Source organism: Botryllus schlosseri, chromosome 9 (genome assembly GCF_051294905.1).
Source record: "Botryllus schlosseri isolate E-star chromosome 9, Bs_hap1, whole genome shotgun sequence".
NCBI lineage: Eukaryota > Metazoa > Chordata > Ascidiacea > Stolidobranchia > Styelidae > Botryllus > Botryllus schlosseri.
Window position 1 is genome coordinate 25,554,887 of NC_137244.1, and position 144,179 is coordinate 25,699,065.

At 39.3% G+C, this 144,179-nt stretch overlaps 7 protein-coding genes and 1 pseudogene across 18 annotated transcripts in view; 2 read left to right on the top strand and 6 right to left on the bottom strand.

Annotated features, from left to right (window-relative positions):
* Positions 1–13,629, bottom strand: part of LOC145446343 (centrosomal protein of 120 kDa-like) — a 23,005-nt gene extending 9,376 nt beyond the window's left edge. Inside the window, exons 1-13 of the mRNA XM_080324608.1 lie at positions 13,482–13,629; positions 12,734–12,890; positions 9,679–9,793; positions 6,300–6,441; positions 6,097–6,233; positions 5,786–5,968; positions 4,875–5,099; positions 4,152–4,286; positions 3,101–3,245; positions 2,203–2,350; positions 1,238–1,387; positions 373–570; positions 199–304 (exon numbers count right to left, since the gene is read on the bottom strand). Of these exons, the coding sequence (XP_080180734.1) occupies positions 199–304; positions 373–570; positions 1,238–1,387; positions 2,203–2,350; positions 3,101–3,245; positions 4,152–4,286; positions 4,875–5,099; positions 5,786–5,968; positions 6,097–6,233; positions 6,300–6,441; positions 9,679–9,793; positions 12,734–12,890; positions 13,482–13,524 (1,884 nt within the window). The 5' untranslated portion in view covers positions 13,525–13,629. The remainder of the gene's footprint in view (positions 1–198; positions 305–372; positions 571–1,237; positions 1,388–2,202; positions 2,351–3,100; positions 3,246–4,151; positions 4,287–4,874; positions 5,100–5,785; positions 5,969–6,096; positions 6,234–6,299; positions 6,442–9,678; positions 9,794–12,733; positions 12,891–13,481) is intronic.
* Positions 13,630–15,631: 2,002 nt separating this feature from the next.
* Positions 15,632–39,499, bottom strand: LOC145446344 (uncharacterized). 3 transcript variants are annotated; one of them, XM_080324609.1, is made up of 20 exons: positions 39,361–39,499; positions 37,015–37,125; positions 35,350–35,412; positions 33,809–33,920; positions 33,644–33,750; positions 31,019–31,094; positions 27,986–28,111; positions 27,468–27,545; positions 26,422–26,559; positions 22,772–23,875; positions 21,700–21,731; positions 21,167–21,254; positions 19,839–19,958; positions 19,593–19,652; positions 18,987–19,181; positions 18,517–18,609; positions 18,354–18,461; positions 17,118–17,168; positions 16,980–17,055; positions 15,632–16,251 (listed from the first exon to the last, which is right to left on the bottom strand). In XM_080324609.1, exons 1-20 carry the CDS (start codon positions 39,450–39,452, stop codon positions 16,220–16,222), a joined length of 2,862 nt encoding a protein of 953 aa, XP_080180735.1. In that variant the 5' UTR covers positions 39,453–39,499; the 3' UTR covers positions 15,632–16,219. The 3 variants fall into 3 exon arrangements, with proteins under 3 accessions (XP_080180735.1, XP_080180737.1, XP_080180736.1); XM_080324611.1 differs by lacking the exon at positions 22,772–23,875; XM_080324610.1 differs by lacking the exon at positions 19,593–19,652.
* Positions 39,500–41,160: 1,661 nt separating this feature from the next.
* LOC145446350 (poly(U)-binding-splicing factor PUF60 pseudogene) lies at positions 41,161–44,761 on the bottom strand (annotated as a pseudogene). 4 transcript variants are annotated; one of them, XR_013917268.1, is made up of 3 exons: positions 44,519–44,761; positions 42,802–42,854; positions 41,161–42,620 (listed from the first exon to the last, which is right to left on the bottom strand). The product of XR_013917268.1 is annotated as a poly(U)-binding-splicing factor PUF60 pseudogene, transcript variant X3 (transcript). The 4 variants fall into 4 exon arrangements; XR_013917266.1 differs by having other exon boundaries at positions 41,161–42,736; XR_013917269.1 differs by lacking the exon at positions 42,802–42,854.
* Positions 44,762–44,914: 153 nt separating this feature from the next.
* LOC145446346 (potassium/sodium hyperpolarization-activated cyclic nucleotide-gated channel 2-like) lies at positions 44,915–50,690 on the top strand. 2 transcript variants are annotated; one of them, XM_080324613.1, is made up of 9 exons: positions 44,915–45,627; positions 46,204–46,386; positions 46,464–46,607; positions 47,800–47,961; positions 48,204–48,428; positions 48,931–49,080; positions 49,145–49,276; positions 49,334–49,604; positions 50,474–50,690. In XM_080324613.1, exons 1-9 carry the CDS (start codon positions 45,070–45,072, stop codon positions 50,587–50,589), a joined length of 1,941 nt encoding a protein of 646 aa, XP_080180739.1. In that variant the 5' UTR covers positions 44,915–45,069; the 3' UTR covers positions 50,590–50,690. The 2 variants fall into 2 exon arrangements, with proteins under 2 accessions (XP_080180739.1, XP_080180740.1); XM_080324614.1 differs by lacking the exon at positions 47,800–47,961.
* Positions 50,691–50,815: 125 nt separating this feature from the next.
* On the bottom strand, positions 50,816–92,995 carry LOC145446336 (RIMS-binding protein 2-like). 5 transcript variants are annotated; one of them, XM_080324599.1, is made up of 28 exons: positions 92,872–92,995; positions 90,943–91,128; positions 87,692–87,885; positions 86,654–86,769; positions 86,309–86,478; positions 84,996–85,118; positions 83,205–83,399; positions 81,966–82,055; positions 81,096–81,317; positions 80,116–80,196; positions 79,315–79,433; positions 79,171–79,258; positions 78,412–78,511; positions 67,282–67,356; positions 66,579–66,719; positions 65,842–65,947; positions 64,936–65,096; positions 63,643–63,773; positions 62,623–62,822; positions 62,024–62,179; positions 61,521–61,636; positions 60,053–60,922; positions 58,034–58,158; positions 56,079–56,222; positions 53,980–54,196; positions 52,430–52,605; positions 51,541–51,777; positions 50,816–51,031 (listed from the first exon to the last, which is right to left on the bottom strand). In XM_080324599.1, the coding sequence occupies exons 2-28, from the start codon at positions 91,069–91,071 to the stop codon at positions 50,945–50,947; spliced, it is 4,569 nt and encodes a 1,522-aa protein (XP_080180725.1). In that variant the 5' UTR covers positions 91,072–91,128; positions 92,872–92,995; the 3' UTR covers positions 50,816–50,944. The 5 variants fall into 5 exon arrangements, with proteins under 5 accessions (XP_080180725.1, XP_080180724.1, XP_080180728.1 ...); XM_080324598.1 differs by having other exon boundaries at positions 86,309–86,481; XM_080324602.1 differs by lacking the exon at positions 56,079–56,222 and having other exon boundaries at positions 86,309–86,481.
* LOC145446358 (uncharacterized) lies at positions 70,355–74,457 on the top strand. Its single transcript, XM_080324624.1, has 5 exons — positions 70,355–72,615; positions 72,736–72,939; positions 73,001–73,136; positions 73,870–74,056; positions 74,128–74,457. Exons 1-5 carry the CDS (start codon positions 72,517–72,519, stop codon positions 74,306–74,308), a joined length of 807 nt encoding a protein of 268 aa, XP_080180750.1. The 5' UTR covers positions 70,355–72,516; the 3' UTR covers positions 74,309–74,457.
* Positions 92,996–96,605: 3,610 nt separating the features above from the next.
* LOC145446356 (adiponectin receptor protein 2-like) lies at positions 96,606–109,677 on the bottom strand. The gene is made up of 8 exons (XM_080324622.1): positions 109,474–109,677; positions 107,893–108,050; positions 102,073–102,259; positions 101,432–101,519; positions 101,272–101,371; positions 100,081–100,212; positions 98,731–98,792; positions 96,606–96,883 (listed from the first exon to the last, which is right to left on the bottom strand). The coding sequence occupies exons 1-8, from the start codon at positions 109,584–109,586 to the stop codon at positions 96,761–96,763; spliced, it is 963 nt and encodes a 320-aa protein (XP_080180748.1). The 5' UTR covers positions 109,587–109,677; the 3' UTR covers positions 96,606–96,760.
* Positions 109,678–113,960: 4,283 nt separating this feature from the next.
* LOC145446362 (neuron-specific calcium-binding protein hippocalcin-like) overlaps positions 113,961–144,179 on the bottom strand; it is a 32,532-nt gene continuing 2,313 nt past the window's right edge. Inside the window, exons 2-5 of the mRNA XM_080324629.1 lie at positions 124,125–124,248; positions 120,543–120,688; positions 120,035–120,134; positions 113,961–115,362 (exon numbers count right to left, since the gene is read on the bottom strand). Coding sequence (XP_080180755.1) covers positions 115,292–115,362; positions 120,035–120,134; positions 120,543–120,688; positions 124,125–124,248 — 441 coding nt within the window. The 3' untranslated portion in view covers positions 113,961–115,291. The remainder of the gene's footprint in view (positions 115,363–120,034; positions 120,135–120,542; positions 120,689–124,124; positions 124,249–144,179) is intronic.

The window sequence follows — 144,179 nt, forward strand, 5'->3', positions numbered from 1 at the left end:
TTCTTTCCAATTATGAACTTAATTCAATTTCCGAGTTTTTACGAATTCAGTAATTCTAATCTAATTTAAAAAAAATACTGTGTAGCTATAATTATAATTCTAATATAATTGTGAAAAGCTGAAAATATTCTGGTTGGCCGACTTTGCCACGAAGAACAATATTCAGCAAAGTCACACCATTACTATTCACAATTTTACCTCGGCACTTCTTTTTTGATTTTTCATGACAACAGTTCTCTCATGAACCGGACCCAAATTCTCCAGCACCATCGCCACGTTCACATCGGCCACTTTGGTCTCGGACCTGAGTATCAAAATACACTTACGATAAAAAAATGTAATAGAACACGCGATAAGCCAATATCGACCAACCCTTGCACGGAGACCAGAGGCAGCTTGAGATGAGTTGACAATCTCGAGCAAAGCTTTCCTTTCCCAGCTTGCAAGTCGTTTAAAGCGAACTGGGTCGGTTGTTCGCGTAAAATAGCTTGTAGCGGAATAGCGGCGTTGGCCACAAGCATATTGCCGCTATCTTTATCGGCGTGCCACAATTCCACTATGAGAGGGGCTCTGTGGAAAAAAATAGTGATTAATATTTGATGGAGGTACATAACTTCAATGTGGAATTGAATATTATAATCATATCAAAATAAACCCAGAGTATTTTCGAATTTCTTTGGGAATCTCTACTGGTTACCAGGGTTGTAACCAAGTCACAAGTCAATCTCACTTTTATAGTTTTGAGTCGAGTCAAGTCAAGTCAATTTCAATTCAGCACCGAGTCACGTTCGAGTCCAAGTCAGCTAGTAAAGGTTCGAGTCCGAGTCATAGTGTTTTGACTCAAGTTCAAGTCAATATGTTCACTGTTCCGTTTTTCCCACTTTTTTCAACTCTGCTCGAGTGATATAGAATGGCTCGCAATCATAATATTATCATTTTCCTCAGTCTCAACAGTTTCTGGCCCTATTATCCAAGTATCAGGACTGATAGATGAAATACCAATCATGTGATGACTTTACTATTCTTCGGAGTTACCATGAAATGTCTGTCTTGGCCGTCCTAGTCTCGAGTCATATGACTTGGTTCGAGTCATGCACAATGATTCTAGTACAAGTCGAGTCAATACAAAAATTGACTCGAGTCGAGTCATTTTACGCATTTGAAAAAATGACTCGAGTCAAGTCGAGTCACCAAAAAATTGTGACTCGAGTCGTTACGGCCCCGCTGCTTTGCTTACCTGCTAAAAGTGTTTTGAAGCACGGTCTCAGCGCACGCAAAGTCAAACGTACACAATGATTGGGGTAAAGTTGTTTCGATCCTTTTCGGCACTTCGACGGGTGGGTGAGTCAGAACGGGGGCGGCGCTTCCGAAAAACGGATAGGAATATCTGAAATATAAACCGGAATAAAAATACAATTGTAATTCTAATCTATAATGCAAAAGATAAAAAATTTCAAGTTGCCCAAAGCTTCTAATTAGGCCTATGTCAGTGGTTCTCAACCTTTTTATATGTAGGAGCGGCATTTCAAACTTCAGAGTACATATGGAGCCGCATGAAAACACTCGAGTAGGCTATATATAACAGAAATTCAAAGGTAGCTAGCCTACCTCTGGATCGCACCATCTAGCTAATTCAAAAGCATGCACATAGACTTCTATAGATTCTATATCGGTTATTTTAGCATTGATAGACGCAGATTGGCGAGTGCTATACATTGAAATAAACTTAAAATAGATATCAGTGCTACATCATACTATTATGTCGTTATGCCATAGTTCCTCATACATTCCAGCACCTAATGCAGATGTTTGCAGAGGATTATACGCTGAGTAATATTGGACTAAATTTACTCTTCACAGAGACGATATATAAAGGTCTATGACCAGCAGAACTCAAGATATATCATTGTCTGACGGTGTTCATCCATGCGTTCGACGCTAGTCTGCGAGAATTCTCTTTCCCAGTTTACAGAAGCGGCCTTGGACGGCTTTCGACATAACTAATATCTCTCATTCATATAAAGACATTGACTGTAACTGTTCACAGAAACGCACAATAATTGTAGTCTATTATATTTTTGTGGCATATTGGAGATCAATCAGAGGCGGAAGAAGGCTACCTTGGAGCCGCGGTTGGTAATCACTGGTCTATCTGGTTATACCGCACAAAAACAATGAAAAATCAGCGAATCTGCATCTTACTTCAAGTACGCGTTACAGACGAACGGAAGATCGACATTCATCAGACTTTGGAATTGAAGAGAGAACTTGAAATGGACGGATTGCGGCGGAATCACAGGATGCGTCGAAGTGGTCGTCGAAATCTCAGTAGCTTCCGTTGCTTGCGAAACTGCAGAAGTTTAGATCGATTAGCGTCAGGGTTGTAATGACTCGAGTCGTGACTTGACTCGAGTGGCGATGTTTTGGTGACACGACTTGACTCAAGTGATTTTTCAACTGCGTAAAATGACTCAACTAGCGTCAATTTTTACATTGACTCGACTTGTACTCGAGTCATGACTCGGATCAAGTCATATGACGCGAGACTTGGACGGCCAAGGCCGACATTTCCTTGTAATTTCGCAGAATAGTAAAGTTATCACACAATTGGTATTTCGTCTATAAGTACTGGTACTTGAAAATGCGACTAGAAACTGTTAAGTGAGGAAAATTAGTAAATTATGAAGTTGAAGCATTCGATATCACCAAAAAGAGTTTTAAAAAGATGGTTCAACAAGATTTTAACTCAAAACCAAACAACGAACGCAATGACTTAGACTCGGACTCGAGTCAAAACACGATGACTCGGACTCAGCCCCCTGCTCGCTGACTTTGGACTCGGACCAGACACTGTGGTGAATTGAAAATGACTCGAGTCAAAACTATAAAAGTGACATTGACTTGTGACTCAGAACCTTGTGACTTGGTTACAACCCTGTGTAGAACCATCATTATATTTTTCTACAAGATCCATACTCGTACGATGTCACAATAAGTGATACTTGAATACTTGACAAAAAGTCTAATACTTTATTTGCAATCGAATTGATCATGCCACACTTTTACAAGAACTATAGTTCAGACGAAAAAAACACTTTACCTGGATCAGGAGTTTTGCGCGAATCTGCGTTGTCCTCTGTCATTTTCCTCCCATCACGAAAACCCTGGTCATGAGCAGGCTTTCTGCGTGGCTTAGGCTGGGCTTCGTAGCTCAGATCTGGGCTTGATGTATGTCTCGGGTCGTCCTGAAAAAATTAATCGTACATTATCTCCATGCATAAATCCTAACAAGAGCCGGACCGATATCCGATTTTTGAGTCAATACTGATAAGACAGGCAAATTAGCACCTTCACTGATATCTATTCGGCCGATATTCAAAAGATACAACGTCTAGCTAAAGGGGCATTTCAAAAACTTCTCTGCATTCATGTGAACAGCTTTTATCAAAATACACCAGCCAAGACTGTGTCAACAAAAGTAGTTCGTGTGCCATCTAAAAAGAGTACATTGAACGCTTATTCAAAATTTCATGCTGTTGACGTCATATTTTGTGATACGATTGTTGATATACAATGTTCTGTTCAATTCTCTACTAGTTGCTGACGATTACCCCTGACGAGTGTCAGGCGAAAAAATATTCGGGTTCATTTCAATATGAATGTACTATTCAATGGTACATTGAAGTTCTGTACCTCCAAGAAGCTCTTCAAATATCACTTGACACAATTTCAATCAGTAGAAGCAAAGTTATTTGAGTTTTTCATTAACAATTCTGGGATTACCCGCCGTCCAGGCTATTTTTGCGAATCCAAAATTTTCAACTGCAATAACTTCGCTTGTACAAGTTGGAAGTAAGCAAAAATTGGTAAGCGTCGTTCTTTTAGACAGCTTGACAATTTCATTGGTTTGAAAGTAGAATTTAAAATTTTCCAATTTTTTTATAATAAATTCAAAATTTTCAGACTCCTGAGCGTTGCCATCGAGCTAAATTTGGCATGCAGCGTTTTTTAGGCAACCAAACAATTTAATCAGTGAATCCCCAGAATCCGGGAAAAAAAAAAAAATTTGAACAACCCTGCAGGCTACAGCGCAGTGATACTGACACGTTGAACAAATGAATGGTTGCTAGGAATCAATGTTAACGACTCACCGCAGGCTTGAAAGGAGATTCGTTTTGACGAGTCGTTGTTTTCTTGCCGACTGGATTCTCCTTTTCTGGCACTTCCTGCGGGGCGATCGATGGCGAACCCAAAAGTGGATTCTCAATTCCCTTGCCATCCGGACTCTGCAATATCACCAAAAGAACATGTCGAATCTATCAATACATGGTAGAGCGTTCCACCATAAATAAATACGCAGTCTGAATATCGATCGAATTAGTTGAGGAAAAGCAGTCACTCATGGCTTGTTTGAAAGATGACATCTCTGTCGCAGTGAATAGCATATTATATTCACACTAGGTATAAGCTGTGGACTCTATAAGGAAGTAACCAAAACATGTACAGTTTTACAACAAGGTTATCTCGTCTTCTTGATTATATACACGCTCCGTTGAGCTGCTCCCGTTTTGCTTCGTGGCGTAGTTGGTTAGGCGTTGAAATTCTGAATCCAACGATATATTACTTGTTTGTTTCGAATCCCATTGAAGTCGTGTTTTGCATTTTCAAAAAGTGAAGCAAATTCTTTCGGAAAAACCTGACTCGACTCGGTGATGAATTGAAAATGACTCAACGTGACTCACCATAAAAGTGAGATTGACTTGTGGCTTGGTTACAGCCCTGATATTGACTCGGTAATATTGGCGACTCAATGTAATCAGTCTGGCTCTAGTAGAGACACCATCAACATTAAAAGGGACAGCAACACAACAAACCATGGGAACCACATCTTCTCTTTTTAAGCATATCGAAACTCCGACTTTAGCGCTAGCACCAGCTTGGGTCGACCCAGTGGGTATAATGATGAACGCGTCTTCGATAACGGCCGGTTTCAGATTGAGGTCTTTTGAAGGTTCTTTGAACAAGGCGCTCAGCGGAATGTCGGCAGAACCGAACGAGTGGTCATCCGAACAGAGGTGGATTTGTAGGTTTCCACATGGCTGGAAAAGTGATTTAGGACTTCAAACACCTCTAAATGTCAGTAGGATTGTCCAAAAATTAATTTTTTCCCCAGATTCCGGGGATTACACTGTTAGGTTGCCTAGAAAAGCTACACACCAAATTTGGCTCGATTTCAATGGGCAGATGTGAATGCACAGGAGTTTGAAGATATAAATTTATTAAAGAAAATTGAATTTTTTTTTTCATTTCACTGTCAACCCCATGAAATTGGCGAGTGGTCTAAAAAAACGATGCAAAACAAATTTGACACAATTCCAACCCATAGAAGTGAAGTTATTTCAGTTTCCAGTCATAATTCTGGGATTATGTTGTCAAAAAACGATACAACAAATTTAGCTATTGTACTTCAATAACTTAGTTTCTACATGTGGAATTGAGCAAAATTTGTTATGCATGATGTTTTTTTTGAAACAACGGAACAATTTCATGGGGCAGCCAGCAAAATTTGAAAGAAAATTTATGTTATTTTTTTAAAATACTGACAGTGGACAAATCTACCTTTTGAAACTTATTGACTACTTTTCGGATTTTCAGAGTTTTGACATGTCCTTTAAATTTCTACTTGTACGGTACTTGTAGTTGACTACGAATTTACGACATTACTTCTATTTGGGTAGCAACGCTGACTACTTTGACGTGATCTACTTCACAATATCACACATACCTGTGAAAAGTAGGACCGCAGAGCCAAAGGCGAACTTCGCAATCGCACCGACGCCCTTTCCGGCAAAAAATCGGGATTTAGTAGATTTGAAAATGGGTCGTTTGCCACGTCGTTCCCCAAAAGTGTGTAGTAGAAGAAAAACTCTGTGTTGGCTTTCGCCAGCATTTTGTCGGACGAAATAAGCTGTTGAAACCAATAAAAATAAATCATCATTTCATATTAAACGATACTCTAATACTAAAAGCCTAATACTCAATTCAAAATTGAATCACTCAGACCTAATCACCAGCAGTACGCATACAAACTCTTACCTGTTCCAAATTAGCAGCAAACGCCACCGTAACTGACAATACAAACATATCTTTGCAATATTTCGGATCACCAATTTGAAAATATCCCTCGTCCTTTTCCAAAACTGGAATTATTTCCTTTTTAGGCGAGCCCGTCACTGGAAATAGATTAACACAGTTGAATACGTTAATGATTTCTCAATCTAACATTATGCAACAGTTACGTTTTTCAATCCTTGGCGGGGCTTCGCGAGCTTTGAACGCATTCTCTTGAGAAGGGTGATCGTCTTCCAGCGCCATTCCTATTTTAATAGCTGGCTTCATTCGTGAGTACTTACTGCTCAGTAAGTTATACCATTTGGCGCCCTGTAATATCAGTAGGCAAATGAGAGATGTTACATATAATATGATAAATGTATCCGTGAATATCAAGGTTAATGAAACGGGAGAGCTTTTTGTTGGTACAGAACTTCAGTACACAATTGAATAGTATATTCATTTCGAAATATACCTAAATATGAATGGGCGAATTTGATTAATGATACAGGAATAAATAACAAAACATAATTTTGGTATGGAATTATATCTGGGTAGGCTAACCAAGTAACAAAGTTCCGAGACACAAGTCAGTTTTGCTTATATAGATTTGACTCAAGTCAAGTTGAGTCATTTTCAATTCACCACCGAGTCAAGTCCGAGTTCAAGTCAGGGAGAAAAGGGTCGAGTCCGAGTCAGAGTGTTAAGGCTCGAGTTCAAGTCATACTGTTTACTGTTCAGTGTCGAGTTTAAGTCAGGTTCAACTAATTTATGTGAAACTCTTGGGTGATATCGAAGGCCTCGGATTCATAATATAGGCTTACTCATTTTTCTCACTCTAAACTAGGGTTAGTTCGGATATCAATAATTTTTACTATCCGGATATTTGAAATTTATCTAACCGGTTAACCGGATAACTACTGCTAAGTGAGACAATCGATTTCACGAGGTTTGCATGAAAAATATATTGTAAAATCATTACAGTTTTGTTGTGGATCTACGTACACGCGCAGTACGAGCAAATGCGAGAAAAAAAAACACGCAAATTTAATGTTCACTGCTTCTGCAACGCCCTCCTTATGAAGCACAATGCATCAATTGTGGAATCCTGAAGACGGGAACGGAGTTTTGTAACGAAGAGTCCACATGTACTGAATGCTCTTTCTGCTTCCACAGAAGTGGGCTGAATTGTAAGCAGCGCTTCGTAGAGAGTCTGAAGGTTGGCAGGTCGTTTCCCAGACGCTTCAAAGACTTCACATTCCTTCTGGACCATTTTTCTGTTTAGGTTTGATGGACTACTAGAAGGACGACTAGCTGATACTGGAATTGATACCGACATAATAGCTCGCTCTAATTCGTCCTTGAGAGATTCACGTGATGATCCTCTACATTCCGTGGTAGAAGCGAGAGATATCAACTGGCTGTGTTCTCTAGGACCAGGCTTTGCTACCTCAATCAACTTTTGCATTAAGGTTGCTGCAAGAGCATACATCTTGTTTCTGTTTCCGTATTCGCCAAATGTATCAAGCTTGCTCTCCATCAGAAAATTAGGATCATGCAAATATTCAATTAGATGAACCAGACATGCATCTCTTCTTTCCTTGATCCTTACCTCAAGATGAGACTTGAGAGATGTTGAGTATGCAGAATTAGAATCGGAAAGAGATTCAAGCACAAATTCGTGAATCCGCTCCGCGGTTAGAAGTGTAGCGTCCCTTCTGCAAAGTCCATCTACAGCATGTTTAATTGGTGCAAGCACATCAATCAGATCATAGAGAATCTTGATTTCCGCGTTCGTAATGGTAATAGAAGTTCCAATCTCAACAAGAGCCATTCTGATGCATTTTTCTGCTCTTACAAATGTTTTAATCATCTCTAAAAGACTGTTCCATCTGGTCTTTGAATCTAGAATTAAGTTCAGCTCTGTATTCAATTGTGCTTGGATATGCTTTTGCAGAATTTCGTTCTTGAGAGAACTTTTGCGAAACATTTTGACCACTGTTCTTACCTTGCTTATCACTTCCACAACAAACCACTGAAGTTCTACACCGGTTGTCTCAGTCTCTACTGGATCTATATCAACTTCATCAGCTTCTTCCATCTCCTCTTCTGAAAAAAATTCTGAATCAGATCCAGTATTACTACTTTCCCCTTCTTTCTCTAATCCTTCAATGAGATTTTTCCTTGCGTACAAGAAGTCAGTTACTGCTAAATGATAACCATGCGCAAAGCAGAGCTGGTGGACGCAACAAATCATTCTTCCAAAACTCTTCATCACACTGGCTCCATCTGTCGTAGCTGCAACAATGTCTTCCGTCTTGAGGCCAAACTCCTGCAATCTTTCTTCCACCAAATTCGCTACTCTTTCAGCTGGAAGAGAACCTTTGATTCTTACCATTCCTAAATTAACGGGGTCTGAATCATAGTGCAGGTTTAAGTTCATGTATCTTCTGCTTCTTGTGCTTGTATATTCATCAAGAGTGACAGAACAGAACTTTCCAGTCTCTTTTTTTATTTCAATTTTTTCCTTTGTATCTTTTTTCAGTGTTTGAAAAAATATCATGATAATACTTCTGACATTTTGCACCGTTTATGGTAGCTTGTACCCTCTTGCTAAAAATGCTCGTCTCAGCTGCTTACTAGTAGCTATAGTGTTGAAAGATATTCTGTCCACAGCTGCTAGCTCTGCAACAACCCTCTCCAGTGACTCTTCGGTAGGCTTAAAATAGCTTTTAATCTTGCTAGTACCTGCGGAATATTTGTTAGTGTTCTCCAAGGAAACTTGCTGTTTTGCTTTCTTTGTGTCAAGAACAATCTTATGTTTTAAACCAAGGTGGTTTCTCATTGCTCCTGTAGATCCACCTTTACAAGATATTGTGCTTTCGCAGGTTTCACATTTTGCCCTCTCACCATTTCTTGATCTTAGAAAGTAGCCCCAAACTGGATTATCACTTTTGAAACGTTTAAATTCCGTCTCTTGAATTCAGTCACTTCAAGCTAGCTTGTAGTCGAAGCCTTTCAACTGACACTTCACAGAATTTACCTTCTAATGAGAATGCAGTCTTGTATTAATAGAATCATCCATTATGCTTTTTTGTATTCAAAGAATCATCCATTATGCTTTTTGTATTAAAAGAATCATCCATCATGCTTTCTTGGTGACATGATAGTGACTTTCACTCATCCATTTTTAGGAGTTCCGGTACCGTAGTTAAAACACTTAAAAGTGTAAGGTAATAGAAGTGTGAACTAAGGTTTAATTGCGTTCAGCGGAAGTGCGCCTCTTACGTAACAAAGAATGTCCAAACTTATTAAAAAGTGTAAAACGCATTAGCAACGATAATCTTTTATCCGGTTAACCGGCGGAATAGTATCCGGATATCAGATAGAAAAAATACCTGCGGTTAACCGGTTAACGGTTATCCGGATAATCCAACCCTACTCTAAACATGTTTATTCGGGTTCCTTTCAATATGAATGTATCACACAATTCTATATTGAATTTCTGTACCATAAGAGTATCTTCAAAGTTTTAGGAAATTAATGGAAGGGGCTATCATTTCAAACCTGTGGTTTCTGTTGTGCCAGTCTAAGGTCCAACAGGACATATCCGATCTGTTCTCTAACTCCATTTGATATGTTTACAGCGTAGCACTGAAGTTTTATTGGTGTTCTTTGCATTCTGTAAAGCAATGTAAGGGTTTGTGTCAGTTGGAAATATTTTTCAACTTCCATGTCAGTTGATCCAGGCCATGCAACCCACCATCTCGGATTGTCATGTAAATTGGTACGCTTACAAAACAGGTTTTTCTAATTCCAGGAAACAAAACTTCATCAAAATCGGTCGACTAGAACCGACGATATGGCCATTCAAAAATTGCTATTTCTGTGGTACTTGCAATTGAAAATGACATTACGCGTGATCAGTGGCGGCTCGTGACAATATCGGGTGGTGGGGCAAGGGCTGCGAGCGACTTTTATCAACATGACGTCACAATGGCGTTTTCCAACGTAAAAAAGTAACTTTATGATGGTCACATGAATTTCCCGACAACAGTGATTTTAACGTAGGTGCCGCGAGAGGTTTGCCGGTGAGCCGTGACTTGAAGTGTGGTAACAAATGTTTTATTCATTTATTTTTAATCAAAGGATTATTTTACAAAATGTACGTGAACTAAGAATCGTCCCTATGCCACGAATCAAGTATGAGGTCATCCTTAGTAGCGTGCGTTTTGATTTCATGGTAGAGTTATAGATTACGCAAATCGATAGACCCTAAAATCCGACCGTCACCCCAAATTCGAAATCCGGATCCAGTCCGGCCAGGTAAAAAAACATTGAAATCCTGCTCCGGCTCCTGAACCGGACTGTGGCCATCTCTGGTTACGACCAGGTGATAATAGGCAACCAAAGCGGAGGCACCCGGCGTACGATTGGATCAATAGACTGGACAACTTCTAGACCTCTCATTTTCGCTCTAAAGGCAACTGCGTAAACTACGTACGGAATAAAGATTCAATACGATTCATGTTCGCACTTGACTTGACCTGACTAATTCCAATGACTAGAACTCGAGAGATTGCGTAAGCCTAACTGGAAAGGTCAACGAGTTCGGACACATAGGCAATTGTTATCTCATAGATTGGGCATGTCATATTGAATCCAGAACATCAATTTGAATGGTCTTTGAAGAACTAAGGACAGCAGCCTCGGAACTTCGGTCTCGGAACAACATTGGACATTTTGGCCTTGAAACTGGAGACTGTGACACAACACATACGGTTTACTGTCTATAAGTCTGCTGCGAAATCGCCGTTGGAAAATATATTAATATATAAATACATGAATAAAAGCCGTAACTTAGTATACTGTTACAAGAAATCATCGAGAAGTAGCATACGCAATCTCACAACCCATTCCTGTATGGTACACTGTCAAAATCAATGCAAACAGACGAACACCGAACTTTGAGTAAAATAGATCGAGGAATAGGCTGATCGAATGATCAGCTGTTAGCCGACATCGAAAATGAAATAGCTATCGCAATTGACAGGGGATTGTAAGCAAATGGTTTGAAGGCCACAATTTCACAGTGAAATGGACATTGGCGAACATAAAATTATGTGAATATTTGAATGTAAACCGAGAATCTTGGTTAGCTGTTTCATGCGATCATCATGGAAATATCATCACCGATCTCGTTATGGAACGCAGACTATAGATTAGCACAGACCGACACCGGCTTTTGCGTGAGATCCGCAATGACGTAGGTAGGCTAAGTATCAGATCAGCGCGCATCTCTACCATACTCGACCTCGAAAACGAAATAACTGCCTCAATCATTGAGTGTCAACTTTAAGACTTGGCACCGCGTTCGATACTAAAATCAAGACATACCGTGTGAAAGCTCATGACAGATCTAGGTATGGAACATCGTTAAAATCAATAGAGACCAATAACGGCTTTTGCGTAAATTTGTTGGCGATAAATGAAGAGTCAGCTCTTACTCGACTTTGGAAACGAAATTACCACCCACATAGTTCAGTGACAAACTTAAAACTTGTTACAGCGGTCGATACTAACACTTACCGTGCCAAATGTCATGACCGATCTCGGTATAGAACATCGTCAAAATCAATGGAGACCAATACCGGCTTTTGAGTAAAATCTGTTTGCTGTACCATGTACATGATAGATCAGCACACACTGAACTTCGGAAACGGAATTACTACCATTATCTTTAAGTAGCAAGCCTGAAACTTGGAGCAGTGTTAAATACTACCTTCACGACATATCATACCAAGTTTCAAGAATTATCATGGTGCAAAACACCGTCAAAATCGACCTATACCAGCAAAGGTCGACTCAACGCATATTACGGTAACCGAGTTCAGATATAGATACGATTGTTACATCACACCTTAAGGGCGAGTAGGCATATTTGCCCCGGTTGCTCGGCCATTTTACGAATAGGAGAGAGTAAATCACCGTTTCTTTATTGTGCGCGGCTTTGAGAGAATAGATAGTGAAAGCTTGTTATGAGCGCTACCGGGGCAAGTCCCGGCTAGGCATTCACAAAGCGAAAACACAGAAGAGAATTCGATTTTCGCAGAGACTTCGCTATGTATGGGCGTTTGCAAGCGAAAGCACAAGAAGAACGCGGGTTTCGCTGTGATCTCGGTATATATTGATTGCTGTGCGTCTATAAATGGTTAAATTGTTATTGAACAGAATTTTAGGTGGGGCAATGCCCCAGTTGCCCTATAGGACGAGCCGCCACTGCGCGTGATTGATTTTTAAAGTTACAAACAAAATCATGGGGTCAAAAGGTCTAACTTTGCAAACTCGGGAGTCAAACAAGGGGAAAAAGTATTAAGTAGGATGTAAATGACCAAGTGTGAAAGTGTCATCCTGAACAATCTCAATTTGACCAATCATTGTGTATTGCGTGTATAAATTTTTGACATTTTTTCGTTCAAGTTAACCTATTTTGATCAAATATTTTTCTTAAAATCAAGAAAAAAGGTGTTGTAAGCATATCGATTTTAATGAAAATCAGAGACATTGAGTTACATTTTGCCGTTTTTCTGGATGACTTGGCGTGACAAGATTATAAGCATACCTGTGCTGATGCAACGCTTTTTTATCGAGCTCCCACGCTAGCTCTGTGGTGAAATTGGGAGAGCTGGTGTGCTCGACGGGGTCGGTACAAAGTAATTCTCCATCAAATCTGCATTCTGAAACTATTTGAAACTTGCTCCTGTTTGGAAAGTTCCGACCTGCAAGAAGACGAGGATGTGTGGTCAAAATCAGCATCAAAATCTAAAATATTACGATACAGTCATTATGGTCACAATTTCTGGTGATATCCAAAATAGAACAATACAGTCCTTAATATGGCTACAAATTTGGTGATACGATTGTTGATAAATAATATTCTTTCCAATTCTCTACTGGTTGCTAACAATTACCCCTGACGAGTGTCAGCCGAAAATATTCGGGTTCATTTCGATATGTCCTAGAGTCCTACTATTCAATTGTTGCACTTTTGTATGTCATTAAGGTTTACAACGACATCGAATTTGAATTAGACCCGTGGTCTAAGTAACAATTCGCACATGAAATGTTTGATTACTTTTTTGGTCCGACAGATGACAAGTATAGATAAAATTACCATCTTGTTGGATTTCACTTGTTAATGTTATAATTAAATAAAATTTAAAAATTTATTAGTCAATATCAATGAACACGTCTGTATCGTTTTTCTTTTCAGGCAACCTAACAGTTTCATGGGGTAGCCAGAAAAATTTGAAAAATTCTTATATTTATTTCAAAACAAAAAGTCTCAATACCGTAGCGCATATATTTACCCTCAAGAATTGACACGACCACAAGGTAGAGATCCTTCTGCATATTGTGTGAGTCTGCTGAGCGTCAAACAAACTTAAATAACCTCGGGTAAAATAGCATACTGAACGAAAAAACACAATCGGTTAACTGTTAGAATGATCACCATGTATACCAAGAGGTCTTATCAACATAATTTCCATACAAATTGTAATTCCATAGTTATCGTCGACTTTTCACGGTGACCGATCTACACTCTACCTGAAGTTTTAATTACTGGTACCTATACACTGTACAGACAGTACAGTACCATCCATAGCATAGCTGATATAGGCCCCCAGCCATACTCTACACATTATTGACTTGACATTACAGCTTCACTCAATCCGGCTGTTGTTGATTAGATGATTGTCATATGACCTAGCTACAACCTGGTCCTAAAAATCTACCTATTCAATTATTTATTGCTTCTATTTCGCAATAAATTCAGACCAAACAATAGACTTGACTCTCAGCTCGTACAACACCAAAGCCCCTTTAACTGTTATAAGAAGTAAACAAACTTTCGAAATCGCGCCGGTTACGGAGTACCGTACCGGTTTATTCGACACGTATCACAGTGAGCGGAAGTATCTCTACCAGGGGCAGCAGAAATGAAAAAAATATTTCACTTGATGCATATGTTTCGCATGAAAAGCAGAATATATCGCTTGAATCATATTGGATATATTTCAGGAATTTCATATTATTTGGCTACAAACAGAGTCATCCTGACGGTCAAGCGCTCAGGCGGTCAATATTCGTTCCATTTTCAAAATTTATAATTTGCAAAACACCTGTACAGTGTACAGTGTCAATTAGTTTTTATTAATATTTTCATCATTTCAAAACATCACAAGACTGCGATACAATGAAAAGATAGGAAGGTGTCGAAACAACTCGGAGTAGCCTTCAAGATCAGACACCCACCTTAGCCTAGGCGAAGTAAAGAAGAGGCATGTACACTGAATGTGTGTACATGAATATATCTTTCGCCAGACTTTATAACACCTGTAATTATTAGCGATTCAAGCCAATCTCCAGCTGGTTCAACGTTGATTTGCAAGACAGCACTCGCTATCTTCATTTACAATGTACAGGAATATGTATCCCTTCCTTTTGTGAAATTAAGGCTTGGACAGCCTCCCATGCATTTCCAAATCACCATATTTGGTCTTGATCGAGTTTTAAACTACTAAATATATTTGTACACCAAGGTGGAAATCGATTTATTGACTTCACAAGTCTTCACGACTCCTTCCTTTCTTCACACTGTATTGCAATTCTTGCAGTATCTTGCATCACAAAAACCATAATAAAAATGATGAATTTGCATCCAAAATTTACTGTTTGACTTTGAAGTAGAGTACACAGCTATTTGAGCAGCATGAGCTTGAGCGCTCGAGAGGTTGAGGTATCAGTTAATGACGGAGCAATGAGCAATTGAGCATGCGACACTTGAGCACGTGGGTAAAATTTTAGGTTAGGTTTAGATATATACTACCGTATACAATAGGGTTACCATATCTTGGGAATCTCAAGACAATTTTTCAAAATTTTCAGACTTGCAATACTGGAGTCAAATACTGACAAATTGGTAAGTTTTTCCCAATTTTTCTGGCTCAAGTCCCGAAAACCCCCATTGGAATGACGTATGGTAAGGTAACCGTGCTATACATTCAAGTGTCAGCCGAAAATGTTCGGGTACATTTCAATATACTATTCAATTGTACATAGTTTCGTAACTGCAAGAAGCCCTTCATATTTCTAAGCGTTGATTTCGGGGATAAGGGCAAGTTTTGGGGTTTTGAAACCAGATGCGAAATTGACGCATGCCGATGTGCCGTTTTTCGTTGTGTAACATGCTCATATCTCGGGTATCCTTTTAAACGAGAAATAAAGATAAGTCAAGCTCAATAAGTAATAATAGTTAGGGGGCCACTGCTACATTGGTTGCTAGCATATGCATAATTGCTGCAGATTTCCCAGTTACTCAGATCAGCTGCTGCGCCATAGGCCTTGCGAAGACTGGCCTCATCACCAAATGAACTTTTTCTATACTTGTCTAGATCTCAGACCTATACCCTTGCTTTAACCGTTTGTATTTCACGTCGCTTTCACGCTGGCCAGACCATAAGGCTTGAAATCATAATTTAATACAACATTTACAATCAATTTTTAATAATCTGGTAAGATGTTCGGAAATACAGCTTGATTAATGGAAGCAACACTAGCCGGTACAGAAATGCGAGCGGATGCAAAAATATGTTAGTTCAATACACGGTTAGAGAAATGATGGAATGAATAATACCATATAGAAAAAGGAGTGACTATAAGTGTTTTTGATCAAAATTATGAAATCAGTAATTTGGAACAGCTACAGAATGGCAAGGTCACTTGATTGGTCCAGGACGTAAGACATTCGATCACGCATATCTCCCTGTCACATATATATACAGTATACACACAAACACAATATTCACCAACCGGGACATAAAAGTTCGCAAGTTTGCCCAGTAAGAAATGTGCGATTGAATATTGAATGATCAAGTAGAAAAGGCAATATAAAACTACACGAGTATATAGCGTGGTATAGAATTTCTGCAGCCGTTTGGTAACAGGGAATGTACCAATCGTAAGTTGGTCTTCATTTCATCTTTCAATCATGCCACACGGGTGACGTTTTCATAATACTTGGGACTCGTACATTGAGTATTCGTGTTCACGCCTCGTCGGAATCAAGATCTGATTCTCCTGTAAAATAGGATTTCAAAAACTGATAAAGCTCTTGGCGAAATTCAACCCGTGCATCAGATTTAAAATCTTTTGACAAGAACAGGGCGAAGTACTTAGCGCTGGTGCTCAATTAGAAGTAGAAGTAATGTCATAAATTTAAACAAGTACATTTAGTTACAAGTAGATGTCGTAATTTTGTAGACACACCGATACTCATGCAAGTTAAAGTGAAAAATGAAGGTTTGAAAACAACTGAAGTACAGTTGGTGGAGGGGTCGCATACTCAAGCCCAAACCGAAGTACTCTAAAACCGTAAACGTTCGAGCAAGCAGTCCAAGTTGGCCAATTTTACTCGAGTACCCCAAAAAAGGAGGATTCACTAATCCAATTGTTAGGTTGCCTAAAAAAACGCTGCACACCAAATTTGGCTCAATTCCAAATTTCAGAAGTCGACGCCATGCCAATGAAAATTTTTGAATGTATATACAAAATTATTTTTTCAAATTTTACCATACACCCCATGTAATTGTCATTTTTTGTCTCGAGTAATTTTTCAACAACCTTAGTGATCACCTCTGCTTTCGACACAATCAAGTACTAATCTCACGGCAGAGCCAATGTTGGCTGTGACACGAGAGCAACTAACCCAGAGACTTGAAACACTTTAATCCGAGAAGCACTGAGCTAGTAATTTTGTTTAATATCAAAATCATGGTAGACCTAAGAAGAAAACGGCAAAATCATACTTTGATTTGTGTCGGACGTGCTGCTGACGCTTTTCCGTGCCGTTTCACGGCTCGCGGCGCCTGAACTTGGCTCGGTCTGACAAAAATTATCGGTGAAATTAGTTTGAAACAAAATACTAGCAAATCGGGCTAAAATACCTTGGACTCGTACAGGTTTTTTCTCGCGGATACGACGTCGGAAGTTAAATGCTAAAAACAAAAAATTAATCAAGAGATGATCGTAAAACATCAGTTACTACCATAGCGGGTGAAATTAGGTCTCGCATAAAAAATATTTGAAAAATTACATTGCCGCTCTATGTTTTGTGCTTCAATTTTAGTGACCTTTTTTTTTGTAAGAAGTCATGTTTCATAGAAGTGCGTAGTGTAAACTTGGTTTGTCTGCACCTTCTCTATGTCATACATGCCCATAGACACGTAGCATACTACAGTAAAAATGTATTTTTTGCATTGTATATAACAGGGTTGCAATGACTCAAGTCACGATTTTCTGATGACTCGACTTGACTCGAGTCATTTTCTCAAAATACGGAAATGACTCGACTCAACTCGAGTCGATCTGTGTATTAACTAGACTTGGACTTGAGTCATTGCGCATGACTCGAACCAAGTCATATGACTCGAGACTCGGACGGCCAAGACCGACATTTCATTGTAATTTCAAAGAATAGTAAAGTAACCACACTATTGGGATTTCGTCTATTGGTACTGGTACTTGAAAATGCAACCAGAAACTACTAAAAGTGAGGAAAATTAGAATATTATAAATGCGAACCATTCGCTAGCACGAAACGTAGTTATAAAAAGTGGGTTTAACAAGACTTTAACTGGAAACTGGGCAGTCAAATCAATGACTTGGACTCGGACTTGACTTGGACTCGAGTCAAAACGATATAAGTGAGATTGACTTGTGACTCGAAGCCTTGTGACTTGGTTACAACCCTGTTGTATAATTATAATAAATAAATGTGTAAAATAATAAACTTATATTAGGGCCGCGGTTGAGTTATCAACGAATTCTATAAGCGCTCTCTTAGCCCTGATTATTCGAAATTTCATGCTGGAGAAAACATTTTGTGACTTGATTGTTGATACACAGTGTTCTTTCCGATTCTCTACTAGTTGCTGACGATTACCCCTGACCAGTGTCAGCCGATAATTTTCGGGTTCATTTCAATATCAATGTATTATTCAATTCTCTAAACTCTATGGCAAAACGTCATTGAAACGCTAGGTATACAAAAATTAGTATTTCTGCTCAAAAAACTGGTCAAAAAAGTTTGGGAACCGTTGTTCTAGCGTACGGAAACCAAGTCCATCTTAAAACTTTACAACCAAATTTCGACCCACTACCGCAAAGACAACAAAACCCACATTGCTTTCGGGTCTGGTTTTTCGCACGGATCGAGACGACTTTTCCTGGGCTTTCGTCTCCCATTTCGATCGTCTGTCGCTAACGTCGGTCGCCACGACGCCCGTTTCCTGCGTAAAATTTCGGTTTTTATACTCCAAATCGAATCGTAAGACAGAATCCCACCTTGTATTTGGGCTTGCTGTCGGCCGTCTTCAATTCGCCCTTTTCCCACTTGTTTAGCCGTGAAGAAACGCCAACGGCTATCACCGGCTTGTCCTAAAGAATTTAATTACGAGAATTACAAAATTTTGGTCGTTTTAGCGGACGTTTTCAAAAGCGCAGGATGCATATTCGCGACTAATGCAAACGACCAGCGGCACTGGAAATAAGTAGAACCTTTGAAAGCATATTCAGATACCTTGAAACAAGAGCTATTTTACACGGTTCCCACGACAGCTCAACTTATTAACGGTGATGCTAAATATCCCAAACTGCTTTGTACTTTTCGAAACGAAAATGGTGAGAAGTATTTTAGCCGAAAAACTGTTTGCAGAAGTAGAGGCGGTAGAAAATTATAGAAACTCGAGCAAGTATTTGAGTACTCTGTAAATATAGAAGTACTTCGGTATTGAACACAACAAAACACGACTCACTTCCGGTTTGGAAGCTTTATCGGTCGGTTCGGAAGTGGCTTTCAGCCACAAATTCTTGCGGCTGGCCAAATCGGCGCCCCGGGGAGGTCCGCCGGCCCGCGCGGGCTTCTTCTCGGCGGAACCCGTCACTGCCCCGGTCTCCCACATGTTTTTGCGGCTCGACACGCCCTTGCTCTGTTTGACCACCGCCGTGTCCTAAACGGTTGAAAATATTGTATTATACAACTAGAAAATTTTCAACTTTTCCAAAATTACTGAATTCGCAAAAAAATGGACATTTAATTACATTCCGAATTACAATGAAATACAACAAATATCAGGTTCAGTTCATATAAAATCAAGAGTTGATTATCATAAGCACGAAAATGGCAAATATGGAAAATACCACTTTTGAACAAAATTCAGCCGCGACCGTATCATGACTTGAATTCAGACGCGGCACGATGTTAATTCAGGATTTGAATCTCAAAATCCAGAACTGGATTTAAAATATCAAATTCGTTCATCCGTGTTCTCTGGTGAGAAGATGAAGGAAAGACTGTCAAGAAATTGTTACTTTAAAAAAATATATTAGTAAAAATAACTCTGTATTTTTGCAAAACTCACACTCATGTCAGACACGATTGAATCATGGGGTGGAATGATCCCTTCGCTATCCAAGGGTAGCTACGAATAGAGGAAGTTAACAAACGCATTGAAGGTGATATGCAGTAAAGGAGAATTTCCAAGACATCTAAAAACTACTTCAAGCGGACGCGGAAAGTAAAATTCTGAGAAGTACCAAAGTAGCTTAAAAAATATGTTTTTTCTGTATTTACAAGCTTGAATTCACCCGATCGAGCTATCACGTACCACATTTTTCTTTGCACTTTTCCCTCCTGCCGTGGCCACCTTTCCGGTTTCCCACATGTTCAACCTGCTCACCAAGTCGCCCGACGCGGGCTTTGCGGCTACAGATTTTTTGCCAGATTCCTAAAAATATAGAACAAAAATTCGGTCAGCGTAAGTACATAAGTTTTACAATTGAATATGGTCGATCGAAGGATAGCATCACTACAAGAAGCATATGTTGGACAGACTTTCATAAACTACCAATTCAGTTAGTAGTTCTAGCTCTAGTTGCACATTTTGAAAAAACATTTAGCAGGGTTGTTACGACTCAAGCCATTTTATCAAATGCGTAAAATGACTCGACTCGAGTCAAGTTTTGTATCCACTCAAGTCATTGTGCACGACTCGAACCAAGTCATTTGACTCGAGACTAGTAATAATCGTAATACAAGTTTCCTCACGATTGGTATTTCGTCTATCGGTCCTGATACTTGAAAAATCGGGCCGAAAACTATTAAGAATGAGAAAAATAATTTATTTTGAATGCGAGCCATTCTATATTACTCGGGCAGAGTTGAAAAAAGTGGACATAACGACTTGGACTCGAGTCAAAACACTACGACTCGGACTCAACCGTCTACTAGCCGACTTGGACTCGGATTTGACTCGTTGGTGAATTGAAAATGACTCGACTTGACTCGAGTCAAAACAATAAATGTGAGATTGACGTGTGACTCGGAACATTGTGACTTGGTTACAACCATGACATTTAGTTTCCGAACAACTATAAAAACATGTGTCACCATTTCAAGTGAATCATGATATATGTGTCTGCTGTGTGATGTTCTTGTATATATTTCTAGCTCAGAGTCAGGCTACTAACAGTGGCGTAGCCAGGGAGTGGGATTGGGGGGTCAAAATCCCGTCCCTTTGAAATGCCAAAAAGCTTACGATAAAATATAAATTATTGAGTTGCTTCGGAATTGGCTCTAGTCAGTTAGTTACCGTAGTTAGTTGCTGATCCTCAAAATTCTAGAAAAGTAGTTCTAGTTTTAGTTGCGCATTTTAAAAATCCAGCAGCTTGTACAGGGATGTATGTAGTTCACTAATGCCTTTCGAAGAGATTCTTGGAGGAAAGGAACTTCAATATACAATTGGATAATAATACCGCGATATTGAAATAAACCCGAATATTTTGGGTAGACACTACGTCTCGTAGAGATATCAACAGCCTTCGTAACGTGAAATGATAAGCCAAGTAGCGTCTGTCTTAGAGAAGAATCACCGGATGCTTGTTAGCTACGAAGAGGTCAGACGTTGTTACCAAGAAAGATCCAGTGTCATCTTACCTTACGGCTGGCTCGTGATTGGTAATTCTTCAAACGATCATCGATGCTGCTAACCGGAGGAGGCTTTTCAGTACGATTGGATTTCGGCCTGGAAGGAAGTGCCACAAACGAAATGTTATATGGCGTGTGAGGCTATTGCAACGTCAGTATTTCATAACATTTCTCAAAATGCAAACATATTATTGATCTCCAGTAGAGCCCAGCCGATTTTGATTTTTGTGCCGGATGGATAACGCCGGTGTATTAGGCCGGTGATAAGAAGATATGGCATATAGCCTAAGGCACATTTTTTTCACCTGAAGCTATAACAAGTATATCAATATTCCTAGTTTGGCAGATACTGATATTTCTTTCAGAGCGAGATATTGACTCAATATTATCGACAAATCGAGAGTCGGTCGGGTCCTAGTCAATACTTATTCTTAGTAGTAACATTTATGAATTTTACTCAAGAGTATGACAAACACCTAGTACAGCGGTATATACTTATACATTCTAGCACCTTTGTAACATAATATCTTAAATAGACTCACGTTTCAGAGAGCTTTTCATTTAAATCTTTGACCTGAAAAAGGAAATATAAATATAGCGATATCACTTTTTATTATAACGACCCTATTTCCATTATCAAATTACATAAGTTTCGGGAGATACCATCAAAGTCATAGCAACACACGATACTCAAACCAACACAAATGTGACAAGAAAACCTGACTGTAACCAATACTGACTAGTTACTAGAGCGGTTCAAAAATAAGTTCCTTTACCGGATTCCGAGGATAAACTGACGAAATTATTAGGTTGGTTAAAAAAAACTCTGTACACCAAATTTGATTAGAATTACAGTCGCAAAGTTTTTTTTTTCAAATTAGAGTCGAATTATAATTATAGCTAAAAAGTTATTTTCAAACTCGATCAAAAGTAGAATTAAAGCTATACGTTTTTTTCATTCTTATAGCAAATGTCTCTGTGGCAAGCTTAGCTCGTTTCGCACTACACAGCTCTCCTGTAACCTTTACAGGAAAACCAGAAATTAGGTAAGAATTAAAATGAGAGCCTAGAAACATTTCACAAATTAGTCTAATCAGACGGCTAGAATTATCTAGTTGCCCAAGTCTGCCTCGTAAAGAATGGTGCGTTTCCTAGTATTTCAAGACACAAACTGACAAAATGTGAATACAGCATATGCATATAGTTTGTGTGCATAGAACAAAAGCCCACTAACATCTGCACATTCTAAATTTGAAGTGACGGTATCACAATGATGATAGTACAACTAAAAATCCCGAATATTATACAAATATTTTCATCTTGCTTGTCAAAAACACCTTCAGAGTTTGTTAATTGATGCATATGGTGAGACCCACAGAGAATAGGCCTAGTAAGCGAACAAGGAAAGAAAGAGTCAAGTACAGTCACCACGCCATGCAATCAATAGAAGAATCACCAGAGAACATCCTCAAAGTAACCAAAACGCACAAGACAACAGACCTAAAAACCTGCACGTCAAAATAAGTTAGCCGTTATCACCTGATCCTGCATCTTAACGACATAACATATACGATCGCATAGTATATTCTACATAACACATGTGCACAAACAAACCGTCGTATTTCGTGATTTCTCATTTCTTCTGGCACGCGTACGTACGCCCGGTTCTTTAGCTGTGCCGGTTTTTGCCAGCAAAGACTCCGCTGATGGCTTTGAGGGCAAATCCGGCTTGCCAGATCTGGGTTTAGGTTTTTCGAGACTGTTCACTATCGTTTCACTTGGTTTTTCATTACTCGACGAATTCACAACAGGAGTATCGACCACAGCATTTGGCTGTCTCCCAACCTCCTTATCAATCGATAATTCATTTCCAAGGACAGATACAGCAGTTGACTGGCCAGTTGATTGTTTATCGCTTGCATCTGAGACTTTAACATCATCTTGTACTGCATCCAAGCCTGGCTTTTGATATCTCGACGAATATCTGGAGGATCGTTTATTGCTTGTAGTAGAGACTTTAATATCATCTTTTATTGCATCCACATCTGGCTTTGCAGATTCTGATGGCTGGCTGGAGGATTTTTTATCGCACGCATCTGACACTTTGATCTCATCTTGTATGGCATCCAAGTCTGGCTTTTGAGATCTCGATGAATATTTGGAGGATTGTTTGCTTCTGGTGGAGACATTACTATCATCTTTTATTGCATCCACATCAGGCTTTGCAGATTTTGATGGCTGGATGGAGGATTGATCTGACACTTTAACCTCGTCTTGTATAGAATCCAAGTCTGGCTTCGGAGATTTAGATAAATACTTTGATCTCGCGTTTTCCAATCGTTTCATGCTATCTTTTCGGACGGGAGGCGTTGGAGAGTTCGACCCTGATCGTGGCAGTAAAGCGTCAGAGCTTCCGTGTGACACTCTACTTTTGGGGACATCCAAATCTGCCTTTTTAGACGGCGAAAATCCGATTTTATTCCTCGAAATCGCACTTTTCGGCGACCTTTTCGGACTGTCGTCTGTGTTATCAAGAAATTCCTTTAATTTACGGGGGCCGGCCGACTTATGCTCTTCCAAATCGGACAAAAAACTGTACAAATCGCTAGCTTGCTCTTCCATGGCCCGCAATGATCTTCTAGATCGTTTTGATTCGCGAGACGACTTTTCAGCGGAAAGCGTAGATGCTGCATCGCCTTTTTGGGCTTTATCCGGGCTCTGGAAATATGTTTCATTGCCTCAGTATTGCGTTGTTTCCAAGAAACAAAAAGCTTCTGCCGTCAGGCCGTTGCGTGATGCCAAAATGTCAGAGAGTTACGTCCGATGGTTACTTAGCGATGATGTTAATATTTTGTCAAATAGGCCAAGCCCAAAGAAACCGCACAAAACATCGTCTACAAATTCAGAAGGAACACAAAACTTTTGCAGAGGCAGCGTCACTGATGTCACAATGGCGGACCTATCCAGTGAATATTTGAATAATATATTCATGTTGACAAAAACCCGAAAATTTCCGGCTGACACTCATCAGGGGTAATCATCACTAACTAGTAGAGAATTGGATATGCAATTGAATGGTAAGCGCTCTCTATTTGAAATTTCATGCTGGTGACGTCGTATTTTGTGATACGATTGTTGATATACAATGTTCTTTCCAATTCTTTACTAGTTGCTGACCCACGGGTTCATTTAATATGAATATACTATTCAATAACAGAGAATTGGAAAGTAAATTGTACATTAGCAGTAGTTTCACCAAACATGACGTCACCGGCATCAAAATTGCAATAATCGAGTATCGAGGTGAACAGATGGCTTAATATGACATATTCAAGAGGAGCATGTGCCTTCGGACCAGAGATCAAACTGACCAGAAATTTTTACACTGACACACCTAAAAAATTCTGCCAAGACTCAGTCACTTGCTCGCCATCGATGCGGCCTCAAAATTAACCCAAACAGAAGAGAACGAAACAGACCTTCAGTCAAGAATAGAAATACTTCAAACCTTGACTCAGATTCCAACTGTAGGCTTGAAATATTTTCAAACAAAGTCACTAGTATTATCCTCCGATATTTCGCAGATGAGACAAAGAGAAGACGCATTAGCAGTTAGTCACAGTGCAGGCATGATATGACGCATGATTCATGAAAACATATCACAAGAAACCACGTAAGTAGTCAGTTAATGTCTGCCGCAAATTCGCAGCCAGGTTTCCTCATTATGCATTTCACGATGTACTATGATGTAATACACACACACATACCCCACATAAACTCCACATCACCGAATGGCATGAATATTCCATGATACCAGAACTGTTGGAAGTTATCCTAATATTACTGGTTATGCTACCAGACATATGTCCTTTATACGATATATTAGCAAGATGTGTAAATACCAAGCTTACAATTTGTAGACAATTTTCAGACCTTACCAAAATTATATGCGATTCCTAAATTAGTGCGGTACAAGATTGAATAGTATCGTAAAATTTACAGAAATTATTAAAGCAGATCGCAGCACGCTAATAAAGTTATGAATTCGCTTATCTGGATAGATATTAATGTAATCCACGTATAGAGATTATGAAACATTGGATTTCAAAATTCATACAAAACAAAACAGAAACCAATGTCTCAAAGACCAGAAGAGTAATTGAAGAGCTTCTTGGAGCTGCAGAACTTCAGTGTACAAGTGATAATGTATTCATATTGAAATAAACTAACAGTTGCTGACGATTACCCCTGACGAGTGTCAGCCGAAAATATTCGGGTTCATTTCAATATGAATATGCTATCCAATTGTATATAGAAGAGTGATCGCGCAGTAGAAAATGAACGCCCGAGATCAATAAGGCAAATCAAGGTGTCAAGCCAAAGTCGAACTGAATCTGATTGATATCGTCTGACTGTACTGACGTAAGTGAATACTTTGACGCAAGTGCATTCTCTAACTAAAGCTGCCTGGTACAAACTCTAATTTAGCACGAGATCGCATTTCCTTCGCAAGAATCCCAGCATCGTTAAATGACTCAAGTTCAAGACACAACCAAATGAAAGTGATGATTCCAACAATCGAATGGACAAACAGAAATCATGCATACATTTCCACGGCCATCCCAGTAAACATTGGCCGCACTGAATCACACATGAGCTCCATCAACGCAAAGTTTACAAGCTAGTTTCAAAGCGTATCGGTAAAATAACATGCTTTTTAAGCAAAACAACGTCACAAATCTGACAAATGAATCACAGATGATTTAAACGTTTCCCCGTGCAACGATAATATCAACAGGAATCTTGCAATATGCTGGAAATGAGCAGTCTAAACTAGAGCCCAGCCGATTATAATTGCCGATAATATCGATTCAAAATGACGCCTTGAATGAAATATTGGTATCAGCCGTTGGAGGCTTAAAAAATATTGGCAATTTTCGTCACAGTATGGTAGCAGGCAGTCATAGAGCTATAATCTGCGATTGCCAGGCTGGGGAGATTGATACATTTCTTATCGCTTACATGTGTCCAGATGCACCCTTTCTAGTACAAATGGCTGCAAAGCTGTTCAAATTAATGATCTGAAGTTTTGGCAATGATTCTTAAGGTAGATGCCATATCTTTTGACAACGGCTGATTACATCTGGGGTTATCAGTGAAGGCGCTGGTATCGACTCAAAAATCCAATATCGGTCAGGTCCTAGTCTAAACTAGCCCATATTACCATAGTTCGAATGGTTAAAAAAGCCGTGCATTTCGCCTACCTTCATCAGTATCGGAGCAGCGGTGTGGCCTTTCGGCGCCAATTCGGTTTTCTCTGTTTCCTTCTTCAGCTCCTTCTTCTTGGCCTCGTTTTCGGCCATTCTCCTGGCTCTTTCTTGCCTCTCGGCTTCTAATTTTGCCTGCGAAACAAGCCGGTCACATCATCACACAAACAGGCGCGTTACAAGACTGGTAGTCACTCTGCGTGCTGCTAATAAAAATTTGTTTTCGATAACATGTAGGCGGGATCCGGAATCTTACACTAAACACAATCCACGTCAGGAGTCATAGTGTGCAAATTAGATCAAAACAAGCTGGTTATCTTTTGCACATAATACAGTAAACGATTGAATAATCGAGCAATATACTAATGTTGAACCCAAGTATTTTCGGCAGAGCTAATCGTCACATCAGCAACTAGTTGAAAAAAAAACCATTGTAACACGATTTTATTCTACCGTATATTGAGGCATATCAAAGAGTTTCTTCACATTACCGTACAGAATTGAGTTTGATAATACAGAGTCAGATACATAATTAGTGAAGTGTGTCTCCTGCGGGGTTGTAAGAAGTCCCAAGGTTCCGAGTCACAACTCAATTTTACTTTTTACAGTTTTGACTCGAGTCAAGTCCGGGTCATAGGGCTCGAGTCCGAGTCAAAGTGTTTTCTGTTCAATATTGAGTTCAAGTCAATTTCAACTAACTTCTGTAAAACTAATGAGTCATAATATCGAAGGCCTCAGATTCAAAATATAGGGCAACTCAGTTTTCTCACTCTAAACATGTTTATTCAAACAGATAAAATACAGTTTCTGGGCCTATTTTTAAATTATCAGTCCTGATATAGGAGAATTGAATAAGTCAAATCCCTTGGTCGAGTCACGTGCAATGACTCGAGTATAAGTCGAGTCAATACACAAAATGACTCGAGTCGAGTCATTTTCCAATTTCAAGAAAACCACTCCATTTACTACAAACTCGGACATGTCCATAAATAAACGAATATTAAAATACTTTTAACGGCAGAAAACAGACGCGATCATCATACCTCGTATTCTTCTTTTCTCTTCCTTTCCGCCTCTTTCTCCTGCTCCTCCAGCTCGAGCCGTTTCCTCTCCCTTTCTCTCTGAAATAAAGATAAAAAATGTTCAAATCTACCTGCTCACGTTAGTATTTCGTGCCTAGAAGTTGAATATACTGAATATCTATGTATTTGCGATCCGATACCAATACATAAAATAATGTAATGATGAAATTTGAACTCTCACATAACTTCATTATACATTTTTTACACAATATTGCATTAAACTGCAAGGCAATTCAACAGAGAACAGGATATTTTGTGACAGGTGACTGTGACAATATCGTGCATTTTACAATATCAGTTGCCAACCAGGGGGGGGGGCATTTGACCAGAAGTTAGTAACTCATCATGTTGCAGAAGTTTTGAACAAATGCAATGAAGCCATCCCCATCTTAAAATGACTCAAAATGGATGGTATGTATATAGAAATTCAGAAGTTCAGAAAAGGTTACTACATCATAACCACTCCTTCATTCCTTTACCTTTCTTTCAGAAATTATATCCGATGACGATTTCACCGGCTCGGGCTCAGGTTCAGGCTCAGGTTCATGCTCAGGTTCAGGTTCAGAATCTTCGACTGGTTCCTCTTCGTGGTAGTCTTGTTGGTCCTACAAAATAAGCGTGAATATGACTACCGGGGAACCAGGGCAGAACAACAAATGTCACAGCATTGGCACAAGGTTCAGTTAAATAAGTATGGTAGAAAATATACCTAATCATACTTGATGTGATGGAGAACTTGCTATATCTTCTTTGTGGTAGCATAAAAGGTACATATTCAACTTTCCATATCTTTGATACTATTGCTGAGCCAGAATGCGACCAATTCAGACAATTGTTTGTTGATAGGCCTATGCGATGTTCTTTTCAATTCTCTCCTAGTTGCTGATGATTACTCCTTACGAGTGTCAGCCGAAAATATCCTGGTTTATTTCAATATGCATATAATGTATATTAGGGCTCTTCAAAAATGACTTTTTTTCTCAAATCGTACTGGCTATTTGATAAAATCGGAGCCCTAATGTATATCTGACGTCAAGATAACATGATCACAAGTCACTTAAGTGACATCACCGACAATGCAAATCGTGCGGTATATGATTTTTAAAAGAAGAACCGCAGACTGTACGTTCGCGTAGTAGCGCAAAATTATCAATCCTGGCGTTCGAGACTTCCACATAGATCACATGACACACTACACAACATGCGTTCATAATTCATGATAAATTTGACATTTTCAGGAAACGCTACAACTGGTCGGATGGCTACATTACTTCTCGTGATCAACAAGTCACAGGCCACAGCCCCGATGAGTCATCGATATATCACATCGTTCACTCGCAATACATAATTTAATAAATGGTGTCTACAACTTCAAATTATCGTAATACAACAGAAATCTAGAGGAATATCCATATGAAGAGCACATTTAACAGTCATTTGACCTCCGCTTCCTAGTATACAGTAGGGTTGTTCAAATATAACATTTTTCTCAGATTGCCGTGGCTATCAGCTAAAAGTGTTAGGATGGGTAAAAAAACGTTGCACACCATATTTGACTCAATTCCGACTGGTAGAAGTGAAGCTATCAGAGCTGGAAAAATTCGAATTTTCCATAAAAAATAGAAAATAAATTTCCGAATTTCACTTGTCTAACCCATGGAATTGTCAAGCGGTCTAGTAAAACGATACACAGCAAATTTGGATCAATTCCTACCGGTAGAAGACAAGTTATTGGAGCTGAAAATTGTAGATTCGTAAAAATAGTATTAACTTGGGTAATCCAAGAAATATTAACAAAAAACTAGAATAACTACACTTCCACGCGCTGGGATAGAGTCAAATTTGTTTTGCACAGTCTTTGTAGACAACTGAACAATTTTATGGGTTAGTCGGTAAAATTTGAAAACTAAAAATTTTATTTTAATAAATTCCAAATTTTCAAACTATAACAGCTCCACTTCTACTAGAATGACCCAAATTTGGTATGCAACGTATTTTTAACCAAACCGACGCAAAAAATCTCAATAAGTTACTTTTGTACAGCCTTACCATACAATGTAAGTTATGTCAACACTTATAAAATAAATTCTCCGCAACACATACTGTAATCATGTCACACACCCTTGAATAAATGCGATAAACCCATCATGTCTTATAGTTCTTGGACGTTTGCAAGTTTTACGATGATAAATGTATGCTTTGAAACAGGTAAAGTACCTTTCTGGGGACCAATTATATATCACATTATTATGCGGCAATTAGATTATTGGGTCTTTTTTCCGACCATACCTATTTCATGGGACTTTGTGACAATGCTGTGGGGATTGATCGAGACTTCGCAGATATGTCATTTCCTCAAACATGTGTAGCTTTGTAGTACACGTTTAGTATGCTGCTATACAACCAATCGGGGTTTACAGACTTTCAAGGCGGAAAACAGTATCGAAACTATATTTTTCGTTCATAAATCAAATCTTAGTGGCAAGGAGTGTATTATTTCAGTACTCGAAAAAATTCATCACTCACTACTCGAATCGTTAGAATTAATATTCGATTCAGATTCGAGTACCAGATTCATTGTGCCCAGCCCTAATCAACAATAGTAGACAATGAAAACCAAATCACCGTACACAATCAGTAAGGACGCACTTGCACAATATGCCAACAATCTCAGCAATGCGACACGCAATCAACTAACCAACAGTATCCTGCGCACGAAAAGAGCTCACTCCCAGAATTCTAAAACTTGGGCGCAGTGTATTTCCACCACCACAGTTTTAGCGTCGATAAAAGTTCTCCTCGATATTGATTCGGAACACTGCCGATGTTAATGTATTTGCGCAGCAGTTCGCCGTGAAGTTTGACTAGCAAATATTTACTTAGATGCTAACAGGCTTCCAACGACCGACTCCCCAATATAAATCAATTCCTGCATCCCGCAAGATTTGTAAAACAAGACACAAGGCTAAATCTTGTTGATTCAACAACGATAGCCTTAGTAACCCTGTTGATTGCTTATCAGTTCATATATTCAGTCATTACAGGCATTTATAACCAGACTTTTACAAATTTAGTGAGTTGTCAGTCAACCAACTACTGTTTTTTAGTAGTTCTAGTTCTAATCGCACATCAATAAAAATAATCACCAGCCGAACATCTAGAAAACAAGTGCCGTTTGGCGTGAATCATGACACCGGTGTTCTGTTGTGTGATGTTCCTGACGCCATTGCTAGCTCAGAGCCATCACTACTACCAGTGGAGTAGCCTTGGGATGGATTTTGGGGATTGAAACCCTGATTCCGATGTAAGAAAAATGATTCAGTTGCTTTGGAAATTGAATCTACAGTAGTTAGTTGTGTTTTAGTTAGCTATTACATATTATTAAAGGCTGTTAGCTGTATTTCTAGTGACAAGTTTCGAAAAGCACCATTGCATAACAGTGGGTCAGTGGCAATCACAAGTTAAATCGGTTACTAAAAGATGACTTCAAATCAAACTCATAATATTATAACCTCTGCTATTTCATCCTCCTGCTCGACTTCCTCCTCTTCTTGCTGTTCTGGCGTGTGCGAAACTTCAACAACTTCACTGGAAATGAAAATATATCATTAGCTGGTTACACTAGGGCTGCCAAATTAGTCACTGCCGTTAATAGAAGCACGCAAGCTAATCAAGTACATACGCGAAGGTGTTTTCAAGCGCCGCAAATGGATGCTGCATCGCATTTCACCGGCTTACAAGTATGCATACTTGTGCATTAGGGTTGTTCAAAACTAACTTTTTTATGATTCCGGAGATTCACTGATTGCATTGTTGGGTTGCCTAAAAAACGTTGGACACCAAATTCGGCTCGATTCCAACAAGTAGAGGCCGCCGCAAAGTCAATTCAAATTTTTGGATTTAAATTCAAATTGTTTTTTCTTCAGATTTCACTGTCAACCCCATGAAATTGTTGAGTGGTCTACAAAAACGATGCAAAGCAAATTTGACACGATTCCAACCCGTAGAAGCGAAGTTATTTGAGTTTTCATTCATAATTCTGGGATCACTCGCCAGCAATGCTATTTTTGCAGATTCAAAACCTGCAACTGCAATAACTCCACTTCTACTGGTTGGAAGTAGGCAAAAACTGTTATGCATCGTTCTTTTAGGAGACTTAATAATTTCATGGGGTTGACAGTAAAATTCGAAGAAAAAAAATTAATTTATTATTAATAAATTCAAAATTTTCAAACTACTGTGCTTTCGGCAACCTAATTTGATCAGTGAATCCCCGGAACTCGGAAAAAAAGTTAGTTTTGAACAACCCTAATGCAGAGCCACAATATTCTATGGCAGGGGTGTCAAAGTCAAATTGCGTCGCGGGCCGGATTCAAATGACTGAAATTCCATATACCCTTGTTTTTTGCTTGAATACTCAATTATCAAGCCTACACAATAATATATTGCATTGTCACGGATCATAGGGTTCTACTCTAGCAACACCTTTATTAGCGAACAATGAAATCACCAAAATTAAGTATATGGCTGGTTACAAACCGTAATATAAACTGCGAAAAGAGTAGCTTTAAGGACGATATACCTCATCTGTAGGCGTTATGAGAAATACGAGGGATATATTGATGCTGGTTCATTATTATTATATCGCGATTCTGGTTTCTCCGTATGCAGAGGTACTGTTAAGTCATAAGCGAAATTGGGAGTGCGTCCACAGATATTTGACTTATATTTTTGTGTAACAATTATATTCTCCATGTAACCTGCAAATGCCGGTTTCCCAATATGGCGGTTTCACTGCTGTGAATAACTACTTTTGGGTCCATTTTCCGTAAAACTCGGAATGGAGAATGCATTTTTTTGCCCTCTCGGAATTGGAATGACTGCTTTTCCTTGCTGATGGTGACTAGAGTGAAACCACAACACCACTGTCGGATGCTCATAATGCGACCTATGAACAATTGAACATATACTCGACATTTGCTATCTCGAAGGATAATGTGATGATGATATTTTGTACAAAAAATCTCGACATATGTACGAAATGTGCCGGATAATACCGCCATTTTTCAAAATAGCTTCGCGAGCCGGATGAAATGGTCTGACGGGCCGTATGTTTGACGCCCCTGTTCTATAGTGTTTATTATAGTAAGAACGATGTTACTGCAGTCAGTTCCATGAGCTCGCAAACACTTACAGGCAGAGTTCAACAACTAGCCATTTTTCCACTTTTTCAACTTAAATTCAAATCAAATTATAGCTACTCAGTTTTATCCAAATTACTAATTGGAAATTGAATAGAATTTAGAATGAGCAAGAACTACAACAAAATCAAGTTTGACTTGAATATCAGATCACAGTTCGCTCCAACAAGCAAGATCATGGCAATCGCCAAGCTTGGCTTGTTTCGCAACACACAGTTCTCGTGCAGCATTTTCATGGAAACCATAAACCAGTAAATTAGATTAAACTAGTGGTTCTCAACCTTTTTAACCTTGCGCACCGGTAAAACTTCTAAAAAAATGTTGCGATCCGGTGAGCCTTCAAAAATCAAAATTAATCCAAAATTCAATTACAATACGACTCAATGTAATATTGGAAACTTCATTCTGCGCTGTCTTTTTAATATAAGATATTTGTATGTGGTTAAATTGAGGTTTCCGCAAGTCCTGTTAGACACCACAAAGTCGATTATGATAATTCGGTATCGTTTGAAAGAAATACGACTTTGCTGTTTTCTATAACCTCTATTATACTGCCAAGCGACGGTTGATCTCACTGGCAGAACGTTCGATTAAAAGTCTCCATAGCTTTCACATGAAACTAGTCCGAAACGAGTTGCTACTCTTAAATAGTTTTGTAGAAAACGTGCCATTATGACATTAAGCCGAAAATACACAATACAGGCTTACTCTCTCTATCACACTAAGCAGAAAAATAAATTTCTAACTTGAAAATAAATTTAAAACTTGATGTTTTACGATTAGATTACTGCAACTTTGAAGGCATGTCACAAAATGCATCAACGGGAGAGGATTATCCGAATCCGCGAGGTCGCGTTTGCGGCTGTGATCAAACTATTAACCAAATTATGTTGCACCACGCACACTTCAAATTTGTTTTTCTTAAGTGGAGCTTACTCTTCGTCAATGTCGCTGCTCTCAGGTTCCTCGTCTTGTCGTTGTTGTGGCTCTTCTACTTCTTCTGGTTCCGGTTCCATTTCTGCCTCCACTTCCGGCTCCTCTTCCTGCACCAGGACGCAAAAATCAGCATCTCTCATTTTCGTAAATTTTGCTATGTCTCACCTGAGCCGGTTCTTCCTCAGGTTCGTCAGCTTGAGAACTCTCAGATTTCTCTTCCACTACCTCCTCGTCTGGAGGTTTTGTCTCCTCTTCTTCGTCCTCTTCCCTTTGACGCCTGAAAGATGTATATCACAGACTCTTGGAGGTACAGAACTTCTACATACAATTGAATAATATATTTATATTGAAAACCGGACATTTCAGGCTGACACTCATCATGAGTAATCGTCAATAACTAGTAGAAAATTCAAAAAGAATTTTGATTATCACACGAATCCATGAGGTCATATTCTGCAGCTCCCAACCTGGTTTTAGACTTCGGAAGAACGCCAATTGAAGCATATTGAAATGCTGAAATTGATTCAAGTTTCAAATTATTGTTGCTGTTTCAAAATAAGCTACTTTCCTGTACCCAACAACACTATTCCTCGCTAGCTGAAATGGCTACAGCGTTCCATCAAGGGAGAATAAGCTGATATGAATTGCCCAGACACTCCCAAGACCGAGACGCCTAGAAAACGGCTTAGATCCACAAGATCACGCTTTACGACGAGATAGTCTTTCAGCTAGTAACATGTCTCGTTAGCCCCAATATCAATTTCTTAGTCACCGAAAATAGTTGTCAGGTATCGTGCGCTGCTCATAGTTCAAATAAAATGAAATTGATGACCATAATATTTTTAAATGTAGTTGTATTTCTTTAATAAAATATTTCTTCTTTTGTGGTAACTATGCCCGTTGCCTATGTTAGAGAACACGACATTGCACTCAGATGCGACCCACGGCCTCTATGAAATTTGAAAAGTGTCCCGCGACCCGTTCTATGAAATTTGAAAAGTGTCCCGCGACCCGTTTTAAGTTTGTGACCCCTGATATAAAGAAATGCACGGCCATTGGGAAGTATTACTGACCACTACATTCACAAACCTAAACTGCTTCTCAATTAGTCCGATGGCCAAGCTATTGGTGTTAAGTAAATACAAGAAAGACAATCACACCAAAGTACCAAACACAATCAATAATGTGCAACTTAGACTTGAGAATTGTCCGCTGTATGCAGACTTGACAACTAGAAGAGTTTCAGCCTTTCCAAATCAGATTCAAAATTAGAATTACAAAATTAGAATTACAACTACAAAGTTTTTTTTTCAAATTGGAGCAGAATTACAATCACAGCTATACAGTTATTTCCAAATTATATGAAAAGCAAAATTATAGCTACACAATTTTTGAAAATTAGATTAAAATTAGAATTACTGAATTCGCGAAAACTTGGATACTTAATCAAGATTTGTAAATATCAAATCATAGCTCATAAGCACAAGAATATCAAATGCCTGTACAGCAAGCTTGGCTCGTTTCGCACTAGGCTATGCAGCTCTTCTGTGGCATTTACGGGAAAATCAGAAATTGGATTATAATAAAAATTAGAGCATAGAAACATTTTACAAATTAGATTATCAGCATTTCACTCCAACTAATTTTCCAAGTATGGTTGTATGAAAAACAGGTAAATACAATAGGAAATAAAATACAAATCAAACCTTCTCTCTTCTCGTAATCGTTCTCTCTCAGCTCTAGCCTCCTCTTCCTCTTTCAGTTGATTTCTAAAAGAAAACTCTTAGTTAGCAAAAATTCGTCCACAAGAGATAGTGCTCCCACGAAGATTCATTCATGACGATTCATTTGTAACAAGCGAAACAATTGAGTTGGACATACACAATGTAACGCGTAACTCACAAAAGGCTTTATGCGTCAGCACAACAATCGAGCACCGATGATTTCAATTATTCAAATAGAATAAAAATAAAATAGGTATTTAATCTTCTACTGCACCAAAGAATATCTTAGCGATATCTTTTTAATCGTAATTCATATTAAGCAGAAGATAAGAAAATTGATTACTTCCACGTAAATTCCGGTTTATTTCAATATGAATATAATATAATATATAAAGTAAGATAATTATTACTTTGCAAGTAGACGTTAAATAAGGTGTGAAAGAAACCAAGATCTTATTAATATGAATATCGTAATTCAACTGTAACTCCAAGAAACTCTTTAGCTACATAAATTCTTAATAGAAAGCATGTAGCCTACTGAACAGTTCATCCAGTGGATTAACTTGGATCATTCTTAATAGAATTTCAGTCAAAGACATTAAAACAATTACATTTGCACAAAAAAACGGAGTTAAGTAAGCAGAAAATCCCGTAATCAGATTTAATTCTATAACAGACCATGTTCCCTACTGATACTTCACATGGGTCAAAGAAATAACACCCATATCTTTTAGGAAGCGATTCAAACCAGATTAATTGGTTTCAGATTATTCACATCATTGGTACTGTGATGTATTTAAGTAATCTCTCAATCAATATTCAATATCGAGGTCATGCAATGGATAGGACACTGGGCAAATTATAGTAAATATAACAGACTTAACTACCAATTTAGGTAGTTGACGGTCAACTAACTATTGTTTTTCGAGTAGTTATAGATCTAGCTGCGGATTTTGAAAAGTATGTAGTTCTAGTTGCAGAGCCAAGAAAATATTTGTTGCATAACAACTGGAAAACATGTGCCATTGTGTAGTGTAAATCGTGATATCGATGATCGGTTGTGTGATGTTCTTGCAGCCATTGCTAGGTCAGAGTCATCGCTATTAACAGAGGCGTAGGCAGGGGGTGGGTCTCGAATCAAAATCCCTCCCATTTCAGACTTGTACTGATGCTCATATGGAAAACCGATCTGATTCCGATGCAATAAAAATTTACGAGTTGCTTAGTGATTGAATCAAGTTAGTTGTGTTTTATTTGGTTAAAGTAGTTTGTTAAGTAATTTGACGCAATTCCAGTACGTAGAAGCGAAGTTATTTGTGTTTTTAAATAATAATTCTGGGATTACTCACCGTCCAGGCTACTTTTGCAAATCCAAAATTTTTGACAGCGATAACTTAACTTTTAGACAACTTGACAATTTCATGGGGGTTGACATTGAAATTTGATTTTTTTTTTAGATTTTTATAATAAATTCAAAATTTCCGAACTCCTGTGCATTCACATCACATCTATCAGTTGGCATCGAGCCCAATTTGGCTTGCACTCGTTGTTTTTAGGCAACACAACAGTTATTTTTGAACGACCCTATAATGTACATCGTACAGGTCTGAAATAGCCAGTATACATTCACGATGGCAAGTAACTTACTCCAACTCTTCTCTCTCTTTTCTTCTTCTCTCCTCTCGTTCTTTCCTCCGACGTGCCCTTTCTTGTTCAAAAGAATCGTCGTTTTGTGCCGTATCGGAGCCCTTCGTAACCCTACACGAAAAATGTAATATTTGCATCAAAAAAATTTAATAATGGGCCCACGAATTGAAAGAACGAGATATCTAGTTTTCAGTAGGGCTGGGCAAAATCGTAGACCAGATTGATTCAAATCTGAATAAAGTAAAAGACTTGTAGTTAAGTATTATAGCATCACCCATCACAACGTTACAACAATATGAAGTCGAAATTTCAAAGTTGTACCTTTTATGCGACCACAAAGAATATAATACCGGTTCTACATTGAAAATTATTTGGTATTTTTTCGACCACACCTATTTCATCGCACTTTGTGACAATGTGCGTCCGTCGATCATTACTTTACAGCTATGTCATTTCCACTAAAGTGCGTCTGTACTACATGTTTCGTATGCTGCAATACCACAAATCGAGGTTTACAGCCTTGCATTGAAAATAGTCTAGAAACTATAGTTCTCGTAGGTAAATGAACTCTCAGTGACAAGGAGTGTATCATTTCAGTGCTTGAAAAACATCATCTCGATTCAGATTTGAGTACTCGATTCATTGTGCTCAGCCCCAATATTCAGTAGACTTTAGATGACAACAAAACAGCCAAGCTGCTTAAAATCGAATATCGGCTTAGCAAGACACGTACAATCATACATGCACCTTTTTAAAGATAAACAATAACATGCTCCATTCAAGAGCTGTGTCCAGTGCCGTAGTTGAAAAGGATATAAATTAGTCATATGTTTTACAAGTTTTTGTTATAATTTCTAAAATAGACACACTGTGCAGCATGATATCTGCAGCTTACTTGCTATTTAATAAGCAATGGAGCGGAAGTGATAACGCTTATCAGAAACGGATTGAGAATCCTTCGATGCACAATCTTGATATCTTATCAAAGTCATCAACATAGCCTACATGACAATGTAATTTATAGTTTGAAGCAATGCCGTACAGCATACATTCAAAACTAGTAATTACCTCTGCGACATTCCTATACCGAAGCTCAGATGGCCTCAGGCGGGCCGAGTCTCATCTACAAACGCAGGTCGAATCGCAAAATCCCGTATAAGGAGCAAAAAAATACATTGGCCAAGGCAGATAATTTGCAATTCCTTCACAGAAATTATATTAAAAGCATCTGTCTCATTTCTAGTGCTATTCTTTTACAGCAGTAGGAAATCTCAACCCCGTAATTACTGTGAAACACTTGTCTAGTAGCTTGTGTCGTGAAGAAAAGTGGCAGAAACAGCTACGCCTCAGTACAGGTGTTAATTATTGAGGCGGTGCGACATGCCCGAGTTCAGTTTCACATAACTCTTCACAATATCATACCTTTCAAGGGTATGGGTATTTTGTGAAGTATTCTTAGATATGATTCTTTCTCGAATTTACAGAAATCAATATGGTACATCAAATATTTACAAAAACAAAGTATGTATTCATGAGCAGGACACAAGTCATGCAAGAAGAATTTATTGTAAACACTAATCCCATCTTGGGCAGAAATACCACCAGTAGGCTATATATCGTCACTGTGGAATCAAAGTCTATTTTGATAAATTAACTTGATGTAAGATGTAACGTTTTCATTTACTTTCGGCCTTCGTTACCTTTGAAACAATGTGATAAACATAAACATGGTTAAGAAATCACTGAAAAAATAATTTTACAGAAGTTTGAAACATGGAACTCAAAATTTGATAATAGACATAAGCTACTTTTATTCTACCGTGACGAAATACAGATGAAACAGTATTTATACTATGAATTCTGATGATAAAAATCACAAATTATCCCACGTAAAGAGGTGGGCTATAGCTACTTGATGTAGCCCCGACTGGAATTTTGGTACGTTTTTCCTAATATAACAGGTGAGCAGCGATGATTCTCCAAGTTAAAGAGTTAAAGTAAGTAAGGAGCTCGCAGGGAATAATGTGAATATAGGACACGGATTCCATACAGGGATGTAGCTAATGCAATATTCTCTGGTAATTAGCATATTTGGTTGATTTCTTGATTAAAGGTTAATCCATACTCCCGGATTGGGATCGCGGTGCGTTTAGCGTAATATATTTGGTGTGCCGAGACGGTTCTCAGCGTCACACCTGTGTGTACTGGTATAGTCAATAGAATCTTTGGTGTGCATGAAACAGCGATTCCATATTGGCCATACTCCGAACAAAAATGAGCAGAATAGTTCGAGAGAACTACCGGGAAGTAAAAGACTACACAGAATACTAACAAAATTTCACATACCGATCAGCCTCTGCAAGTAATTCTTGACGTTTTTTGCGCCGTAATTCACGTCTCTGCTCCCATGATAAGGTATCGTCAATAACATCAGTCATTTTACTATACCTATGTTAGACTTGCCTAATGAAGCACTGTAAACGGCTAAATAAAGAATACCATCATCTTGTTATGTTCTTTGTTAAGAAATGATACATCGTTTTTGATCACCAATATGCATCAGAAATTCAAGGTGTAAAGTCTCAATTACCAGGAAGTGTGCGTCACTGACGTTAGCTGCGATTTGTATAAAGTACGACGTTGTAGCATATTTCTATGCACCGCAAGTTCGAAATCCCAAGTGCGACCACATATACTCCAACTCGTAACAGCCTGCCAACTAGGGCCTATATTCAACAATATCAATGAGTTCAATCTGCACTCATATTCAACGCTGGCTGCAAAGAAACATTCACTGATTAACACGCTGCAGTAGTCTGACTACTGTACTAATCGTCTAATATCCTTTGGTTTTCAATGCTTTTCAATGATATGATACATCTCCGGAAGTAGGCCTATACCTATGATTATCCGATTGAGACATGCGTCTGCTGCTGCTTGCTCGATTTAAATGGATCGTGCCATAATCCATAACTTATTGCAAATATTTGCAAGCCCTATCAAAACACACCAATGTTTGGACCAACGCTAAACAACGTTGCGAACGCGCGACGCCCACTCGCCGGTCGCGTAGCAGGGAAGGAATGTGTTCCATTTTAGGCATCGCAGACGAAGGAGAAAAAAGCAGCTGAAATCAATGGTGCATAGACTTATCGGTTTAAAAATACGCGACAACACGGATTTACCTCGAAACACGTACCGACGTTGACGGCACCACGACTTGCTTTGCTATTCGGGTTATCTCGCTTGTCATAAATAAAAGTAGATGCAAAGCCATCGTTCACCAAGGTAGTGTGGTGTCGAGAGGCTCGCGGAATGAATGATAACGGCACTTGACGCTATTACGGACGTAGTTATGCGAAGCATACTTCATTACGGTTGTATTATGTACTCGACTGATGCTTCTATGTTTCATGACGGCCTACCATTCATTTAGTGAACCCATCGATTACTTTCAAACCTACCCAATCATACAACGGCTAAACTACTGTCGCGATGAGACACAATAGGCAGTAGGCACATGCTTGGTCCTCGTATGATTACGTCATATCACTGGTCTGAATGATGAGATGCTATGCGAATTCTGCGTCGTCTAATATCTTTACTGCTTATTCGCCATTTGGAGATAGGTCCGAATCATCACCAATTCAGTTGAATTTGAATCAGGCCGTTCAAATTTCGAAATCAGCATCATTCTTGTCATAACCTTTCTTCAATCAAGAAATTAGATTCGAATAATCACATAACAGTTACTTTGCATCTATGATTACAACTGTATTTTATCATCCATTGAAGACTCACAATCTGCTGATCCCAAGTCAAAATCTTGCCAGGAGGTTACGATTGTCATTCCAAGAAATACAGACATATGACATAACGCACGAGGTTTTACTCTAAACCAGAGGTTCCGAACTTTCATTTTCAACTTTTCATGCTGGAATGAGTCAAGTGTTGAGTCACTTTTTTATCAACGAATTTGACTGAACGTTACAAAATTTTCGCCCCACACTTGACCAATTCTATATTTTCGCCCCTCCTCAAAATCTTCTCCGCGGGGGCGATATTGCCTGTTGTAGAAATATGTATATAATAGTATATGCTGGTTAGCTCCCATCACATTGCAGTTAAGACACAACACAAAAATAGTGGTTCACAAATGCTGTAATCTTTATTACTCCTCATAGAAAGTTGTCATAGGCTCATAACAGTCATGCTGACTAGAACATTGCAAGGTGTGCAAGTGTGCTCAAATAATAGCATCATTGACTGACACAAGCGAAATTCATGCGGAAATCTCACAACTCAGGAATCTAGAATATTCAAGAGTGCCTAACGCAAGCAAAGCCAATATTCGGCGTACAACTGAGTTCGGGGAAAGAATCACCAGTTTTATCGCAGCATTCAATTACTGTAGTTCCCATGCAAAAAGTTTGACTCCGGGTAGACTTCCGCTTGTATCTGCCTACCGCCGAACCATCGATTATTCAAATTATTGATAGCATTTTGAGCCGCAGGGGGTCCGCTAAATTTCACGAATATTTTGACGATACACGGGTCGATATCTTGCTCCCCCTGCTTTTCTTTGTAGATTACTACTTTTTCCACGGAACCATATTTGCTACATTCTTCTGTCACGTCTCTTTCAAGATCTTCATCAATTTCGTCCGCGTTGACCATATTTCCCAACTTTACGACCGATGATTTTGGTGCTACCGATGGTGGCTTAGCAGAGGCTATTGCTCCGGCGTTAATATTCGGAAAAGTAGTCGTAGTCGGTTTTACAACAGGTACAGGCTCTAATTTAGGAGTGCTTGGAACACCGATTAAATTACTGGCCAGATTATTGCCTTGTAAGGTCGGCGGTAAAGGACCGATGCCACGACCGACTCGTAAATTTTGACCGCCCAAATCAAATAAATTCATGGAAGAAATCGCGTCTTTTGCAGACTGCAATGTTTTGTACTCGATTGAACCGTATCCTTTATGCTTTCCGGATGTAGGATCAGGTGCTAGTACACACGAGACTATATCTCCAAATGCGGAAAATACAGATTTCACATCGTCAGTCGCCAAATCTTCATGCACAGACGACACGTATATTCGTTTGGACGAATTCGATTCTTCAAGTATTTTGTCGATGATGGGGTGACTTTGCGGCATGTTCGAAGGCCTCCCAACTTTGATAGGTCTTCCAGCCATTAATATCCCGGTCATTTGCTCCATAGCCATTTGTGCGGCGTCTGGGGTTTCATATTCAATAAACGCAAATCCTTTATGCTTTCCGGTTATAGGATCGAAAGACATGTTTATCGATCTAATAGTTCCAAATTGAGCAAAGGCAGTTCTGACAATTTCTTCTTTCAAGTCGTAGTATATGGAACCAACATAAACCCTGCACATTAACACTAGAGCTTGTTGCCTTTGTAACTGCATGGCTTGATTTTGATTTTCAATGCTGGTCACAGCTCCGGGTAATAAACCAGCTTGCATCTGCTGTTTTCTTAAGACGTGCTTCACATTTTCTTGCATAGCATACTGTTTTGCTTTATGCAAACATGTCAACTGTTCAGTTGACAGCTGTGGTAACGGTGCTTTGGTGACGGGATCTGAAGGAAATGGTCCAGGTCGTATTGTGGCCGTCATTTTGACAGAGATATGATTATGTCTATATGTTCGTACAACTGTGGGTTGACTAAACAGATCTGTAAGATATAGTGTCTCACTGACATAATTGAAAGTATAAATTTATAATGGTAACAATAGCTTCAAGCTACATGAGTAGTATACCTTGTGCAAAGCTCCAATCATAAAGTTGATCAGCATGGCGGGAGCCTTATCTTCTAAACAAAAACAAATATATTTTGTGCACCACCAGAACCAGATAGGGTACGGTGAAATCTAAATATCAATTTCTCAGACCATCTACAACAGTAACACACTCACAATTTCAAATGTCCGGTTTTTCGGACAAAGCGAATTACTTCACATATGGTTATAAGGACCTGACATGTACAAAGGGTTGCCAGTGAACCCGTCCCTCGGTGAACCCGTCCCTCGGTGAACCCGGCCCTCGATGAACTCGGCCATCGGTGAATTCCGCCCTCGGGAAATTTTGAAAATAAGTGTATTAACAAGTATTAATATGAATTATTAAACTAATACTGTTATTATCAACTGATTTGTCGATCTTGTAAGGAGGTCAGGGCATGCGTAGATCACGCAGTCACGGAGTGATCAGATCACGTGATCACGATTGCGTGGTCGGCTCATTGTTGAATTGACTTGGCGAGGGGCGAACGTGCGACGTTCGACATCCTCGTATCTGTTCATGACATCGCATTGGGTCTTATCGCATTGTAGATTGTGTGTGACTTGTTCAGATGAAAAATATATCCCAAGGATTGTTATTGCTCACATATCAACCACGCGTGGTCTGCTCGTTATTGCAACTGTAGGTTGAGGTGGGGTGTTAGGTTGGGTAGGCCGTAGGGTAGGGGGGGAGACATTAGGGTTCGGGGAGTGGGACATTGGGTTCGGGCAGGATACTAGGGTTGGGGGAGGGGGGATATTAGGGTTGGTGGAGGTGGGATATTAGGGTTGCCGGAGGTGGGATATTAGGGTTGACGGTGGGGGACATTAGGGTTGGGGTAGGATATTAGGGTTGCCGGAGGTGGGATATTAGGGTTAGGGTTGCCGGAGGTGGGATATTAGGGTTGGGGGAGGGGGGATATTAAGGTTGGGGTAGGATATTAGGGTTGCCGGAGGTGGGATATTAGGGTTAGGGTAAGGATATTAGGGTTGCCGGAGGTGGGATATTAGGGTTGACGGTGGGGGACATTAGGGTTGGGGTAGGGTATTAGGGTTGCCGGAGGTGGGATATTAGGGTTAGGGTTAGGATATTAGGGTTGCCGGAGGTGGGATATTAGGGTAATCGTACAAAGATCTTTTATCCTTTTAGGACCAAAAATCTGGGAGAAGATACCAACCAGATCGAAAAACATGTCGTTTAATGACCTCAGCTCAGATATCAATAACAAAAACACAGATTAGGAGAAGATAACTGAAATTTTGTTACCTCATATTAGGGGTGGGAAAATGTGTTTTCCGGCGAGCCAAATGTTAAACAGAAAATACGTTGCCGGACCAAGACAAAAGTTTAGATTACCGTATATTCCACGGCATGGAGTTTTATTTATATATCGAAAGCTGTTACATTGTTAAAACATGCTGCTAAGTGCATGTATTGATATTTATAATTATGTATATTACATAACTACAGATTTACAGTGTCTATTCTTCATGACATTAATGGGTACAGGTGACCTACCGGTATTCAGTCCCTGTCCCAGAAACCGACATATTATGAAGAAGGCAGCACAGAAAAGTTGATTAATTCATAATCTAATCAAAAGCAATAGATAACTCTGCTAATTGAAAGCGGTGGACCGTCCCGTTTTCCTTAGTGGGACGATTTCAAGCTGTAATGTTAATAACTTGATAATACCTGGTGGGAATGGCAGCCATATATTTTGCCGTCAGAAACAATAAGGCATCACTGCATTGCAAACGAATGAAACACTGCGCTGTCTGTCTGTACCGCTACCGTGAATGGTATCATAGGGTACACTCACGAATAGCTTCGCCACATTTATTAGCTCAGCTCCGGTGCATCTTTATCTAATTTATGAGCGAAAATAATAAGTTTACATCAACTCGCCGTAAAACGTGAAAAATCTCGGCGGGTCGGCGCCATTTCGGGGAAGAAAAAGACTTGGCGATATGTGGTGTCTCTAGCGCCGGTAGTGGCGATAGCGAATGAATTATTCGACCAAAACGTCGCAAAATCTTACTTGTGACGAAATAAATATCAATAATTAACAGAAAACTTTATTCTGTCGGCTGAAAGTTGGTAGAAGACGCAATGGGCTAGCTGGCGTTGAATTCGTGTGAGGTGGACCGGTTTAATCGGCCGATGCCTTTTCATTTCCGTTTTACGTCTCACTAGTCGAATCCCATCTTCTATCTGCTGTTGTGAAACATCTTCTCCGAAAATCAATGGCTAGCACTTCCATAAAAGTTCATCCGACCAAAGAAGAAGTGACGCACCTTTCGGTCAATAATGAGCAGCAAGGCACGGAAACGCCTAAGCGTTTGCGAGAAGATGTGCCTACAACTCTCCTCGCAATGAACCTCGATCCCGCCATCGTACGCAAATCCAGCCACCATGTGAGCAGGCTAACCACAAGCGAATATTCAAACTTTCTGCAAGATGAAGATTCCGACGGGAATCGGACTAGCTGGGTGACTGAAAACGATCCTATCTCTAACGCAGAACTTCCGGAGACCGAAAAAATAAAACTTCGGCGCCGTTTAGACGGTTCGATGTCAATCCCGATGAACAAGATGTCTATTAAATTGTACGGGAGTGTGAAAGCCGTTTTGCGGGAACAGGAGAGGCTGAAAGAGGCTGGGACGTGGATTGTACATCCGTACAGTAACTTCAGATTTATTTGGGACTGCATGTCACTTGTGTTACTCCTCGCTAATATTCTGCTAATACCCTTTGCGATCGCGTTTTGGACGGATGACCAACCCGGCTGGATTCCGTTTAAGGTTGGAAAATTACTCAAATAAGTTATTGGAAGCTTTGGGGGCCAATCTCCGGTGACAGCTTTCAAAATTAGATGCTATTCTGTTTCTCTTATGTAGAGGCACCACTTCAATCGGTTATTGATAATTATCCCATCTATCCATATTAGGCCATTTAGGGTTACCATATTTTGACATCCGAAAAAGAGAACACTTTTTGCAAGTCACAAAAGATATAGGCTATACGGTATGTAATAGCGGTTCATTTAATAAAAAATACGGGAAATATTATTGGGTTGACTAAAGAGAAGGTCACTATTCAAACTCGTCTTCGAAAAACGAGCCCCACATAAAACCGGTTGGCGTTGACCTTTTGAACAATATCGAGTAGAAGTAGTAGCCTAATTACCATAATCACTTGAGCAAGTGGAGCAAGTAAGTAAACAAGAACTACTTAAGTACAGCGATAAAGTATAGGAGTAGCCCTAAATAATTCGCTAATATAATTTTCCTATCCAACATAGAAAGATTCATAATTGTAAAACTTTCCTTTGTCTGGGTTACACGAATAGCTTATTCGTTACAGTTGACCTTTTACAGATCTTTTCGGACACTTGGTTCTTTTTCGATATCATTATCAACTTTCGAACGGGAATCGTGATCGACGGCCCTGACAGCGAAGTGATCTTGGACCCGAAACAGATCAGAGTGATTTACTTGAAAACCTGGTTCGCCATTGACCTGATATCCACATTTCCGTTTGACCTCATCTTCTTACTGGTGGTAAATCAAATGATTATTTTGAATATTTTCATAACCTCTATTTCTAAGAATAAAAATTGTTAATGATATTTGACTAGCAAGCAGCGAGCAACACAGAATCCAGCGGAGTCGTTCAACCTGGAGTAAACCCGTTCGGCTTACTACGTCTGGCCCGAATTATCGGACTCTTACGTCTACTCCGACTGTCCAAGTTTATTCGTTATTTCAAGCAATGGGAAGAGGTAGCAATTTGATTTTAACAGTGCAAGTTCTCATAGTTTAGAGAGCCTGTGAACACCTATTATATATTTGGATACGCTAGGTATCCTTGCGTTACGCACTGAACCAGCACCAGCACTACATGGTTCCCCGAGTGAGGAGGTGTGTATAATGCAATGCATCATTTGTGTGACATTCACATTCATTCATTCATGTGTCGCTATCCGTGTGTTTCATATGCCTATCGATCTGTCGTATGCGAAATATCTGTGAAATATTGTTTACGCAAATAATCTAATACGTGGTGCAAAAGACCTAATCGGTCATACGCGCCACTATTCAAATATTAATAATTATATAATAATATGCCTATCGATGGTGGGCCTGTGTTTATATGTCCTCTGTATGGGGGATTTGTCTTCTTGTCTCGAGAAAAAGTGAATGGCCGTCGTTTTCTTACACTTCCATCAAGACGTTGTATTTATTTCCAAATAAATACTGTAGACACGAAATATGCTGAATTGCCCTACCTATCAACCCTGCCTTCTTGAACATTATTGCGCAAATAATTCGACTTTCTATGTTAAATCGATAACAGACCCAATGCATTGAGTCGGTTTCGAGGATCTCGGCTGTATAATTTAAATGATATATCGTCAGAACAATTTGACGAACTCGTTAAACGTGATCCTCCCTTATCGGTGGAAGTTGAGGAAATCTCAAAGTATATAGGATCTGAATCTCGAAAACAAATTTGATTTGTTGCTTTTGAATATGTTTTTTTTTGTGATTTTTGCCTGCAGGTGCAAAGGGAATGCAAAACATCATCAAACTTGACAATTCTTCTTTCGCGTTAGTGTCCAGCAAAAGATGTCCTCTTTTTTGGTGCTGAAATATTATAGCCTAATTATATGTTACGATAGATACCTATGCGGTATGCGCATACCGCACCAGCACGCTTCCTACATGGTGCCCCGAGTTCTTGTGCATCATCAACACATCCATTCACGCGTCTATTCATGCGTTTCGTTTACTTATGGTAATAGTAAATTTTCACATGATATCATTGTTCTTGGATAGATCGCTGTAGAGATCCCCTGGCGTCCTATTATATGTTACGCTTAGAACACACTACACAGTGTATCAGCTCGCTACGTACAATAGTCACGTTTGAAATACCATGTATTGTATATATTCCACTGTGTTTCATGATAGATCTTCAACTTTCAATACGAAGTAGCCCTTGCGTTCGCTAGGATCATAAATCTGATCATGCTGATGCTGTTCCTGTGCCATCTGAACGGATGCTTGCAATACATGGTGCCCACTTTCTTGCAATACCCCGAAGACTCATGGGTAGCTTTATATGGATTGCAGGTTAGTTCGCGTAGAGTTTGGACATCTATCTCTTATGCTACATTGATCGTGCTTGCTTCTCGGTCAAACTCCCAATAGATCTGTTGTAACTTGCAAGGCCATAAAACTGATACTAAAAATATTTCCTTGGACAAGAATTAAAATTAGATTACCGGCATTTCGCTCAAATTTGACAACTAGAATTACCTGGCTTTTCCAGTCCAAATCTAACTAGTTGGCCTACTACGTAGCTGTTGTTGCAGAGTCCGAATGTATCAGTCTGGGAAAGGTACTCGTGGTCCGTTTTCAAATCCACCAGCCACATGTTATGTATCGGATACGGAAGAAAGCCGCCGTCTGGTCTGGCCGATCTGTGGGTTACGCTGTTCAGTATGATTTCAGGAGCCATTACGTTTGCGTTGTTTATCGGCAATGCGACCTCCCTTATACAGTCTATGGATGCATCGAAAAGAGCTTACAAAGAAAAGGTAACGTGCGTCGTCTCCTGAGCGAGTGATTAGCGAGGCACTAAGCTCTAAATGTGATGCGGTCTGAAATTAAAAATAAAAGTCGACAGAAATACTGATGTTTAATTTGAGACCTCATCAAACTTGGAGCGCAAATATGCCCCTATAATCGTGATTTTCGGTCTAAAATAATCTCAAAAAATGATATAACCTATATAGAACTATCGAACTTCGTTATATTAATTTACATTGCTGATTCAGTTCAGTTTATTAGTAATTCCGTCAGTTTAAGACATAACGAGATTGCGGTAAGATGCAACGATGGAAACGACAGGCCATAGGCTACTTAACGATAGGCTATTGATCCGTTGTCAGCCACGAGGCATCGCTACTACAGTTGTCACACGGGGCAGTATAGAGCACGTTTGCTGCATTATTTTCATGACGGTCAGGCGATATCTCATCAAAATAAGCCGCCCAACGTGAATCAAACCTGATTAAAGAGCCGATTCTGTCTAAACAGTACATGCAAGTTCGCGAGTACATGCAGTTCCGAAAACTACCGACTAAACTGAGGCGACGGATCACCGACTATTACGAGAACAGGTTCCAAGGAAAAATGTTCGACGAGGAGAGAATCTTGTCGGAACTCAATCACAACCTTCGCGATGAGGTTGGAAGACCTGTGTATAATCTATCTTCTCGCGATACAACTCAACAAATTCGTTTGTCTACAGATTATCACTTTCAGCTGCAAAGATCTAGTAGGCCAGGTGCCGTTTTTCCGCGACGCCGACCCTGCTTTCTTAGAGACAGTCTTGAGCAAGCTGGTGTTTGAGGTCTTCTTAGTTGACGATGTCATACTGAAGGTTAGTGCGTGTCAAGTTCTATCAATATATGAGGTGTTAACTGAGGGCTTGTATTAGGAAGGTGCGCTGGGCACAAAAATGTATTTCATCAGCCGAGGCACGGTTGTCGTGCGTTCGAACCATCACAATATGGTGCAGAGGCTATCCGACGGAAGCTATTTCGGAGAGATCGCGCTTTTGCAGCAGAACAACCGGCGGGTGGCTAGCGTGGTGGCGGAAACCTACTGCTATCTGTACTCCTTGTCGGCGGAACACTTTAACATGGTGCTGGACGAGTTTCCGAGGCAGAGACTCACGATACAGCATGTCGCCGCAACCAGATTGGCATGTGAGGTTATATATAGTACGGATAGCCTACGTTGCAGTTCGATTTTTTGCGTAACCTCCCACCGAATATATTCGCAATTTAGGCTAACGTCACTGTGCAGTAGCCTAACTACATCATGTCATGTAGCCTACCATTCGTTGGAGCAGTTCTTCTCAATTCGAGTTTCCTAAGCTAGTCTCGTCAGGACTTCAGTGGAGGCCAGGACACACACTCGACTAGTACTGAATTGCAGATAATTTTCATTACAGTCCTTTTGCTTTGTGTGAAATCATGTTTTAGTGGTTTTGTTCTTTTAACACTGTCGCTGATTCAGTTCATTTTGCGCGCCGGTGTTCTATAGAAATGTATTAGATGTATAATGGGATAGTTTTTGTGTGGGATTTGTCAAAGGCTTGAAGATTAGCGTAAGGGTTCGGCAGGTTAAGAGCCACTGATCTGGACCTGAAAACAAACCCGTCCCGTCGAGTTCTATCGCTACTTTCAGAATCACCTTGGCCCCCAGATCGCGTTTTAGCGGAAGAAGATAGCAATCTATATCCAATAGTTTCCTCGGGGGAAAGGCAATTCACTGGCATCGAATCCCAGCAATCTCGGGACTTGCGTCCTTCGTAGGCATCGACGATCATTGCACGTCTTGATCAGTCATGTAGTGATATCGTTTGGAGAGGACTAAATAAATGAATACAATATATCCCTCCATTCGATCAATCATCTTGCTACCTAGCTTCTCACCAGCAGAAGGTGAAATGTAATCGACAATCGGATTTCGCTGCACAATCCATCGTATTTTGATTGCGATTCTTTTTCAAGAAAGCTGTCTCTCTGTCCTTCACGATTATGGCAACCGCAATTTGTTCTTTCGATTTCAGCAAACAGCGGAGAGGTACGAAACTCGCTTACCACCAGTGTCCGAGACCGGAGTTATCAGTCTCCGAATCTGGAAGACATCGCCGAGGAATCACCAACGTTTACAATCGGAGAGTGACGCTCTCGCAAAACCAGGATCGTCGAAGTTGATTTTCAAAATTATTTTGTTGGGTTATTATCCGATGAACGTTTCTCTGTTTACTAAATTTTATTCACCAGGCCGTTAGAATACTCTGACTGATACTCCATTTCCATACTCCCATGCAAAACTTTTCCCTGATATACTCATTACACATACTGGCCTTCCGCACACAGAATTAACCTCAAAGGGATAATCAACACTATCAACTAGGCGCTGACAATAAATTTGAAGGAATCAGTTGAAATTTTCACATAAAATATCGGTGCAACATATATTCTAATGCCTTTGATAAAATAAGAAAAGATATTCGACGAGAGCTGATTGCGCCCAATCATCTTCGTTTCCCGTCTTGTGATCCCCCTAATTTCCTGAAGAGCTTTTTCCCTTTTGATATTAGCCCGCCTTTCTTTTTGGAATTCTATATAGAGAAAATGTTGGTTAGCGTTTGAACCGTAAGCACCATACTTGTATCCTGCACCATAAAATGTTGCCCACGAATAAATACGTTTCTTTACATCGAGTTATCCGAAGAACTTCAATATACACTCGAATAATATATTCATATTGAAATGAACCCGGATATCTTCGGCTGACACTCGTCAGGGGCAATTAATTGACTGCAACTAGTAGAGAATTGGAAAGAACATTGTATATCAACAATGGTATCATAGAATATGTCCTCACCAGCATGAGATTGCCATTTGTTGCTGAAGAAGCGAAGTTATATAGGTACAGAATTATGAATTTGAAAGAATAGTATTTAGGGTGGCAAATTCTTTAATGAGCCGAAATTGGTGTGCAGCATTTTTAAGGCAAACTAACAATTTTATCAAGTAGCCGGTGAAATTTGAAAAATTATTTTTGAACAGCCCTAATGAATATATTTAGGAAAAAATACAGACCCAATGCCACCAAGAGCATACTCACCGCACTGTCAATGCCCGACGATTGGCTGCCCCATTCAAATTCGTCCTGGTCAACGTGTTTCGATGTCCTTGGCGTCACGGAGCTGTTACTAGAGTCGTTACTAATTCTGTTAGCTTGTCGAGGCTTCGTAAATTCGGACAACTTATCGTGAGGATTGGAACGCAACGAATCTTTTCGTCTTGTAAGCTCTTTTAAAAAGTTTGAGGGGACGAGACCGACCTTGCCGTCAAGTTTACCCTAAAAAGTGGAAATTTTTAAGAGTTAATCAGCGTTTTTTTGGTGCGAGTCATTTTTTCACATGCGTAAAATGACTTGTCTCGAGTCAATTTTGTATCGACTCGACTAGTAATAGAGCCACTGTGCGTGACTCGAACCAAGTCATATGACTCGAGACTAGGACGGCCAAGACATACATTCCATTGTAACTTCGAAGACTAGTAAAGTCACCGCGTGACTGGCAAGCAGTCTCGCTTCAAGTTTGGATATCGCGGTACGTTGACCAATGACCGTAATACCATGTCAACGTATTTGCTTCAATTGACCGTTTATGATTCACAATGGGCCGTCAACAACGGTAGGCCTATACAGTAGGCCACAAGCTGTAAAATGTCAAATGATAAGTTCACCGACAGTGCAGAATCTACGATACAAACGAAATACGGAGGTCAAAAATTTTTTTGACTTTGTAAACAATTTTTTGACCTTGACAATTTTTTGACCTAACGCTACAATCTTGACAAAATTCTGACTTATATCGAAACTATAATTCTCGTTGATAAATTAACTTCTAGTAGCAAGGAGCGTGTAACCTCAGTGCTCAAAAGAATAATTTCCTGCTACTAGACTCAAATCATTAGAATCAATGCTCTATCAAGATTCAAGCATTGACCTGATAAAAGCCATCAGAGTCTATGCTCCCGTAAACCGTTATGATATCGCCACGCTTGAAGCTCAATTCTTTGTCCGCGTCTGGGTTCGGGGAACATTCGGAAGCGTTGTAATCGTACTGGGCTTCGAACCTTCTCTTCCTGGGCGAATTACCAACACGGTTCGCCGTTTCTTCGTCTGAACAGCGAAAAGGATTTCAGAGGCCAAGCTTAAAGAGGCACTGCACTCTAAAAACGATGTGGTCCCAAATTGAAGGGCAGAACGAAAGAAAAATTTTGGCCGCAGCTGTTTTCTTCAGAACGCCACCGTAATGGAGCTGCAATTTATTGAAATTTCCAGAGTTGCAGCACGCTCCAGCAGTCACGCAGAGATCGAACTTAATATAGTAGTCAGCCGATGTTATGAAGGAAATATGTTGTACACGCCAAGGTGGTTTAGTTACCGCGTCTAACGGAAGATGCCCAGTCAGTCGATTTATGTCAAAATCGAGCCTAGTGTATTCTATATGCTAGTGTATTCTGGTATGTTAAAATTTTAGTGTCTACTTGACAAAATTGTTGGGTTGCCTAAAACAACGGCGCACGCCAATTTTGACTAAATTCATACTTATACAAGCATTGGTATACAAGAACAAAGATTTGGATTCATTTTTATAAATACATGTGTTATTGACTAGATTGTCTGAAAAAAACGATGCATAACTAATTCGACCCAATTCCGACCCATGGAAGCAAAATTATTGATGCTCGAAATTTAGGATTTCAAAACATAGTATTTACGGTGGGCGGGTCTAAAATAAATAAAGAAAGAATTTCACACTCCAACAACTTGGCTTCTACACTGGTTGGAATTGAGTCAAATTTGTTGCACATCGTTTTTCAGACAACCTAACAATTTCAACGGGGAAGCCAGTAAAATTTAAAGATACCGGTTAAAATAGGGTTACCGTATTTTGAGATTCTGAAATGATGACGCTTTGTACAAGTCACAAAATCCATATATCGGACGAGAGAACGGGTAATTTGAAAATCTTTACAGGAAATTCGGTTGACTAAAAAAAGGCATTTTTTCGACTCATCCCCGAAAAACCGATGACCAGATTCAAGATTTCGGTTTATTTACGGCGTTTTCAAGTTGTGGAAGTATAATCACTTGGCTGCGAAAGCCATAAAAGAGGACATGTAAGCGAGGTTGTAATACCTCGACCCGAGTCACAATTTTTTGGTGACTCGACTTGACTCGAGTCATATTTTCAAATGCGTAAAATGACTCGACTCGAGTCAATTTTTGCGTTGACTCGACTTGTACTCGAGTCAAAACAGTCAAAGTGAGATTGACCCGCGTCTCGGAACCTTGCGCTTAGGTGTCCTCGCGGGACATTTTCGATTTCCTGAAAAACGAGGACAAATCCTCCGAAAGTAGAACGTCTTGTAACCCTAGATAAAAGAATACGACTTGCTCGAGCTTAAACCCAAAGTGACGAGTCACTCCCCATGTTTATAAAAAATCACGACTCGAGTCGTTAAAACAATGGTTTTATGAGATATTCACCGTTTTCGATAGTCTTGGAAGCCGTTTTTGATTCCGCGCTACTCTGTTCTTCGATATCTGGCGACGCAGACGGCAGATTTTTCCTTTTATACAACGCGTTTACATCCGTGACGCCGGAGACGTCGACTTCCTTAATCAAGTTACAAGGGGCGTATCCGCGAACACCGTCGTTGGTTTCGCCGAAGAAAAATCCGTCGTCATCTTTATCTCCGAATACCTGTAAAGAATAACGGTAACTAGCACAGCCGTACTAAACCTTTCCTAACCTGGCGAATGGGGAGGGACACAATGATTTTTTTTTGCCAGTGTGAGGTACCGTAATTTTCCAAGTATAGTACGCCCCCTAGCATAATACGCACCCTTGAAATGGCATGTAAATTCTAGGAAAAAGCCTGTACCCATGTATAGTAGGCACCCTGCATTCACAGTACATGAATAGCCGTGTTTTAGTTCGCGATGTTGTTCTGTTTTGCGATGTCACTGTCGAACAATCATGACATAACCATCGCTAATCATTATGCAATTAACGGCATTGTCTCTAAACGATAGTACAGAGCAGCCAAAGCCTGCGAGGCTGGCGACGCGATAGTTCGGGCCAGCGACACGACGTCTTGCGCACGAGGCCTATTACAGACGCGATTGCTAATCATTATACAAGTAACGGTATTGCCTCTTTACGATAGTAGATAGCTACAGCCAAAGCCTGCGAGGCCGGCGACGCGACATCTTGCGCACGAGGCTAGATGCGATTGCTCAGGCCAACGATAATGTCGTGCGCACCACACCTGTTGGAGGTGCGACTGATTACGCAAGCGATTATATTTTGCGAGGATTGCCGCGCGGGCGCGTTCAGCAATCAATGAATGACCTAATTTCGCTCGCGTGCAAACGGCAAACCAACTCGGCAGGACATTGCTGTGCTGTGCAGACAACTCTCGTTAATTGGCAACACGCTTTTTGCTAATTGGTAGCGCGTTACGAATTACTGGGCACGATGACTGAAAGTGATGCGCGATTGGAAAAAAACATGAAGAAAGGTGTGATTTCAAGTTTTTTATCGAGGGAGATTTTTTTCAAGCGTGTTGTTCCCATGTATAATACGCACCCCCGATTTTAGGGCTAAAAATCGTGAAAATTTTGCGGATTATACATGGAAAATTAGGGTAATTTATTGACACTATTTATAGTTTCCAATTTTCCTCAAATTTTCGTCCACCAACACAAATAAAAACTACATCACTGCACATCTAATACATTACTACACAGTGCAGGTGCCAAAATGAGCTGCACATCAACAACAGTATTAAAAGCCGTTGAAGCATGATTTTCACACAAAACAAAATGATGATCATGAATATTCACTGCAAATCAGTACGGCTTATGATGTATGCAGTCAAGTTTGAGATGTCACCTCCGACAAACCCCTGGGCTTCGTGTGTATCCCGGTTAGAGAATGCTGCATGCATTACTACGCAGCGACAGTTGATGAGAACTACCAAACTACATGAACCGATTGATTTCGCGAATGCTACACTAAAAAATAACATGTTTTTTCAAATTCTACTGGCTACTTGCTAAAATTGTTAGGTCGCCTAAAAATAACACGCTGCACACCAATTACGGCCTAATTCCAACCTATAGAAGCATTGCTACAGAAAAAAAGTTATGGTTTATGTAATAAAAATGTTTTTTTTCAAATTTCACTGGCTACCCCATGAAATTGTTAGGTTGTCTCAAAAAACAATGCGCAACGAATTTGGTTCAAATCTGACTGGCTGAAGAAGTTATTGGAGTACAAAATTTTGGATTTGAAAAAAATAGTTTCATGTGGCAAATAAGATATGCCCAGCGGCCGTAATTACAGGGATTTGAAATCCTAAATTTTGAACATCAATAACTTTGCTTATACCGAGGCAGCCAAATTTGTTGTTCATTGTTTTTTCAGTCAACCTAAAAGTTTCATGGGGTAGGCGGTGAAATTTGAAAAAATTGAATAGTTATTTTTAATGAATGTTCAAATTGTTAGGTTGGCTACAAAACATCAAAATGATGCACACCCAACACAAATGATGATGAGCTCATTCATTCGCGCGCAGTACCTTGATAACTTGGCCTTGCGCGAAGCTCAGCTCTTCCTGATAGGATTCGGCATTGGGGGAACTAACTTTAGGATCATACGGATAGATGGCGACGAACAACCTCACTTTACCGCGGTTGACGTGGCCTGGGTGGGTGGGCTCCACCTGAAGCGCAACAAGAGCAACACGGCTCAGAGTTGGAGCACTAGAACATTTTCGAATTTACCAAATTGGATCAGAATCAGAATTACAGCTACACAGTTTTTCCCAATTATATTAGAATTACTGAACACATGGAAATTTGGAAATTGAATTACGCAATAGAAAGGAACTATAACAAGAATCAAGCTCAGTTGATATGAAATGTAGGCTGTGTACTAGGGCTGTCAAAAAAAAAACCTTTTTCCCCGAATCTCGCTGGCTAGGTGAATAAATCGTTGGGCTGCCTTAAAAAACGACGCACACCAAATTCGAATTCATTCCAGCCGGTAATCGCGGATTTCTTACAGATTGAGAATTTTCAATTTAGTAAAAAAATCCGAAAATTTTTGTTTTCCAAATTTTCTGTCAACCCCGTGAAATTGTTGCGATGTCTTCAAAAACGACGCAAAACAAATTTGACTCAATTCCAACCCGTAGAAGCGGAGTTATTTGAGTTTTTCGTTGATCATTCTTGAATTATTTACCGATCAAGGATGATCCCGGAATTATCAAAGAAAAACTCGAATAACTCCGCTTCTACGAGTTGGAATTGAGTCAAATTTGTTTTGCATCGTTTTTGAAGACAGCGCAACAATTTCATGGGGTCGGCAGAAAAATTGAAAAAAATTTTTTTTGCATTTTTTAGCGAATTCAAAATTTTCAAACTGTAAGAAATCCGGGATTACCAGTTGGAATGAATTCAAATTTGGTGCGTGTCGTTTTTTAAGGCAACCCCACGATTTAATCACCCATCCAGCAAAATTCAGGAAAAAAGTTGCCCTACTGTGTACACTAGGGTTGTTCAAAAATAACTTCTTCTTCCGTATTCGCTGATTAAATTGTTAGGTTGCCTAAAAAACGCTGCACACCAAATTTGGCTCAATTCCAACCTGAAATTTTATTGTCAACCATGTGAAATTATGAAGTTGCGTAAAAGAACGATGCAAAACTGTTTTTTCTCACTTCCAAACCGTGGAAGCGAAGTGATTCCATTTGAAAGTTTTGGATTCGAATAAATACCATCGACGGTGGTCAATCCAGAAATTATTATTAAAAAACCCTAATAATTTCGCTTCTACGGGCGGGAATTGCGTCAAATTTGTTTGGCATCGTTTTTGCAGATAACTCAACAACTTCATGCAGTTGACAGTAAAATTTGAATTTTTTTTCATCATAAATCCAAATATTTCAATACGCTCTGCGTCGACATCTACTGGTTGGAATTGAGTCAAATTTGGTGTGCAGCGTTTTTTTTAGCAACCTAACAATTTAATCACTGAATCCCCGGAATCCGGTAAAAAAAGTTATTTTGAACAATCCTAAATACTCAAAAACTTTTAAATTGAATTGAATTCCGAAATAGTCAGAAACAACACAAAAATATAGATCAGGTCCGTTCATATATGTCAGTACAGTCAGTTTGCCACTGCATGCTTCTCTTTTAGTGTTTTCATGAAAATCAGAAATTAGAGGAGACATACATTTCATAAATTAGATCACAATTAGAATTGGAACTGGAAATATGCTTTAGTATGCCTTGTTGTCCAAGTCTGATTATTATTAATCTATGAGGGCGATTTCACGAAATTCTCCAACATTCGAAGAAGTACAGATCTTCGATATACAATTGAATATACTGATACCGAAATAAACCCGAATATTGTTCGACTGACACCCGTCAGGAGCAATCGTCAGCAACTAGTAGAGAATTGAGAATACGTAACACAACTGCACACCCCACAGCCACGTTCCTATAATCGAAATATAAGCTGTACCTCAGAAGGCATTTCGCTCCCGCTTTGGCTGCTCAGTGTTGACTGCCGTAGGAATCTGCCGGGTTCCTTTGACTTTGGTTTGACGAAACGTCCTCGGTGAGAAGAGGAGTGTGATTTATGCGATCCTTGGGAGAAAAAAAAGAATCGATTTAAAAGCTTCATGCGTAGTAGGGTTTAAAAAAAAAATTCGGATTCCGGGGATTCGCTGATTCAATTGATAGGCTGCCTAAAAAATACGCTGCACGCCAAATTTGGCGCCATTCCAACCGGTAGATGTGGACATCCTGGGTTTGGAAATTTTGAATTTATTATAAAAAAAATTGAAAAAAAAAATTCCAATTTTACTGTCGGCCCCTTTGATATTGTTAGGTTGTCTAAATAAAAACAATGCTTAACAATTTTGCTCACTTCCAACCAGTAGAAGCAAAATGATTGCAGTTGAAAATTTCGGATTCGCAAAATTAGCCAATACGGTGGGTAATCCCTGATGAATGAAAAATTCAAAACACTTTGCTTTTACGGGTTGGAATTGCGTCAGATTTGTTTTGCATCGTTTCTTTAGACAACTCAACATTTTCATGGGGTTGACGATAAAATTTGAAAAAAATCTCTCTTTTTTTAAATAAATCCAGGATTTTCAAACTTTTTTTAGGCAATCTAATAATGTAATCAGCGAATCCTCGGAATCCGGAAAAAAATTCATTTTCGAACAACCCTAAATTGCGTAGTAACCGTTTTCATACACTGTTGTTGCATTGATTGACCGATATATTAAGGGCGATCGGTTGTTTGGCTTTGCGCGTCGCATCACGACATAACGAGTGCTGTAAACTATTCGATTTTGCATGCATTTTGTGTAGCAACCGACCTTGTGGAAGATTGCGGGCCTCCTTGCACTGTCGGACAACTAGAAAATATCCATCTTTCCTAAATCATATTAGAATTAGAATGATAGCTGCACAGTTTTTGCCAAACTAGATAGAATTAACATTCGCGAAAACTTGGAAATCGTATCAAGCTCAGTTCACATCAAATCGGAGCCCGTTCTGAAACTAGAACTAAAACTACTGAATTTTCAAAATACCCCACTAGAACTAGAACTTGTCACTTTTCAAAATAAGCAACTAGAACCAGAACTACTCACTTCAAAAGTTACAACTGGAAGTAGAACTACTCACTTTTCAAAAGTTGCAATTAGAACTAGAACTACTCACTTAAAAATTCGCAACTAGAAGTAGATCTACTCACTTTTCAAAATCTGCAACTAGAACTACTGAATTTTCAAAATACGCAACTAGAACTGGAACTGGAACGAGAACTAGGCTACTCACTCTTCAAAAGTTTCAACTAGAACTACTGAATTTTCATAACACGCAACTAGAACTACTCACTTCAAAAGTTGCAACTATAACTGGAACTACCCACTTTTTAAATGTTGAAACTAGAACTACTCACTTTTCAAAATCCGCAACTAGAACTAGAACTATAGAATTTCAAAAATAGAACTGGAAATAGAACTACTCACTACAAAAGTTGCAACTATAACTGGAACTACCCACTTTTTAAATGTTGAAACTAGAACTACTCACTTTTCAAAATCCGCAACTAGAACTAGAACTATAGAATTTCAAAAATAGAACTGGAAATAGAACTACTCACTTCAAAAGTTGCAACTAGAAGTAGAACTACTTAATTTTCAAAATACGCAACTAGAAGTAGAACTACTCACTTCAAAAGTTGCAACTACAGGTAGAACTACTCAATTTTCAAAAGTTGCAACTAGAACTGGAACTAAAACTACTCCCTTCAAAAGTTGCAACTAGAAGTAGAACTACTTAATTTTCAAAATACGTAACTAGAACTAGAACTACTCACTTCAAAAGTTGCAACTAGAGGTAGAACTACTAAATTTTCAAAAGTTGCAGCTATAACTATAACTACTCGAAAACTGGTAGTTAGCTGACCGTCAACAAATTATGCGTAGCCCTACTAATGCGGTGAAAATATTCAATCACTCACCCACAGATTGCTCATCGCTAGCGACAGACAATGGTCGTTTCGTAAATCCACGCGTATCATCATGATACTTATGATGCCGATGATACTCAGCAGTACGCTTCCCGACTTCCGCAACTCTCCGATCATTCTTCGCGTTTGCAAACACGTTATTATCATCACCGCCAGAAAAATCGCTGAACACACCAGACACATTCTTAGACACATTCCTATCTTCCGTCCTGTCGAGTAAATCATCCAGTTTTTGATAGTTAGTTTCAAACGAGCTCGTGAAATTCCCATCCAAATCGTCCGAGTTAGTCCCGACACGGTTTTTCTCAACGTCGTGAACATTTTCGTCTTCATCAGAGCCTTGCGTAATTTCTATCGAGGGCACCACGCGAGATTGCTTAAAAGCGTCTGATTTGTGTCTTGTTGACTTTTTCGGAGTGTCAAAATTAGCGTGAAACGCAGGCATTGAGGTATCGCTAGATGCAGACAAGTCCGTGCTCTCTAAGCTAGTGCCTGGAGGTCTAGATTTGATAGTAGGCGACATATTTTGATTGTAACTTCCATCGTTTTGACATAGTTTGAGAAGGTTCTGATAGATTCTCTGCGGTAACACGCACGGTTCAGATAAATCCGATTCTTGCCCGTTAACTGCGTGGCTTTTGATGCACACAGGCATCGTTAAATGCGCGTAATCAGACGTTAGCGTTTCTGATGGTTCGTCTGTAAATTTCAAAGACTTTGACCGGCTTTGTTGCTTGATAGCGTCCGCCAGACACTGGGCCCTGATAGTGCATTGGTCTAACGTCGGAGAATGCACTTCGTGTATTTTAACGCCGGCTATGTGTATTGAGTAACCGCTGACGACAACACCGTTTGAAGTTCCTACAAATGAATCGTCGTGAATTAGCAGCAGACATTGAAAAATCATAATGATAATTTTTTTTATAATAAATTCAATATTTTCAAAGTCCTATACGTTCACATCAAATTTGCTGTGCAGCGTTTTTTCAGGCAACCTGACAATTTAATCGGTGAATCCCGTGTGTGGCATTGTACTATATGTTCCGTATGTTGCGATACCACCAATACAAGTTTACAGCCTTTTATAGTGGAAAATAGTATCGTAACTAAAATTCTCATTGAAAAATTAACTCTTTAAGGAGCATATAATTTCAGTACCCGATGTAAATCATTATAATTAATAATAGGTTCAGTTAATGTACTCCAATCATTGAGCCCAGCCCTAATATTAACATAAAAATTTATAGAGTTCTGAATTTAGCAATATGCCATACCAACACTAGGGCCATACAATGTAAAAATATCTATAAAGGATGGAGTGGATAGTTGTATAGCTAGAATGGACACTGTACCTACCGTAGTTGAAATGCACTTGTAAATAAAAAGGCTTTGATTGTTTGCTTGATATCATCTAGTGATGATAATATTAAGATAATAAAATTATGAAATGGGTGCTCACCCAAAGTATTTAGAGTCACGGGAAGCCACGTGACTAGTATGTAGCTTTTGTTCGAGCATTCCTCGATCTGTACCCCGATAGGCGGCTCGGGCGGGCCTGCTTCTGGAGTGATGAAACTAAAGAAAAACACGGCATAGTTTGCAAACATGCGTTAAAATTGTGTCTCTCGCGTGTATCATTGGAAATTGTTGACCAAGCCAACCCCACATGTCCATATATCAAACTGAATATTACATTCATATTGAAATGAACCCGAATATTTTCGGCTGAGACTCGTCAGGGGTAATCGCCAGCAACTAGTAGAGAATTGGAAAGAACATTGTAAGTCAACAAATTATCCGTTAAATGTTTGCCAACGGCGGGATTCATGCCCGTTCCCTGTTTCGTTGACATACAAAGTTTTGAATCCTCAACCAGTTGCTGACGATTACTCCTGACGAGTGTCAGCCTTATGGAAAATCAACCAAATCGAGGACAAGTGAAATCAAAAATCCACGTATTACCTTGTGAAGCAAGTAGAGCTGTCTTCCCCATATCCTTCAAGCGAGACAGACACAGTGTATTTATAATTAGGTCTCAGTTTATCGATAGTAAGGCGGTACGCTGGTGACGGAACAGGATGTGTTGTGGTGATGGTGTCTTGAACGGGAAATATGGAACTGAAAAAGGGGAATAGTCTCGTTTTGAATAATCAAGCTCATGTCGTTCGGTCCGCGATCGAAATTTGGTGAAAAAAATATACCCTTTTCTTTATAAATGCGTAGTGCATCCTATTGGCATTTGGAAGTAACGGAATTTCAGTAGTTGATTTCAGAATATTTCAACACGGTAAATAAAACACTGACAAGTCCCAGATTGACACAGGAATTGCTCCATCTAAAACAGTGGTTTTTAACCGGGGGGACGGCGGACCCTTAGGGTTTCGCGAAACCTCCAAGTTTGCAAAATGGTTGATAACCTTTTTATTTAAAGAAATCACAAACCCTCGTTGAACGTGACCCGACTAGAATATCTCATAAACCAGTTCCTCGAGCCAAACTCTATTTTCAGAGTTGCACTGCTAAAAATCATATATATAAAGTATACACAAAACCCCACCTACCTTCCTTCTTCCATAACAGTGACGATATGCCCACGTTGACTCGTAGAAGGTTTCCAAGCCACCCTGGCGCTAGTACTTCCCACCATCTCCATTGCCACGCCAGTAGGAGCCTGGCTTGAGCCCTCGCCGTGGGATATAACGCACAGATTTCCGTCTGATATTCCTAAGCTCGTGACGGCACACACTTCCAGTCTTGTGGTCTAGACGCATAATGATAGATCAAAGAGATGCACGCAAGCAGACTCAGATAATTTTAGTTGACTAGACAAATTAATTAAAGCAAAACACCGGTAATCTAATCGGATTTCTAGTTTCCCTGAAAATGTTACGGACAACTGCGTAGCGCGAAACTGGCCAAGATTGCTGTACAGTAGGGCTGTTCTAAAAAACTTTTTTTTCCTGAATCTTGCTGGCTACGCGATTAAATAGTTGGGTTGTCATAAAAAACGACGCACACCAAATTCGAATTCATTCCAACCGGTAATCGCGGATTTCTTACAGTTCGAAAATTTTGAATTCGCTAAAAAATGCAAAAAATTTTTGTGTTCAAAATTTTCCGTCAATCCCATGAAATTGTTGCGCTGTCTTCGAAAACGATGCAAAACAAGTTAGACTCAATTCCGATCCGTAGAAGCAGAGTTATTTGAGTTTTTCTTTGAAAATTCTGGGATTATCCTTGACCGGTAAATAATTCAAGAATTATCATTTTTAGCGAATTCAAAATTTTCAAACTGTAAGAAATCCGCGATTACCGGTTGGAGTGAATTCAAATTTGGTGTGCGTCGCTTTTGAAGACAACCCAACTATTTAATCACCCGGCCAGCAAGATTCAGGAAAAAAAGTTTTTTTTTTAAACAGCCCTACTGTACAGACATTTGCCGCATATCCTCAAATATACATCATAGAATTCCCAAACATTGAAGTTGACCACACAATTTGAGGCCATATGTTCAATATGCTGTATGATTTTGGTATGCGGTACTTAGAATTGCGGACATGAGTCGTGAGAATTTCATTTACCTTGGCGTGGTCGATGTCTTCCACAACCGCATTGGACTTTTTGCCGTCGACAGACATCCTGAATTTTCCATTCACAAAAATCTGATATTCGAAAACGCTCTTGTCTTCATTCATAACAGGCCTCGACCAACCTAAAAGCAACGAGTTAAAAAGGTAAGAATTTAAAAGAGCTCAAAAACAAAAACAGTTTCAAGTGGGAAAACAACAGAAGGTTTAAAATGGTGGCTGCTAAATGCATAAATGAAACTGACCATTGGTTTGTTCAAAAATAACTTCACTTATTCACTGATTAAATTGTTGGTTTGCCTAACAAACGCGGCACACCAAATTTGACTCCACGCCAACTGGCAGATGCGAACGCACAGGAGTTTGGAAATTTTCAAGTTATTTTAATTTTTTTTTTAATTTCAAATTTTACTGTTAACCTCATGAAATTGTCGAGTTGACTGAAATAAGTCTCTAGTTCAAATAATCTCTGTGAAACTCTTGGGTGATATCGAAGGCCCCGGATTCAAAATACACTCATTTTACTCACTCTTAACATGTTCATTTGAAAGAGATAAAATCGGGTTTATGCGCCTATTCTTCAACTTCAATTATCAGTCCTGGTACGCGAGATTTGATCAAGTCATATAGAATGTCTCGAGTCCTATGACTTAGTCGAGTCATGCGCAACGACTCGAGTACAGGTCGAGTAACGAGCCGACTCAAGTGGAGGCATGACTCGAGTCATTACAACCCTACACTAGGGCTGTTCAAAAAAACCTTTTCCTTCAGATTTCACTGGCTACCTGATAAAATTGTTAGGTTGGTTAAAAAAAAACGCTGCACACCAAATTTGGCTCGATTACAACCACTAGAAACGGAGTTATTGCAGTAGAAAAATTTCTAATTCCATGATTTTATAATAATAATCGAAGAGCTAGTCACCGTAAACACTATTTTATTCAAATCCAAATTTTTCTACTGCAATAACTTCGCTTCTAGCGGTTGGAATTGAGCCAAATTTGGTGCGCATCATCTGTATTAACAGCCTAACAATTTTATAGGGTCGGCAGAAAAATTTTGAAATTTTATTTTTTTGTTTTTTAATGATGAATTCAAAACTTTCTACTGCACGAATCTCACTTCTACTAGTTGGAATGGAGCCAAAGTTGGTGTGCAGCGTTTTTTTAACCAACCTAACAGTTTTATCAAGTAGCCAGTGAAATCTGAAGGGAAAGTTTTTTTTTTGAACAGCCCAGCATTTACTACACTTGGAGTCAACAATGCAAACATAATATCGACACCAACCTATAATCAGACTATGTGAGAGTTTCTTTGTAATTTGTAAATCTTGGGGGTATGGCGCGACGCCGCGTAGCAAAGCGGAATGAGACATGCTAACTCCTTCGCGATCGGAAAACCTTTCGTCTGAGCCGTTTAGTAATGTCTCTCCGTGAAGCGCGTTGCTCCTGCAAGGCGAAAAACACAGCCGAGATTCGCTATAATCATAAAAGGCTAATTCCATTATAACTTAGCGAGGGCTGTAATGCATGCCCGCAGAAATGTCCAATATTTACAAATGTTGTTCTTTTTTTTAATCTTGGGTACATTAAAAAAAATTAAATTCAAAAATTTCCGGCGGATCAAAAGATATCACGATTCAAAATTTTCTTGTCACTAGGTGGCGCTGCATGCAAAAATCTTCAAAGTCCCTATTTTTTGCTTTAATGATGGCAGAGAATCAATTAAAATGTCTAATTATCCAATTCTGGGGCCAAGGAACTGAAAAAAATCAACTTTTTCGCTCTAACTCAAAGGAAAAAAAGTAGCGGATGAAAAAAAAATTGTTGCAAAATGTATTGATAAAAAATCGGAATTACCAATTAATCTCCATTCCACAACGAAATAACAAAACATTTTTGTCTTTGAATTGTGTAATTGGTCATTAATAGTAGTTACGGTGGGCAGCAGCGCCCCAATTTTTTTTCATCCGTAACATTTTTTCCTTCGAGTTTAGAGTGAAAAAGTTGATTTTTTTGCTGCACCTAGAATTCAAAAAAGAATAACATTTGCATATGTTGGACAATTTTGGGGGTATGCATTACAAATATCAAAAAATTTGCTAAATTATAATGGAATGACTCATAATAAGGCGGTTGTCTACTCAAATGTGTCAGTGGACAGAAAATAATTCAAAATCGAGGCTTGCCATACCTTTTCGTATCACCCAAAATATCAAGATCAGCATCGCGTGAATCATCGACGGCGGCCACCAGAAAATTGGAAGGAACCAGACCACGTTCTCCGTTTTCCAATTCTCCTGAATTCACAAAGTAAACTGCTTCAAGTTCCGAGCTAACAAGGTAACTTTCCACAAAATGGTGCTAAGATTGTCGATATATGATGCAGGGTTGTAATGACTCGAGTCACGATTTTCTGATGACTCGACTCGACTTGGACTCGAGTCATCGCTCACGACTCAAACCAAGTCATATGACTCGAGACTCAGACGGCCGAGACCGACATTTCATTGTAATTTCGAAGCACAGTGAAGTCACCACCCTATTGGGATTTCTTCTATTGGTACTGGTACTTGAAAATGCGACCAGAAACTGTTAAAAGTGGGGGAAATTAGTATATTATAAATGCGAGCCATTCGATATCACCAAGCAGAGTTATAAAAGTGGGTTTAACAAGACTTTAACAGGAAACTGAGCAGTCAACACAATGACTTGGACTCGGACTCTAGTCATAATACCATGACTCGGACTCAAACCTCTGCTCGATGACTTGGACTCGGACTTGACTCGGTGGTGAATTGAAAATGACTCGACTTGACTCGAGTCAAAACTCGGAGCTTTGTGATTTGGTTACAACCCTGTTGACTAGTGTCAGTGATGGGTTTATATCAATATACAGATATTATTCCACCGCAAAAACACAGTAGCTACCTTCATAGAAGCCATCCTCATCCATGGAACCGTAAACATACACATAATCGCCGGCATAGAACTTCAATTCCACTTCCGGAAACTCGTTAGGACCGTCGAACGGATCGTATGTGTACTTGGCGATGAATAGCTTGACTTTTTCTAAGGTTGCAAACAATATTTTCAAATCGTGGGCATATTTCAGTGATACTCGGCCATTTTTAGCATAGGTCCAGTAAAATTGCTTACGACCGTTATGACTCTCATCAACTATATTACAGACATACAAATGTAATACTACATAGTTATATACAAAATCCGGTAAAACTGTATTGGCACACCGCACAAGCATATATTTGTGATTCCGTTAGTCACAGATAATAGGGAGAACGCGCATTTTTTTAATTTTTTTTGCTAGTTCTATAAATCTTGGTTTGAAACTGCAGACTTGGACAGCTAGAAAATGTTCAGCTTTGGCAAATTAGATCATAATTGAAATTATAAAAATACAGATTAGAATTACTGAATAGGCGATTGGAAATTTATTGAAGTTCACATCATATCAGAGTTTATCCACATAAACGTGAGAATGGGAAATGTCTGCACAGCAAGCTTGGTTCGTTTCGCACCATACAGTAGCAGCCCAGCCTTAGATACACTGTGCGATTGCATGTATTTTGAATTGTATCTTTTATCAACTAGCGACAGCTTGAAAACTTCAAACCTGTAGATTCGTCCATATCGGGTTTTATGATTTCTTCAGAAACTTCTTCAGCCTCCGAACTTTCATTCTTGACATCTGGAAGTTGACGAGAAAGGGTTACTAGAATATTTTGCACCAGATATATATAATTGATATGCAGCGTATTGGATCTAGCCTGAAGCCAGACTTACAAGGCTCTTTGCTTGTAAGAGTTAATTCATCAAAAAAAATTATAATTTCGATACTAATTTCCACTGTGAAAGCCTTGCAACATCGATTGGTCATATCCCCTTGACGAAGTAGGCTTAATCTATTTAAAGTAAAAGTAGCTTGTTACTGACCGCCTCTGTTGGGTTCAAAGGGGCTTTCCAATTTTTTTAAAGTCATAATAAAATGATGACTTTCGTTTTAAGGATTGATCATGAGGCCTGTTCGAAAAAATATTTTGATCAAGTTTTACTTGCTACTTGATAAAATTGTTAGGTCGTCTAAGAAACTGCTGCACGCCAAATTTGTCTCAATTCCAGCCTATAGAAGCATTGCTATAAAAAAAAAGTTTTGGATTTATTTATTAAAATTTTTTTTATCAAAATGTTACTGACTACTTCATGAACTTTTTAGTTTGACTGAAAAAACGTTGCACAACATATTTGGCTCAATTCCAACACGAAGAAGCGAAGTTATTGATGTTTAAAATATAGGATTTCAAATCGTAGTATTTACGTTGGGTAGATCTATAATAAATAAGTAAAGAATTTGCCACCTTAAATATGATATTTTTCAAATTCAAAATTTTGAACAAAATAACTTTTCATCTACTGGTTGGAATTGAGCCAAATTTGTTTTGCATTGTTTTTCCGACAACCTAACATTTCATGGGGTAGCAAGTAATACTTTTTGAAAAACTATATTTACTTTTTTTATATATAGCAATGCTTTTATAGGCTGGAATTGAGCCAAAACTGGCGTGAAGCAGTTCTAGGCGACCTAGCAAATTTATCAAGTAGCCAGTGAAATTTGAGAAAAAAAGTTTCTTTTTTAACAGCCCTATTGATCATGCCCCTGAAACTATATTATACCTAGGCAACACACCTCACATACAAATCATGGACTCAAACTGACCGATGTAAACCCAGAAAGATAATTGCTGGTGATTACAGACAAGTCAATTTGTGGGCATGAATCTTTTATACATGGTATTGAACGTTGATGGTAATTGCTGAGATCTTGTATCAGATCGCTGGCAGTAATTGATTCCAACTGATTAACTAACTGTCACTTCGTTAGCACAAATTAAAGAAATCACCCATCATTAAACCATTTAATTAAAAAACACCCAATACCGACTTGACAAATTGAAGTTGTTGGAAAACCCCAGGAATCCTAATAAATTATACATACCATCCAAGGTAAATGAACTGAATAGGCTTTAACACAATTGAAATCCAATATCAACTGCCTGCGTACAGTAGATTTTGACACACAGAAAGAGTGATTAAAAATAATCTTTTATTAACCTCACTTTCGCGCGAAGGCCCGCCATGCGTCAATCCAACTCTAGAACGGACGAACACTACACCAATTAAAATTCACCAGCCAATCACGATCGGTAAGCCTGGGTAGACACGATCCCGATTATTACGAAGCCCAATCCTCAATAGTTGCACTGTGTGGTATTAGTTGAATTTCATTACAGACAAATTCAAGTCCTTACTAAATCTCCCAATCCTCATAAAGGTAGTCGGAATCTGCGGTATCAGTTAAACTAACGGCCAAGGCTCGAAAGCTATCACACGCTTCGTCGATACAGTCCCACAATCATCATCAATAACGCTTTATTTCACGCTGATTTCCCGCGGAATTACGAATATAAGCCTGCGCGCTTTTTCTCAAGGTCGTTTTTCAAATAATACACAGCTTCATCATGGATTGTCTATAAAGAAAAGCCCGCAAAACCAACAAAGCTACATTACGGCATCAGGCTGTGCTTACGAAGGCCCTGCGTCAAATTCGCCAAAACCATTCTCTAGCCACCAAAAGTGTACGTTCTTCCAGTATAGTCCTTCAAGTTATACATAGCCTCATAAGGAATTGGCTATAAAGAAATCCCGCTAAACCAACACACAACAGCGTTTCCCGCTAAGCCAGATTACGGTATCAGGCTGTGCTTACGGAGCAGTCAATGAAAATCGTTTCGCTGACCTCCAAGAGTCTAAAACATAAATTCTAAGCCATGATGTAAGCTTAACCAACAAACAGCAGCGTATCTATCTAAGTCAGGGTGTGCTTATGAAGCCCTGCATCAAATTCTCCGCTAGCCCCAACAAAATCATGATATATACATTATACACGTTCTAAGCCTTGATATCCCGGTGTATCGACCGCGTTTTTCTCACATTTGCAAGAGCAAACATACCGACTGCTATCGCGGGCCAAGCGCACCCGCGCGGTGGGAGATGACTATGAAATATTGATGAAATACAACGGCTCGCTTTTAAGGCAACGGCTATCGATCGCCGCATCGGAAAGAGATTTTTAACGCACGCGACATCTACGACTGATTTCGGTATCGACGCGGAACAATCAACAGAAACACCGACTCGCGCGGGCCTAGCCTGCAGTTGGGAAACCAAGAAAATTTTCAGCCACATAAATTTAGATTACATTTAAAACTACTGAATCCGCCGCAAAAGCTCGGAGATTAAATTATATGACCGACATTTCACTGCCATGAGTTGAATTCGATTCTGGCCTAGGCCTATCAATCTATCTACGGAGCCAAATTATGTATCTAACAACTAACACGCTATTATTCACTGCGCAATGCGCATAGTTACGAGAGCTACAATATCTTTCAAGTAGCAACTGGCTGTCATTTATCTTTTGTTTACAGCCCTCGAACGCTATGGAACGGTCTCTCTTGACGAAAGCCGCAATGATCAGGCTTAAAACACTCCAACTCATTTTGTTACTAACCTTATTTCTGTTTTTTTTTCTTCTGGAAACGCTACAGAACTGTATAGCACGAAACGAGCCATGCTCGGCGTACAGACATTTGCCGTTCTCGTGCTCACGAGAACGGAATTTAATTGGGTGTCCGGACAATACCGAGAAAACCATTACCGAGAATGCCATTACCGAGAATGGACACCACCGAGAATGGACATTAGCGAGAATTGACACCACCGAGAATGGACATTACCGAGAATGGACACCACAGAGAATGGACGCTACCGAGAATTGACACCACAGAGAATGGACATTACCGAGAATTGACACCACAGAGAATGGACAGAACCGAGAATTGACACCACCGAGAATGGACATTACCGAGAATGGACACCACAGAGAATGGACGCTACCGAGAATTGACACCACAGAGAATGGACATTACCGAGAATGGACACCACAGAGAATGGACGCTACCGAGAATTGACACCACAGAGAATGGACATTACCGAGAATTGACACCACAGAGAATGGACATTACCGAGAATGGACACCACAGAGAATGGACATTACCGAGAATGGACACCACAGAGAATGGACATTACCGAGAATGGACACCACAGAGAATGGACGCTACCGAGAATTGACACCACAGAGAATGGACATTACCGAGAATATTGACAATACCGAGAATGGACATTACCGAGAATGGACATTACCGAGAATATTGACATTACAGAGAATGTACATTACCGAGAATGGACACCACAGAGAATGGTCATTACCGAGAATATGGACAATACCGGGAATGGACATTACAGAGAATGGACACCACCGAGAATGGCCATTACCGAGAATGTATATTTCCGAATATGAAGAATGTCGTGAAAGCTAAACCAGAAAATACCTAATATCACGACGTTGGGATCAATGTTATTTATAGTTGTTACGCGCTGTTGTCCAAGGGACCGCGCAGTGAGTTGGGGAGTGCGCGCAGCCTCGTGAAAAATTAGAGAGTGATGCACATACGATTTGTGTTTGTGCAATGTGCAATGTGCATATGCAAAACATGCGTGCATTATAGGCATTGTGCATATGAGACAGGACAGAAATGTGGTAATCTAACCCGTTTACTGTAAAATGTCTCGTACTACTTTCTGCCACCGATAAGGTGATAAGCGTCGCATTGTTTCCTTCTCAACAATTACCAATTAATAATAACAATATGCTGCTGGAAGGGGAAGGTGCAGAATAGCCTTATAAGGCTTTCCAAGTCGAGCAAAGTAAACATTATTGAGAGGACATTACTAGTAGCCTAAAGCCAACCGTTTGCTGAAAATGACTAAGCTGCATCAACCGAAAATGTAGGCCATGATCCGCCTAGACACTTGTTTATCCCCTTTTCGAGATTTGAAAGAATTGATGCCTTCTTGCTTCATACCAATCACAGCAGCTCGATGAGTTCCGCTAGTATTACAGATATCCGTTCCTTTGAAGAAAACTATTGTGTCATAGTTTGCCTTTTCGCTTTCAAGCAGATAAAACGAATTGAGATACGAATCACAGCAGGTTGATGGGTTATTAGAGGTATCCATGCCAGTGAAGCGATGGAATTCCTTATCGAACCATAGTTTCTTTAGTGGCTCTTAATCATATTATGCTCTTTTAAGATTAGAATCACAGCAGGTTGTTACAGATTTGTGCGCCAGTGAAGCGAAATTATTCAATGTTATGCCGTAGTTGCGGTATCATCACCACACTAATGTGGAGTGTTCGAGACAATCAGCTGTTTTAAAACCAACCGTATCGGTCAATCACATGCTTTACGACTAAAAGTCATGACAGGTGTTGGTCAGCTAAGGGAGGTGGACGACGAAACGGCAGAACAATCAGGACCTAATGTATTAGCAAAATACATTACTTCGACCCGAGGAAATAAGTTAATCGCTGTTGGCGAGTTCGTATTTAGGAGAATGAAAGTTTCGAATGGTACTTCGTACTGGATATGCACGCATTATGACAGAAAAAAATGTCGGTGTTCATTGAAAGTCCTTGAAGGATCAGAGCCACCAATCGTTCTGAAGCAATCTCAAGAACACAATCACAGTGCTACGTTTGCATAGTAGTAATGTACTGATATAGAAACAACCGTTAGCTAATCTATTGTATTGTCGCACTGCTGTTAATTTCATACTAAGCATTTTTAAAAGGGTTGTTTTTCTTCTGCCTTATTCTCGATTATTCACCAGATACACAGAATGGCACGCCGACGGCACATTTAAAACTGTGCCAAATCTCTTCCATCAGATGTACACCATCCATTTTACAAAAGATCATGAAACTGTCCCTGGAGTTTACGCTCTCTTGACCCATAAAGACGTATCCATGTACAAAAAGTTACTGCAGGTAAATCATAGACGTCGTTTCGATGGGTTTACAAACATGTGTAGAGCGCTACACCTGCATGAGCAGTGAGTCTGCATATTCGACTATGCGTAACTGATTAGCCTATTCCTATATCAACAGGTGCTAAAACAAAGAAGGCCAGACTTGAATCCGACAACACTTATGCACGACTTTGAATCCTCAGCGATTCGAGCATTCTCGGAAGTATTTCCGAACATTAAAATCACGGGCTGCCTATTTCATTTGAGCCAAAATGTGCAGAGAAAGGTCCAAGAATTAGGTTTGAAAACTGAGTATCAATCTAATTCCGGTTTCTCCGCTCAGGTAAGCGTTCATTTTATCTACGGCGTCAACGCTAAGTGTAAAACGGGATGATTACTTTCAGGTGAAGTGCTTGACGGCCCTTGCTTTTGTGCCCGAGTGCGACGTCAAACAGTGCTTCGAAATATTGACTTCTTCCAACTCAGGCTGGTCAAGTTTTGCCGAAGACTTGGCTAATTATTTCAGGGACACATATATAGGTAGGCTATATTAACAGATGCAATCTTTTTCACTGTTGCGGATTGGATTGGCCACATTGAAATTCTTGCTGATCTGGATTATTTTGTATTGCGTCATCCAGTTTGAATCAGTGTAAGATAGTATAGCATTTTTGGTGTGTTGAGATGTCTAAAACTATGGGGTAGAATCGAAGACTACTCCAACGATGTTCATATTGTTATTATTGTATCTTCACGACCTTGTTGTTCTATCTTAACCACCTAAATCTTTATAATCACCACCCGTCAGACTAGATTATGCCTGCGATGCATTTATATACCAACAACACTAATCGATTCCCATATTAAGTCATCAATAGCGGCGCCGAAATTTGTTTGCGATTCGCTTTCGCCGCTTTGTGACCAAGTCATTATTCACATATCAGCCTACTGAATTGAATAAAATAATCCATCTAACTCTATATTTTAATATATAACTTAACTGGCATATGTTTATGCGTGTAGAGACGTAAACGCGAACTGGCATTTGTACGTACATAGATTTAACCCGATTAATCTACTACAATTTAAAACATTGCCTAATTGCAAAAAAGCACACCTCTCCCCCTTTTGATTCACCTCTGAAGATTGATGAAACTTTTGCGAATTGTCCATGACTAACGTCTTTTCATTATCACATTATATCAAACATTGATAGTACCGATTTGCTTCGCGAATATATGAAGTATTTAACTCATTATTGTTTCTGCCTTAGGTATCACGAATGATCAACAAGGCAGTAATAGGCGGCCGCTGTTCCCACCCAGCATTTGGAATGTGCGACAACGTACCATCGATGGCATGCACCGAACCAACAATTCTGTTGAAGGATGGCATCACGGCTTCCGCGTTCTAGTTGGAGGATGTCACGTAACCATTTGGAAATTTTTAGAGTGTATAAAGTGAGTATAAACAATGGAAGATGTATATGTGTACTTGGTTTCAACTTGAATATACACATATATTTTTGAAGGATGGATGTCATGCAAAATCGAGTGCAGCTGTTACAAACTTCCACAGGCCAGGCAACGCCTAAAAGAAAGAAAAAATACGTCGACATTAGCGACAAATTGAAGCGGCTTTGTGATGAAGCGTGGTCAGCCGACATGACTACAGATTTTCTGCCTAGAGTGGCATACAATCTAAGTGAATAAATAGATAATAGCGATCACCACATATTTAGCATCCTTTCTGATGAAGAAACGCCAAGTCTGTGTTGGTGATCACCGCTGTACCTATTTATCCTCTGGATGTTTCATTTTAGCATGCCACAGACAAGTAATAAAATGCAAATAACCTGGAACATGATTGCTTATAATGTTGGAACTAGAGTTTCTGGGCTTACAGTAAATTCAGAACTTCTCAGTCTCTTATTTTTGCTAGCCGTAGAAGCTTTAAAACAGTAGGAAAGGAGTGACAAGGAAATATAGCGTGACTATCTGCAAGATAGCGTAATGGTTGGCTGTCAGTTGTCAGGTTGCTGAGTAAAACGGCAGCCTACTGATAAAATATTCTGCGATTGTAACAGGTAGAATTATCATCATCGCGAAATGAAATTCGGGTCCAATTAGTACGGTACAGCGACGCAACGTATCATTGAATATAGATATGATATATTGCATTACAAAGGTAAGTGCACAATTCGTTGATTGTCCGATTGTTGAGCGAAGCCATTACCTAGGAATCACAATCGTCACGGTATAATCGAATATATTTCTGCGTAGGAATATTACGCAGTGTACAGTTTGTCTAGGTTTGCTAACTGCTTTAGATGAAAAATGTACCTCGGTTAATTGTATACGCAGCGATCAACGAAGTTTCTTTATCTTGTGCTGTTCAATCCTGATGAACGCGATAATAGAATTTTTAATCAACCCAACTTTATTATCTACGCCCTACATTAAATTGTGTTTGCGCCCAGAATCACCACAAGACACGTTCTCTTACAATAATTCGCGAGCCAGATTTTCGTGACGGTCACTACTGATTAAACACGCACTTTTTCCGTAGTAATCATCTGCTACCAATATTAATTCTTGTCTACTTGATACACTCTATTCCCGAATTATCGCGTCAGCCTAAACATATGAATTATCGCGTCAGCCTAAACATATATGTTGACCAATCTATAGAATGACTAACCGTCTACTGAAAATGAGTATGCCCATGCCGCAAATGAAAAATGTAGCGACCATGATTTGCCAGCATATTTGTTACTCCCTTTGCGAGCTCTGTGAGAGTTGATGACTTCTCGATTTCAACCATATTATACTCTTTTGAGATATGCATGACAACTGGATGCTACAGATTTCCGTATCAGTGAAGCGGAGTAGGCTAATTCGTATGTCACGGTTGGTACACGAATCGGAAACGTTGTAGACAATCAGCTGATATTGTAAAACCGCTTTAAAACCAACCCCATTGATTGATGATCACATGCTTTAGGACTATAAGTTCACGTGTACAATTCATGCATGCACTCATGCAGGCATGTCATGCATATGTAGGTACAGATCGCGTGTATGTGCATCACGGCTATGCCACATTCGGTGTCAATTCGCAGGTATAATTTTCCCGACAACGTCCGTTTCAGTAAGATAGATTCTCGACATTGGCAATTCTCGGTAATGTCCATTCTCGGTAATGTCCATTCTCGGTATTGTCCATATTCTCGGTAATGACCATTCTCGGTGGTGTCCATTCTCGGTAATGTCCATTCTCGGTGGTGTCCATTCTCGGTAATGTCCATTCTCTGTTGTGTCAATTCTCGGTAATGTCCATTCTCTGTGGTGTCCATTCTCGGTAATGTCCATTCTCGGTGGTGTCAATTCTCGGTAATGTCCATTCTCGGTGGTGTCAATTCTCGGCTCTGTCCATTCTCTGTGGTGTCAATTCTCTGTAATGTCCATTCTCTGTGGTGTCAATTCTCGGTAATGTCCATTCTCTGTGGTGTCAATTCTCGGTTCTGTCCATTCTCTGTGGTGTCAATTCTCGGTAATGTCCATTCTCTGTGGTGTCAATTCTCGGTAATGTCCATTCTCTGTGGTGTCAATTCTCGGTAATGTTCATTCTCTGTGGTGTCCATTCTCTGTAATGTCCATTCTCGGTAATAGCGTTCTCGGTAATGTCCGTTCTCGGTAATGGTTTTCTCGGTATTGGTATAGAACCATTTAATTGTTTTTGCGAAATCTAAATCGGTCAAAGATTCCGTTGCAATCGTTTTAATTCGAATCCGATCTGGTGCGTCTGAATATCATCTAGTCGTGAAATAGACGACGTCGAATTCACAAATTGTGTTTAGTCAGATTACCGGAAACGCAGGCATAATGGAAGCGGACGATACGTCATAATCACGTTGTCTCGTATCAATCTTGACGATTGCGCAACGATTAGAAATCGGCTAGTCATCCGCTAGGCCTCGGCGCGTAAAACTAGGCCAAGCGCATAGTACATGGACAGTACAAACTACTCATGTGGTTAATTAACAGTCCACAAACTACCGTCTTGTTGCGTGGTTCTGGTTCTAGTAGTGGGCTTAAAAATATTTTAGTCGTCGAACGACAAAAAAATCCGTGTCGTCGCGTGGCGTGAATCGTGATACCGATGTTCTGTTGTGGTAAAATGGAAACTAATGAGTTGCTTCGGAACTGTATCTAGCTGGTCGCGTTTTAGTGAATTACTTGTGGATTTCTAAAGGTTGGTTGCTAGTACTAGCTGCTAGTTTCGAAAGGTGAATAGTTGTAATTCCAGCGCTAGATGCGAGTTTTGAAAAGTCGAGAATTAGATTACCGACATTTTTCTCTTAATAGGTCTAATTACACAGATCGAATTATCTAGCCTGAGCTGTGCGTTGCAAAACACCTGACACATATTTACGAGATAGCTCGTCTTCCGGTGACGACTGTGACGTAACCACGACCCCCGCGTAGAAAGACAACGAAATATCGCACACCAAATATCCACATGACGTCCGCTTGATTCCGAAACAAGGCAACAGCATATGCGCCGAGATTTTTTATCAAAAGTGACACGCGCACTGTATATAGTACACGCCAGAAATAGACGTCGCGTTCTATGTAATGTAAACGAGGACGCGAACACGCCAGATGGCTGCTCCGTGACGCTTCCGAGTCGCACGGTCATGAATTTTTCAGGCGTAATATCGATATTGCTGTTTCATTACGAAAGAGAAAATGGGAGAATTGGGAAGTGTTCTCGCGCGAAATTAGGAATATTGGATATTGCTGAGGCTTAGGCAAAATCGAACGTCTGAGCGTCGAGTCCTAATATATGTGCCTTTTACGCTACCGCAAAGAATTTAACGCAGGTTTTACATCACATTAAAGATAATTTGGTATTTTTTCGACCAAGCCTGTTCTATTGCACTTATTCAAAATGATTAATGGGTTGATATGTAATTTTCACTGAACGTACGTAGCTTTGTACAATGTTCCGTATGCTGCGATATGACGGATCGAAGTTTGAAGGCTTCCATAGTGGAAATTACTATCAAAACTACGAATTTCGTTGAGAGTATAATTCCAACACCACAAAACATATAGGTTCTAGGTATCCCCTGGCTGAAGCCGCACTTATAACAGCGACCATGAGTCGCTTCTGATTCAAATCAATACTGCAAATAGCAACCAATAAGACGCCTAGCATTATTATATCTCGTACGCCTAATATGAATACGGAGTGTGGTTGAATGTGTTTCTGATTCTAGTTAGCCTCTCGTAACAGAAATCGTCGTCCAACACGCAGATGAAGATAAAACCGATCAACTATAAGCCATAAACTAATAGATCCCGTGGAAAGCTCGAATATGAATCGCGTGAAACGACAGCCGGTAACAACTATCTTCTAGGCCAGTGGCTTTAAATGTTTCCAGTATAGACGGGCCGGTAGAATTTCAAAACAGAACCCAACTTTCTACATGGCGTAATCCTGTTGACAGCACTGACTCGATTTTGCCTGTTGAGTTTGTTTTGTAAGACATGCCACCACCATTTGACCGATATTATTTTCTCGCATTTTGGAAATCATCTACTGTCTGTCTGTCTTAAACGAATCGCAGGCTTCTTTCCAACAGTTTGACACAACACATTCGGCATTACGACGTGAAATAAGTCTAAAGGAAGGACACCAACATCTCGTCGGAGACCGTTTATAATTTCGAAGTCACTTGAAAATTTTGTGCTTTATTTGACAATCACTGCTGTTCCAGATACCGCACCGCACTATATCAACATCATACCTTCAACGCGAATTGATTGGTCGTTTGCGTCCGTTGCGGGCGCCGGCTTTTTCTCCGCGGGCTCGTCCTGTCGTAAGTCAGTTATGTCGAGTACCTCAGGCTAGAAAAACAGGAATAAAACGCACGGATTATGCAATTCCTTAAGCAAAAATCACAGAATAAGGTCTCTTAAGGCTCTTTCACAAAGCGCCCCCTGGGCAACGAACCAGGAACCAAACAATCCACACAATATTTGCCTGTTCTCAGTGCACAGTTCGAGCTGCGAATTTAGGGATTTCCCGGGATTCCAACCAAGTCACAAGATTCCGAGTTACAAGTCAATCTCACTTTTGTCGTTTTGACTCGAGTCGAGCGGTGTCTCTCGCTTAAAGCTTTTAATCCCAGGCAAAAAAGCCATGTTCACATAGTCTGGAGGATGCAAATGGTTTTGCACCATTCATTTTGTAGAAGCAGCTTTATTTTTTTTTAAAACAAGAATTTTCGTCAATTAATTTTGGTGATCTTCTGCTGAAATATCGCTTGATTTATTACGATGCCATAATGGGTTTCATCGTGATTATTTATCAGCTGTCGAAGAAGTGAGAGTGCATTTAAGTCGCATGTGCTGGTCTTCGGGCCTTTTTGAAAATATTTCTATGATTTACTTGAAAAAATACAACAATATTCGCGGCACACCTAAGGGTATGTGGCGGCACACAGTTTGGGAATCACTGGGTTACGCTGTAAGAGACATAAGAAGTTTGAAGAAGCAAACGTTACCTTGCTATCAGTGAGAGAATCGTCGTGAACTTCTACATCCCTCCCACCATCTTCCAACTCATATTCTACCACTTTCTCGCTTTTTTCCCTGAAAACACTAAACAATAGAGAATAGAAAACGCATCGGCACACGCAGACTGATACCTCTCCCGAAGCATGGTCGCAATTTCGCTCGCTTTTTCCTTAAACTGTTCGATGGCGGTGTCTCTCTCTTTGATGGCCACGGCGAGCTGCTCGTGGACTTGGTCATAATCGTGTCTCAACTGCCAAATATTTCCATGTTGTGTCAGGGTTGTAATGACACAAGTCAATATTTCAGTTTTTGAATTGCGCATGACTCGAACCAAGTCATATGACTCGAGACTAGGACGGCCAAGACCTACATTTCATTGTAACTTCGAATTATAAAGTCACCACATAATTGGTATTTCGTGTATCAGTCCTGATACTTGGAAAATAGGACCAGAAACTGTTGAGACTCAAAAAAATTACGATATTATGAATGCGAGCCATTCTATATCACTCGAGCAGAGTAGAAAAAAGCGGGCTGAACCGAATTGAACTGAAAACTGAACATAATGACTTGGATTCGGACACGACTCAAAACACTTTGACTCGGACTCAACCCTCTGCCAGCTGACTTGGACTCGGTGGTGAATTACGACATGCATTAAAAGCTTCTAAATCGAGGTTTTTCGTTCCGCCGGATATTTTTAGGCAAGGATGAGGTGACTGGATACTGGTACCATAAATCTCAACAGGTATGTTGGAATTATTCACTTCAAACACACATCATAAAATAAAATTCCTGTTGTAAAAGGTTGCAACGACCAAGTCACAGAAACCTGTTCTTATGAGGTGCTCATCGTGGATATTGGTGGTTTTTCAATAAAAATACCGGAAGACACCAAGGAAGTGCCTTTCCAAAACACCTATTTCCCTCACCTGTTCAAACGAGCTTTTCAATTCGTTCATTTTGATATTCGTGTCGCTGGCTTCCACCTTGGCGATCTGCAACTGCGATTCCTGAAGCAGAATTGTGACCCGAGATAAGTGACATAGCAAGCAGTAAGCTTTGCTGCCAAGCACGCAGTCAATTCTACACATTACAAGTACAATTAGCGATTCCACAGACATACTACAGAAAAGTGGTTCTCAACTACTGGTCCGTGGTTATTTTCGTGCAGGTCCGCCAGATATATTAGAATTTTATATCGCGATTCAAAAATGCGATAAGTTCGGCGATTGTCCATTAATGATAGAAATAAAACGTATTTTGAATTTATATTTGAAAAGCTCCTTGGAGGTACAGAACTTCAATATACAATTGAATACTATATTCATATTGAAATAAACCCGAATATTTTCGGCTGACACTCGTCAGGGGCAATCGTCAGCAACTGGTAAGTTTGCCTAAAAAAACGCTGCACAACAAATTTGGATCGATTCCGACTGGTAGATGTGAATATGCAGGAGTTTAAAAATTTTGAATTTAACATAAAATTTTTTTTTTTTCAAATTTTGTTGTCAACCCCATGAAATTGTGGTCTAAAAGAACAATGCTTAACAATTTTTGCTCACTTCAAACTGCCAGACGAAGTGATTGCAGTTGAAATCCCAGAATTATTAATGAAAAACCCAAATAACTTTGGATCTACGGGTTGCAACTGCGTCAAATTTGTTTTGCATGGTTTTTGTAGACAACTCAACAATTTCGTGGGGTTGACCGTAAAATTAAAAAAAATTTCGGCGTTTTTTCACCAACCTAACAATTTAATCGGTGAATCCCCGTAAGCTGTAAGTAAAAGTTAATTTCGAGCAACCCTACTAAACACACAATCATTGGAGTCGGTAGTGCAATTAGTTGAAAAATGTAGAAGCAATTAATTACCGACCGACCACCTCTGAAACAAATTTGGCCTTACCAGATTGACCGTTTGCAGACAAGACTCGTTGTTCGCCTTCTCCAAATCCGCGCATTTCTTCTGCACGATCTCCAGCTCCGATTTCAAATCTTGAACGGTACGCCCCGCCAAGGCGTGGCCCGCTTCTTCGTATTCGGCCAGCTGTCGCCTGAGAGCCCGGTTCGTGTCTTCCAGAATTTTTTGCCGCGCGGTCACAGGCATGGACAGCGAACGGATGGTAACCTGAATACAGTAATAAGTCTGTGATCAAAAATACAAGGACAAGCTATTTGTGAAACTACAACAAGCTATTTCATTATAATGTTTATTTACATATATATCAAATATATAAAATTATATAAATGTCAAAACTATTTTTTTTTCAAATTTTACTGGCAACTTGATAAAATTGTTAGGTTGCCTAAAACAACGGTGCACACCAATTTTGACTCAATTTCAACCTATAGAAGCATTGCCATATAAGAAAAAAAGTGTTGCATTTATTTAATAAAAATTAATATAAAAATTTTTCAAATTTCACTGGATACCGCATGAAATTGTTAGGTTGCCTGAAAAAATGACGAACAACAAATTTCGCTCAATTCCAACCCGTAGAAGCAAAGTTATCGAGCTACAAAATTTTGGATTTGAAACAAATAGTATTTACCGAGGCAAATTCTTTACATATTTATAATAGATCCACCCACCGTAAGTACCATGATTTAAAATTCCAAATTTGTAACAGCCCAATATTAACGCATCCCCTTAGCAGCACGTGTTAACAATGTAATTCACGGCTTTCAATTTAGAAATAAAACTGCACACCACAGAATAGAGTCCATAGACATAGACTGAATTAAAAATGAGACCGGAACATGAAAATCAACTGACCTTTTTACTGCCACTGGCAGCTAGCTTTTGCAACCGTAGAGACTCCTTTTGTGACTGCTTCAAGGCTGCTTCTAGCGACGGCCCTCCATTCTAGGAATAGCAACAAATCTGATTGCCATTCTTTTCTATATGTAGCATAGAATATTTCTAAAAATACTAATGAGATTATGGGAGTCGAAACCGATTCAATTCTGAGATAAGGCATGTTTCACTCCCATCCAAAACCTTTTAAGAATACCAATGCAACCACTAGATGCTATAATCTTCAAGTAGTGTAATTACAGCCCGACAGAATGAAATGTCATTATTAACCATTAGAAGTAAAAAAAAAACATCGTCAATTTTCGTGACATCACAAGATTGTAATAGGGGAGTCCGCTAATTATAATATACAACGGCTAGACTGGGAATATCAACAGGGTTGTAACCAAGTCACAAGGCTCCGAGTCACAAGTCAATCTCACTTTTAGAGTTTTGACTCGAGTCAAGTCGAGTCATTTTCAATTCACCACCGAGTCAAGTCCGAGTCCAAGTCAGCGATCAGAGGGTCGAGTCAAAGTCATTGTGCCGACTGCTCAGTTTCCAGTTAAAGTCTTGATAAACTAACTTTTTAGAACTTTGTTTGGTGATATCGAATGGTCCGCATTTATAATATACTAATTTTCATCACTTTCAGCAGTTTCTGATCGCATTTTCAAGTACCAGTACCAACAGACGAAATCCCAACAGTGTAGTTACTTTGTTATTCTTCAAAATTGCAATGAAATGTCGGTCTTGGCCGTCTGAGTCTCGAGTCACATGACTTGGTTCGAGTCCTGCGCAATGACTCGAGTCCAATTCGAGTCAATACACAGAATGACTCAAGTCGAGTCACCAAAAAATCGCGACTCGAGTCGAGTCATGACTCGAGTCATTACAACCTTGAATATCAACATATTTTTTATTGCTTATAGTAGTCCAGATGGAGACTTTCTAGCTTATTTCATGTCCAACCATAGCAATGGCTTTAAGGCTGTTCAAATATGGGTTGCAAAGTTTTAGAAATGCGCCTTCAGCTTGATACCGTATCTTTTGAATATCGGCTGAATATATCCGGGTTCTTAGTTCCATCGGTGTGGGCTCAAAAATCTGATACCGCTACTCTTAATTTCAACATGGTCACGAATTCCCATGTCTTATCGATAAAACTAACATGAAATGTGATTTAGGACATAATACACTATCACAAATTGTATTTACCACCGAAAGCTGCAAACTTTTCGCTTCGCTCAGAGCCTTCTTCAGATCCTGAATTTGATTTTTCAGGATTTTGATCTCTTTATCTCTCTCTTTCGTTTCTTTTTCGTGATCCGTCTGGACTTGGGCCATGATCGAAGCGAAATTCTTTTTCTGCTCCAGATTATCGCCTTCCATGGCGTCGGCCTTTGAATTGCGCTGCGCAGATAGATATGTAAGGATTGAACAAAAATACCCCACAAAATTGTTGACTTGGCTACAAGAACAATATAAAACAAATTTGACGCAACTCCAATACGTAGATAATCCAGGAATTACCCGCCATCCAGGGCACTTTTGCGAATCCAAAATTTTCAACCATAAGAACTTCACTTCTACCGGTTGGAATTACGTCATGACATGACAAAAAAAAAGAAATACGCTGAAAATCATTTTTATTTCCTATATAATACAAATACATGTGACATTGTTGACAATCCTGGATTGCAATCTTGAGGATTTTCCAGATGAGATTAAAATTGGGATTACTGAATTCACTAATATTCGTAAATTTTATAGCAATTATGAATTAGAAAGATATACAACAAAAATCAAGTTCATTACATATCGAACCAGAGTTCATTCTAATACGCACGAGAATGGCAAATGTCTGTACAGTGTACACCAAGCTTGAATCATTTTGCAAATACAATTGTCCAGTAGCATATTCACATAAATCATCATTACACGAGACAGCGGTCATTATTTCTGGTGACAAGTTATTCAAAGATCAGATCAGACAATAAATTTCATTACCTCGAGTGTGGAATGAAAATTATCCCTTAATCTATTGTTGATTCAATAGAGCGATATATCCTAGTCTTCTCTGGTAGTAGACGTTCTTATATAGAGACAGAGTGTACAACTAATTGTCTATTTAGAGCAAAATGGCATTTCTACGCTCCTGATTGTAATTCTAATCTACATTCTGGTTTTCCTGAAAATGCTGCATGAGAGCTGCATAGTGTGAAGCGTGCCAAGCTCGATGTACACTAGGGCTCTTCAAAAATGACTTTTTTTCTCAAATCGTACTGGCTGCTTGATAAAATTGTCAGGTTACGTAATTTAGGCCTACACACCAAATTTGGTTTGATTCCAACCAGCAGCCGCATTGCTACACGAGAAGAAAGTTTCTATTCATTATATAAAAATAAATAGCAAAAAATTTGAAAATTTTCTGTTCACCCCATGAAAGTGTTAGGTTGTGTATAGAAACGATGTTCACCAAATTTGGTTCAATTCCAACCAGTGGAAGAGGAGTTGTTGCCGTCGAAAAATTTGGATTATGAATAAAATAGTATTTACCACTGACCAATTCTTTATTTATTGTAGTGGTGCCCACCGTAAATACTATTTTATTCAAATCCAAATTTTTCGACGGCAACAACTCCGCTTCCACTGGTTGGAATTGAACCAAATTTGGTGTGCAGGCTTCAATTAGGTAACCTAACAATTTTATCAAGTAGCCAGTACGATTTGAGAAAAAAAATTATTTTTGAAGACCCCTAATGTACATTGTACACACATTCTCTATCCTCATGCTTACGAGAATCAACGCCGGTTTGAGACAAACTGAAGCTGATTTTTGTTGTGTTTCTTTATAATTCTGAATTTGATTCAATTTCAAAGTTTTTGTGAATTCAGTATTTCTGATTCTAATCTAACTTGTAAGACTGTGCACTGTGCAGATACGATTCCGTTTCTAATCTGTCTCTGCATAGCGGCAAATAAACACGACCAGCCCACGATTCTCACCCTGCAGTTTTCCAAGTGCAGATCTTTCGCCCTCTCTTCCAGCTTCTTGGCCACACTGACCAGTTCCCCGTTCCTGTGCTTGAGGTCGGCGATCTTCGCCGCTTTCTCTTTTTTTGCCTTTTTCTGAACGCGCAATCGAGTCACGAGACAGGATATTGGAATGGAGTCGTAAGAAGCTTATCAGCACATGACTTTGTGATGATCGGCTACACCGGTAATGAGTTTGAGGGTCAATCTTGAGTTAAGACCACGCCTGAGCATGATGTACTCATTACATCACAGATATGATTCTTTCGAATAGACTGAGATTATGGACTCCTTGACGACGAGACTTAATTCACCAACAAAAATTATAGTTTCAATACTATCTTCCGCCGTGGAAGAATTGAAACTTCGGTTGGTCGTATCATAGCACGCGAAACATGTAGTTCAAAGCTACACACGTTACTGGAAATGACATATCCGCGAAGTGATCAAATCACAGCATTGTTACAAAGTGCAACGAAATAGGTACAGTCGAAAAAATACTAAATCATCTCCAGTATGATGTAGGACTGGCATTATATTATTTGCGGTCGCATAAAAGATACATACATGAATTTTCCATATCTTTCATAATGTGGGAAATTCTTTCAATTTCATGGTAGTAAAATTTGAAATTTTTTTATTTTCATACCATAAATCCAAATCTTTCATCTTATATAGAAATGCTTCTACACAGGTTGGAATTGAGTCAAATCTGGTGTGCAGCGTTTTTTTTCAAGCAATCTTAAAACTTTAGCAAGTAGCCAGTGATATTTTTAAAAATGATTATTTCTAAACAGCTGTATAGCTTCAAAATTTGGAATTTATTACAAAAAAATTTGGGAATTTTTTAAATGTTACTGTCAACCCCACGAAATTGCTGAGTTGTCTACAATATACAATTGAAATAATCGAATATTTTCGGTACTGGTACTAGTTGCTGACGATTTCCCCTGACGAGTGTCAGCCGAAAATACTCGGGTTTATTTCAATATGAATATACTACTCTATTGTATATTGAAGTTCTGTACCTCCAAGAAGCTCTTGAGTTGTCTACAAAAACGATACGAAACAAATTTGACGCAATTCCAACGCGTAGAAGCGGGTGTTATTTGAGGTTTCATTCATAATTCTGGGATCACCCACCGTCCAGTCTAGTTCTGTGAATCCAAAATTTACAACTGCGATAACTTCGCTTCTACCGGTTGAAATTGCGTCAAATTTATTTTGCATCATTTTTAATCGGTAAATCTTCGGATTCCGGGAGATAACTGTACCACTGTACTAACAATTTTCTCATTCTCCCGTTCCAGTAGATCGCATCTCCTCTGCAGCAGGAGAGCTTGCCTTTGCACTTGCTCGACTTTTTCAGCGTCGATTCTACGAGCGCCGCGTTTGGATTTTGTAGCTTGCTCGCGATCGCTCTTCCTGACGTGTCTCGATCTCTTTGGCAGCTCATCTTCTGTAACAACAACGAAGATGGCGCCGCGGCAAAAACGGGAACGGTAACCGTAGTTTTGGAAAGCCTCATAGGTTTCAGCAATAACTTTTTTTATATATTCATTTATCATCATTTATATATTCAATCTTTTTTGCGACGAACTGTACTCGGTTTGGTACAAAAATATCATTACCTGTGGAGGAGGACACATCCCTTCTTGTCTCCTTGGTTGAGCTGCGTATTGGCGCTGCGGAATAGCGATCTCGTGCCAGGCTCCTGTAGTCTGGAAGTTTATCCATCGATCGCGCGCTAGACAAAAATATTCAATACCTTAATACGACATAGCCAGATGAATGTAGAGCACAGGTTTGTAATGTCTCGAATGGCAATATTTTAGTCACTCGACTTGAGTCATAATCTTATACATGGAAAACGACTCGACTCGTAATCGAGTCATTGTCTGTTAGGGTTGTTCAAAAATAACTTTTTATCACAGATTCCGGGGATTTACTGATTAAATTATTAGGTTACCTAAAACAACACTGCACACCAAATTTGACTCGATTCCAACAAGTAGATGTGAACTCACAGGAGTTTGAAATTGTTAAGTTGTATAAAAGAACAATGCTTACAAATTTTTGCTTACTTCTAACTGATTATTGCAGTTGAAAATTTTGGATTCGCACGACGGTGGGTAATCCCAGAATTATGAATGAAAATTTCAAATAACTTTGCTTCTACCGGTCGGAATCGCGTCAAATTTGTTTTGATTTGTTTTTGCAGACAATTCGACAATTTCACGGGGTTGGCAGTAGAATTTGAAAAAAAATTTTTTGTTATTTTATAATAAATTCAAAATTTTCAAACTCCTGTGCGCAGTGTCGTTGGTGCTCAAGTACAGGTAGACGTAATGTAAAAGTCACGACGAATGGACGTTTCAGGGTGAAAACTAGTATCAAAACTATATTTTTTGTTGATAAATCAAGTCTTGGTGTTGGTGTAATTTTTACTAATTAATGAAGTATTGTGCTTCTTGTTTTCTCCACAATGGAAAAATATTACCGAAACTATTACTCGCGTTAATAAATTTACTCAAAGTGGCAAGGATATCATAATTTCCATACTCGACCCGAATCATTAGAATTAATACTCAGATTCGTGCTCGATACTCAGCACTGAAATCATTGTGCTCAGCCCTACCGTTAATCAGTTACCTCAGTTTGAAGCCTACCTGAATGAATGCCCGTTGCTCTCCAGTTCCATTTGTAGAGTCTCGTCGGCAGGCAAGGACCATGTTGAGAATTGGGTAAAAGCCGACTGTTTCGATGGTATCAATAGCGATCCGCGGCCTTCGTATATCAGAGACCCGTTTCTGGTCGCAGGAAGACTCAACGCATCTCGCTCGGTCCACGGGATTTGATAATCCTGGATTAAAAGCAAAAAGAAAACTTTCCACAATTACAGACTTCGACAACTTATCTAATTTTGAAAAAACTGTGTAGCTATAATTCTGATACTAATCTAAAATTTTCTAGATGCCCGACTTTGATTATACGCAATAGACAATGGACTAGAGGTCTGCTCTATTAATAACGCTGTAGCTCACAGGCCTACAAAATTACGATCCAAAATAAACTCATACCCAACAAGAATGAATGAAGACAAACTATACCTTCCGACTCACGAAACTTTAACAAAACCATGCATCATCATAAAATAAATGAGATTTCAGCCTTCGGGCATCTTACAAATACAATAATAATAATAATTATCTTGAAAAGGATCGTGGAATTTTGATTAACTCCCACAGATTCACAATCGAGCTCTCAGCAAACTTGGTCATTATACATATTTTCATCCAACTGAGTATTTGCCAAGCTAATCCTTCAGAAACATCCTCCAACTATCATCTCCACACACATTAATTACAAAGTTAATCCGAATTATCTTTCAAGTACACAATTAGGGACACATTGATCCATAAGTCGATGTATCTAGTCCCAGATCAATGACACTTCTACATGAACTTAAGTTATTGGAGAGCACTTCCTGATATAATCTGTAGCAAGACTGTGTTACAAAAATCTTGGCCTCTTTCAAACAAAATAGTCCACGAAGATAAGATTAGCACATATGAGGGTAATACATATAGAATTATTTGCTTAAAAGACTGATATATAGGCTTTGATTTATTAGTACTATTGACTTTGTGTTATTACAAATTCAATCATTCAGAGTTCCTGTGCAAATATACACAGGCAACCAACCAAACTCAAAGCCATAAATTACAAATATTATTCAAGGTAGGCACTAAACATTACATCTTTTCAATCTAGGATCAGTGGGAAATAATTGTGTTTTTTTTAGGTTGATTCAGTCACATCATGATTGATTCATATTACTGAGGTAAGCTAGAGTGTAAATTTACAGACGAACTTACCATTCTTTTCTTGCAGGCCATTTTCTAAAGGTACTTAATCACATCCTAAACTCAGATATATTTATATGTAAACCTCAAATTCATTGTGGCCTATTCGTACCGTAAACATAGGACATTGATAACTGAAAATCTACACCCCACCTATGAATCTACAGCTCCTTACAAGCAAGCAATTTTACAGTAATAAATGTGAGCGGGAGAATGCGGCCACACGTAAATTGATACTGGAATAGTATCTAATGACAATAGACATTTAAGCTTGGTCCAATCCATTGATTACATATCCTCATCCAGACATCATTCATTGTAGATAACCAATTAACCATGTATCAGAGACTAGTTCCGTAAATTTACAGACGAAATCATCAGTTATAAATCATAGTACAATTGCATTCATTTTACTATGAAATAAGAGACAATGACTAACTGATATATAAGAAAAACATACCGTGTTATCCACAACATAATCCATAGGTGAATAATTTTGATACACATAATACACAGGCAGCGTCTTAGTCAGTAGCATATTCTTTATCCGAGAAGTATTATCTAAGTTGATAGCTCCTACAGGACGCAATTACACAGTGATACGTTGTTGTTCCTTAAATAAAAGCCCGAGGACCCTTCAGCCTCCATCAACACTCCTCAAAAAATAAGCATTCCTTATTTACCCACCAAACCAAATATACGTGACAAGCTCCAAGGCTTAACATGAAAAGAAAGTAGGCTTTATAAAAATGTTACAACCAGTCGATCACAATTCAGTAAAGTCTTTTATAGATGGGTAATTGACCACATCGGACGCTGGCAATGAGTTTTATAGTAACAAACAAATCATGTCTTTGGTACCATTGAATGAAAAAAAATCATTATCTCAGAGACTAGGCTATGTATAAATCAAACCCAACATATCAGTAAAGTCCAACTGGACATCATTTTTTTCAGATCCTGGCTCAATTTTCACCACTAGCCTAATTCACACTAGCATAAATAATAAAACAAACTAGCCTTTGGCACATCTTTTGTGCAGAATTTGAATATAGAGTGAAAATTTTGCCGAGTAGTCGCTATTGGTAATTTAAACAGCATAATTGAACACTTTTAAATTAACTTGATCATAATACTGTTCCCAGAATCTTCTTAGGGGTACAGAACTGCAATATATAATTGAATAACATATCTATATTGAAATAAACCCAAATGTTTTTGAGAAATAGACATATATTATTCAATTATACAATTTTATGTTGCACCGAGTCACAATATCACAACAAACAGTCCGTCTACGTCGAAATAGCAAGATTCATCTAGTGTAATATTGTGCTGAAATGTGTTGCACGGTTAAAAGGCTGTATATCTATATTCTCCCTCGGTAATTTATCGATCTTTTACCAAAACACGCCCAGACATACCCTTCCGTGACTGCCAATGTACGAATATCAGGCTAAAGGCGTAATAAAGTGTCCCGTATTTGACAAAGACAAATATTTAACATGCATTAAAGGAAGATCTGCGTAAGAGCTGTTTAAAAATAACTTTTATTTTCAAATTCTACTGGATACTTGATAAAATTGTTGCCTAAAAAACTTTGCAAAACAACTCTTGTCTCAAATTCAACCTATAGAAGCATTGCCGGAAAAAAAACGACGCAAAGCAAATTTGCCGCAATTCCAACCAGTAGAAGCAAAGTTATTGGAGTACAAAATTTTGCATTTGAAAAAGATAGTATTTACGATGGAAAATTCTTTAATTATGGTATCTATTGTAGATCTACCGACCGTAAATACTGTGATTTGAAATCCTAAATTTTGAACAAACCATCTACACTTAGACTGGTGGGAGTTGAGCCAAATTTGTTATGCATCATTTTATCAGGAAATTAACATTTCATGAAGTATCCAGTAAAATTTGAAAAAAAATTTTTTATTAAATAAATCCAAAATATTTTGTGCATCATTATTTTAGGCAACATAACAATTTTGTCAAGTAACCTGAAAAATTTGAAAAAAAAAGTTAATTTTGAACAGCCTTAATATGCGTACCTTGTTCCGTATTCCAAGCAGCGACTTGAGCTGCACAATGTTCTCTTTCATTTGACGGCTTAATTCGTCCAAATCGGATTTCGAGCAAGACCTGGCCGTTCCAGGAGATTCTGTCCCACCATGGGGCATGCTACCACAGCATTAGACATGGATTGCTTCAAGCAATGGAATAAGTTGATATTTATGCTGAAAAACAATAATCACGCAGTCATACATACTAACGGTTTTGGTGACAAATAATGATCACCCAGAAAAAACAGAAATATAAGTGTTGAAGTAACTTCACAGTTTTGGTAATTTACTACTAATTACTTATTCTATGGTTACCATATTTTGGAAATCTGAAAAGAGGACACTTTTGCAAAACCGGAGGAAAATCCTGAAAAAATGGTTAATTTTTCACACTTCGTGGTCAGTTGACTAAAAAAAAGGTCAACTTTCCGGCCCAGCTACCGAAATATTACTCCGGTGCTGATTTACTGGGTATCTAAGTCGATTTTGCCATATATTTAACCAGAATTCTCAAAAAAGAGGACAAAATTTCAAAAAAGAGAACATTTGGGCGTCCTCCGACGACACTTTCAAAAAAGTCAAATAAGAGGGCAAATCCTCTTGAATCCTCTCAAATCCTTCCTACCTTATTCCTTAATTATACACGCAGTGATTAATGTTTATTCATCAAAATGTTGGGAAGTATTCATATTTTTACATCTTTTCAAAATTCTTAAATTAAAAGCAAGCTATGCCACATGAATCAAATCTCGAAATTTTCAACAGGAGATGTTCTTGTCAATGCTGTAGTTTGAATATCATAAGTTGGATTAGCAGTTATCAAAAGGTTGAAATATTAGAAGAATCGGTAAGAATCGTTAATTCAAGTCAATGATTTCTCGAAAGAAAGCAGATGGATAAATTTGGAGTTGCAATGTATTAGTCTGAAAACATGCATAGTGAACTCATATTTGTCAACAGTCTGGGACTGAAGAGGGTTAAAGGATACTTATCCTCAACGCGGGTAGGTAATAAGTGAAGTTCTTACAAATGACCAACATACTACCCATGAATTATGTCACATTAGACAAATTTTATCAAGCAGTAGAGTATTAAGAGATTCCGGGTAAATTAGTCATGGAAATATTCGAATAGATCACTGGTTCTTAAGATTTTTGGTCCCATGAACCCCTCGGATATTAAAGTCAAAGTTCCCCTAAAGCAGAAGATGTCTGATGAATAATAGGCAAGAAAGGTCATCCATTCCAGTTGCCCAACTATGGGTGCCGCTGTTTTAACGCTCTATAATTAACACATTCTAAGCACGTCACTACAAATCACCAAATTCTTGTTAAAAGTGTCACCCCCCCACCCCCCCCCCCCCCCCAGGTAGAGAAAAATAGTCAGTCAAGAAACCCTTCTGTCACAAGCAATTTATTGCCAAAAACAACCACTGTTTTCAGTCTGGAGTGCAGCAAGCAGGAAATGCTGGTGAACCAAAGAGCAACCTCCATTCCCCTCATTGGTTTCTCATATGTATGTATCTATATCCCAAGATATGGCACATTAGCAGAGCACCACTGCATGTCTACACAAGTGTCTTTTATGATGATTTATGCATTTTTTGGTTTAGTGGGCACATCTGTTCTCAAATTCACTGTTTCAAATTGCTATTTTAGGCTAAAGATGGGTCCTTAATAAAACCGATAATCTTCAACTTCATTGCTTCACTGGGTCAGCCTGATGGTCAGTGGTCCGGTTCGGTTGGTAAGGCATCACTCTTACTTACAACTCATTCGTGTCCGCTTATAAAGTCACAGCACTGATACATATATGAAATGATGGTGCAGTGTCCATCATTTAAATTTCTATGCCTATTCTTATTCAGCTGGAAAGTATAATAGGCGACATTTACTGCTATAATAACAAATATCTTACCGTTGAAGCTTTCGAAAACCAGCACATACCCGCGCAGCAATGAAGCGTGGAAATTGTAAACATACGAAAGTGAAGTTTCCCATTTTATAAACAAACCTATACCGCCACCTTACGGAAGCATTCTCCTTATCCTACTCCAGACACCCTGAATTTGGTGATGTAGCCACTTTTCAGATGTAGGAAAATTGTATAGGAAATCTAGGCGTACTCTGTACACTTGTACAGTGATATCATAGCCTACGAGATCGCTTACGGACAGACGGTCCGGCTTTTCAATCGGTAAGCTGTGTGTAGGTGGGTGTCTGATTTCAAAGACTAACTTTGTTTCGACACCTTCCTGTCTTTTCATTGTATTGCAGTTTTGTGGTGTTTTGAAATGATGAAATATTATTAAACTGATACTGATTCCGATGTGGATCAGGCCAACGATATATATCAGGGTGTCGAAACCCTGGCGCAATGTACAGAACGAATAGGCCTACTAGTCGGCCTTCACCAATTACCGGACTACGACCTGACATATCGATCTCGCCTTCGGTCACTTGCCACCTGATTTCATCAATTGCCATTTTATTTTATCTTCTTTTACTTTCATTCAGTGTGCTGTGCATGCCTCCTCTTTACTTCGCCTACGCCCAAGTGGGTGTATGATCTCAAAGACTAGCCCTAGTAGTTTCGGCATCTTCCTATCATTCATTGTATTGCAGTCTTGTGATGTGATGAAATTTTATGAATAAACTTGAACTTGAACTTATATATCTACCGGTGGACCACGTAGGTATATGGCTAATGATATATAGCGTTGAATATTGCAAGAGACCGTGTACCGATGTTGCTTAGGCGAGTACTGCGCAATGGATGGCGTGGACAGAATATGGCGCTGCAGACTGGATGACCAATGATATATCATTGGAATAGCCTAACTCAGCGGTTCCAATACTAATGTCCATCGTCCAAGCACCTCGATGGTTCAGGAAAGGAAAGGAATTTAGTTTATTTTTGTCCTTGATGTTTTTGCGGCATGTACACCGACTGCGATCTGCGCATATGCATATCATGAGTGCATGTGCAATGTGCATATGCCGCTGGACAAGGAAGGTGCAGATATAGCCTTTTACGGCTTTCGAAGTCTTGCACCACCCATCCATGCTATCCCAGTAATGGATGAGCGCCAAGCAGGAAAGCCATGGATACCAGTGTTACTAACCAGGTCTTTGGTCTTACCCGGCCGGGGATCGAACCCACGACCTACCGATCAAGAAGCCGGACGCTTAACCATTACGCTACCTTATCGGATAGCGTAAGACGAAAAGAAAAACTCGTTTGATCAACAGCATCATAAGTTTATTATTAACCACCACAAGATTGCGATGCATTGAACTGATAGTCGGAAGGACTCGACTTGGAGCTGTCTTTTAATTAGGGACCTACCTACTGGGCCTAGAACATGTAGATAATGCACGCAAGTAAGGCATATATATACAAATGCTTGTATTGCACACTGACTGAAAAGCCACGAAGAAAACGTAAAAGGATTAGCGATGAAATGAAGTGGCACTTGTCAGTTGGCGAGGTCGATATGTCAGATGGGCCGGTAATCTCGAACGTTGTATATCATTTATTCAATTGAATCTGCTTGTATCATGACTTGGACATGCTCGACAACCGTCTGATCATAGCAATTCATAGTATATTTGTCACCGAAATACTGCTCCACAGTTGTGAACCGGCTTATCACGATGCGTTATCTTGTAGTTCGTGCCTAACATGGTATGGACGACAAGGAAGCGCGTGTGATTTCCGTAGTACGAGCTTCCGAGGTGAAAAGGTCATTGAATTTTGCGATGTAGGCAAGTGATCGTAGTTGGACCGTTACACAAACTTTATGGTTTCCTCATATCTTCTATGTCGCACCGGCAAAAGTGCATTATTTTCCTCATAGTTTTAATTATACCTTGCCTTACCTCTCTAAAACAGTAGGCCTAGGCTACAGGAAAAAGACTGTTTGATTTTCGTCCATATCATTGCAGTCTTTTGACGATAGAGATGCGAAAAAGCGATAGGTCGTATAGTCAGTTAGTAGGCTACCACCGGCTCGAACTATTTGTGGGTTCGGACATAAGGAATGGTCCAAATTCATTTCGATAAAACTTATACGGATCCTTTAACCATCTGCTATAAAGTCTTGATGTGACGTGCCAAACATTGTCATTCGGGATCCAGCCCCATCATATTCATCGGAGCATTCCCGTTGCAATTCAGATTCTCATTGGTAGACCTACTTGGCCAATCTGTCAATTTAACATACCACGATTTAGACGTATTAAAATAACTTTTAGGCCCCACGTAGACCTATACAATTAAGGGCTAGGCTACAACACAGTGGTGTAACGACGCACTTCCGGTTGAATCGAATTTACACAAGTCGCGCTAGTAAGCTATGCTATAGGGTTACCATATTTTCAGATCCGGAAAGGGGGACACTTCTCGCAGGCTGCAATCGGACGAGAAACCGGAATTTATACAGCCATGCAATTTCATCGGGTTGGGTACAAATAGGTCAATTTTCCGATTCGACTCCCTTATATCAGCCAAGTTGACTAAATATAATTGTCATTTTTTCAACTCTACTCCCGAAATACTTCTCTCGTGAATTCGGCCCACATTTCGCGTAGTCCGTGGTCTTTTTAGGTTGAAAATGGCGACGAGGAGGACAAATCCTCCTGCAGGAGAACGCATGGTGATCGAGCCATAAACACGACTATCCATCTATCACCCAAACCTTGTCCTAATGTCGATACTTCAACGCTGCTTGTAGCGAGAAGCAGCACGGCTGCTTTACCGTACTCGCATAGCGCTTATCGATCGGACGCCCCAGAAACCCCCTATTACAGTGTCAAATTCATCACTTTCCAAATCTGCAGATTCTACACCACATCATAGGAATTTCCTCTGCATCTTACCTCAAGATAGTGACATCGTCAACCCCTACGTCAACACTACCCTCAAAAGTAAGCTGCTTCAGTGTACAATTGTACATGGTACATACAGTGACCTTCAATACGTTGATCCACTGTTCAACTTGGTAAGGCACTCGAAAAGCTTCTTCAGACGGTCGAGATGGTAACCATGAGCAACTACGAGGAGCGCAGTCAAGTAATTGAACAAATACGCAGCGGTACGATACCGTACCATTGAATTTAACCAGAGTAAGTCGACAATCTAACTAACAGTGATAGTCGTCAAGGGTTGTTGTTTGTGGCATTCATGGTGTTTGTCGAATACTATGTCATTGACACCAGGCCGCTATTCCTTATTTTTTTATTCCGTATCTGCCGACTCGTGGCACGGCCCACTTCTAGGCTTTTTGTAAGACACTGCTTAAGCGGATGAGATGGCGAGATGAGCCTAGATAAACCTCCAAGGTAGGAATTCGGGAGTCGACCTCGAGCCCACAACCCATTGGTGTTGTAGCTGCGGATTACACCACTGCGCTATCTCGCCACCCACTCGTCCAGGGTGACCGTCAGCAACTAGTAGATAATTCGAAAGAACTTGGCATTCGATTTTCTTTGTTAGATGCTGGCGGTTAACCCTGATGAATGTCAGCCGAAAGTATTCGGGTTTATTTCAATATGAATATGAATGAATTACGCAATTGCATACTGAAGTTCTGTACCTCCATGAGTCTCTAGCTGCATCATCACTAAATTACCAACAGTAAGTTATAGAAATTATGCTGAGGTATATATTTAAAATATATTAATCGGGGTCCGATAATGCTATCAACACAAAAACCATTTCATTCCACAGTACTCAAAAAGTCATGCTCCTTTAAATTAAATCTGAATCGACAACACAAAATCAGGCCGGAATACGTCGGACACGCTCATAATCTAGCGATGCATTTGTTCCCGTCGTGAAAGCGATATTTTTGAAGATTGGAGATTCCGTGGAAGTGAACGACGGCCGCTAAAACGACCAGGATGTGAAATATTTGGTGACTCTGAAACTGGAAGAAATAACAATTTCGTTGGTTAATTCCAGTGCAAACTTGAAAACCACACGCCGCGCGGAAGCTTGCGCCATCGCTACCTTGCTCACATGATCAGAAATGGACAATAACAAAGCACTACTTTTCGAAATACTTCAAGTCGATTTTTCCTACACGCGCTGCTTCCTGAAGTAGTCGTGATTTTCAAGTACTTTTACTTCTACTTGACAGTTCAAGTTTTTAGGCTAAAGTAGGCTTCAATTTCTACTCGAGTATCAACGGTGAATACTTTGATCGCCTCTGCATAGAACTGATACGTGTATTATGAATGAAAGATCTATAATAGCCTGTAAAACTGTGACATTTTAGAGATCTTCAATACTTGATTAATATTAGGTATAAACATTTTACAGATTCCTGCACAATACCAGGTAATTCCCTTCGATGCAATGTGGTGGTTCTTGACCAGTGTTCAGATGAGTCCCGGGAGTTAGCTGAGCCAGGCTCAGGGTTTGGCGGAGGCCAAGACATCAAAGGTCACAATGATTTGCAGTGAATGTCCATTATAATCCCGTTTTTTTTTTTAAATCACGTTTCAATGGTGCTGTTTTTTTCACACTGTTGTTGACGAACATTTCATTCTGTGCACCCTTACTCTATAGTAATGTATTAATGTGTAACGCGCTGGGTTGTAATGACTCGAGTCACGAGTTTTTGGTGACTTGACTCGAGTCATTTTTTCAAATGCGCACAATGACTCGACTCGAGTCAATTTGTGTATTGACTTTACTTGTACTCAAGTCAGTCTACATGACCCGAACCAAGTCACAAGACTCGAGACTGGGACGGCCAAGACAGACATTTCATTGTAGCTCCGAAGAATAGTGAAGTCACCATATTATCGGTATCTCGTCTTACAGTCCTGATACTTGGAAAATCGGGCCAGAAACTATTAGGACTGAGGAAAATTACGATAATAGGAATGCGAGCCATTCTATATCACTCGAGCAGAGTTGAAAAACGCGATTTGAACTGGGTTGAACTCAAAACTGAACAGTGAACGCAGTGACTTGGACTCGACTCGGTGGTGAACCGAAAATAACTTGACTTGACTTGAGTCAAAACTATAAAAGTGAGATTGACATGTGACTCGGAACCTTGCGACTTGGTTACAACCCTGGTAGTGCGGTAGATTTTTGTTTTTGCGACTGGGGGAAAATTGTGGTTGGCTGAATGCTTACAGATCAGGTTAAGACCCGCTGTTTTAATGCTAAAACACTTCCTGTAACAGTACGGCATGATGACACCAAGCCAGACAGGTCTGCAGTTGTCAATGGTAATGCCACCAGGAAATGACACGGTGCCAAAATATCGATATCAGAAAGCAACAAAGAACGTTGGACAGCTCGTGTCATGACACACGAAACTACGCCTCCACAGAAATTTAAGTTCTATAAATATCTTGACGCGGTGACGGCATAAGCATAAATATACAAGTTCAAACCCAAGTTCGTTACATGCACATACAATACAATCGCAGACCAAAGGTAGCAACAACCCAGGGTAACTGCCATAAAAGAACTTCAATATAGGCTACTAATTCTGTCGCAGACATTGATTGATGGAGACCACAAATTACACATAGCAACCATGCATCATACGCCAAGATTGTAGATCATTAACATCCAATACAACAGAGATTTCAAAGCTTATATAACCTTCTCCTATAATCCAACATTGACATAACTTGCATAGTCATCCAGGTAAGCAAGGTTACCAAAGCCGTATTATGACGCAATTCAATGAGATGAATCATATACAAAAGAGTAATATTGAATATGTCAGAAATTTTTCATTCAACTCACCCAGAGATCGCACTTGCCAGGAAGGTATTTTTCAGGAATACGCTGTGCATAGAGGAAAGCACCTTGAAAATAATGAACAAAAATATTAATTCAACACAAGACTTGTAAGGCTAAACATAATAAGTGGGGCGTTTTTTAAATAACGGAGGATTTATACCTAAAAAATCAAAATTTTGACATTTTTGGACCTTAAACATCAAAATTTTGACCAACTTTGACCTAACGTATGCAAATTAGGTGTTTTCCCACATAATGTTAGAATTGTACTACTTATCTTCATTTCTGGCTGAAACTGTCTGTCAAAGTAGTTTGACCTGAAAAAAGCTTTTTGCCTCAAAAACTGACAAATTTTTACATGAAAAAACTTAATGTCACCGAAATCTGGCCCTTTGAAGAATTCCAGTAGTTACATTACGCATTATGGTAGAACTAATCAACACATTTTGTAGTACGTCAAACGATACTTTCCTACATTCCCGGGTAAAAAGTGTCTGTCCTTACTAGGTAGCTTGCCAAGAATGGAGAAAGAACGTTAACAGCAGCAGTTGTTTGCTGACAACACTGAAGTTGTGCGCACACTGCTGGTGACACACCGTGTTGCTTCATTCTGGCAATGTTGTCTACATCACTATTTTCCATCATGCGCTTCTTGATATAGGAACCATGCAATGCCCACGCAGTCTTGCTTCAGTTGGGATATTGCGGCACGTCGAGCATAACACCATGTCAAATTACTTGTTTCATTTGAATGTTTATTATTCACAATGAGAAGACAATGGGACGTCTATAAAGTAGGCTACAAGCAGTAAAATGCCAAATGATAAGTTCACCGACTGTGCAAAATCTGCGATACAAACGAAATGCAGGTTGCAAAAAAGTTTTACCTTTGTAAAAAATTTTGACATTTTTTGAACCCAACGCCACAATTTTGACATTGCAAAAAAAATCGCCCTAATAATAAGCAGCCTGATGAATATAAACCTGACTATGTAACGCGCACATACTCATAGCATGATAGAGAATTGCTGAGAATGACATCAGCAGACTAAACTTGGGCTACTGTGCGATAGAACAAAGTACAATGTCTAACAGTGAGGTACTGCAAGTCACTTTCACAGCATATTACGAAATCAAAGCTCACAAAATATCTACGGATCAGTCATATAAAAGTTTTACTACAAATAATTTTCTTTATCAATAATAGGATTTATCCATGATTGGAGTATAATAAGTTTCATATTCAAATCTTAAATTAGATTATAATTAAATTTAGACCATAGAAACATTCAAAACATCTACATAGACGACTAAAATAGTCTATCTCCAAGTCTGACCGGGGGCTGTTCTCACCTAAAAGATACAAAAACGCCATTAGTCCAAGCCAACCAATTTGGCCAATGTACACTGCATCCACAAATCCCATCCTTATCATTGTGTGAACGCACGGAACTATTCCGCTCAGTCCGAGGGCAGCGAATACAGCTGCGAAAGTAATCGAGGATTAACAAAAATTGTAATAATCGACGAATCCTTGAGGAAAACTATCAATTGCTCAATTCATCAAAGAATATTGTGCAACATGCATGCTGCAGTCAGGGCTAATCGTCAGCAATTAGTAGAGAATTGAAAACAACATTGCGATACCGAAACGATTGTTGATATACAATGTTATTTTGATTTCTCTACTAGTTGCTGACGATTACCCCTGATGAAGGTCAGCCGAAATTATTCGGGTTTATTTCACTATGAAAATACCGGTATTATACAATATGTATGCTAAGACTTGTCTGTGAGCGGTATGTCCTTGGGAAAGATATGTTATCAAAAGGATCGTGTCAATATAACTGAAACATGCAAGGCTGTTAGCTTTTCCAACATGACAAATACTTTAATGTGAGCTGTCCTCCAACATATCAATTCATTATGACGTTAAACAGGGTGAGGGACGAAGAAATTAAATTTTGTTGATCAAAACTGAAATCAGCCGATTTCGCTATTTTTGCTGAAAAATTTGGTGGGTTGACTAAAAAAAAGGTCGCCGCTTTCGATCGAGCCACGAATTTCCCATTTAGCGTCATTTATGCCCATTTTCACTCGAATCTATCCATTATCTTAACTCTAAAAGCTGTAAAGGAGGACGAATTGCCAAAAAGGCGGACATTTACGCGTCCTCGTAGGACATTTTCAAAAACCTGTAGGAGTACAAACCACCTGAAGGAAGCCGTATGGTAATTGGTAACCCAATGAAACGACCAATCGAGGTTTCAAGACGGCCACGGCAAAAAATAGTACCAACACTATCATTTTTGTGGACAAATCCATCCCAAGTAGCATAATTTCAGTTTTACAGTAGTGACCATATGATAGCGTAGTGACCATTTCCTGATCTGATTTCTGAACACAGACAGTATCTTTGAATATTTCAGCAGAACAGTGCACGCACATGAAGCAATAAAATATTGATCAGCACAGCTGAAAACTACTGGAATTCCTAATTTGGTCACGGAAAATTGAGACGTAAGAAAAACAATATTTACTCACTGGCTCGCACTTTACGGAATCTCGCCGTGCTAAAACTGTCCCATTGTGACAGAATAATACAAATAACACCCAAAGTGCAAACGGAGCTCATATAAACAATCTGAAATAGGAAAACAACTCGTGAATGCGGAAATAGAACATTTGAAACGGACTCACAAACCTTGGGTTTTGTATCGCAGTAAAACGAATAATATATCCAAGGCACAAAAGATCCCATGATCATCAGAGCTATACCAGAATAGTCTAATCTGAACGGAAGACATTCAGGTTACCAAGGATAAAACAAGAAAGCCAAAACAGGCTATTGTACTATCAGGGTGATGATTACGATATCATGTTTAGGATAGAGTGGCCACGCCAGTATGGCAACTTATGCAACACTACATTATTCAGACTATTGAGTGTTATGATTGAGTGGAAAATTGATGACTAGGTAAAATCTTTTGTGCCTACCATCAATAGAACACAGGACAATTTTGGCCCCTGAAAAAAGACGAGACATAGGCTATTGCGATATTTCCGATGAATTATTCAAATTCAAATTTCAATTAATGGAATATATTACTCCTACACATGGTAGACAGCTGAGGTTTTATATAAAATTGTCTTTATAATATGTAGCAATACGAGTAGCTATAATTCTAATTCTAATCTAATTTGGAAAGCTGAAAATTTTCTAGTTGCCCCGTGCAAGTCTGCTCCTGACGAATGTCAGTCGAAAATATTGAGTTATATCTCAATATGAATATATTATTCCACAGTATCTGTCAATAATATCTCTCATGGAAACAAACTTCATACTTTCCAAATATTCTGTAAACTCTTTCGCTGTGACAGCCGACGGTGTGGAAAAGTGTCGAGAAGCACAGGCACAGGATGGCTCCGATAAAAAATATGGTGAACACTGTTTTCTCCTGCCATTCGGCCACAAAATTACTGCTGTCCAGGCATTGGAAGTAGACCAATATCCCGCAGAACATGATGAACCCTGCAAAACGCAACGAGAACACTCTCAGAATGCCTCAAAACAATCGATTAATGTTAGGGTAATAAATTACAATGTAAGGACTACGAATTAGGGTGGAGTGAAAAATGGAAAATTTTGAATTTCAAAACGGACACTTGATATATGTGGTGCCAAATTTCAAAAAAATAATTTCTATAATAATTTTGGGCTCGTGCACCCTCTAGTGGTCGTGCAATTTCACCGAACGAGCCAAAAATAGGTAATTTCGCCATATATGGATGACCGCTTATGCTAGAAAGCTGATTTTGGGCTTAAAAGATGCGGAAGCAACAAGTTTCTATCTCACTTCCACAGAACTTTGTCTTAAAAATGAACAGAAAAAATGTTACAAGCAAATTATTGATTTTTGGCTGTTTTTAGGTACAATTAGGGAGGGACTAAAGCAGTGGATACGATGCCAAAAGTGTGTAGTGATTGATCCTATGACTGACAACTCCATAATGAAAGCACATAAATTGCAAATCCATATTGATAACTCAAAAACATCAATTCTATATTGAAAAAAGATAGATTTCGAAGATCGTTTCACAACCATAGTATCAGTCTGCACAAACTTTAAAGTCTTGTTTCGTATTAAAGAATCTCATATGCTTTCGAGAGTTCAGATTTTGTCTGAGGAGGCTCATCTCTACGTTTAAATCGCGACACATGGGCAGATGCTTCGGTCACCATTTTAACGTCTCTTTCCACGGCCTGGTTGTGTCAAGGATGATTGAGCCTTAATGGTGATCACCTTAGATTTTCCAGCTCAAGTTTTTGATTGCTGGTGGCTGTTCCACATCTTTTAGATTCAATTCGACAATTTAGTAGCATGACTCGGCCTTGATGTTTATAATTGGGACTTTAAACAATCTGATTCTAGTGCCAACGTTGTTTTTAGGTTTCGGTTTATTATCATATCCTCCTTCAAAGTCTCCAATTGGAGTCTGGTATTCTATTTGATCTGCTCATAGTTGTAATCTTGTTAACTCTGGTAGTGAAACCATCTTCGAAATCTATCTTTATTCAATATAGAATTGATGTTTTTAAGTTTTCAATATGGATTTGCAATTTATGTGCTTTCAATATGGAGTTGACGGTCATAAGATCAATCACTACACGCTTTTGACCTTGTACCCACTGCTTCAGTGTCTCATTTTCCCGAAAAACAGTCTAAAAATCAATAATTTGCTTGTAACTTCTTTTCTGTTCATTTTAAAGACAAAGTTCAATGGAGGGGAGATATAAACTTGTTGCTTCCGCATCTTTTAGCCCAAAATCAGCTTTCTAGCGTAAGCGGTCATCCATATATAGCGAAATTGGCTATTTTTGGCACGTTCGGTGAAATTGCACGACCACTAGAGGGTGCACGAGCACAAAATTATTATAGAAATTATTTTTTTGAAATTTGGCACCACATATCAAGTGTACGTTTTGAAATTCAAAATTTTCCATTTTTCACTCCACCCTACTACGAATATCTAACAAGGAACGAATTAAGATGATAAACAGATCAATCTTTGTTAATAAGTCGGACTGAGCTGAGGTGGTCAAAGTATTCATTATTGGTAATCAAGTACAGAAGTAACATCGCAAATTTATACTCAAGTAGAAGTAGAAATAGCTGTCAAGTAGAAGTAGTAGTCTAAATCACTTGAGGAAGCATTGCAAGTAGTTTAACTCTACTTGAAGTAGAATTACTTTGTTACTGACCCCTCTGGGAGTAAGACGGAAGACAAGGAATGCATGAAATTATTTTGATGCTATATTTTGATTTACGGTATTACAAATTGCACATTGCACATTTATGTGCAATGTAATCGCATGCAATCAAATATCACAGATATTTTCACACCGTTTGCAGGAAAATCTACAGGACTTTTCCTGAGCAGATTGTGCATTGTACGGACATTATTATACATATAATATGGCATTTAAGGGCTCATAATAATCAATAGGACGCTTGTTCCTTCGATTTCCAGCTTGAAAATTTTATTCATTATCAATTTAATTCATTTTATTAGCTAGGCTACTTAGTCGTTCAGTTACTTCTGTATACATATGGGGATCTCCCTTCTATTGTTGCTGGCTGTTTTGAGAAGTCCTGGCGTTACAAGCTCTGTTACCAGGCAGATAGGGTTACAATACATATATATATATATATATATATATATAATAATATTCACAATACTTTAATAGTGAAAGAAAGCTTAACATTAACAAAATTTTTTGAAAATGCATTTCTGTACTCTCGAGTTTGAATGAATTATAAATCTATTTACAATCACTTCGTGATGATTATTTTTCTAGATCCTGAACACCAACAGCTATCAAGTCAAAATATTGTGAATATTCGGATCGATTAGTTAATTCGGTTTCAAAATATTTGAAAATCATAACAGAACAACTATTCCCAGACATCACCAAAACCGTTAGGCTATAGTACTAATCTAGTTTGCTGGTTCAAATCAACTGTCAGTAAGATTGGAAGTGAAACTATATAAACAATGGGAAGTGAAACTGCACAAACTATTGAAAGTGAAAGTAAGTAAGCTGGTTTGGAGAGGTTTGGAAAATTTTATTCCAACAGCTATATCTATCATTCCCTTTCAATTTCAGATAAATCAATCATCGTAAAATCCACAAAATATGCGCTGCAGGGGTAATACTGGCGTTCAGACCAGAGAGAAAAGATGCAAGGTTGGCAATGGGGATGGTGTAAACAAAATAATTTGTCAAACTGTAACTATATTTGTAGATCAGGCCTTGAAAAAATCATTTGACTACGCTAGCTTAAGTTCAATAGTATCCAGGGTCAGATCATGTCAGGTGGTCCAGAAAAATTTCAACTTATGCCCCCACCATCTCAGATTATCATGGAAATTGGTATGCTTAGAAAACTTTTCTTTCTGATTTCAGAAAAACAAATTTTATGAAAATCGGTCAAGTAAAACTGAAGATGTGGCCGTTCAAAAATTGCTGTTTTTGTGATCGCTCAAGCGGAAAAAATGTCATGAATTTACACATGTTATTGAAATCTGCTATATTTTGGTCAAATTAGGGCTGTTGAGGGTGACACTTTCACACTTGTTCATTTACATCCTACTTGATACTTTGCCCCCTTCTTTGACACCTGGGGCTGCATAGTCTGACCTTTAACCCCATGATTCTGTTCGCGTCTTCGAAAATCGCTCACGCGTGACGTCATTTTTAATTGCAAATTTCTTTTGACCAAGAGGTGGTGTCATCAAGTGTAAGGTGTCATTGGAAAGCTCCTGATAAGGACTTTCAGAATCAACTATAACATTCCTCGCTATAGAATCATTACATACCATAAGAGTGTCATGAAACTAACCTGCAAATAACATGTTTTAATTGAAGATCTCACCTTTCTCAACATGACACAAACTCTGTAAAACAACTAATTTTACTTTTATTCTATATACAGTACCTATTGTACTACACACAAGGTAGTCAGTATAACTCAGAACAGATAATTGCCGACATAAATTATGCTGGAAATAATTTTTGGAAATTGAAGAAAAATTTGCTACACAGTTTGAGGTGAACACACAGTACTTCAAAAATGAATCAGAATTCACAACTAACGCAATGATAAGATGCAATATTTTATGTATTCTACACAATACATTTGGGCAACGATCAGCACTAAACAATGAAATGGACAATAACAACGAAAATCAATGTCAGCGGGTTGGTAGATTTCATTTTATGGTGAGATATCAACTATGCACTTGCACATATCAGATATATATATTTATCTTTGATGATATGTCTTCCAAACTTCTTTGACTTTCAGTGTTGTTTATACACACTCTTTTTGATGCTAACTCGGTCTTCCAACGCCGGCATCATCCTATTGTTTTTGCTGTTTCAAAAAAACTTCACAACTTTTTCAATTTTTTTATCTGAAAGCATCTTCCATTTTTGTGGTGGTGGCAAAGAATAACTCCAGTGTCTTGTTCTTGCTGTTTCGCATCTCTCAACAACCTTCCACTTACTCCAAAAATTTCCGAGATTTTCATTCTTGACCAATTGTTAAAATTTGAATTTTTTGAGGTCTTGTTGAATTAGGGCTATTGTTTTTTTCTTATATTTTTGATACGATATTTCAAAAGCAACTTCATTTTCATATTCGTCTTTTCCCGTCCCTACAAATTCTTGAATCTCATCAACATGTAAAACCTTGGCAAGCTTTGTTTCAACATCGAGATTCAATTCTTGCATTTTTCTTTTTCCGTATCTAATTTTTCGATTTCCATAAAGAGAATGCAGCTTTACTGGCGATTCACCAACAGCATGAAGACTCTGATATGTGCATTGTTAATATCTCACCATAACATGAAGACTACAATGCATGAGATATTGCATCTTATCATTGCGATAGTTGTGAATTCTGATTAATTTTTGAAGTATTGTGTGTTCACCTCAAACTGTGTACCGTAGCAAATTTTCTCCATTATTTTAAAAATATCTCCCAAAATTATTTCCAGCATAATTTATGTCAGCAATTATCTGTTCTGAGTTATACTGACTACCTTGTGTATAGTACAATAGGTACTGTATATAGAATAAAAGTAAAATTAGTTGTTTTGCAGAGTTTGTGTCGTGGTAAGAAAGGTGAGATTTTCAATTGAAACATGTTATTTGCAGGTTACTTTCATGGCACTCTTATGATATGTAATGATTCTATAGCGAGGAATGTTATAGTTGATTCTGAAAGTCCTTATCAGGAGCTTTCCAATGACACCTTACACTTGATGACACCACCTCTTGGTCAAAAGAAATTTGCAATTAAAAATGACGTCACGCGTGAGCGGTTTTCGAAGACATGCGCAGAATCAAAGAGTTAAAGGTCAGACTATGCAACCCCAGGAGTCAAAGTAGGGGGCAAAGTATCTAGTAGGATGTAAATGAACAATTGTGAAAGTGTCATCCTCAACAACCCTAATTTGATCGAATTATGGCAAATTTAAGTTACATGTTTATATTTCTGACAATTTTTCCGCCTGAGCGATCACAAAAATGGCAATTTTTGGACGGTCATAACTTCGGATTTAGTTGACCTTTTTTGTTGAAATTTGGATTTCTGAAATCAGAAAACAAAGCTCTGTAAGCATGCCAATTTTCATGATGTTTCGAGATAGTTGGGATATGGCCTGGACCAAGTGATATGATATTACCCTCCAATCGTAGAAATACTACATCAGCAAATATACCAACATGTTGCTAGTTGTAGCAACTTGTATTGAACAGATACCAGTAGTCTAATTTTAGTTATGGAACATTTCATGGCTTTAATATGCTACAATATCGTATCATGTAAAATTGTGATGCGATAAATCATCTCAAAACTAAACCGAGTGATTTGAAGAGGAAACCTTTTAGCTTTACTCAAGTACAGACGCACACTGTTTACCCAAAGGTTAATTATTAACCAGCTTGTCCTAAAACCAGTGAAGCTCACAGACTGATAGTCATTAAAAGCAAAATTTACGAGGCATTCTTCATGTCATTAGCCGGCATTAAATCACTGCAAAGCATTATACGGATGATTTCACGGGCATGCATGCACAGCTAAATCATCCACAAACCTATTAAGTGGGTCCAAATATTTCCTGTTTCAGTATGAAGCCGAAATATTGATCCGAAGCAGGCTCTGAAAGAAGGCATCTGCGGCCTATGCCAGTGGTGTAAAAACTCATTATCTTTCATCCACTCGGGGAGTTGAAAGAAGGAGACGACACGCCATCTGAAACATATCAAAGCCCATCATTACTGATTAAGGCATATGAATCATTCATGCAAAATTATGGACTTTTTAAACGAACTTTAATGAACGAATGGGTTTTAACACAAAGCGTATCATTATATACAGCCCGTAAAGAGGAACATAATGATCATTGATCATGGCAGGCAAAAGAGCAAATACATCAAGTCTCATTACATAATGATTTCACAATAGAACTAGGGCTGAGTAGAGAGATACAATTTTAACAGGAACTAAAACTACACGCTCCTTTCTACTAAGACTTGCTTGTATGTTAGCAAAGAGATGAATATTGATCCTTCTTTTTCCAAACCTAAACTGTTCGCATCACAGCATTCAAAACATGTAGTACAGCACTGTAGAAATGAAATTTCCATGTAGTCGCGAGTGATCAACCCACACCATTGTCACATATAGAATGAAATAGTACATTATGTTTGAATCTTGTTCGAAATTTCATGCCGGTGACGTCATATTTTGTGATACGATTGTTGATATACAATGTTCTTTCCAATCATCTACTAGTTGCTGACGATTACCCCTGACGAGTGTCAGCCGAAAATATTCGGGATCATTTCAATACGAATACCCTATTCAATTAAGCTTATGCTCTCTCTTCGCACCGATTATTCGAAATTTCAAGCCGGGGACGTCATATTTTGTGATACGATTGTTGATATACAATGTTCTTTTCAATTGTCACCTAGTTGCTGACGATTACCCCTGACGAGTGTCAGTCGAGAATATTCGGGTTCATCTCAATATCAATACACTCTTCAATTGTATATTGAAGTTCTGTATTGCCATAAAGCTCTTGAAATTAGTATGGTCGTAAAACTATAAAATTATCTTCGTGTGTCGTAGAATTGGCATTATTTTCTTTGTTGTAGTTTCAAAAGTACAAATTTGAACTTCCACATTATTGATAATGTATTGAAATCATAATGAGTGATACTAGGGCCTAGTTTATACTGACTTGAAAATATTTCAATTTCAAAAAAGGCTTCCACAGGGGAAAATGGTACCAAAACTATCATTCTCGTTGATAAATTAACACATAGTGGCAAGGAGTGTCTAATTTCAGTACCTGGTACTCAAAAAATCATGTTTCACTACTCGACATACATCATTAGAATTAATGCTCCATTCAGATTCAAGTGCTAGTCCTAATACTCGGTTAATTTAATACCAGGCTGTGGTGTGTTCCAATTGTTGTATTATGTTATAGTAAAATTAGACTGTTTACAATGCAATGGAATATGTCATGAAGAGCCTTAGGCTAAATGCCCAAGGTTGTGAGAGGACAATGCATAGCAATGATAAGAGAAGAACTGCAGAGGGCAGAGCACATAGTATTTGTTGTCTACTATATGATGTGATATTCGAATAACACAAACCCTGTTACCTGCCGTCCCAGACCTTATGGGCGATTCTGTCCACAGTATCCAACGCATCATGGAAATGATCTCTGGGCTGTCGTCTTGAAGTTACTGAGGCAGGCGTTTCATCTTCAACCATTACGATGACAGTACGATATTGTGTGTAAAACTATTGTAGGCTATACTATGATTTGAGTAAATAGACAACACTGGCACGAAAAGAGAAGCCTGTGAATCTCTTAAGAGTATAAGCACAACCATTGACCGATATTCAGACTTACAAGTAGACACCACTCATTTTACAAAACTTGCAACTAGAACTAAAACTTCTCATTTTTCTAAACTAGCGATTAGAACTTAGACTTAGAACTAACTACCGTTAAAAATCCGCAACTAACTAAAACACAACGAATAACTGACAGGTCTGGTAGGCCTACGAATTACATAATTGCAAATGAGTCAAGAAATAGCCTGAAGAGGTTATAGGATAGAATCATCATTTTCAAAATGACGGGGTTTTGACTTTCGAGTATGTAAAAATGGGAGGGTTCCGACCCCCAAAACCAACTCCCTGGCTACGCCACTGTTAGTAGTGATAAGCTAGCAATGGCCGCAAGAACACCGTTATCACGATTCACAATGACGAGTTTTTCTATAATCAATTTAAAAAATGAGTAACTATACCAGTGGTCGGGAACCTTTTTTGTCCGAAGAGCCATATTGGCCCTATTTTTCCATCTCAACTCCCAAAGAGCCATACATGTCAATCAACTGTTACGTCATAATTGAAAATTCGTGACGCCATGGTAGCACTTATTCGAACTCGCTACATGGGATTCCTCGTGTGTGCCATATCTTCTCTGTAAAAACTGGTATTTATTGTTCGAAAATAAAGCTCGAAACGAGAGGTAAGGCACAGACGGGCCAAGCCTCACCATTAATAACGCAATTCATCGTAAGTAGCTTATAATTTATTATAACTGATATTAATCGAATGTGACTGTCACACTGATTCTGAAAATCTAAATACTTATTGACCTCTCTATTCTCAAAGTATTCGGCAGTAACATAACATTGCGCTACACGCATGCAATTTATTGCCGGTACTAAACAGAGTTATACTTACCAATCTAGAACGTGGATAGCCATGGCGTTGTTTGTAATTCGAATTTGTAATTGTGAATGTCACATCCACAACAGTTCATTTCGCGCCGTAGATCAGGAAGATAATGTGTATTTGAAAACTGCGTTTTTGAAATGAGCGTCGCCATGTCTGCTATATGCTCTTTGATTAATCAACATATCGCACAATTCAAGATTTCGAGTTGGGTACATAGAATTCGCGACGTATATTGGCCGCCGGCGTGACAGTAACATAAATTTGATGATTCTGAAAAGTGGGGGTCCGAGCCCCCAAACATGAAGACAGCATTGTCTTTACCTCTCAAAGACATGTTTATACTGCCACGAGAATAATTATTTTGGCCGTGATGAAATTTACCAACAAGTCGCTGCAATATTGATCAATTCAGTACAAAAATAAATATTTGGCAAAGAGCCATATCTTATACCCAAAAGAGCCATATATGGCTCGCGAGCCATAGGTTCCCGACCACTGAACTATACAGTCACCACATAGGCCTACTCACTTTTCCAAATCTGCAACTAGAACTAGAACTGTCAACCAACCAGATTGGTATTTTCTACAAGTCTGCGAATGACTCAACTCAGCTACATTTTTCGAAAGGATCCACTCAGTAGTGACACAAAAACAGATTGAGTCAACTTGAAACTGAAAAATATGCAATTCAAGCTTTGTAGAGAACTTAAATTAATGAAATTATTGAACCTGCGTACATGTTGCATTGCTGTCAATTACAACAGCTAGGTCTGTTAGTACCAATAGTGCTTGAGCACTGCTGCTTTGTGAGAAGATTGATAGCCCACATAAAGTAGAGGTTCATTCAAGGTAATTATATCTGTAGAGTGTAAATTTCGATTTACGACCCTGTCAAGTTTTCCTACAGGTTATCTGCACGCTAATGTTATAGGTATTTGATTGATAGACTATTCACAGCTTCTTCCTAACTTTTCATAGTATCATAATCTTGCGATTCTTCGAATCCTCAGCAATATTCAGCAACAGATAAATGGAAATGCCCATAGGTTAAGTTTATGCTCGATATCCTTCGAGATTCACCCAGGCTTTTAATAAATAACTTTCCGATAAATATAGAACTGCATATGCGAAAGCTAAATACAACTAAATACTCCATGGGCAGATAACGAATATCACAGGAAAGTAATAAAAAATATAAAACCGTAATCGAATTTTATATCTCAACCTCAACCCCACTGGTCGCTCAATATATGACTTGAACTGACATTAATGACAAAGAAACAAACAGGTTGGTGAAAACTCACAGCTATCGGGCAAAATATTACCCTTTACTGAAAACCCAGGCTGACATTGGCAACGTCCAGATAGGCTACGGCAAACCGACTTAAAATTTCTTATGCTCAGTCACTCTGGTTACGCAATAAAAATGAGCTGAGTTGTTGATCGTTACTGACACCTTGTGAAAACTATAATTAAGGAATCCTGCAGTCGTTTGTTTGTATTTTGACATACAACAGTGGCTCGTATCGCCTATTTAGGTTATGTACGCCTCGACAACGATATTAGTAATGTCCAGTATCTTTGAATGGGTAATCTTCCGGACGACTTCCACGTTCACGCTCTTTCGGCATCGGTCTATATTGTTTTCATGCGTCCATATGGGTGTCCCAGGTGGGTGTCTGACTACTCCGACTCGTTTCGGCATCTTGCTATCATTCATTGTATTGCAGTCTAGTGCTGTTTTGAAGTGATGAAATTTTATGAATAAACTTGAACTTGATCTGAATCTTTGTTGTCGACATTTTTTGGCTCGGCAGTTCTTCACTATCGAATGAAAACATTCGAAATATTTTTACATTCAATACCTTTACTCTGGACTTATTATATATACTGCATACGCAGTGAGTCAGCGACGAGGAGCCCAGAACCTCGACACATAAATACAGGCACAATCTGGGTCAAAAGCCATTTCCAATGGTACCGCGGCGGTGGTATACATTCTCGGTAGTAGCATTCTCGGTCGTGTCCATCTCGGTAATAGCATTCTCGGTATTGTCTTTCTCGGTAAAAGCAATCTTGTTATTGACCGGACACGGCAAAATCGAGGGTGCGGTTACGGTCAACCGAGGTTTCAAGGCTTCCGCGATGGTAAGAAAGTATCGAGACAATATTTTAGTGTGAAATGTGAATAGCATATGTTTTCCCAGTTGTCAAAATCGACAGACACCCATGCTCAATGGTTAGCTTACTCTACAACCCATGCCCTTGTGAACCAGAAGTCTCGGGTTTGATTCCCTCTGGCTACTCCGCATGGTGAATAACCCAGCCGCTGATGTAGAAAACTAGTACCGGCCCTGAGCCCGGGTAAATGATTCTGGTTCAATGAACTGGTGGTTGCTCTCTTATTGAAAATTGTCAATTTAATCGCTTCGACATCTTCCTGTCTTTTCATTGTATCGCATTTTTGTGGTGTATTGAACTGATAAAATTGCTAATAAACCAATGATGATGATGATGATGACAGCCAAAATAATCATCCCGCGAGCCTGACTGGAATCGCTGGCCGTTTTGCCTAATATATCAGGTGAGCAGCGATGATTTTCCAAATTGAAGAAATTTGATTAAAAAAATAAAACATAGTGTGAGTACAGGACATCGATTCCATACATGCCCGCGAGAAGGTTTTGAGCGGTCAGCAAATTCGTTTTCGAAATTAGTTTTATTATCAAAGGCTGAATGTCCCAGGTAATTAAGTGTGAATTTGCGAGGCCAACCGAAAATTTGATTCGTCTGACCAGTGACCACGAAATGTGTGATGTTGATGACTCAAATATAAGTTCCGACTCATTAGCATAGTCAGAGGCCAGCTACATTTCCGTAGATCTTCGCATATTGCCATGATGTGCAATATTTCGCGGCAGAATTGTTTCCAAACAATTTAAGCCTGTGGCTCTTAACGGCTGGGCCACAGAATTAGTTATTCGGAAAAAAATATTGTGAAGCTGATACTGTAACGTTTAGTTGTGTTTCTCTCATAATTCCAGCAAAAACATTCCTTTTATGAATTTTTTTTTCTATACGTCCAGATTTTCGGCTGATTCTCATCAGGAGCGAACGTCATATCAGCCGAATTCGAAATATGACAAGAAAATACCGCATTTTTTTGATACACGCGCGATGAGCACATTTTAATATTAATTCCCATTTTGCGACGTTGAAGCGATAGATACTTACACATCCCGTTTTGAAGAATCGCATTATTTCGAGGAGTCACATAAGACCCTGTGTGTCGGTAACAGATTGTAACTGTAAAAATGACATCATTTCTATCGTCATTCTTCTGTCACCGGGGATTCATCCACAACAATCAGTGTAAGTAAGTGACCACGGATCTTGTATATTTGGTGTCGTACATAGATGTACCTTTATTGCAGGAAATCACTCACAGCGAATTCACCGAATTGAAACTGCTCCATAAGAAGCAAATACAAGTTATACACGGCGATAAAAAAAAAGGACACAATCGCGCCCCGTTTCGTCATTAGGAAGGGGCATTAAAACTGTTCCAAAACGAATAGCATCGATAGCACAGTGTGGTCCTCAACCTTTTTGTCTTCGCGCACCTCTGTTGGATGTCACGGACTCCCACGGACCCCCCTCAACCTCTAGTTCAAATTTAGCTCAATTATCGTGCAACCGTCATATTTCTTGTGCAAATATTAACTGTCGGTCAGTGATAAACAGCAACAAAATGACTTTTCTTGAAAATAACATCATAATATTAATGTACAAATTGGGTAGACTATATTATTTCAGAGGGAATTCTACAACTGCATTTCTTCAAAAACGTGGTCGTGTCTTGAAAATCCGCGTCTTCGATTTGATATGAACGCTTGCCGAAAATCTATTTCCTCAAATATAGTTGGTTGGTGAATGTTATAATAACGCATAGCGCTTCTACGACACCTTAGGGTCTGATCGCAAAAATATGGCACCAAAATTAGGAAAATATTTTTCTGTAATCAACATATAGCGTCCAGCCTGGTCATTTCTATCGAGCGTTGGTCATCTTCGACTTTTTAATGGAATAGTGGTTATTTGTATCAGTCTAGTGTCTAGTGATGTCCCAAATTTAAAAAAAAATGCAAATGAGGTTAGCAGACATCTTGTAACTTTAAAGGTTTCGCAAACCCCTGAAAATGCTTCGCGGACCCCCGGTTGAGAACCACTGGCTAGCATGTTACCGATTCAATTGTTCATAACTTCGGAAAATCGCTTCAACTCATTCCAGCGTTTCATGCAGTCGTAGACTTGTTGCGCTCTTCAGTGATTTAATTAACGTACGAGGAAACAATCGCAGATGCTTTTGATTTCGACAAAATCTCGAAAAAGAGTAACTGCAAATTTAGGAATTGGATGTCAGCATAAACTATACATTAAAATAATACTTGAAGACTTGCAAAATGGCTGTCTTTGTGCGACGGGTCTTTTTACACTGCCAGCGTGTATGTCTCACACAACACTCAGCAGGGTTGGTCAACTCGAGTCGTTCTTGAGTTGTCTACAAAAACGATGCTAAGAATGAAAAGCGTACAACACGCTGGCAGTTTGGGGTATAATTATCACACGACCGACTATTTGGCTTTGTTGCAGTTCGGTTATAGGAATTACGAGTTTACATCGACCTTAGCACATTTATAAGCTTGCTGGAGGTATGTACGGTTTCAAGTCAAGATTTGGACTAACGACGAATCCGTCTTGGCTCCTCTTATGAATTCGGATCGCGAGATTTTTCCTGTAAAGAAAACAAAGACATTGTTACTTAAACTTGAACTACATGAATATAATTTGTAATCTTTTAGAGCGGTGCTCCTCAACCTTTTTGTCTTTGCGGACCACTTTTCGACCGTCACGGGTCCCCGCGGACCCCCTCGAGTCTTAGTTCAAATATAGCTCAATTATCGTGCAACCGTCATCTGTCTTGTGCAAATATCAACTATAGGCTAGTGATAAACAGCAAAAAAAATGACCATGAACCAATGAACATATCATGTCCGGCCTAGTCATTTCTATCCAGCATCTCATCTTGAAGTTATTCTGGAATAGCGGTTTATATCCGTTTATTGGGACAGACTTCAAATCTAAAATGTTTTACAAACATTTCAAAGCCACCATGATTGACTTTACTACTCCAACTTTTATAATTTTCCAGAATATCCAGTAAAACATCTCTAAACAGAAATATATTTGTGTCAGTAAGCTATTGGCAATTTGGAAATTGAGATGAATTTGCACAGTATAGGATATTTCATCTTGGGCGGCCATTCTGTTGATGAGAGTCCTGAAGTTTTAGCAAAGAAGCGAAACTGCATCGCGATTTTCTTGGTTTAGAATATTACAAATTAGGTTATCAATCCTTTTGCAAATTTAGAGGTTTCGCGGACCCCCTGAAAATGCTTCGCGGAACCCGGTTGAGAACCACAGCCTTAGACCATACCTACTTAATTGCACTTCGTGACAATGCTGCTGGCTGATTAAGTATCATTTCCCTTAACTTGACAGGGTTTCAAACTTGATCATACCCAAGATACGGGCGAAAGAAAATGAGAACTTGACAAAAACTTCAAAATGTGTAAAATAGACATAAGCTATACTTTGATTCCACAGCGACGATACACAAGACAAAATCAGCCTTGGATGTTTTTTTTTTTGCATATGCATTCAGCAAAAGGCGTGCGATTGATATAAACATGTCACCAACAGCTCACAGTATAATATAAAATAGCATAACATGCATTAGTCTTCTACTAAAGTCTAACGAAATATAGGCCTACGTATCGCAAATATATAAGGCCTAGGCGCACATAGCAAGACGATGCTCGACCCGAGTGGAATGCGATAATTATTATTTATAGGCCAAGTCGGATAGTCGCTATTTTGGGTTCGTCTATATCGAAAACAAGCTACAATACCCGTTCACACGTATCCAATTTTGCTTTTTACTACATATTGCACAATTTATCAGCACGTATATGCCTGGTTTAGATGCACTGAATACGGAAGGTGTATATCTCCAATTTTACCCAACATTGGAGTGCAAATTAGGTAAACTCCCTTTTCTGGTACCGAATCGTGTTATAACACCTTTTTAAAAGGCGAGCTTTAGTCAAATACACGAATTCTTATGGAGATATATCCCAGGGGTGTCGTGCACAGGGAATCCGTGTGCGCAAAATATGTGTATTTATCAGATTCCCACCACAGTACGGGGTGTAAATCAGCTACACCGTAATTTCAGGTGCCAAAGTGTTATTTCATACCCTTCCAATGGGGGATTATGAGTTAAATACACCAGTTGACATAGAGATATATCCCAGGCCAGGGGTGTAGTTCACTGTAAATCCATGTTGGGAATATAAGTCTGTGCAACAGGCGTGAAAAATAGGCGGAAGGGTGTGAAAGCACAATTTCGCACTTAAAAGTGCAGTTGAGCTTATTTACACTCCACATCCACACGCTATGGTGAGAGCTTGATAAATACACACATTTCGGACATACGGATTTACAGTTCATTACACCCCTGGGATATATCTATGGTCATCGGTGTATTTGAGTCATGTTCACTCATTCGAAGAGTGTGAAAGAACAATTCACACCTCAAAGTGCCTTTAACCTGTTTACAGACTACGGTAGCGTGAAAATCAGCGAAATACACTATTTTCGTTTACAGTAAAAACGTAAATAGAGCCCACTACACATCTGGGATATATCTAATTATCTATGTAAGGCGTCCCCACCGCCACGAAAATTGCCGATACTTTTTACATCAAATGGCCGATACCGATTTTGTTTAAAATGTGATATTGACTAGACTCGCTATCATACCTTGAAAACAGTATCAGTGTCGTCCATTAGATGTAAAAATATAGGCAAATTTCGTGACGTCATATCGCTCTATACTTTATTTCATGTCCAAGCATGGCCTACTGAAAACTAGTAGGTCATGGTCCCAAGTCATTCAAACAAAAGCTATAGGTTTTGGAAATACGCCTAACGCTAGCTAGATACCATATCTTTTGAATATATGGGGTGGGATTGTTAAAAAAAACATTTAAAAAAATAATTTTGCGGCTATATGATAAAAATGTTAGGTTGACTAAAAAACGGTGAACACCAAATTTGACCCAATTCCAACTAGTAGATGTAAAGAGGTTTGAAATTTCTGAGTTTACCATCATTTTTTTTTTCAAATTTTACTGTTAACCACATGAAATTGTTAAATTACCTAAAATAACGATGCAGAACAGTTTTTGCTCAATTCCAACCCACAGAAACCAAGTTATTGCAGTTGAAAATTTTGGATTCGAAAAAATAGCATTGACGGTGGGAAATCATAGAATTATGAATGGAAAACTAAATTGACTTCGCTTTTAAGGGTTGGAATTGCATCAAATTGCTTTGCGTCGTCTTTCTACCAGACTCAACAATTTTATGGGGTAAACTGTTACATTAAACAAAAATTAAATATTTATGCATTCAAAACTTTCAGACTCCTATAGCGTCACATCTACTGGTTGTAATTGAGCCAAATTTTGTGTGCAACGGTTTTTAGTCAACATGACGATTTTATCAAACAGCCGCGAAAATTTGAACAAAAAGTTATTTTTGAACAACGCTAATATCTGGGCTATCGGTGAAGATATTAGTTATCGGTCCCCTCAGTTTCGGCTCAAAAACACGATATCGGCCGGGGTCTAGTTGCAGTGTTCTCAACAGATATCTATTTAAAGACTCAATAGTTAGGCAACACCAATGCCTTTACCAACTGTGTGATATTCTAAAGAGGCCGTTCGCACGACTGAATTAACAAAATCTAATTCCGTCAGAGCAACCGAAACCGTTGCCTTGCCACGCTTAAAAACACGAAATCGAAGGCAGTTTGCAAAATGTGCGGCGCTTCAATATTCGCGCTCTATTGACGCTTCTGCGAACCGTAAACAACCACTCAGATCAAGTTGACCAGGGTATATTACAGAGATCGACCGCTAGAAAATCTTGAGCTTTTCCATATTGCGCTAGAATTATAGCTACACAGCAGCATTTTCTAGATTAGATTAGAATTAAAATTAGACCATAGAAACATTTCACAAATTAGATTATAATTAGTTTCGCAGGCAGCGGGCTAGGTAGAGGCTTACGTGAGAACCATGGAACGCACAACACACTTTTCTGTTCATTCGTTTATGTCGTTCAATAATTCTACTCTAATTCGGAAAAACGTGTCTAATTCTAATTCCGGTCTAATTTGAAAAAAAACGGGTTGCTATAATTATAATATTCGTCGATGTCGAAAAAATCTATGTAGCTATTAGATATAATTCAAATTATACATATTTAGCTATAATTCTAATTCTAATCTAATCGGAAAAAACTGTGAAGCTACATTATTCCTATTCTAATCCAGTTTGGAAAATTTCTAGTGAAATGTGACTTTGATTGTTACGGCATTCTTTGCTTATATCAGCTTTATTTTGCATCTATGGGCTACGCACACGACGTAGTAGCCTACGTCATCACGGTACATAAATAAACAGGCTTCAAAGTGAACGCGTTTCCGGCTCAGTTTATACAGCCTGTGATGTTAGCCCACGCATTAACATCGGAAAGTTAGTTTTTTGTCCTTAATCCAAAGCGAGCTTTCGCGGATCAGAAAATGGTCAGGTCTGCGGTAAACTGTTACATTGAGGCTGTTCAAAAATTTTTTTTTTCAAATATTACTGGCTGCTACATAAAATTGTTAGGTTGCCTAATTAAATGCTGCAGACCAACTTTGGTTCAATTCCAACCCATAGAACCATTACTATTCAAGACAAAAAAAGTCTTCGCAGGACAGGTCTTCGACTTATTCAACAAAAATAAATACTTTTTTTTCCAATTTTATTGGCAAACCCGTGGAATTGTTACGTTGTCTATTTACGGTGGGTAGATTTATAATTATTAATTATTATCGTAAATACCATGTTTTTCAAATCCGAAATATTGTACTCCAATAACTTCACTTCTACTGATCGGAATTGAGCCAAATTCGTAGTGCGTCGTGTTTTCATACCAATTAACAAAGTCAATGGGGTAGCCAGTAAGATTTTTTTACATTTAATATTCATAAAAAAATCCAAAATCGTTCTCTTACAGACCAATATTTTTATAGGTTGGAATTGAGCCAAAACTGGCGTGCAACGTTTTTTTAGGCAACCTAACAATTTCATCAAGTAGCCAGTAAAATTCTGAAGAAATGTAATTGTTCGGCAGCCCTCGACTGTTACATGATGTGTACGACTCGGGGCTCGGGCGAAATATCATTGCCGTATTTTCGCTTTAAGCAAGTGAAACATAGCAATGTGGCGGCTTCGGTATAGTTTCAAAGTGCCCTCATGATTGCAATTGATCAACTTGGCTATATTGCTTACCGTCATTATTGGTGTCTAGTTTTTTGAAGGTCTGCTCGGTCCTGTCTTGTATTCCCATGGGAGTGAGCCTTTCCTTAGGAGGACGGGTGTTGTAAATCGTCTGCGCAAACACACAAGTATGATTAGTTTTGGAAACATTCGGCTAATCATTAATCTAATTCTGCTCTAACATATAGCTACAAACCTATGTAGGCATATTGACCATTGACCACACTGGCTTTCGGTACACATTTGCCAAAGCATCGCGTTCTGTTTGTCGTATTGGATGACTAATTGTTTATCTCAACCAGAGTCGGCAACTACAAAATATTACCTTTTCAAATTAGATTAGTTAGACAATTCTCCCGCAACATTTTCAGCAAAACCAGAAATTGGATTAGACTTAAAATGAGTGGATAGAAACACTTCACAAATTAAATTATAATTAGATTACCGGCATTTCGCTCCAATTGGTAATAATTAGACAACTACTATTACCTAGTTATTCACGTCTTATCTCAACACCGACCTTGATTATCTCTCTCATTTCGTTCATGCTGATCGAACCGTTGCCGTCCAAATCGTAAATTTGAAACGCCCATCCGAGCTTGTCGTCCACGCTGCCTTGTGACGTCACTGAGAGGGCGCAGATGAATTCCCGAAAATCGATGCTGCCTGAGTATAATACAGCAAGACTTATATGATTACTGCGCTGCCGCAATGATTCGGGAACTGAAATGGTACGCTCTTTGCCACAACAACTTAATTTATCAACCACAATGATAGTTTCGAGACTATTGTCCGCCGTGGAAGACAGTAAACCTCGATTTGGCGTATCGCAGCATACGAATCATGTAGTACAAAACAAAGCTACGAAAGTTACCGGAAATGAAATATCTAATGAAATATCTGTGAAGTCGTGATAAAACCATAGTATTTTCACAAAGTGCAATGAAATAACTACGGCCGAAAATACCAAATCATCTACAATGTGATGGAGAACCGGCAATCATACTCTTTGTGGTCGCGTAAGCTGTACAAGTTCACACACCATTCATGTTGGAAGGACAGAGTGAACCAGCCTCAAAGCTACGCAGTATTTTGATAAAAACCGATCTTGGCTATCTCAGGGCTCGTGCTGGGATGTGGGAAGCACACCACAGTATAGTAAGGCATAGTAATTGGGCGCGTACGAAAATAGAAACATGTCGCGCTGCGTACTAGTTATTACAAAGCATCATTTTCGCAATTATTAGTAATTTCGCGAGATTGTTCAACGGCGGGAAACGCGGTAACTGTGCGTCGTGGCACGAGTCATTGATGTTATCAAGATTTTAAACCCGAATATTTGCATACGAACTACCAACGTATCCATACCGAAAAGGACCAAAGCCGCAACCGCTATGAAACAATGATCCTCAGCCTTTTTATCTTAGGGACGGGTACCATTTCAAAAATAAATTTTAGTCCGAAATGCAAGCACGACAAATGTAGTCGCCCCAAAAGCAAACATTGGAAACTTCAATTCAAAGAGAAATCCGCTGCTGCGTGATATTATACACGTTACACGTGGTTCTGTTCAAGTCGGAAGAAATGCGACTTGCTGTTTGCTAGCCTCTGTTATACTGCCATTGTCGCTATAAAATGGACTGTCTTAAACGAGCTGTAGGCTACTTTTTTGGTCTGCATCACTGCGACGCACGGTTCGTCCAAAGTAGATCGCGGACTGAATATTACGACGCCAGTCAGAAAATAGGTTCCAAATTTCAAAATCCATTTGAAACCCGATGTTTCATTATCTAATTAATGGACAAGCTTCGTAGAGGTCAAACACGCTGCTTTTGACAATTCGGTTCCAAAATCTAAATATATTTGGATTTGGCTGGCCGGAGGTTAAGAACCACAGGACTGGACAATTAGATAATTCGTGTTGTCTTTGCACTAATTGGAGCGAAATTCCAGTAATTTAATTCTAATCTAATCTGTTATATCTTTCTCTGCTATCATTTTAATTCTAATTCTAATCTAATTTCTGGTATTCTGAACACGCTACAGGAGAACTAAGTAGCGCGATTCGAGCCAGGGTTGGTGTACAGGGCATTGGCAGTCTCGTGCTTGTGGGAATGAGCTCAGTTTTGATACGAACCGAACTTTGATTTCCGTTGTGTCTCTTTCAATTTTTTGAAAATGCAGTAATTCTAATTCTAACCTCATTTTAAAAAAGCTGCGTAGCAGTAACTTCGATCCGAATTAAAGCTGAAAATTTTCTAGTGGTCCAATTCGCACATTGGCGCTTCGACACGGATTATAGCAAACCGCACGGGAAGATTTCCAAATGCCAGTCGATTGACCGCCTGCCTCAACAACGGGTGAATGACATCGCACCAGAGTGCATACAGTCCCTGTAGAGTTCGTTAATGCGATATTACTCCCGCGAGAGACCCATCGCGCACCTGTCTCGCCGGGACATAACCGGCAATTGCTAAATCCGTTTTTAAAGACCGTATAATGGCCGATAAGATGCTATAATTTGTCGTGTTCATTGATCGCTTTCTGCGTTACAAGGTTTGATATTGACGTTTTACAGTGTCATCTCTTAAGGCTAAAAATTGGGATGTGAACAGTGCCATTTAGTATGAAGTCATAACAGTATGAAAGATGTGGAATGTCATGTCCAAACATGCACTTTAACGACCCAGCAGAGAATACAGCGAAAGGGAAGCATTCTATACCACAAAGCAGAGTTGTAAACAGTGGGTGTAGCAAGATTTTAATTCGAAACTGAACAGTTAACACATCGACTTGGACTCGAGTCATAACACTATGATTCGTACTCGATCCTCCGCTAGCCCACTTGGACCTCGGACTTGACTCGGTGGCAAATTGAAAATGACTGGACTTGACTCGAGTCAAAACTATAAAAGTGAGATTGGCTTGTGACTCGGGACCTTTTGACTTGGTTACAAGTTACAAACCTGACGCTAATTATGAATAACGAAGTGTAATGATAATCACCAATATTGAGATCATCGTGAATACGTTTCTACGCGATACCTGGATAAGGCAAAAGGCATTTGCTAGGGCTGCCATACGTCCTCTTAAGTAGATTTGTCCTCTTTTTTCAATAAATTGAAAGTGTCACCGGAGGACGCCTGAATGTCCTCTTTTTTGGGAATACGTCCTCTTTTTCTAGTAAAAGTATTAAAATGCGATCAAAAACTCGATTCCGACGCAGCGAACGCCACAGTTGGCAAGACAATCAACGAAAAACACGGCGCGACGGGTTTTTCGGGGTAGAGATGGGAAAGATGACGTTTTTTTTAGTCAACACCGCAAAAGTGTCGTAAAAAAGCGGGTATTTCGGGAGTCGAGTCAAGGTGATGACGTCTTTTTCAAGTCAGCACAGTACTATTGGTTACTATTTTCAATTTCACAAGTTTTCTTTTCCGGTACCAGAGCTTTCAGAATTTTGGAAAAGGGTCCGCGTTTTCGGATCCCAAAATATGTTGTATGTCTCGATGCCTGACATTGCAGACCGATATTTCCCTTGGCAATTACGGTATACGCAAATGATAAGAGTTCAGAAACCCAAATACAGCAAATACCCAACGGAACAACAGGGGAAGTCCAAACATATATAACTTTGCCGCCTGCAGACAGACTTGGACAAGTAGCTAATTCTAGTTGCCTAACTAGACTAATTAGGGCGAACTGCCGGTAATCTAATTCTTATTTAATTTGTGAGATATTTCCATGATCTAATTTGAACTCAAGCTATTTTTCTGGTTTTCGAGAAAATGCTACAGAACTGCATAATGCAAAACCAGCCAAGCTTGCTGTACGGACATTCGTTATTCTCCTGCTTATGCTAATGAACTTTGATTTGATATATATGAACTGAACTTGATTAACTTTCCAAGTTTTCGCGAATTCATTAATGCTAATTCTAAACTGCTCGCGATTACCCCTGACGAGTGTCATCCGAAAATATCCGGGTTCATTTCAATATCAATATATTTTTCAATGATACGACTATTGTCGAGTCTTGGGCTCGAAAAGATTTAACGTTTCCATTCCAGACCAAGTATTGACAGACTAAGCATGTACTCACCGTCCTTATTGTCATCGAAAGTTCTGAATATGTTGACTGCGAAATGGGACGCGTCCCCGTGCGGGAAAAACTCTTGGTACATCTTAACGAATTGGTCTTTGGACATTTTGCCCTTCGGACAGTCCTGAAAATAACGAAACAGCACAATAAAAGCTATTCGATGTTCGGTTATAGAACAATCCAATAGAAAAATATCCTAAGATCATATCATAACCATTATTATGTCGCTTGAAGGTCATTACCTGGTTACGCGGCTGATTTTATACTTCAATATCTTTTGATAGAATTCGAACTTTGAGAGGTGTGCAACTGGATATGGGCGACGGCTATGAAAAGGTCACGTATCGCCGGTTTTGTGTATAAATGGGGATGATATGATTTCCCCAGCGTATATTGTGGAGCTCATATTGCAACCTTTTATTGGTCGTGGCCTAGATTCCGATTTGAAAATATTTCGTGACCCACCAGCTTGGAATATAGGTGATCTTTTTCTTTATGACGTGATTGGGCTGTTCAAAATCACTTTTTTTTCAAATTTGACTGGCAACTCCATAAATTTGTTTGGTTACCTAAAAAACGCTGCACACCAATTTTAGGTCAATTCCAACTTATAGAAGCATTGCTATTTAAGAAAAAGGTTTTGCATTTATTTTGGCTACCCCGTGAAATTGTTAGGCTGTCTGAAAAAAAACGATGCACAACAAATTTGGCTCAACTGCAACCAATAGAAGCGAAGTTATTGTTTTGTAGACAATTCAGAGTATTTACGGTGGGTAGATCTATAATAAATAATTACAGAATTTGCCACCATAAATGCTATCTTTTTCAAATCAGAAAATTGGCACCCAATAACTTGGGAGTGTAAAGACAGTGAAAATTGCCAGCAAAGTGAGACCGAAGATTTTTATGTCAATCCTACTCTGCGTTTGCGTGAAGTTATACACAAACTTGGAAATATGATCTGGTTTAAAACCGTTTTACCGACTTTATGCTTTTCCAGACAGTTCTGTGTTCCACATGAAAATGCACCAGTTCAGAAACACTGTTGTAAAGATGTTGCGCATTTTGAGTGGTGTATATATTATCGAAATTCGGTAATGATATTCGATCAGCTATAATATTGACGTATGTAAGTATTCATTTCATTCATATTCGTATCGAACAATTGAGCGTAAATTTACACTACAGATGACAATGTTTACAAATAGCCAACGAATACGACAGTGCGTCGGTTATTGTACACAAATGACTCTCGCCGGCACCGTGTTTTATGCTATCATATTTTCGATTGTCTATGTCTATTCACCGAGCAGATCTTAGAACATTGGCGAACACTTTGCCCGGGACGAGAATGACGAGATGTCATGATACGTGCTAATGTCACGAACTTTTGCGCTGTACTGAAACGGGATTACGGTACCAACTGTGACTTTAATTAGGTCCGGCTGATTGTGTAATAAATCCATATTACAATATTCCGATAGGCCTGTATGGAAATGGAACGCGCAAATCATGAAGACACCTGCGATTCGCATGCTAACCACGTTACGCTACGTTTATAGGTTAAAGAGGCTATGTTACATGCTTCACTGAACTTCAGCATCGATAGCAAAATTGATATAACATATTCATAATCTTAGTGGTCGCATGAAAGGTACATATTTGAACTTTCCGCCTTATCTATAATGTTGCGCTGGCGTCATAACGCGACTCGACTCGAAGCTAAATATGTTCAGAACCGAATCGTTGAGGCCTAGCCCTACGACCCTACGTATAACGCTGATAGATGAGTGATATTCAAGGTGAGCAAACTTCAAAGCACGAAACGTGTATATAAGTCGCGCTCAACCGGTCAACTAGGTTCAAGCAAACACCGGAGTAAGCTTGCGCCAACATATGCAATTATGCATGCATATCACTTTAGGTATATTCTCAAACGATCCACAATTGAGAATGACCCTGTCACGAGAATTAAAACAATGTAATCGAATAGGGAGTGTGTTTATAAATATGTTCACAGTGGATCAATCAAAGTGAAACAAATATTAAAAATACAGGAACGACGTCATGATGACGACCGCACCAGAAATGGAATATTTAAATTACAGGACCACATTCTACAGCTAGAAACTTTTCAGCTTTTGCAAAGTAGATTGGAATTACCGAATTCGCGAAAACTTGGAATCAAGCTCTGTTCATAACAATTCACTGTTCATCCTCGTGAGCATAAGAATAGCAAATGTGTGTATAGCAAGCTTGGCTCGTTTTGCATTTTACAGACCTCTTGTAGCATTAACAGGAAAACCAGAAATTAAACTGGAATCAATATTAGAGCATAGAAACATCTCATAAATCGTATTGTAATTAAATATCGATCTAATTAGTTTCATAACACAACTAGACTTCATCTAGTTATCCGAGTCTGCTCACAGGGTTTAAACGGAAATAGAGAATATAAAACTACATAGTTCTCCTGTAGCATTCACAGGGAAACCAGAAATTTAGACCGAGAATGAAAATTAAAGCGTAGAAACATTTCAGAAATTAGATTAGAATCAGAATTACAGCAAAGAAATGCCACGAAATAGCTCCATAGCCTATCGCGGTAATTAGTCGACCAGTCGATTAGTCTACCCCGCTATTGCATATGGATCACAACATTGTGCCAAATTGATAATGGATTTCGTTTCGAACTCGGATCTGAATCTAAAATCCGGAACAAATATTACAACCACTCATCTGTGTTAGCGGGACACCCAGGTCATTACGTGACTGTCCACAGTGTGCTGACCTTGTTTTGTTAGTCAGCGGGTCCCTGCCTGCCAACCACTACCCTGTTAAGTGTCTATAAGTGATATATAGTGTGTGACCCGGACAAGAGAGTGAAATGACTCGGTGAAGTCCATTAATCGAGCAAACCTTGACCTCAAATGGTACTAAAAGCTCTTTAAAACCGACACGCAGCGAGCGAAAAATACGAAAATAGTTGTGTGTGAATTGGCCAGCATTGGAAGTTACGGGGCGTGCGTTGATACGAGTATATAGGCGAAACCGATGTGTCAAAAACTTGAGAGAAATGACAGCGCATGTGAGAGCAGTACCGGTACCACCTGTATCAATACACGTATGGTAGACTGGCGTGCCATATTTATTGTTCTACTACTGTGAATCTTATCTGTTTCAAACTTACAACGATGACATAACATTAATAAGTACTAGGCTGCTAAATGAATCGAGCATTCGTAGTATCACTGCAGTATGGCACATTATGATTTCGTAATATTATGATAGTGTGGAAACGTTCGAATATATATGTAGGCTACCTTCTATGCGACCACAAAGAATACAACGCCAGTGCCACATCAAATTAAAGGTATTATTTTCGATCATGTCTATTCCATAGTACCTTGCGACAATGTTGTGGGTGAATCACGACATAACGAGAATGTCATTACCACTTTGTAGCGCTGTACTACCGGTACATGTTTCGCACGTTGCGATACGTTGCATCGAGCTTTAGTCTTCCACAAAGATTCGAAGCGAACTACAACGTGTCGCCAAGACAAATAATACTCCCATTGACCATTGAGTTTTGAATAATATATTATCTTAAATGACGCAGACATTATCGCCAAGTTATTGGAATTTATTCGTGACTCAAAACGTATGATTTAACGACGCATTCATAATTCCATAAAGTACCAATTTGGAAACATTGAAAAACCATGGAAATTTTCATTCTCCAAAAGCCAAAATGGCAATAAGCCTTGCTCGCTTAAAGAACCGCTAAATGATTTTTTACATAATAATAATAATAATAAAATTACACTTGTGAATCACAGCATAATTTCTGTAATTTCGATTGTTCATCTTCAATCATCTCTACCTCTGCTCTGTAACCCTTGCCAATTCTTCATCTACTGCAATTCTGTAATCTGACTTCTCCGTGTATTGCATAGGAATAACAATTTGAGTGTATTACTGAAATTTTAAAAATTTACTCCAATCTCGCCATTTTCCCTTTGGGGGCAGGTTGCTCCCCGGATTATGTGTGTATTTACCAGTTTTACTGTGAATAAAGAATATAATAATAAGACTTTGAATGCACAACTGGACTAATTTACACTCGTACCCAAAATTCACAGCATAATTCCTGTAATTTCGTTTCTTTATTTTCAATGATCTCTACCTTGATATAAAATTGAATAATACATGCGAGTAGTATAGTCGATCGGTCGCAGATCGTAATGGGTTCTTATGGGCGGGGTCGCATGCTAACGCGAAAACCGGGGGTGGCATGCTAACGTTTTCGTCTTATGGCGGGGTGGCATGCTAACGTTTTCGTCTTATGGTGGGGGTGGCATGCTAACGTTTTCGTCTTATGGCGGGGGTGACATGCTAACGTTTTCGTCTTATGGGTGCGGTCGCATGATAACGCGAAACTCGTGGTGGCATGCTAATGTTTTTTGGTATACGTGCGGCGACATGCTAACGACGATAAATGTGTCTGTCATGTATTCTTACGGGATCTGTGGCGACTCGCCATGTGTTCTTGCGGTCGTGATTCGTACTTTCAGGCATCTCTCGCGCGTTGTTGAATATGTATCAAGTAAATAGTCATGCGAATGAATCTTTGTTAATGTGTATATCGTTATTCTTATGGATGCGGCGATGATTCGTACTTTCAGGCATCTCTCGCGCGGTGTTGAATATGTACGAGTCACCAACAATAACCGCACAAACGGAAACGTGGCTTGTTGTGAGGATTAAGCAGTGCGACCTATATTCCGAATGACCTGCGCGCTGAATTATTTCCCGGCCAGCCGCTACTATCGATTATTACACTAGACCGGTCAGTGTGAAATAGTTTGATCGTAAATTATGATATATGATGTCGTAGTTTAGTCGTGTCAAATGACCGATCGTGTTCTCTTTCGCTATTGATTGCTAGCTGAATAATACTTTCAGATCAGATTATTCACACCTTCTACTGATTGCTAGCTGAATATTACTTTCGGTTTATTCGCTGTTTCGCGCCTACAGAATAGTCTGCTGTTCACAGTCACAACTTCATCGCGATAGCACAATTTTCACACCTCGATCAGTAGAACAACACCGCACTAACCCAGTTGTCGAATCACATAGGTCGTACATTTTACGCGAAATGAAATATTGTATTGGAGTATACAAATATGCAAACTATTCTTTCAATTCAACAAGTCTAGTTAACGAATCGATTTTCAAGCTGCCGACACAGTTTTTAACACGAGTGAGTTGATATTTCTTCCCGGATACGAGCGAGGCTTTGTTCCATTGATCCAAAACCACCTCGCCAGTATCATCCTTCAATGTAAAACTGTATAATTTCAACTCCTTTCCGACACCAGAATTGACCGTCTTCTCCTCTCGAGAAACACAAGTAGCGGCGATCGAAACGTATTCATCTTTATTCCCGTATACCGATTCACAGGTCAATAATGGGTATTCTTCAGTCGTATGTCTCGATTTTCCATGTAGAGTTACTGACGAAGCCCGACCAAGTAATACAGCAGGTTTTCCAGTAAATTTATCAATTTGAACCCAACCGGATTTGACCATGAGTTTTTTTCGTTTGGTGAATGCTTTCTCAATGTTCCCGAACAAATCACGATTGAAACACGTGAAAGATATCTCTTCGTTATTGCCGTCGATGAATATACCTTTGAGATATTGGCTAACGCCACCTCTTTTGGGTGATGAGACGAATTTGACACCGACATGAAAATTTGAAGTTGCTCCGACTTGCATAGTGTTGACGCTGTTCGATGCCATATCGTTTGATAAAGTGGGAGTCATCAACAAACCCGTCGACATTTATAGAATTAGACACGTGGTATTGAGTGAGTTAACAGTCTTTGTATAATCCTGATGACCCGCGTGAATAGACTTGGATTGAAATAAACTTTACAGGAGTTCTGTAAGAAAGGATGCCGTTCACAAGTGGCAAACGACACGAATGAATTTTCTTCTTACCCAGTCAATTATCAATGTACTGTAGTGAGTATTCAAGATGTCTGTTGCTAAATCTCTGTACGCCGCTAGGGTACGAATGTCACTTTTCATCGCCGCAATGCTTATGACACTAAAAACCCCATTCCAGTCGATGCCGTATGATCGAATCGAGTTAACCAATGCGGTAAAATCACACTTTCGAACACGGCTCACGTTTTGTCCATGTACATAGAAATCTAGTACTCCGTGGATGAATTTTTCCGTTTCGCTCAAGGCGGGGGTAGTCAAATTATGATAGTACAGAAGATAATTCTCAATAATCGCGCTAGTTGCCATAACGAGTATATGTAACTATCAACTGAAAAAGTAAACCATGAGAATGACACCACAATGTGTTAAAATGGTGAAATACACCGCTCAGATTTCGAAAAAACAGATGTTGGTGGGTGCGTTTGACATGTGTGGCGCAATAAAAATCGGCCGTTGCGCTAAACAGGAAATTCACTAAAGCGCAGTGCGCTGTGCGATTTTGAAAAATCAGATATCTGTAGCGACGTTTTGATCTGTGACATACTAAATACGTCCGGTTCTGAAAGTCGGAAACGCGATCGGTTCTGAGGATTACGCAGTGTGCGTGCGACCTATATTTCGAATGACCTGCGCGCCGAATTATTTTCCATCCAACCGCGTGCTACTATCAAATTAAATCTATAAATAGCCAACACCCACGAGTCGATGGTTATACTTCGCTGTCGCAGACATAAACGTTGGTTGGAGCAGTTAGATTGTACAATGGCCGAGGTTCAGATAGATAATCTTGACAAATTTGGTTATGAACCAAATGCATTCGAATCGCAATTTGAAGAGAACGCGGATATCTTTGATGTGATTAATCCTGGTGATCTGATGACGCCGGATTTAAGAGTTGAATCCGCAGAACGCGACCTTACGGCAACGATCGAAACGCGACCAAACCACACAGATATAGCGCGCCAGGTGTCGCTGAAGTCGGTGAGTCGACGCAGACGGAGTCGTGTTCGCGAGGAAGAAGACACGCCACCAGAGACAGGCGACCAATACCAAGAAGTTGTATCCCAGAACTGGCAAGCGATAAAATCATATGTAGTGAACAGGACTAGTCATGTGTATAATATTCGAGTCATCGATCGGGAGCTAGCGGATGTTTTCCGTGATATACAAGCTATATTTTTCTCAGAGTCCACTCGTTTCAAAATCAATTTTGCGTATGGAATCATTTTACATAACATCCCCGCTGGGAGATTTCGGTATTTTCATGCATCGGCGAACATCGATAGCGTATTAGAAGTCGCAGCTGGGATTACATCACTAGCAGAATTCGACGAATTTGTTGAATCTATAAGATTGGAAACGGCACTAGATGTGTTACAAGACTCTCGATCAGATACAAAATACCGGGCGGTCTGCCTGGCTAATGTACAGTTTTACGTATACCCCATTGATGGTTTGTTGATTGGTTGAGGTGATATCGAAATACAGCCAGGGCTTGCGCAATCAAGATGTGTCACGCCGTGTCTTTTCACGATCTCAATCATTTTCATAATGATCCAAGAAAATAATCCCGTCATTGAATTCTATTGAGATGTAGGCCTACTTGTATGTATTGTGTGTGGTGTTATTGGGATATATTTGTACATTTTGATTGTTTAATATGATTTTTTTGTCTTGTTTGTTAATGTATCATTTGTTTTCCAGGTGGATAACATTATTTCATATCTCAAGTCGGTTATGTCATTAGATTTAAATAGTTTACATATAGAGATTACATTGGCGCAGGGATTAAGGGTTTAATGAGTAAGTTATTCGGTACGAGTACTTTGATTTATGAATGTAATTTGTTATTTGTTTATCCTACAGACAAAACAAACACCGAAATTTAAACAAAGAATAACAGAGGTGAGTTATTACTGTTCAGAACTAGCGAGTGTGATGTAATGATTTTTTTTTTGTTTGTTGTTGAACAGACGGAGTGAACTCGAGGCTTGAGTTGAATACACGAGTTTACTGGTAAGTTATCTGCTATAACACAACGTTAGCGTGCGTAGTTTAATACGTCGCTGATTTTATTAAGCATAAAGAGCCAAGGAAGACGCCGACAAAGAAAGTAGATTGTAAGTTAGACTAGCTTAATGTTCCCCAAGCGCTGAATTTGACTGTGTGTGTTATCAATTTTACAGATGAGTCGACACCTTTGGAATCACGAGGATGAGAATGTGCTGTCAGAGATCGACAGCCAAAAGCAAATTACATATGAGAACTGGCAAGCGGTGAAATCGTATGTAGTAAACAGTAGCCACGCACACAATACTATCGTCATCAATCGTAAGCGGTCGGATTTTTTCCATGGTATACAATCGATCTACCTAATCAATCCGCAGTTATATGTATATCCTACCGATGGTGTGTTGATTGGTTGTGTTGGTATTAAACTCCCGATATGGCTTGCGAGAGCGAGATGTATAATGCCATTTACCCATCAAAAAAATCGAAATCGGTACAGAGACAATCTGTGTGCTTTTCGTTGTATTGGTCACTCACTAGGTAAAGATACAAAGACAATGGCTCAACAATTCACTTCGGTATACGGTATTAATGTAGAATCTGGTGTAACCCTTGATATGCTGGATGATATCGAGGCTTTGTTTAATGTCGCCATATTCGTGTACACCAAGACCGAGGGTAAAGCTGTCGCACTACGTCGTAGTACCTTTGAAGCGAAACCTGTGTACTTACATTTAGAAGATCGACATTTCTGCTTAATTACTGACATGAGGCGATATATGGAGAGCTATCGATGTGATGTTTGTCAAAGATTTTTTTATGAGCAGTATGAATTGACCAGACACAAATGTGCAACGGATCCTGTTGAAGTGTTTCCGGGTGGCGTGTATACACCTCCTCTGAACATATTTGAAAAACTTGATCTAGAAGGGGTGTTCGTTCCTCACCAGCTTCGTTATTTCAAATACCGTATCGCGTTCGATATAGAGAGCATGTTTGAAAAGTGTGATATTCCAGATTCCTCCAAAACTACATGGGAGTGCAAACATATTCCCATTTCTGTTAGCATATCTTCTAATGTGGAAGGGTTCTTGGAACCGTACGTAATTGTCTCGAACGGTGACCCAAACGACTTGTGTGCGGAAATGGTTGATCATTTTCATGATATTCAAAGTGAGTCATTCAGGTTGTTACAGATGGAATATCAACACTACTTGGACATGCTCGAAACTAAAATTGTCGAAATGAAAGCACTCGATCCTTCCGAGAAAAAAATACCACTTGAACGTTTACAGGAGGAGTTTATGCGATATTTAAAACAAATCCCTGTTTTGTCGTTCAATGGTGGTCGGTATGACTTGAACTGTCTCAAAGAGTACTTGATGGGTTTACTCGTTGACGAAAATCTGAGTGTATTGAAACGGGGTAACAACTTCCTCTCTTTGACAACCAACAGACTTAAATTTTTGGATATTGTGAATTACTTGGCACCCGGGTTCTCGTACGATGCTTATTTGAAAGCCTTCAAATGTAGCGCCGCTAAGGGTCATTTTCCGTATGAGTTTCTGACTAGTTTGGAAAAGTTAGATTATCCGAGTCTACCTAGCCACGACGAGTTTTACAGCTCACTAAAGGGTCGTAATATATCCACAGCTGAATATGAAAACTGTTTGAAGGTTTGGAACGATAACAAAATGACTACTTTACGTGATTATCTCAAATGGTACAATGCAATCGATACTCACTACTTCATTGAGGGGTTAGAAAAACAATTTCAATCTTTCAAAAGTCAGTTCAGTGTGGATATATTCAAGGAAGCTGTCTCCCTACCTGGGGTTGTATCGAGGCATCTTTTCAATAGCATCCCACGTGATTTCACCTTGTTCAATGATAAACACCAAGATCTGGTTTCGCTATTCAGAGATAATTTAGTGGGTGGACCGTCAGTCATTTTTCATCGATATCAAAAACAGGGTGAAACTCGAATCAAAGAATTTTTTTATAAGGAAAACGCTCAGATTACCCAACATATAACAGGGCTGGACAGCAATTCGTTATACCTTTTTGCTTTGAGTGAACCTAGTCCAACCGGTTTCCCGGTACATTGGCAACCACTCGATGCTGAGTGTACTAAATTCAAACCTGTCAAGACCGCACCGAAATGGGGGGAGACAGCAGCTCAATGGCTAAACTGGTATTCGTATACCCACAATGTACATGTCCACCATGCTTTTAATGGACCTGAAATCCGCATAGGAGCCCGTAATTACCCAGCTGATGGGTTCTATCGTAATTCAGCTGGTCAAGGGGTAATCTTGTCTTTTCTTGGATGTCATTTCCATGCACATCAGTGCAGATTTGGCTGTGATGATTTGGAACGTCGAGAACGGACTAAACGTGTTCATGATTATTACAAAAGCCTCAATTATCAAGTCATATGTAAATGGGAATGCGACTGGCGCACGGAGAAACAGGAAAAGCCCGATATTGCGCGATATCTTAATGGTATTCAACCACAATTGACTCGAACCAAGTCTGTCACCACTCATAAATTGATGGAGATGGTAATGACCGGTACATTCTTTGGATGTTTATCAGTCGATATTTTTACGCCAAAACATTTGCAAAGGAAGTTTGTTGAACTATGTCCGATATTCAAAAACACGATGGTGTCTCGCGAGCATTTATCAGGTCACATGAAACAGTTCGCCATTGATCGTAAATTACTCCCCAAACCCACGCGTATGTTGGTTGCTTCATACTGGGGTAAGAAACTCTTGTTGACCTCCGACTTGATCAAGTGGTATGTAGAACACGGATTGATTATATCCAAAATTCATGAGGCCGTCGAATTCACAAAAAAGACATGTTTTGACAACTTTGCGAAAAATGTCTCAGACTGTCGACGAGCTGGGGACCGCGACCCTAGCCTAGAGATCATCGCCCTGACACAAAAATTAGCCGGAAACAGCAGCTATGGCCGCGTCTTGATGAACCCACGTAAATTCAAACGAACCTCCTACTGCGATAAAAGCGAATTGGGCGCCAATGTGAAGGATCGCTTTTTTGCGAAATGTGACGAATTGAACGCTGATCTATTTGAAATAACGAAGCGACCTAAAACGATCAAGTGGGGTAACTGTATTCAAGTGGGATTCTGGGTGTATAACAACGCTAAGCTCAAGATGCTCTCGTTTTTTTATGACTGCTTGTGTAAATATTTCCGTGACGAATGCTTCATGCTATTAATGATGGACACAGACTCCCTCTATCTCTCGCATTCAGCCTCATTCGACGACATTCTTATCACCGAGAAAAGAGATGAATTTTATCTTGAATACGAGAACTGGTTTCCACGCTATTTTTGCGACAACCACCGAAACGAGTTTTTGACTGACCCGGTTTCTTTTGATCGCTCGAGGCAGTGTTGTAAAGACACGTATGCGTATTACCTTCGTCAACCGGGTTTGATGAAAGTGGAGTATGAAGGTGGTACATCTTTCTGCGGTCTCCAATCCAAAAATTACTTTTGCGATGGACCAAAGAAAAAACTGGCTTCCAAAGGCCTCCAGAAATCCAACCCAGTCGATTTCGAAACTTTTCTGGATGTCTTGACGTCTAAAGAATCTGTCGGAGGAGTGAACAAGGGGTTTCGGTGCAGAGATGGAGGTGTCTATACGTACAAACAACAGCGTAAAACATTTTCCTATTTCTACGCCAAACGTCGAGTGCTTGAGGATGGTGTATCAACCCTACCATTAAACGTGTAATTGTGTGTTATTGCATTTTATATGTATATTCTGTGTGTGTTTGATTTTATTTTGATTCACTTGTTATTACTTTTTTATATGTTTGATTTACTTGTGTGTGTTCATGTATCATTTGTTTTCCAGATGGATAACACTATTACCTATCTAAAGTCTGTCATGTCGTTAGATTTTAATGGTTTACATGTAGAGATGATTACCTTGGAGCGCGAATTACCACAGTTCATGATTCTTGGTTCTACCAAACAACCCCCAACGTCGATGATATCCGATTGATGAAAAGCAGACCACCAAAACTTGTGATCCGTGGTGAGGTCTATAGTTGTAATAATAACACTGTTAGATTTTAAAGCTCTATGACCGTATTATGAATCCTCTTATGTGATTTATTATTTTTGCAGATTGGGATGAGCTGCTTGACGACCTGAAGCGTTCGTAACACTACAACTTCCACCGACGACGAGGATCAGATGAAGATTTCATAACCCGTGGAAAATTGTTAAATCTTACTTTACTGGGTTTATATATATTCCACTAGAACAAGATGACTACAACAGTGGATATTCCCCACCTTGTTGATATATAAACACACGCACTTTATCGAGTTTTCAATAAACAACAAATGATGGAATTGATCCACCCATTCGCGTGTATTGTGAGTGGTCCTTCAAGAAGTGGGAAGACCACTTTTGTTGCAAAGCTGATTAGGCATGCGACATCGATGATTAAACCAAGTGTATCCAGAGTCGTATATTGTTACAATAATTATCAGGAGGTTTTCAAGACGATGCATAACGTAGAATTCCACGCCGGTCTAGATATTTTAGAAGAGTTGAAGGTTTGCTCTGAAGACACCTTGATTATAGTGGATGATTTCATGACTGAGACAGCGAAAATTGCAGACTACTTTACAAGATTTTCTCATCATTCAGCCAAGTCAATTTGCTATATCACGCAGAACCTGTATCACAAGGGTAAAGGAGCACGTGACTTGAGTCTTTCAAGCTCGTATATGGTGATTTTCAAGAATCCGCGCGATCAACAGCAGATCAGTTTTCTTGGTCGACAAATGTATCCAAACTCTAGATTTTTAACAGATGCTTATCGTGACGCTGCTAGACAACCTCATAGTTATTTATTCCTCGATCTCACGCAAGAAGCACCTGAAAATCGACGCGTTATGACCAATATATTTCCTGGTGAAACCATGGTGGTTTATAGCCCGATGATATAAATAGCCAAGTACAGAGTCGACTTTAACTCAAAATGACCAAGGTACCAGCTCGGACACGGCGGCATATACCCACACTAGAGTTCCTACATAAAAGTAAACCCGAGATACGCAAGCAAATTATATCGGGGGCCAGCAAAGAATTGATCGAGTGTATATGCGATTGTACAAAGAACATTTTAAACGGCAACATCCCTCTTTCAAAGTATAAAAGAAAGCGACTATCAGCTCATAAATGTAGTTTACGTCGACTTGTCAGGAAAGACATCCCTATTCGACATAAAAAACGTATGGTTAATCAGAATGGGGGTATGTTTATGACTCTATTATCAAGCATCCTACCCGTGGTCACTGGTTTACTCGGTAATCTTTTCAAAAAATGACTTCTTTTAAAAAAATCTTCATAAATCCGAATCCAGTCAACGGTGCTGACGTTCAGAAATTGGATTTGGATATCGACAAATGTATGAGCGACATATTACAGATGAACATACCCCAAGAACGAAAATTAGCCTTATATAACGACGCACTAAATCGTTATCAAACAAAACACGACACATTGAATCAACCGATGAAAATCGATATATCAGAACAAAGGAATCTATTTTCGGCTAGTGAGTTGGACGCACTGCGACGCCTGATCAAGGGTGAACCATCGAGGATTCCTATACCATCACCGAGTAGCCAACGAAGTAAAGTAAAGATTCAGCATGCCAAGACGAAAAGCGGTCGTACACCCAAGACCCCGAGACGATACGGATGGGAGCCATACTAAGTATTTCACGCCAGGGCTACCTGGTAGTTATCGTGGTGCATACGTATTCTCTAGAGGGCGGAATAGAGCCAAAGTCAAGGAGTTTCTTTCGAGCAAGGACGCGTACACAAAACATTTTCCCTACCGAAAGAAATTTAAGAGACCTAGAGTGATTACGTCCGGTCTCGGTGTTCAGTATCAAACCGATCTCATGCATATGCAAAATCTTTCAAAAGAAAACGATAATTTTAAATATGTGTTGGTGACGATCGATTGTTTCAGCCGATTTTTATATCTGTATCCACTCAAAAACAAAACCTCGCAAGGTATTATTCGCGGATTCAAGGAAATATTTAAGGATCGTATACCTCATGTTATTCAAAGTGATCAAGGTTCTGAGTTTACTAATCGTGCGTTTCAGACTTTCTTAAAAGAGAACAATGTGCGACATTTTCATACAAATAGTGAACTGAAAGCATCGATATGCGAGCGTGTTATTCGTACTGTAAAGCAAGTGTTATACCGTTATTTCACGCATAATAAGACTTTGAATTATGTCAGTGTCCTGTCTGAGATATGCCGAGGGTATAACACTACTTTTCACGTGGCTATAGGGTGTCCTCCAGCGGATGTTAATTATTCGAATCAAGAACAAATTTTCCATAGGTTATACGGTGACATGACCCCTAAAAAACCCAAACTAACTATCGGCACACCGGTCAGGATTTCGAAATCACGTGGTAATTTTGTAAAAAGTGCCTTGGCGAGTTGGACCGAAGAAATCTTTTTCGTATCTCAATGTCGTAAAGGTGACCCTCCTACTTATCAATTGAAAGACTACCATGGTGAAGTTATAGACGGTCGCTTTCAGCGTGAAGAGTTACAACCAATAACTAAAAATAATAATATTTACAATATCGAGAAAATCCTGTCTACTCGCAGGAAAGGAAAGAAAACGCAATATTTTGTAAAATGGTTGGGTTACCCATCTACATTTAATTCCTGGGTCTCGGATTTGTATAAATAGACGCTGAAAATGTTGTTCAACCAAACTATGGATTCTGATTCCGCCTCATCTCGCATGGGTCAAGTCTCGAACAGTCTGAAAAACCAGATTGTGTTTATTGTACAGATTTGCATGTTAGTGTGTGTAATCGTGTTTTCCTTATATCAAATTTCTGTCGGGGTGGATCGTGAGATATATTTAACGCTACTGTCTTCTTCACTTGGGTATTTATTACCGAATCCATCACCTCATCGTATATGTTGAAAGAAACAATAAAATGTTGTTGACTCTACCTTCGAATGCGAGTTTGGATAAATTTCCGAATACTAGCACAGATTTTCAAACGGAACTTTACAAAGAATTAGAAATGAGTCGCCATGAGCTGGGATTATGTGAGCTAACCTTCCCCAATGATTTTCAACCGCGAATTGAAGTGACAGCGAAAAGTATCGGTTTTGGATTTGTCGATGCGAATGGATACACCGATCGGTATTATATTCCCGAAGGCTCGTATTACAGCATCGGTGAAATGTTAGAATCGTACGAGAAATATTACATGGGGGACATTTTCATTTTACAAGGATTCGGAGACTTTAGAATCACATTCAGAAGATTAGTCACGAGTAAAAAAAGATACAAGCGGGGTGTACCCATAAATACCGATACCGCAGACTCTAGCGTCAAACACATACCCCGTACCACGCATGATTCACCCGAACCTTACGGATTGATACCACTTGGTTCTGTGTTGGATACAATAACATTTAGACGCGTTGTATCTCGTCGCCGCGGAGTGGTAGAATTTATCTTCACACCCGCGATAAAGTTGGAACGGATTGATAAGGTTTATGTGTATTGTGATCTGATACAACCAAGACCACACGGTAACAAGCTGCAACAACTTTTACGGGTGGTTACTGTAACCGCTAAACCGAATGAAAACCAAATCAACATATTCCCAAAACCATACTTCTTTGCTTTAGCGAAAAACAATTTTAGAACAATACGAATTTATCTACGTGATGCAGCTGGCAACCCTATTAAATTTCGAAAAGCACCAGTGACAGTAACCCTACGCTTCCGTCGTAGAGCTGTTGATTCAATATGAGTTACATCACGTTGTCTGGCACCCAAGGTGAATTCTCGGTGGTGTTACCGAATGAAATTATTTGTAATGAGCTTGCGTTGATGGATATGAGTTTTGTCAGTGAATCTCTTGATCGAATTATAATCAATCGTGATCAAGCACTCTGGGAGCTACATAATGAGAAAGATCGAATAGTAGAAGCGTACCTAACACCACTTGGGAATTATGCAAACAACCTCGAGTTGACGCGAAGAATATTATCTGACAGTTTCAAACACTGTTTCACCGAAAGAATCAACGATGAACTTTTCCGAATTCGTTACTCGAAACGTATCACACTCCACCCCACGGACATATTCACGAATTATTTCAGTGTAGTTGATCAAGTGTCGACGCCAGTATGTAATGTCACGTCGATCAAACCTAAACCAACTCAACCCCACCTCAGATATCTTTTTGTGTATATCAATGTACTACGACATCATCCGGTGGGTGATTACATGAGTCAATTGCTTCGTGTGATCCAAGTAAATAACGAGACGTGTATGAGACAAGAAGTTGTATATGAAAAACCTTTTTATTTCCCAGTATCGATTAACCACATCCGCGATATAAAAATCACCATCCGGGATCAATACGGTCAGTTAGTACATGATATAGAGACCACATTGACACTCCACGCACGATGAAAATAGTGACGTTAACCACCTCTATGCTTGGTGTTGATTTTGAACACAGACTACTCACCATCAACAACATCCCGACAAGATATTGTGAATTAGCCCTCATGGAGATCGATTTCACTTTAACCGAACCGGCGATTGGTCAATATTTGTTTGTGTATTGCGATATTATTAACCCTCACTTACTTGGCGATGTGTTAGCGCGTTTATTACGAGTTATACCGCTGACACCTGGTGATGTCACGCATAATTGGGTAGCGACAAATCCGTATTATTTCCCTGTTTCAAAAGATGTTGTAGATTCTGTATGTCTTTACCTCAGGGATGAGTTTGGGGAACCTATAAATATAATAAGTCGTTCATTGCGAGCTACATTTAACATTAGGAAGCGATTATGAAAGTTGTTTTCACGTGTGATCATCATTCTGTCCATCGTCATTATAACCAGACAGGCGATGGTTATGGATATTTTAGTGGTGGAGTTCAAGCCGGTTCCGGTATCGGGAGTTTGTTTAAATCACTCGGTCGTTTAGTGACACCTATTGCGAAATACGCCGGCGGTCAATTGTTACGGACTGGAGGTGAAATAGCGAGAGATCTATTACGGGGTAACTCGATCAAGTCTAGTGTTGTCAAGAGAAGTAAACAAGCTGGCGGTCGAGTGATTGATAAAATTTTAACTCCAAAAGCTATAAAAAGGAAAAAAACAAAGTCAAAGAACACTTCATCCAAACGTCGTCGTAAACAACAGGATATATTCGACTAAGAACTATGTTGATGCACGCGGGTTCCCGAGAATGTCATAACTCGGGATTAAACATATTTAGTATACCCCACACACAAACCAGTATTGAGGAATCGCAATATGTCGTCGTCAAACCCCATAGTTTAGGTAATGTCATGGAAGTACAATTACCAAGGACGGATCGATATATGGATCTACAAAACACGTTCTTGAGAATACGTTTGAAGCTCACTAAACGCGATGGAACTGATTTAGCAAACGATACACAAGTGGGTCTGGTCAATAACATGTTGGATTCTCTTTTCAAACAAATCGATGTAACTATTTCAAACGAGGTTATCACGAATTCGGATAATTGTCATGCGTACAAAGCTTATATCTCTCGGTTGTTGAATGATACACATGGTGCCTCGGAGAGTTTTGTGCAAGGACAAGGTTTTTATAAAGACGTCGCCGGATCTATGGATGTTCTTGGTGCAGCGAATACTGGATATGTTAAACGAAAAGACCTTACAAAAAACAGCACTCCGTTAGAGTTGATCGGAAAAATTCGAATGGGTCTTTTTGAACAGTCTAGATGTATGTTGGATAATGTCGACATGAAATTAAAATTTACACGTAACGAAGATAATTTCTGTCTGCTTGGTGATGCGGAAGATGTACAAATTGTTTTACTCGAAATGGAGGTGTATGTCAAACAGATGAAGATCGCTGAAAGTGTAAGCTTGGCACACAAGTCTGTATTACAGAAGAATACTGCAAAGTATCCCTGGATACGCTTACAAATGTCGACTCATACATTCGCGGCGGGGTTGTCGAAAATTGATAGAGAGTTAGTTAGCGGCACCATGCCAAAGAAGATCGTAATTGGTTTAGTTGAGACCACGACATTTAACGGTGTTCGGACCAAAAACCCATTCAACTTTAAACACTTTGATGTTCAAAATCTTTCGTTAAGTGTGGATGGGCGTCAAATTAACGGACGCGAATTTCATTTCGATTTTGATAAACATGGCGGACTCGAAGGATATATGACACTATTCTCTCAGACAGGTCGCTGGGAATCCGAGGCACCTTTAAATATTTCACGCAAAGATTATGTCAACGGATACACTCTTTTTGTGTTTGATTTGACACCCGATAATAGTTTGGGATGTTATCAACTTCATAAGACAGGAACTGTGCATCTGGTTTTGACTACATCGAAGCCGTTACCAACCTCCGTAACCTTGTTATGTTTGAAGGAGTTTCAACATCTTCTACAGTTGAATCAAAAAAGACAAGTCGTCGAAATATGAATACGTCTGAGATCAATGATATTCTCTATAACCATCCTGACACACAAAGTCTATATCTAGGAACTTATCCAGTAGACCAGTTACCGAAGAAACCAATTGGCGGAAAATTCGCTATCGTCATTAATTACGATGAGTCGAGTTTGCCCGGGTCCCACTGGGTGTCTATATACAGAGATGACGATACTCATTTTCATGATTCACTAGGTTTCGGACCACTAAAACCTCAGATAATCGGATTCCTGGAGCCGGATGAATTTTCTGTGACTGGGAAACAGTTACAAAGTAAAACTTCGGATGTGTGTGGAGATCATGCTATAGCATTCTTGATAAAAAGAGCTCAAGGGTTTTCAGCCGAGGAATACTTGGATAATTTTGGTGATGATAAAAAAGTGAATGATACGATTGTACGTGCTTTTGTGAAGAGTATGATTTCAGAGTAATAAACGAATGTGTAAATGTGTATACTTGTGATTCTTGTTGGGACTGTGAACAGCAGACTATTTTGTACGCGCGAAACAGCGAATAAGCCGAAAGTATTATTCAGCTAGCAATCAATAGCGAAAGAGAACACGATCGGTCATTTGACACGACTAAACTACGACATCATATATCATAATTTACGATCAAACTATTTCACACTGACCGGTCTAGTGTAATAATCGATAGTAGCGGCTGGCCGGGAAATAATTCAGCGCGCAGGTCATTCGGAATATAGGTCGCACTGCTTAATCCTCACAACAAGCCACGTTTCCGTTTGTGCGGTTATTGTTGGTGACTCGTACATATTCAACACCGCGCGAGAGATGCCTGAAAGTACGAATCATCGCCGCATCCATAAGAATAACGATATACACATTAACAAAGATTCATTCGCATGACTATTTACTTGATACATATTCAACAACGCGCGAGAGATGCCTGAAAGTACGAATCACGACCGCAAGAACACATGGCGAGTCGCCACAGATCCCGTAAGAATACATGACAGACACATTTATCGTCGTTAGCATGTCGCCGCACGTATACCAAAAAACATTAGCATGCCACCACGAGTTTCGCGTTATCATGCGACCGCACCCATAACACGAAAACGTTAGCATGTCACCCCCGCCATAAGACGAAAACGTTAGCATGCCACCCCCACCATAAGACGAAAACGTTAGCATGCCACCCCGCCATAAGACGAAAACGTTAGCATGCCACCCCCGGTTTTCGCGTTAGCATGCGACCCCGCCCATAAGAACCCATTACGATCTGCGACCGATCGACTATACTACTCATGCGTATTGAAATAAACCCGAATATTTTCGGCTGACACTCGTCAAGGGTAATCGTCGGAAATGGTAGAGGATCGAAAATAACATTGTATATCTACAATCGTATCACTAAATACCTCTAAAACCCTTGTTAATTTTTCATTTAACGCAATTGAAATAACAATTTTATAACTAAA

Bases quoted from the DNA above. Each gene is read 5' to 3' on its own strand.
- LOC145446344 (XM_080324609.1), bottom strand. From the start codon at position 39,452: ATGACTGATGTTATTGACGATACCTTATCATGGGAGCAGAGACGTGAA. The intron at 33,921-35,349 runs GTTTGATTTGTA...TACATCTTTCAG, and splicing joins CGATTACGAGAAGAGAGAAG to GCGTCAAAGGGAAGAGGACG. The intron at 21,732-22,771 runs GTTTGTTTGTGC...TTCCTTTTTCAG, and splicing joins AGAAATCACGAAATACGACG to GTCAAAGATTTAAATGAAAA.
- LOC145446346 (XM_080324613.1), top strand. From the start codon at position 45,070: ATGGCTAGCACTTCCATAAAAGTTCATCCGACCAAAGAAGAAGTGACG. The intron at 45,628-46,203 runs GTTGGAAAATTA...GACCTTTTACAG, and splicing joins CCGGCTGGATTCCGTTTAAG to ATCTTTTCGGACACTTGGTT. The intron at 49,605-50,473 runs GTGAGGTTATAT...TTTCGATTTCAG, and splicing joins CGCCGCAACCAGATTGGCAT to CAAACAGCGGAGAGGTACGA.
- LOC145446358 (XM_080324624.1), top strand. From the start codon at position 72,517: ATGTACACCATCCATTTTACAAAAGATCATGAAACTGTCCCTGGAGTT. The intron at 72,940-73,000 runs GTAAGCGTTCAT...GATTACTTTCAG, and splicing joins ATTCCGGTTTCTCCGCTCAG to GTGAAGTGCTTGACGGCCCT. The intron at 73,137-73,869 runs GTAGGCTATATT...TTTCTGCCTTAG, and splicing joins TTTCAGGGACACATATATAG to GTATCACGAATGATCAACAA.
- LOC145446336 (XM_080324598.1), bottom strand. From the start codon at position 91,071: ATGCCCCATGGTGGGACAGAATCTCCTGGAACGGCCAGGTCTTGCTCG. The intron at 85,119-86,308 runs GTTAGTACAGTG...TTGCGCGTTCAG, and splicing joins AACGGGAGAATGAGAAAATT to AAAAAGGCAAAAAAAGAGAA. The intron at 78,512-79,170 runs GTAACGTTTGCT...CTGTTTTTCTAG, and splicing joins ATTCTCTCACTGATAGCAAG to CCTGAGGTACTCGACATAAC.
- LOC145446356 (XM_080324622.1), bottom strand. From the start codon at position 109,586: ATGGTTGAAGATGAAACGCCTGCCTCAGTAACTTCAAGACGACAGCCC. The intron at 102,260-107,892 runs GTTTGTGGATGA...TGCGTTTTGCAG, and splicing joins TATTTGGACCCACTTAATAG to GGTTCATCATGTTCTGCGGG. The intron at 100,213-101,271 runs GTGAGTAAATAT...TTACTTTCGCAG, and splicing joins ATTCCGTAAAGTGCGAGCCA to CTGTATTCGCTGCCCTCGGA.